The following is a 144,179-nucleotide window of genomic DNA, read 5'->3' on the forward strand; positions in this document are numbered from 1 at the left end:
GCTGGGCAGACAACAGATTGTGAGCCTGTGAGGAGAGCAACTTATCTGGCTCTGCTCAGGCTCTTCCTTCCTCCCAAAACCCTTAGTGTGATTTTCTTCTGTGCACTTTCCTGTTGACCGACCACCCTGAGAAAGCAACTTTGTTGCATCTTCATCTTGGACTTTCAGGACTGTGAGAAATTCACATCTATTATTGATTACACACAGTCAATAACATACTGCTATGAAAATCAGACAAATTTATCTGTCAGGGAGAGAAATGGAAAGCACAATGAGAAACTCTGTGACTCGTTCAACAATGCTGTGATCAACCAAAGAGAAAAGATCACATGTGTGTTGACAACATGATGTGGAAAAACTGGAACGCTCACTTGTCTCTGATGGATAGTTATAATGATATGGTTAACATGGAAAACAGTTCGCTATTTGTCAGTATGTTGAGAATAAACAATACGCTTAACCATGATATATACACAATAATGTTTAATATGGATGGCCAGAATGTCTTAAACAGAATTGAGAACTGTACTGTAGATAATGGCAAAAATTCAGAGACACAATATCAGGTAAACAATTGAATGTATTAGCTAAGGCGGTATATGTATAAAATGAAACAAGATACAGTCATAAAGGTGACTGAAGTCCTGATACTGGCCACAGCAAGACAGTATCGTGAGAAATTGGCAAGAGAAAAAAGCTACCTTCCCAAGGTCACAACTGCCTGTCTCTCCATTAAGATAACAGACCGACAATGTCAAAATCACAGAGATAGAAGGGGGGTCAATGTTTGTCAGGGTGCAAGATGTGGGGCAGCATGGATGACAAGTGGAAGTTGCATGGTTTGGGTTTCTAATGATTGCTTGTAATCAGAAAAAATGTTATTAAACAGCAAGGATTGAAGAAAGCACAATACTGTTGGCAAATTACAAAACTGAATTGTATTTTTTAAATGTTCCAATGGCAAACCGGAAATGTGAACTTTACCAAAACAATGTAAGGGATAGTCCCAGTAGGGCACCTCTCCTAAACCACAAGTCTTGTAATGGTGTGATGGCCCTACCTCCTAGACCCTTGGGCTACATGAAAAGCTCCTCAGCTATAAAAACAAACACTGCCAGTGAAATTTAGGTCCCAAAGGGTGAAGTGCTCTAGCTAGAAATAAGAGTGGTGATGGTTATTTGCCTGTAGGAGTAGATTAATGTCTTAAGACACAGCACTAATTTTGGAATGGAGTTTCCACAGTTTCGTTCCCTTTGAATTGAAAGAGAGAGAATCCTTACAAATTGAAAGAAGTCTATGAAACAAAATGTGAAGGGCCTCCTCAACTGTGAGTGTAGATATTTCCTTCCAGTGGAAAGGAAGTATGATCAGAGAACCAGGGAAATGGCTATGGTCTCTTGAGGTGTTCAAGCCTCGTCTATCCTGAAGCACGGGCAGTCTAAATCAGGCTAAATCATGGATTGCTGCGGATGTGCCGTATCTATCCATTATCTTCAATGTTACCGAGGGCCTCCTATGGCATGCCTTTCAGTTTCATCTTTTACATTTTGCTCATGTTATGTGCTTTTTTAAATACTCTGATATTCATAATTGAGGAAAAATTACCTATTTTCACACTTTTATAGAGTTTGCATATTTTGCATGTGGGTTACATGTGTCCTCAGAGAATCTATCATGACTTCCAATTATTGGTCATGTCACCTGTTAAGGATTGGCAGAGAGTGACTTCCCGGGAGAAATTCAGTGTCTTTGACAAATAGAATATGGGGAACTACAGTATATACAGACCCAACTACTGAGCCCACACACTAAGAAACTGGATCTTCCTATCTTTATTAGGAAATTCCTGGCGAACCTGACCTCTGCTGAATTACATCCACCCATCTGAAGTCAGCTGTTTGATAGGCACTCATCTGGGAATTCAGATGGCAGAACCATGGAGCCCATCCTGCCAGTCAGAACTGACAGAGCACCAAACAAATGTGTATCCTTCCTCTCCATGTACTAATAATCTATTGACGCTACTCACACATGATGAGGACTATCAAGAACCTGACACCCAAACTTCGTAGGTGTGATAAGTGTTTCTGGTGAAAATCAACATCAGAGAGTAGAAAAACCAATCTGCTTCTATCTGGAGCTCACATTTATCAGGGAACACTCTTTCATGGCCACATATTGGAACCAGCGCTCACATCAACTGCATGTCAGTTTTCGCTCCTCTTTTAAGTGGCAAGGTGTTTCCTGGCAAGTCATTATGGCTGGGCCCAAGGGCCTCTGTAGTATGAGAAAGAAGGTTGTACGGAGCACAGAGAAAGCTGAAATCACACTCAAGGGTCAAAATGGAATAGCTGTCCTAGATAAGTCTCTGGGCAGCATATAGGCAAAGTAACCACTGTGGATGTGGATTCCTGGAAAGGGGATGTGATGTCACAGTTGTCTTTTTGTGACATATGAGTATACTGATATGTGATTGGCCTGGCTGTTGCTGGGCACCTTTAACAGCTCCAGTGCAGGGGAGACAACAGATTGTGCATCGATGAGGAGAGGGTCTTCTGTGTCTAGGCTCAGGTTATTTCCTCCTCCTGACACCCTCAGAATAAGAATATGCTGAGAAGGATCCTGTTTACAAAACCGTCTGAGAAAGCATCGTTCTGGCACCTTCATCTTGGATGTTCAGGATGGTGAGAAATACACTTCTGTTATTGAGACCACACAGTCTATAACATTTTGCTATGAAATCAGACACTTTATTGGTCAGGGAGGGAAAATCCAGCGCAGAATGAGACAATATGATACCCCTTCAAGGATTTTATGATCAACCAAAGAAAAAAGACCACATGTGCATTGACAATGTGATCTAGAAATTATATTCAGCCGGTAACACTCTTTGATGGGCCACCTCTTCCAGCCAGCACTCACACCAACTGCATGTCACTTCTTACTCTACTTTTAAGTGCATGGTGATTCCTGGCAAGTCATTAATACTGGCGTCAAGGGCTTCTGTAGTATGACAAAGAAGGTTGTATGGAGCACAAAGAATGGTGAAGTCACAATCTGGGCTCAAATAAGAAGGGCTAATCTGGATAAGTCTCTGGGCAATAAAAGGTCCAAAGCACCGCTGTGGCTATGGCCCCTTGGAGAGGGGATGATGATGTCACAGTTGTCTTTTTGTTACACCTGCGGATACCAATACTTGTTTGGCCAGATAGCTCCTGGGCACAATTTCAGCTCGAGTGCTGGGCAGAGAGCAGATTGTGAGTTTGTGAGGAGAGAGAGTCCTGTGACTCTGCTTGGGCTCTTCATTATATTGATGCCTGCAGTGTCAGACCCTGCTGAACAGTTTTCTGTTAACAGACATTTCTGAGAAACCAACATTCTGGCACCTTCTTCTTGGACTTTAGGACTGTGAGAGATACACATCTCTTATTAAAGCCACAAAGCCTATAGTATTTTGCTATGAAAATCGGGCATTTTATCAGTCAGGGAGGGAAAATCGAAAGCACAATGAGACAACATGATACTGCTTCAAGAATGCTGTGATCCACCAAAGAGAAAAGATCATATGTGCATTGACAATGCAATGTGGAAGAAATCAAAGGCTCACATCTGTGGTGGATACATAGAATGATATAGCTCATGTAGAAAACAGTTCACAATTTGTCCAGGATGTTGAGAATGAAAATATCACATGTCCATGGATATATACACAATAGTGTTTAAAACCGATGCTCAGAAACTCCTAAACACAATTTAGAACTGCACTGTAGATAATGGCAAAAATGTAGATACATAATATCAGGTCAGCTGATGAATGCATTAGCTAACGTGATATGTGTATAAAATGAAACAAGACACAGTGATAGATGTGACAGAAGTCCTGATGCTGGCTGCCCCATGAAAGTGTCTTGAGAAATAGGCAAGAGAAAGAATCTAGCATCCCAAAGCCACAATCACTGTCTCTCCATTAAGATAACAGAACGACAATGTCAAATTCATAGGGAAAAAAGGCATGTCATGTTTGCCAGGGCGCAAGGTGTGGGCAACATGGATGGGAAATGAAAGTTGCATGGCTTGGGTTTCTATTGATTTCTTGTAATGGAAAAAAAATGGTGTTAGACATCAAGGATTGAAGAAAGCAAAATGGTGTTGTCATATTACAAAACTGAATTGTATTTTTAAATGATCCAATGGTAAAAGGGTAGTTTGAATTTTACTAAAAGAATATAAGGTATATTCCCAGTAGGTCACCTCTCCTAAACATAAGTACTGTAAAGTTATGGTGGCCCTACATCCTAAACCTCGGAATATGTGAAAAAGCTCCTCAGTTCTAAAAACAAACATTGCCAGTAAAATTTAGCCCCAATGGTAGAATTGCCCTTGCTAGAAATAAGTGGTAGTGGATATTTGTATGATGGAGTAGATTACCATTTTACAGAGAGAGCTCTGATTTTGTAAAGGAGTTTTCACTCACTGTGAATTGAAAGGGAGAGAATCATTACACATTGAAAGGAGTCTCTGAAACAATACGTCATGGGTTTCCTCACCTTTGGTCATAGATATTTTCTTCAGGTGGAAAGGATAGATTGGTCAGAGATCTGGAGCAAGGGCTATGGTCTCTTATGGCGTTCAAGCCTTGAATTTCCTAAGAGACATGGAGTCTAAATCAGGCTAAAACTCAGATTGCTGTGGATGTGTTGTGATTCTCCCATTCTCTTCCATTTTATTGAGGGCCGCTACGGCAGACCTATCTGTTTCTTCTTTTACATTTTGTGCATGTTTTGTGTGTTACTATAATAGTCTGATCTTCATAATTGAGGAAATATTACCAATTATCACCCTTTTTTTCAGAGAGTCTGTACATTTTGCATGTGGGACTCAATATGTGGTTAGAGAATCTATTGTGACTTCAAATTCTGTGTTACATAACCTGCAAAGTGGTGGCAGGGAATGACTTCTACAGAGAAATTCAGTGTCTTTGACAAGTAGAATATGGAGAACTAAAGTATACACTGAGTGAGCTCCTGAATAAACACACACAAAGAAAGTGGACCTTTCTTGCTTCTCAAGAAATTCTCGGCGAACCCACTGAATTACATCCAACCCATTGAAATCACCAGGTGGATAGGCATGTATTGGGGAATGTAGAGGTAGACCCATGGAACCCATCCTGAATGTCAGAACTGACAGAGCACCATACAAATTTGTAAGCAAACTCTCTGTGTACCAACACTCCCTTGACACTACTCAGCAAATGATGAAGACAATCAAGATCCTGAGACCACAATAAGATAAATATGATAAGTGGTTCTTTTTGAAAATCACATTCAGACAGTAGAAGACCCGACCTGCTTCTCTCTGGAACTCACATACATCCAGGAACACTCTTTGGTGGGTCCCTTTTTATGAGCCAGCACTCACACCAACTGCATATAAGTTCTTCCTCCTCTTTGAAGTGGCAAGGTGATTCCTGGGAAGTCATTTTTGCTGGTCCAAAGGGCCTCTCTACTATGAGAAAGATGGCTCTATGGAGCACAGAGAATGCTGAAGTTACACTCGGGGCTCAAATTAGATGGACTGTCCTGGATAAGTCTCTGTGTAGCAAAAAGTCCAAGGCAACTCTGAGACTGTGGCCTCCTGGAGAGGGGATGATATTGTCACAGTTGTCTTTTTGTGAAACATGAGGATACTGATATGTAATTGCCACCTGATATGCCAGGTGCTTGCGGGGTTCAAGACTGGGCTATCTTGAAGGTCCTGAAGTCTAAATTAGGCTAAAACTCAGATTGCTGTGAATCTGCTATGACTCTCCCATTGTCTTCCTTTCAACTGAGGGCCTCCTATGGCTTGCCTATCTGATTCATGTTTTAAATTTGTGCATGTTGTGTGCATTACTTTAATACTGTGAAATCATAATTGAGGAAATATTCCAAATTTGTCATCCTTTTACTCAAAGAGTCTGTACATTTTCCATGTCATCAGAAAATCTATCATGCCTTCCAGTTCTTTGTTATGTTACCTGCTAAGGGGTGGGAGAGATTGTGTTCCCCGGATAAATTCACAATCTCTGACAAGTACAATATCGAAAACTACAGTATATACTGAGTCAGCTACACGCATACACACAAAGAAAGTGGACCTTCCATTACTTCTTAGGCAATTCCTTGAGAACATGGCCTCTACTGAAATACATATAACACTCTTAAATCAGCCAGTTTATAGAAACTTATTGTGGAATTCAGGTGGCAGACCCATGGAGCCCATCTTGCCTTTCATAACTGACATGGCCCCATACAATTGTGTATCCTTCCTCTCCCGGTATCAACACACCCTTGACACTACTTAACAAATGAGTGCAATCAAGAACCTGATGCCCAAATTTGCTAAGTATGATAATTGGTTCTTGTTTAAAATCACCACCTGAGACCTGCACATCCAATCTGCTTCTATCTGGAGCTCATTCTCATCTGGTAACACTCTTTGATGGGGATATTTTTGGAGTGCGCGGTCTCACCAACTGCATGTCAATTCTTGCTCCTCTTTGGAGTGGAAATGTGATTCCTGGAAAGTGATTATGGCCGTGCCCAAAGGCCCTGGTACTATCAGAAAGAAGTCTCTTTGGAGTACAGAGAATGGTGAAGTCACACTCAGGCTTCAAAGTGGAAGGACTGTCCTGGATAAATCTCTGGGCAGCAAATGGTCCAAGGAATATCTGTGGCTGCTGCATCCTGGAGAGGGGATGATGATGTCACAGTTGTCTTTTAGTGATACATGAGGATACTGATATGTGATTGGCCAGGCTGCTGATGGGCACAGATTGCATCTCCAGTGCTGGGCAGACAAGAGAGTATAAATCTGTGAGTGAGCAACTTCTGTGGCTCTATTCTGACTGTTTCTTCTCCTGATGCCCGCCTGGTGAGACACTGCTAGGCCGTTTCCTGTTGACAGACCCTCCTAATAAGCAACTTTCTGGCACGGTCATCTTGGACTTTCAGGACAGTGAGAAATACACTTCTGTTATTGAAGCCAAAAAGCCTGTAACATTTTGCTAGGAAAATCAGACACTTTATCAGTCAGAGAGGGAAAATTGAAAGCACAGTGAGACAATATGCTACTCTTTCAAGAATGATTTGATGGGAGACTTCCGGAAAAATGGCAGCGTGAGGTGAGCCTCTGTAAAGCTCCCCTGGAAATTACAACAAATCGAACAACAAAAACTCCACAAAGGACTCCCTGCACAGCAGACAGGCAAGAAGAAGAGGCCCACTACCGACTAAAATCACCTAGAGGTGGGATATTCGCGTGAGTGGAGGTAGGAGGAAAGGGAGAAGTGCGTGGAGACGTAGCCGCGCAGGCGCAGGACGCAGACCAAGCTCAGTGCTCTGAGCTCGCTGCTTCCCGAAACTACCGCAGCTGTGAGTGAGGGAAGAACTCGGACTTCTAGGGCTCCGCTTGTGGCCCACAGAGCTGAGGGGACAGCATATACCACGGCTGAACCCAACGCTCATGGCAGAGACCTCGGAGAAAAGACTGAGGGAAAAAGGCTGAAAACGGTGGTTTAAGTCCGCACTGCCAAGCAGAGAACGGAGCCTTAGGCACTGAGACTAGCCGCCCCCTGCCAACCCTCCCAGAGCTCGCCCGGCCCCCATCTGCCCGGTGCTAGAAGCGAAACAGTAGCAGTGTCAGATCAAAACAACAGAAAATTTGCTGTTTTGAGAACTGTGGGCCGCAGACACAAATTCACAGTGCAACTAGTTCCGGCAAAGGGGAGGGAGCCGTGGAAGCAGGACCGACTGTGGTGGTGGTTGCCACCATTGCTCTGGGTCACCTCTCACAACTTACCCCGCCCCTGACCCCACCTATCTGGGCGTATCCCTGCAGGAGTAAACAGAACTGCTGAAACATACGGGCTCTGAATCAGGAGCTGGAAGAGCTTTGGAACAACAAAAGCTCTCCGTATACCCACCAGGACACTGCGCCCTGTGACCTAGACGAACTATTAACAGAGGAGAAGCCCATCTCCCAGGGAATCCCCCCATTGTGTGAGAAGCAGGAATAGTGCAGAGAAAAAAGCACTACCGTGTGGGAGAAGAAACATAAATTGCAGTTGGAGAAATAATAAGACATTCTACCAACAAGTACTGGTAAACAAAAGAAAGACCTCTTCCTATCAACCTGTTGCAGAAGTCACTCCTGTAGATGTCTAGGAAGAGAAATAGTAAACCAGGAATCGCCATGAATAACCAAGGCAAAAGATAGCTCAGAAAGAAAGTGAAAAATCTCCAGAGAAGGCACTTAAAGATACAGAAATAGGTGACTTAAGTGACAGAGAATTCAAGATTGCAGTTCTGAAAAAACTCAACAAGATACAAGAAAACACAGATAGGCAGTTAAAGGAACTCAGAAACTCAATCAAAGAATAGCATGAGCATTTTACGAAAGAGATTGAAATTTTAAAAAAGAACCAAAGAGAATTTCTGGAGATTAAGAACTCAATAGAATAAACTAAGAATGAAATAACCAGCTTAGGTAGTAGAGTTGACCAGATGGAGGAAAGAATCAGTGACATCGAAGATAGAAACCTGGAAATGACACAGATAGAAGAAGAAAGAGACTTGAGACTTAAAAGAAATGAAAGAACTCTACAAGAACTTTCTGACTCCATCAGAAAGAGCAATATAAGAATAATGGGCATACCAGAAGAAGAAGAAAGAGAGAAGGGAACAGAGAATATATTCAAACAAATTGTCAATGAGAACTTCCCAAATTTGTGGACAGAAATGGACCCTCGAATCCAAGAAGCAAATAGAACACCTAGTTACCTCAATCCCAACAGGCCTTTTCCAAGGCACATTGTATTGAAACTGTTTAAAATCAACGACAAAAAAAGAATCCTCAAGGCAGCCAGGGAAAAGAAGACGGTAACTTACAAAGGAAAGCCCATTAGATTATCATCAGATTTTTCAGCAGAAACTCTACAAGCCAGGAGGGAGTGGAACCAAAATTCAAAATATTGAAAGAAAGAAATCATGAGCCAAGAATAATATATGCAGCAAAGATATCCTTTAAATATGAAGGAGGAATAAAGACCTTTCCAGACATACAGAAGCTGAGGGAATTTTCTAATACACGACCTGCATTACAAGAAATACTAAAGGAGGCTATTTGACCACCATCAACAGGGACAATATGTGGCAACCAAAACTCAAAAAGGGGGAGAGTAAAGGCCTGAACTGGAATATGGGAATGGAGAAAGTAAGTGTGCTGAAGAAAATGGAATACTCTAAATATCAAAATTTCTTTTACATAAACTTAAGGGTAACCACTCAAAATAAATCCAGAATTGAAATATATACTGAAATAAAAGAAGAAACAGAGGGAAACATCATAGAAAACCACCACACAGAAAAAATAGACAACAACAAAAAGGAAAGAAACAATGGAGACACAGCCTTACCAGAAAACTAAAGATAGAATGACAGGAAATCCTCACATATCAATAATCACCCTAAATGTAAATGGACTGAACTCACCAATAAAAAGGCACAGAGTAGCAGAGTGGATCAAAAAACAAAAACCAATCATATGCTGTCTCCAACAGACACAAATCAGCTACAAGTACAAGCAGAGACACAAAGTGAAAGGGTGGAAATTGACACTCCAAGCAAATGGTAGCCAGAGAAAATCAGGTGTAGCCATAATGATATCAGATGAAACAGACTTCAAGGTGAAAAAGATAACAAGAGGCAAAGATGGACATTTCATAATGGTGAAGGGGACTGTACAACAAGAAGACACAACAGTCATCAATATTTATGCCCCCAATCAGGGAGCACCGAAATACACCAAGCAACTACTAACAGAACAAAAGGGAGAAATTGACCAAAACACAATTATACTAGGGGACTTAAATACATCATTGACAGCTATGGATAGATCATCCAAACAGAAAATAAATAACGAAATAGTAGCCCTAAATGACACATTAGATGAAATGGACATAATTGACATTTATAGAGCACTTCATCCTAAAACATCAGACTATACATTTTTTTCATGGTACATGGAACATTCTCAAGGATAGACCATATATTGGGACATAAAATCAGTCTCAACAAATTTAAGAAGATTGAAATCATACCATGCATATTCTCTGATCACAAGGCTTTGAAATTGGATATCAACTGTAAAAAGAAAGCGGGAAAAAACACAAATACATGGAGATTAAACAACATACTTTTAAAAAAGGAATGGGTCAAAGAAGAAACTAGAGGAGAGATCAAAAAATACATAGAAACAAATGACAATGAAAATACATCCTACCAAAATTTTTGGGATGCAGCGAAAGCAGTTTTAAGAGGGAAATTTATCTCATTACAGGCCTATCTCAAGAAACAAGAAAACTCCCAAATAAATAACCTCATGTTACACCTTAAAGAACTAGAAAAAGAAGAACAAATAAAACCCAAGGTCAGCAGAAGAAAGGAAATAATAAAAATTAGAGCAGAACTAAATGAAATAGAGAACAAAAAGACAATAGAAAAAATTAATATGACAAAGAGCTGGTTCTTTGAAAAGATTAACAAAATTGACAAACCCTTGGCTAGACTCACTAAGATAGAAAGTGAGAAGACACTGATTAACAAAATCAGAAACGTAAAAGGGGAAGTTATCACGGACACCACAGAAATACAAAGGATCATCCAAGAATAGTATGAAGGACTATATGCCACCAAATTCAGCAACCTAAAAGAAATGGATAAGTTCTTAGAAACATATAGCCTTCCAAGGCTGAACCATGAAGAACTGGAAAATCTAAACAGACCGATCACCAATAACAAAATTGAATCAGTCATCAAAAAACTTCCCAAAAGCAAAAGTCCGGGACCAGATGGCTTCACTAGTGAATTCTACCAAACCTTCAAAGAGGATCTAATACCAATTCGGCACAAACTCCTCCAAAAAATTGAAGAAGAGACATTTATGAGCCTAACTCATTTTATGAGCCCAACATTACCCTGATACCAAAACCTGGTAAGGACAGCAAAAAAAAGAAAATTACAGACCAATATCTCTAATGAATACCGATGTAAAAATCCTAAACAAAATTCTAGCAAATCGAATACAACAATGCATTAAAAAGATTATTCATCACGACCAAGTGGGGTTCATCCCCGGGGCACAAGGATGGTTCAACATATGCAAATCCATGAATGTGATACATCACATAAACAAAATAAAGGACAAAAATCATATGAATATATCAATTGATGCAGAAAAAGCATTTGACAAGATACAACATCCATTTATGATGGAAACACTTAATAAAATGGGTATAGAAGGAAAATACCTTAACATAATAAAGGCCATATATGACAAGCCCTCTGCTAATCTCATAATTAATGGAGAAAAACTGAAGCCCTTTGCTCTACGTTCAGGAACACGTCAGGGCTGTCCCCTATCACCTCTGCTTTTCAACATAGTGTTTTAAGTCCTTGCCAGAGCAATCAGGCAAGAGAAAGAAATAAAAGGCATCCAAATTGGGAATGAAGAAGTTAAATTATCACTCTTTGCAGATGACATGATGCTATATATAGAAAACCCTAAAGACTCCACCAAAAAGCTATTAGATACAATCAACGAATACAGTAAAGTTGCCGGCTACAAAATCAACGCACAAAAGTCCATTGCCTTCATATATACTAACAATGAAATCTCAGAAAAAGAAATACAAAAAACAATTCCTTTTGCAATTGCAGCAAAAAGAATAAAATACCTAGGAATAAACTTGACCAAGGATGTGAAAGACCTATATGCTGAAAACTATAAGACTTTTTTGAAAAAAATTGAAGAAGACACAAAGAAATGGAAAGACATTCTGTGCTCATGGATTGGAAAAATCAACATAGTTAAAATGGCCATATTACCCAAAGCAATATACAGATTCAATGCAATCCCCATCAAAACCCTCATGGCATATTTTAAAGAAATAGAACAAAAAATCATCAGATTTGTTTGGAACCACAAAAGACCCCGAATAGCCAAAGCAATCTTAAGAAAAAAGAGCAATAATGGAGGTATCACTCTTCCTGACTTTGGCTTGTACTACAGGGCTACAATAATCAAAACAGTATGGTATTGGCAGAAAAACCCCAATAAATTTAATAAAATTAAATTAAAAAAAATGATTTGATGAACCAAGGAGCGAAGATCACAAGTGCGTTGACAATGTGATGTGGAAGAAATGGAACACTGACATATGTCGGCTGGATACATAGAGTGATATAGCTACAGTGGAAAACAGTTCGCTATTTGTCCAGTATGTTGAAAATGAAAATATCAAGTGATCATTGACATATACACAATAGTGTTTAAAATGGATGCCCAGAAACTCCTAAACAGAATTCAGAACTGCACTGTAGATAATGGCAAACATGTAGAGACATAATATCAGGTCAACTGACGAATGCGGTAGCGAAGGTGGTATATGTATAAAATGAAACAAGATACAGACATAAAGGGGACAGAAGTCCTGATACTGTACACAGCAAGACAGTGTCTTGAGAAATCAGGAAGAGAAAGAAGCTAGCATCCCAAGGCCACATCCGCTGTCTCTCCATTAAGAAAACAGAACGACAATTTCAAATTCATAGGGAAAGAAGTCAGATCAGTGTTTCCCAGGACACAAGACGTGAGGAATCGAGATGGGATGTTAAAGTTTCATGTCTTGGTTTTCTATTGTTTGCTTGTAATCAGAAAAATGGTATTAGACAGCAAGGATTGAGGAAAGCACTATGCTGTTGGCACATTACAAAACTGAATTGTATTTTTTAAAGGTTCCATTTGCAAACTGGTGGTATGAATTTTACCCAAACATTGTAATGAAACATTCCCAAGTTTCACAATTTTACTCAGAGAGTGTGTACATTTTGCTTGTCAGACTCCATGTGTGGTCACAAAATCTACAATGACTTCAAATTCCGTAAGTCACCTGCTAATGGATGGCAAAGAATATCCTCCCTGGGGAATATCAGTTTTGTTGACAAGTAGAACTGCAGAAGTACATTATATATTCTACCAGATTCGAAGCCCAAATGCCAAGAAATTAGATCTTTCTTCTTAGGTAACTCCTGGCAAAACTGACCTCTACTGAATTACATCCAACCCTCTGAAATCAGCTGGTTGATATGCACGTATCAGGGAATACAGTTGACAGAAACATGGAACCCTTCCTAACTGTCTGAACTCACAGGCAAAATACCAATGTGCATCCATCGTCTCCATTTACCAACACTCCCTTGACACTACTCAGCACATGATAAGGACAATTAAGAACCTGATGCCCAAACTATCTAGGTATGATAAGTTGTTCTGCTTGAAAATCACCATCAGAGACTAGGACCCTGATCTGTTTCTATATGGAGCACAAATTCATCTGGAAACACTCTTTGATGAGGAACTTTTTGGAGCCAGTGCTCACAACAACTGCATGTGAGTTTTTACTCCTCTTTGACATAGCAAAGTGATTCCTGGCAAGTCATTTTTACAGGGCCCAAGGGCCTCTCTAGTATGAGTAAGATGGTTCTACAGAACACAGAGATTGTTGAAGTCACACTCAGGGCTCAAAATGGAAGGACTGTGTTGGATAAGTCTCTGGGGAGCAAATGGTCAAAGGAACATCTATGGCGGCACCCTCCTGGGGAGGGGATATTGATGTCACAGTTGTCTTTGTGTGACACATGAGGACACTGATATGTGATTGGCGAGGTGAATGCAGGGTACAGGTTAAAGCTCCTGTGCTGAGCAGACAACAGGGTGTGAGTTTGCGAAGAGAGTGACTTCTGTGGCTCGGCTCAAGCTGCTCCTTACTGTTGACAACCTCAGCGTCAGACCCTGCTGAGCAGTTTCCTGTTGACAGACCCTCCTGTGAAAGCAATGTTCTGGCACCTTCATCTTGGACTTTTGGACAGTGAGAAATACATTTCTCTTATTGAAGTCAATGTCTATAACATTTTGATATGAAAATCAGACACTATCGGTCAGGGAGGGAAAATCAAAAACACAATTAGACAATATGCTACTGCTTCAAGAATGCTGTGATCAACCAAATAGAAAATATCACATGTGCTTTGACAATGCGATGTGGAAGAACTTGAATGTTAACAGGTCTATGGTGGATGCATAGAATGGTAAAGCTAATGTGAACAACAGTTCATTATTTTTCCAGAATGTTGAGAATGAAAAAATCATGTAATCTTTGATATATAGATAATAGTGTTTAAAATGGATGCCCAGCAACTAAAAAAAAAAAGGAGGTTCTGAACTGCACTGTAGAGAAAGATAAAAATGTAGAGACAAGACATCATGTCAACAGATGAATGCATTAGCGAAGGTGGTATGTGTATAAAATTATACAAAATAGAGTCATATAGGTGACAGAAATCCTGATACTGGCCACAGCTGGAAAGTATCTTGATAAATTGGCAAGAAAAAGAAGCTGGTATTCCAAGGCCACATACGCCATCTCACCATTAAGATAACAGACTGACAATGTCTAATTCACAGGTAAAAAAGGCAGGTCCTGTTTGCCATGGCACAAGGTGTCTGGTAGCGTGGATGGGTAGTGAAAGTTACATGTCTTGGGTTCTATTGATTGCTTGTAATCAGAAAATGGTATTAGACAGCAAGGATTGAGGAAAGCACAATGCTGTTCACATATTACAAAACTGAATTATATTTTTTAAAGGTTCCAATGGCAAACTGGCGTTGTGAATTTCACCAGAACAATGTAAGGGATATTCTCAGTAGGGCACCTCTCCTAAGCCACAAGTCTTCTAATGTTGTGATGCCCTTGCCTCCTATACCCTTTGGGCTACATGAGAAAGCTCCTCACTTCTAAAACGAAAGACTGCCTGTGAACATTAGGTCCCAATGTGAGAGGTGCCCTATCTAGAAATAAGTGTAGTGAACATATGCCTGATGGAGTAGTTTACCATATTGCAGAGAGAACACTGTTGTTGGAAAGGAGTTTTCAAAGATTTCATTCACTGTGAATTGAAAAGGAGAGAATCATTGCCCTTTTAAAGAAGTCCCTGAAATTAAATGTGTGGGGCCCTCTCACCAGTCAGCATATATATTTCCTTCCAGTGAAAAGGAAGGATTGGTCAGAGAGCCAGGCCAACAGCTGTGGTGTCCTGTGGGGTTCAAGCCTGGAATATCATGAAGGAGCTGACGTTTAATCAGTCTAACACTCGGATTGCTGAGGATTGGCTGTGACTCTCCCATTCTCTTCTATGTTACTGACAGTCTCTTATGGCAAGCCTGTCTGTTTCATCTTTTGCATTTTCTGCATGTGTGTGCATTACTTTAATACTTTGTATTTCGTGATTGAGGAAATATTCCCGATTTTGACCCTTTTACTCATAGAGTCTGTATATTTTGCTTGTGGGACTCCATGCGTGGTCAGTGAATCTGTCGTGACTTCCAATTCTTTATTACATCACATGCTAACTGTTGGCAGAGAGTGCATTTCCAGAGAAATTCTGTGTCTTTGACAAATAGAGTATGGAGAACTACAGTATATACTGAGCCATCTAGTGAGCCTACCCAGAAAGAAAGTGGACCTTCCTTTCTTTCTTAGGTAATTCCAGGAGAACCTGACCTCTACTGAATAAAATCTAACGTTCTGAAATCATCAGGTTGACGGACCCTCATCTTGGAATTCAGATGGCAGATCCATGGAGCCTATCCTGCCTGTCAGAACTGACAGAGCACCATACAGTTGTGCATCCTTTCTCTCCATGTATCAATATTCCCTTGAAACTCCTCAGCAAATGATGAGGACAAAAGGGGTTGGGGGGTGGGGGGTGGGAGATGAGGGTAAGGGGGATTGAATGTATGGTGATGGAAGGAGAACTGACTCTGGGTGATGAACACACAATGTGATTTATAGATGATGTAATACAGAATTGTACACATGAAATCTATGTAATTTTACTAACAATTGTCACCTCAATAAACTTAATGTTAAAAAAAAAAAAAAAAAAAGATCCTGATGACCTGACTTGAGAGGTGTGATAAATGAGTCACGTTGAAAATCACTATCAGAGACTAGAAAACCCAATCTGCTTCTATTTGGAGCTCAAATTCATCCGGTAGAACTCTATGATGGGTCAGTTTTTGGACTCAGCGCTCACACCAACTGCATGTCAGTTCTTGCTCCTCTTAGAAGTGGCAAGATGATACCTGTAAGTCATCATGGCTACACCAAAGGGCCTCTGTATTATGATAAAGAAGACTCTAGGGAGCACAGAGAATGATGAAGTCACACTCAGGTCTCAAAGTGGAAGGACTGTCCTGGATAAATTCCTGGGCAACAAAAGGTCCAAGACAAATCTGTGGCTGCAGCCTCCTGGAAAGGGGATTATGATGTCACATTTGTCTTTTGTGACACATGAGGATACAGATATGTGATTGGCAAGGTGGCTTCTGGACACAGATTTCAGCTCTATTGCTGTGCAAACCTCAGAATGTGAGTCTGTGTTCACAGCGATTTCTGTGACTCTGCTCAGTCTGTTCCTTCCTCCGTACATCCTCAGCCTCAGACCCTGATCAGCATTTTCCTGTTTACAGACCCTCCTGAGAAAGCAAAGTTCTGGCACCTCCGTCTTGAACATTCAGGACAGTGAGAAATACACTTGTCTTATTGAAGCCACACAGTCTATAAAATTTTGCTATGAAAATCAGAAAGATTATTAGTCAGGGTGGGAAAATCAAAAGCACAATGAGAAAATATGCTGCTCCTTCAAGAATGTTGTCATCAACCAGAGAAAAGATCACATGTGTGTTGACAATGCGATGTGGAAGATCTGGAGTACTCAATTGTCTCTGCTGGATTCATAGAATGATATAGGTACCTTGGAAAACAGTTTGCTATTTGTCCAGGATGTTGAGAATGAAAATATCACCTGTCCATTGATATATACCCAATAGTGTTTAAAACAGACGTCAGAAACTCCTAAACAGAATTCAGAACCACACTGTAGTTAATGGCAAAAATATAGAAACACAGTATCAGGTCAACTCATGAATACATTAGAGAAGGTGGTATATGTATAAAATGAAACAGGATACAGACATAAAGGAGACAGAAGTCCCTATTCCACAAGAGAGTATCTTGAGAAATTGGCAAGAGAAGTAAGCTAGCCTCCCGAATCCAAAAAATCTGTCTATCCATTCAGATAGCTGACCAACAATGTCAACTTTGTAGGGAAAGAAGACAGGTTAGTGTTTTACAGGGCGCAAGGTGTGGGTCAACGTGGGTGGGAAGTGAAAGTTAGATGGCTTGGGTTTTTCTTGATTGCTTGTAATCACAAAAATGATATAAGACAGCACGATTGAGGAAAGCACAACGTGTTGACATACTTAAAAAGTTGAATTTTATTTTTTTAAAGTTTCCAATGGCAAACTGGTGGTGTGAACTTTACCAAAACAGTGTAAGGGATATTCCCAGTAGGGTACATCTCATAAAGCACAAGTCCTCTAATGTTGTGATGGCCCTGTTTCCTAGACACTTTGGGGCATATGAGAAAGCTCCTTAAATCGAATATCAAACACTGCCAGTGAAATTTAGGTCTCAATGGGAGAAGTAACCTTGTTAGAAATAAGCGTGTTCGTGGATATAGGCCAAATGGAGGAGCTTGCCCTTTTACAGAGAGGACACTGATTTTGGAAAAGAGTTTTCACAGATTTCATTCACTGTGAAGTGAAAGGCTGAGAATCATTACATATTGAAAGAAGTCTGTAAAACAAAACGTGATGGGCCTCCTCACCTCTGATTGTAGATATTTCCTTCAAGTGGAAAGGATTGGTCAGAAGGCCAGGGCAATTGCTTTGTTCTCTTGCGGGGTTCAAGCCTTGGCTATTCTGAAGTACCTGGACTCTAAATCAGGCTAAAACTCGGATTGCTGCAGATCTGCTGTGCCTCTCCCATTGTCTTCCATGGTACTGAGGGCCTCCTACACCATGGCTATCTGTTTCACTTTTATATTTTGCGCATGTTATGTATGTTTCTTTAATACTCTGATTTTCATAATTGAGTAAATATTCCAAATTTTCACTCTTTTACTCAGAGAGTGCATACATTTTGCATGTGGTCCTCCATGTGTGGTCATATAATCTATTGTTACTTCCAATTCTGTGTTATACCAACTGCTAAGGCATGGCACAGAGTGACTTCCATGGAGAAATTCAATGTCTTGGAAAAGTAGAATATGGAGAACTACAGTGTATACTGAACTTGCTTGTAAGCCAACACACAAAGAAAGTGGACCTTCATTTCTTTCTCAGGTAATTCCTGGTGAACCTGATCTCTACTGAATTACTTTCAACCCTCTGACGTCAGCTGGTTCATAGACATGTATCAGGGAATTCAAATGGCAGACCCATGTGCGCATCCTTCCTGTCACAACTGACAGAGCATCATACAAATATGTATCTTTCTTCTCCATGTAACAACATTCCCTTGACCCTACTCAGCTCATGATGTGGACAATCAAGAACGTGATGCTTAAATTTGCTAGGTATTATCAATTGTTCTGGTTGATAATCACCATCATAGACTAGAAGACCCGATCATCTTCTATCTGGAGATCATATTCATCTGGGAACACTCTTTGATGGAGCTATTTGTCCAGAATGTTGAGAATGAAAATATCACGTGACCGTTGATATGTACACAATTGTGTATAAAACAAATACCCCGAAACTCCTAAACAGAATTCAGAACTGCGCTGTAGATAATGGCAAAAATGTAGAAACATAATATCAGGTCAACTGATGAATTCATTAATGAAGGTGGTATACACTTAAAATTAAAGAAGGCACAGTGATAAAGAGACAGAAGTCCTGATACTGGCCACCGCAAAAAAGTATCTTGGGAAATTGGCAAGAAAGGAGCTACCATCCAAAGGCCATATATGCTGACTGTCAATTAAGATAACAGAATAATAATGTCAAATTCATAGGAAAAGATGGCAGGTCAGTGTTTGCCAGGGAGCAAGTTGTGTGGAAACAAGGATGGGAAGTGGAAGTTGCATGGCTTTGGATTCTATTGATTTTTTATATTTTATTTTATTTTATTAAATTTATTGGGGTGACAATTGTTAGTAAAGTTACATAGATTTCAGGTGTACAATTCTATATTATATCATCTATAAATCCCAGTGTGTGTTCACCACCCAGAGTCAGTTTTCCTTCTATCACCACTATTGATTGTTTTTAATCAGAAAACAGTGTATTAGACAGCAAGGATTGAGGAAAGCATGATGATGTTGGCATATGACAAAATTGAATTGTATTTTTTGATGATTCCAATGGCAAACTGGTGATGTGAATTTTACCAAGAACAATGGGAGGGATACTCCCAGTAGGGCACCTCTCATAAACCAGAAGCCATTGATGTTGTGATGGCCCTTCCTATTAGACCCTTAGGGCTACATGAGAAAGCACCTCAGTTCTAAAAATAAACACTGCCAGTGGAATTTAGGTACCAATGGGAGGAGTGCCCTTGCTAGAAATAAGAGTGTTGGTGGATATTTGCGTGATAGAGTACATTACCATTTTATAGAGAGAGCACTGATTTAGGAAAGGAGTTTTCACAGATTTGTTCATTGTGAAATGTAAAGGAGAGAATCATTATTTATTGTAAGAAGTCTCTGAAACAGAACGTGATGGGAGTGCTCACCTGTGAGCATAGATATTTCCTTTGAGTGGAAAGGAAGTATTGACCAGAGAGCCATGAAGACGGCTGTGGTTGTTGCATTCTTCAAGCCTTGGCTATCGTAATGGACCTGGGGTCTAAATCAGGCTTAAACTCAGATTTCTGTGGATCTGCTGTGCCTCCCCATTCTCTTCCATGTTAATGAGGGCCTCCTATGGCATGCCTATCTGTTACATCTTTTACATTTTGTGTATGTTATGTGTGTTACTTTAATACTCTAATCATCATAATTGCATAAACATTCCCAATTTTCACGCTTTTACTCACAGAGTCTGTACATTTTGCAAGTAGGATTCCATGTGTGGTCAAAGAATCTATCATGACTTTCAGTTCTTTGGTGCATCACTTGCTAATGGATGGCAGAGAGTATCCTCCCAGGAGAAATTCAGTGTCTTTGACATGTAGAATATCCAGAAATACAGTATATACTGAGCCAGCTACTGAGCCCACGCAAAAATATATTGGAATTTGCTTTTTTCTTAGGTAAATCCTGGAGAACCTCACCCGTACTCAATTACATCCAACCCTCTGAAATCAGCCGGTTCATAGGCACGTTTCAGGGAATTCAGATGGCAGACCCATGGAGCACATCCTGCTTGCCAGGACTGACAGACCAACTTACAAATTTGTATCCTTTCTTTCTGTGTACCAACACTCCCTTGACACTACTCACTAAATGATGAGGACAATCAAGAACCTGACGCTCCAACTTGCTAAGTATGATAAGTGTTTCTTATTGAAAACCACCATCAGAAACTAAAAGACCTGATCTGCTTATATCTGGAGCTCACATGCATCCAGTAACACTCTTTGATGGGCCCTTTTTTGGAGTCAGTGCTCACACCAACTGCATGTCAGTTCTTGCTACTCTCTGAAGTGGCAAGTTGATTCCTGCCAATTCATCATGGTTGTGCACCAGGACCTCTGTAGTAGTAGCAAGAAGGTTCTATGGAACACAGAGAATTATGATGTCTCACTCAGGGCTCAAAATGGAAGAACTGTCCTGGATAAATCTGTGGGTAGCTAATGGTCCCAGGCACAACTGATGCTGTGGCCTCCTGGAAAAGGGATAATGATGTTACCGTTGGCTTTTTATGACATCTGAGCTTACTGATAAGTGATTGGCCAGGCTACTTCTGGGCACGATTACAGCTCCAGTGCTGGGTAGACAACAGAGTGTGTGTCTGTGAGGAGAGCAACTTTTATGGCTCTCTTCAGGCTATTCCTTCTTCATAATGCCATCAATGTCAGACCTTGCTAAGCATTTTCCTGTTGACAGACCCTCCTGAGAAAACAATGTTCTGACACCTTCATCTTGGACTTTGAGGACGGTGAGAAATACACTTCTGTAATTGAAGCCCCAAAACCTATAACATTTTGCTATGAAAATCAGACACTTTATCAGTCAGGGAGGGGATATCAAAAGCGTAATGAGACAATATGCTACTCCTTCAAGAATACTATTATCAACCAGAGAAAAGGGATCACATGAGTGTTGACAATGCGATGTGGAAGTAATGGAACACACACATATCTCTTCTGGATACTTAGAATTATATAACTACCATAGAAAACAGTTCGTTATTAGTCCAGAATGTTGAGAATGAAAATATTACATGACCATTGATATATGCACAATAGTGTTTAAAACAGATGCAAAGAAACTCCTAAACAACTTCCAAACTTTACTGTAGTTAATGGCAGATTTGTAGAAATACCATATCACGTCAACTGATGAATGCATTAGCGAACGTGGTATATGTATAAAATGAAACAAGATACAGTCATAAAGGTGACAGAAATCCTGGTGCTGGCTAAAGCAAGAAAGTGTCTTGTGAAATTGGCAAGAAAGAAGCCAGCATCCCAAGGTGATACGCTGTGTACCCATTCAGATAACAGACCGACAATGTCAAATTCATAGGTAAAGAAGGCCAGTCAGTGTTTGCCAGTGCATGAGTTGTGGAAAAGCGTGGATGGGAAGTGAAAGTTGCATGCCTTGGGTTTCTACTGATTGCTTGTAAGCAGAAAAATGGTATTAGACAGCAAGGATTGAGGAAAACACAATGCTATAGGCATGTAACAAAATGCTTGTATTTTTAAAATGTTCCCAAAAAAAAAAAAAAAAAAGTTCCAATGGTAAACCAGAGGTGTGAATTTTACCAAAACAATCTAAGTGATTTTCCCAGTAAGGCATCTCTTATAAACCACAAGTCCTGTAATGTTGTGATTACCTTGCCTCCAAGATCCTTGGGCTACATGAGAAAGCTCCCCATTTCTATAAACAAACACAGCCAGTGAAATTAGGTACCAATGGTAGAAGTGCCCTTGTTGGAAATAAGTGTGGTAATTGATATTGTCTGTGGGAGTAGGTTAGCATTTTACAGAGTCAGGACTGATTTTGAAAGGAGTTTTCACAGATTTCATTAACTGTGAAATGAAATGGAGAGAATCATTACACATTGAAAGAAACCTCTCAAAAAAACATGCTGGGTCTCTTCAGCTCTGAGCCTAGAACTGTCCTTAAAATGGAAGAAAATATTGGTCAGATACCTGGGTCAAAAGCTGTGGTCTCTTGCAGGATTCAAGCCAGAGCTATCCTGAAGAACATGGATCTCAATCAGCCTAAAACTCGGATTGCTGAAGATATGTTGTGCCTCTCCCATTCTCTTCCATTTTACTGTGGGGACACTATGGCATGGCTATCTGTTTCATCTTTTATATTTTGCACATGTTGTGTGTGTTACTTTAATACTCTGATGTTCATGATTGAGGAAACATTCCCAATTTTCACATTTTAACTGATAGAGTAATTTTTACTGATTTTTCATGTGGGACTCCTCGTGCGGTCAGTGAATCTATCATGACTTCCAATTATTTGTTCTCTCACTTACTATGGGTGGCAGAGAGTGTCCTCCCCAGAGAAATTCAGTGTCTTTGACAAGTAGAATATGGAGAGCTACAGTATATACTGAGCCAGCTACTGAGCCCACACACAAAGAAAGTTGTCCTTCTTTCCTTAGATAATTCCTGCCCAACCTGACCTGTACTGAATAACATCCAACTCTCTGAAATCAACAAGGTGATAGACATGCATCGGGGGATTCAGATGGCAAACCCATGGAGCCCATCCTGACTTTCAGATCTGAGAAAACACCATGCAAATGTGTATCCTTCCTCTCCACATATCAACACTCCCTTGGCACTACTGAGCAAATGATGATGACAATCAAGAACATGATGCCCTGACTTGCTAGAAATGATAAGTGTTTTGTTTTGAAAATAACCATCAGTGACTATGAGACCCGATCTGCTTCTATCTGGAGATCACATTCACCTGGGAGCACTCTTTGATGGGGCACTTTTTGGAGCCAGAGTTCACATTTACTCCAATTCTTTTCTTGGTCCTCTTTGAAGTGGCAAGGTTATCTCTGGCAAGTAATTTTTGCTGGTCCCAAGGGACCTGTATTATGGGAAAGATGGCACTATGGAGTACAGAGAATGATAAAGTCACACTGAGAATCAAAAGAAATAACTGTCCTGGATAAGTCTCCTGGCAGCAAACGGTCCAAGGCACATATGTGGCTGCAGCCTCATGGAGAGGGGATAATAATGTCACAGTTGTCTTTCTGTGACAAATGTGGATACTGATATGTGATTGGCAAGGTGTCTGCTGGGCACCGATTAAAGCTCCATTGCTGGACAGACAACAGAATGTGAATCTGTGAGGAGAGTAGCTTCTGTGCTTCTGCTTGGGCTGTTCTTTCTACCTGATACCCTCAGCATCAGACCCTGTTGACCAGTTTCCTGTTGATAGACACTTCTGAGAAAGCAATGTTCTGGCACCTTCATTTTGGACTTTCAGGACGGTGAGAAATAGACTTCTGTTATTGAAGCCACAGAGTTTATAAAATTTTGCTACAAAAATCAGACACTATTGGTCAGGGAGGGAAAATCAAAAGCACAATGAAACAATATACTACTCCTTCGAAAATGTTGTGATCAACCAAAGAGAAAAGACCACATGTGCATTAACAATGTGATGTGGAAGAACTGAAATACTCATGTGTCTCTGGTGGATACATAGAATTATACAGTTACCATGGAAAACAGTTCGCTATTTGTCCAATATGTTGAGAATGAAAATATCATGTGACCATTAATACATACACAATAGTGTTTAAAATGCATGCCTAGAAACTCCTAAACAGAATTCAGAACTGCAGTGCAGATAATGGCAGAAACGTAGAGACACAATATCAGGTCTACAGATGAATGCATTGGCGAAGGTGGTATATGTATAAAATGAAACAAGATACAGTCATAAACATAATAGAAATCTTCATACTGGCCACAGCAAGAAAGTGTCTTGAGAAATTGGCAAGAGACTGAATATAGAATCCAAGGACACACAGGCTGTCTCTCCATTAAGATAACTGACTGAAAACGTCAAATTCATAGGGAAAGAAGAGAGGTCAGTTTTTGCTGGGGTGCAAGGAGTGGGGCAGCGTGGATGGGAAATGAAAGTTCCATGGCTTGGGTTTCTATTGATTGCGTATAATAAAAAAATGATGTTAGACTGCAAAGATTGAGAAAACAACAATGCTGCTGGCATTTTAGAAAATGAATTGTATCTTTTAAAAGTTCCAGTGGCAAACTGGTGGTATGATTTTTACCGAAACATTGTAAGTGATATCCCAGTAGGGCACCTCTCCTAAACCACAAGTCCTCTAGTGTGATTTACCTGCCTCCTAGACCCTGTAGCATACATGAGAAAGCTCCTCATTTCCTAAAACAAGCACTGCCAGTGAAACTTAGGTGCCAATGGAAGAAGTGCCCTTGCTAGAAAAAAGTGTGTTGGTGGATATTTGCCTGATGAAGTAGATTAACATTTTACAGAAAGAGCACTGATTTTGTAAAGGAGATTTCACAGATTTCACTGACTTTGAAAAGAAAGGGAGAGAATCATTACACATTGAAAAAAGTCTCTGAAACAAAATGTGATGGGACTCCTCACCTGTGAGCATGAACATTGCCTTCGAGTGGAAAGGTAGGATAATTCAGAGAGCTGGGAAAATGGCTGTGGTCTCTTGTGGAGTTCAAGTGTCGTCTTTCCTGCAGTACCTGGATTCAAAATCAGGCTTAACTTTGGATTGCTGTGATACTGCTGTGACTCTCCCATTCCTTTCCCTGTTACTGGGAGCCTAATATGGCATGACTATCTGTTTCATCTTTTAAGTGTTGTGTATATTATGTGCATTACTTTAATACTATGATCATCTTAATGGAGGCAACTTTCCCATTCCTCTCACTGTTACTCATTGATTCTGTACATTTTGCATGAGGGACTGCACTTGTGCTCAGTGAATCTATCCTGACTTCCAAATCTTTGTTACATCATCTGATAAAGGGTGGCATATAGTGTCTTCTCTGGAGAAATTCAGTGTCTTTGACAAGTAGAATATGGAGAACTACAGTATATAATGAGCCAGACACAATATCAGGCCACCTGATGAATGCAGTAGCGAGGTGGCATATGTATAAAATGAAACAAAGAACAGTTATAAAGGTGACAGAAGTCCTGATACTGGCCACAGCATGAAAAAGTATCTTGAGAAATTGGCAAAAGAGGGAAGTTAGCATCCCAAGGCCACAAAGCCTGTCTCTCCATTAAGACAACAGTGTGAGGATGTGAAATTCATAGGGAAAGAAGGAAAGTCAGTGTTTGCCAGGGCCCAAGGTGTGGGCAGCATGGATGGGAAGTGAATGTTGCATGGCTTGGGTTTCAATTGATTGCTTGTAATTAGAAAAATGTTATTAGACAGCCAGGATTCATGAAAGCACAATGCTGGTGGCATATTACAAAACTGAACTGTATCATTTAAAGGTCCTAATGGCAAAACGTTAGTGTGAATGTTACCAAAACAATGTAAGGGATATTCCCAGTAGGGCACCTCTCATAAACCACAAGTCCTCTAATGTTGTGATGGCCCTGTCTCCTAGATCCTCTGGGCTACATGTCAAAGCTCCTCAGGTCTAAAACCAAACACTGTTAGTGAAATTTAGATATCAATGGGAGATGTACCCTTGCTGATAATAAGAATGTTGTGGATATATGCCTGATGGAGTAGCTTTCCATTTGACATTGAGAGCACAAATTTTGTAAAGAAGTTTTCAAAGATTTCATTCATTGTGAATTGAAAGGGAGTGAATTGTTACAATTTGAAAGAAGTCTCAGAAACAAAACATCATGGGCCTCCTCACCTGTGAGTGTAGGTATTAACCTCAAGTGGAAAGCAAGGATTAGTCAGAGAGCCTGGGGAATGTCAGTGGTCTCTTTTGGCATTCAAGCCAAGGCTATCCTGAAGGACCTGGCAAGAAAAATAAGGTGAAAACTGAGATTGTTGTGGATCTGCTGTGCCTCTCCCATTCTCTTCCATGTTACTGAGAGCCACCTATGACATGATTTTCTGTTTCATCTTTTACATTTTGAGCATGTTTTTTGTGTTTCTTTAATACTCTGTTCTTCATAATTGAGGAAGCATTCTAATATTCACACTTTTACTCAAACAATCTGTACATTTTGCATGTGGGATTCCCTGTGTAGGCAGAAAATCTATGGTGACTTCCAATTCTTTGTCACATCACTTGCTAAGCTGTGGCAGAGAGCTACTTCCCTGGATAAATTCAGTCTCTTTGACAACTACAATATGGAAAACTACTGTATAGCAACCGAGCCCACACACAAATAAAGTGACCCTACCTTTATTTCTTAGGTAATCCCTGGTGAACCTGAACTCTACTGAGTTACTACCAACCCTCTAAAATTAGCTGGTTGATAGTCATTTAACGGGGAATTCAGATGGCATCCATGGAACCCACCATGACTGTGAGAACTGACAGAGCAACATATAAATGTTTATTCTTCCTCTCTGTGTACCAACACTCCCTAGACACTAATCAGGAATTGATGAGGACAATCAAGAACCTGATGCCCAAAGTGGAAGGTATGATAATAAGTTCTTGTTGAAAATCACCATCAGAGACTAGAAGACCTGATCTGCTACAATCTGGAGCTCATATTCATCCTGTAAAACTCTTTGATGGGGCACATTTTGGAGCCAGCACTCACACGAACTGCATGTCAGTTCCTCCTCCTCTTTGAAGTGGCAAGATGATCTCTTGCAAGTCATTATACCTGGGTCCAACGGCATCTTAGTATGAGAAATAATGCTCTGTGGAGAACAGAAAATGGTGAAGTGACACTCAGGTCTCAAAGTGACCTGGATAAATCTCTGGGCAGCAAATGGTCCAAGGCACCTCTGTGTCTTCCGCCTCCCGGAGAGGGCATGATGATGTCACTGTTGTCTTTTGGTGACACATGAGGATACTGATATGTGTCACCAGTTTTGTGTGGACAGTTTTTTTGTGTGGGCAGTTTTGTGTGGACAGACCCTAATGAGAAAGCAACGTTCTGGCACCTTCAGCTTGGTATTGTAGGATGGTGAGACATATACTTCTGTTATTGAAGTCATACTGTCTATAACATTTTGCTATGACATTTGGACACTATATCAGTCAGGGAGGAAAAATAGAAAGCACCATGAAACAATATGCTCTTCCTTCAAGAATGCTGTGATCAACAAAAGAGTAAGATCACATGTGTGTTGACAATGCGATGTGGAAAAACTGGAATGTTCACATGGCTCTGGTGGATACATAGAATTATATATCCACAGTGGAAAACACTTGTCTATTTGTCCAGTATTTTGAGAATGAAATATCACATGCCCATTGATAGATACACAATAGTGTTTAAAACGAATGCACAGAAACTCCTAAAAATAATTCAGAACTTCACTGTAGATAACGGCAAAAATGTAGAGGCACAATATAAGGTCAACTGGTGAATGCATTAGCGAAGGTGGTATATGTATAAAATGAAACAAGATACAGTCAAAAAGGTGATGGAAGTCCTGATGATGCACACAACAAGAAAGTGTCTTGAGAAATTGGAAAGAGAAAGAAGCTAGCATCGCAAGGCCATATACGCTGTGTCTCCTTTAAGACAAGAGTACATCAGTGTCAAATTCATAGGGAAAGAAGGCAGGTCAGTGTTTTCTGGTTGCAAGGTTTGGAGCAGTGTAGATGGGAAGTGGAAGTTGCATGGCTTGGATTTATTGTAATCAGAAAAAAGGTAATAGACAGCAAGGATTGAGTAAAACTCAAAGTGGTTGGCATATTACAAAACTGAATTGCATTTTTTTAAAAGTTCCAATTGCAAATTGTGGTGTGCATTTTACCAAAAAAATGTAAGGATCATCCCAGTAGGGCACCTCTCATAAACCACAAGTCCTCTAATGGTATGACGGCCCTGCCTCCTAGACCATTTGGGCTACATGAGAAAGCTCCTCAGTTATAAAAGCAAACACTGCAAATGAAATTTATGTCCCAATTGGAGAAGTGCCCATGCTGGAAATAAGTGTGTTGGTGGATATTTGCCTAATGGAGTAGCTTGCCGTTCTACAAAGACAGCACTGATTTTGGAAAGGAGTTTTCACAGATTTCTCTGCTTTTTCTGTCTGACTTATTTTGCTTAGCATTAGGAGATAATGATTACGTATTGAAAGAAGTCTCTGAAACAAATGGTGATGGGACTCCTCACCTGTGAGCATAGATATTGCCCTCCATTGGAAAGGATGGGTTGGTCACAGTGTCAGGACAATGGCTGTAATCTCTTGCAGGGTTCAAGCTTGGGCTATCCTGAAGGACCTGGAGTCTAAATCAGCCTAAAACTCGGATTTCCACAGATCTGCTGCGCATCTCCCTTTCTCTTTGATGTTACAGAGGCTCTCCTATGTCATGCCTATCTTTTCATCTTTTACATTTTGTGCATGCTATGTGTGTTAATTTAATACTTTAATCTTCATAATTAAGGAAACATTCGCAATATTCACTCTTTTTCTGATAGACTCTGTATATTTTGCACAAGGGACTCCAAGTAGGATCAGAGAATCCATCAGGACTTCCAATTCTTTGTTATGTCAACTGCTAATCTGTAGCAGAAAGTGTCTTTCCCGGAGAAATTCAGGGTCTTTGACAAATAGAATATGGAGAACTACAGTATATACTGAGCCAGCTACTGAGTCCACAAACAATGAAAGTGTACCTTCTTTCTTTGTTAGGTAACTCCTTTCAAAGTTGGCCACTACTGAAATACATCCAACCCTCTGAAATCAGCTGGTTGATAGGCATGTATCTGGGAATTCAGTAGGAAGAACAATGGAGCCCATCCTGCCTGTGAGAACTGACAGAATTCCATACAAATGTATGTTCTTCCTCTACGTGTACCAACACTCCCATGATACTACTCATCACATGATGAGGACAATCAAGAAACTGATGCACATGCATACTACCTATGATAGTGGTTCTTGTTGAAAATCACCATCAGAGATGAAAAGACCCAATCTGCATCTATCTGGAGCTCACATTCATCCAGGAGCACTCTTTGATGGGACAGTTTTGGGGCCAGCACTCAAATCAACTATGTCAGCTATTGTTCCTCTTTGTGGTGGCAAGGTGATTGCAGGCGAGTCATAATGGATGTGCCCTAGGACCACTGTAGTATGAGAAATAAGGCTCTATGGAACACAGAGAATGGTGAAGTCACACTCTGGGCTCAAATAGGAAGGACTGATCTGGATAAGTCTCTGGGCGTCAAATGGTCCAAGGCACCTCTGTGCCTGTTGCCTCCCAGAGAGGGGATGATCATGTCACAATTGTCTTTCTGTGACACATGAGAATACTGATATGTGATTGGCCAGGTGGCTGTTGGGTACGGATTACATCTCCAGTGCTCGGCAAACAATGGGGTGTGAGTCTGTGAGGAGAGCAAATTCTGTGGCTCTTCTTAGGCTGTTCTTTCCTCCTGAAGTTCTCAGCATCACACCCTGCTCAGCAGTGTTCTTTTGACAGACCATCCTGAAAAAAGCAAAGTTATGGCACCTTCATCTTGGAATTTCAAGACAATGAGAAATATACTTCTCTTATTGAAGCCACACAGTCTATAACATTTTGCTCTATAAACTGGACAATTTTTCAATCACGGAGGGAAAATCCAAAGCGCAACAAGACAATATGCTACTCCTTCAAGAATATTGTGATCAACCAGAGAAAACGTCACAGGTGAGTTAACAATGAAATATGAAAACTGGAAAGCTCACATGTCTTTGGTGGATACTTAGAATGATATAGCTACCGTGGAAAATAGTTCACTAATTGTCCTGAATGTTGAGAATGACAATATCATGAGATCATTGATATATGCACAATAGTGTTTAAACGGATGCCCAGGAAATCCTAAAGAGAATTCAGAACCACACTTTAGAAAATGGCAAAAATGTAGAGACACAATATCACATCAATGGATGAATGCATTAACGATGGTGGTATGTGTGTGGAATGAAAAAAGATACAAATATAAAGGTGTCAGAAGTCCTGATATGGACACAGCAAGAACATATCTTGAGAAATTGGAGAGATAGAAGCTAGCATACCAAGGCCACATACACTGCCTCTCCATTAAGATAAAACAGACAATGTCAAATTCATAGGTAAGATGGCAGGTCAGTGTTTGCCAGAGTGAAAGGTGTGGGACAGCATGGATGGGAAGTGAAAGTTGCATGGCTTGGGTTTCTATCGATTGCTTATAATCAGAAAAATGGTATTAGATAGCAAGAATTGAGGAAAGCACAATGATGTTTGCAGATTACAAAACTGAATTGTATCTTTCAAAGGATCCAATGGCAAACTGGAGTTGAGAATTTTACCAAAACATTGTAAGGGATATTCCCAGTAGGGCACCTCTCGTAAACCACAAGTCCTCTAATGTTATGATGCTGCATCCTAAACCCTTTGGGCTTCATGAGAAAGCTCCTCAGTTCTAATAACAAACACTACCAGTGAAATTTTGGTCCCAATAAATAAGTATGTTGGTGGATATTTGGCTGATGGAGTGTTTTATCAGTTTACAGAGAGAGCACTGATTTTGGAACGAAGTTTTCACTGATATAATTCATGTGAATTGAAAGGGAGAAAATCATTACTCATTGAAAGAAGTCTCTGAAAACAAACAAACAAACAAAAAAACAAAAACAAAAAAAAACCGTGATGGACCTCCTCACCTGTGAGTATAGCTATTGCCTTCCAGTGTAAAGGATGGATTGGTCAGAGAGCGGGGCAATGGCTGTGGTCTCTTGCGGGGTTGAAGCCATGGCTATCCTGTAGGACCTGTAGTCTAAATCAGACTAAAACTCAGAATGCTGTGGATCTACTGTACTTCTCCCATTCTCTTCCATGTTACTGAGGGCCTCCGAAGTCATGCCTATGTTTTATTTTTGCATTTTCCATATTTTGCGTGTTTTCTTTAATACTCTGATCTTGATAATTGAGTAAACATTCCGAATTTCAATACTTTTACTCAGAGAATATGTACATTTGCATGTGGGACTACATGTGTGTTCAGAGAATCTATTGGGTCTTCCATAGATCTATTCTGTGTTACATCACCTGCTAAGGAGTGGCAGAGAGTGCCTTCCATTGAGAAATTGAGTGTCCTTGACAAGTAGAATATGGAGAACTACAGTATATAATGAGCCAGTTCCTGAATCTAAACACAAAGGAAGTGGATCTTCCTTTCTTTCTTAGGTAATTCTTAGCAAACCTGCCCTGTTGTCCTTACCAGGTTTTGTTATCAGGGTAATGTTGGCCTCATAAAATGAGTTAGGGGTACTGTCTCTTCTTCAGGTTTTTGGAAGAGTTTGAGCAAGATTGGTATTAGATCCTCTTTGAAAGTTTATTAGAATTCACTAGTGAAGGCATCTGGACCAGGACTTTAGCTTTAGGGATGGTTTTGGATGACTGATTCAGACTGGTGGTCGGTCTGTGTAGATTTTCCAGTTCTTCATGTTTCAGCCTAGGGAGGCTATATGTTTCTAAGAACTTGTCCATTTCTTCTAGGTTATTGAATTTGGTGGCATATTGTCCTTCATAGTATTCTTGGATGATTCTTTGTATTTCTGTGCTGTTTTTGATAACAACAACTTTTTCATATCTGATTTTGTTAATTAGTGTCTTCTCTCTTTTTATCTTAGTGAGTCTAGCCAAGGGTTTGTCAATTTTGTTAATCTTTTCAAAGAACCAGCTCTTTGTCTCATTTATTTTTTCTATTCTCTTTTTGATCTCTATTTCATTTAGTTCTGCTCTGATTTTTGTTATTTCCTGTCGTCTGCTGACCTTGGGTTTCCTTGTTCTTTTTCTAGTTGTTTAAGTTGTAACATGAGGTTATTTAGGTGGGATTTTTCTTGTTTTGTGAGCTAAGCCTTTAATGATATACATTTCCCTCTTAAAACTTCTTTCGCTATATCCCAAAAATTTTGGTAGGATGTATTTTCATTATCATTTGTTTCTATGTATCTTTTGGTCTCTCCTGTATTTTCTTATTTGACCGGTAATTCTTTAAAAGTGTGTTGTTTAAATCCATGTATTTGTGTTTTACCCTACTTTCTTTTTCCAGTTGATATCAAATTTCAAAGCCTTGTGATGAGAGAATATGCTTGGTTTGATTTTAATCTTCTTAGATTTGTTGAGGCTGATTTTATGTCCCAATATATGGTATATCCTTGAGAAGGTTCCATGTACACTAGAAAAAAGTGTATAGTTGGATGTTTTAGAACGAAGTGCTCTATATATGTCTTTTATGTCCATTTCATGTAATGTGTCATTTAGGGCTGCTATTTCATTATTTATTTTCTGTTTGGATGATCTATCAATAGCAGTCTGTGATGTATTTAAGTCCCCTAGTATAATTGTTTTGGTCACTTTATCCCTTTAGTTCTGTTAGTAGTTGCTTGACATATTTTGGTGCTCCCTGATTGGGGGCATAAACATTGATGCCCGTTATATCTTCTTGTTGTATTGTCGTGTTATGAAATATCCATCTTTGTCTCTTGTTACCATTTTCACCCTGAAGTCTGTTTCATCTAATATCAGTATGACTACACCTGATTTTCTCTGGATACCATTTGCTTGGAATGTCAATTTCCACCCTTTCACTTTCAGTCTATTCTTGTCCTTGTAGCTGAGATGTGTTTCTTGGAGACAGCAGATGGTTACGATTAGTTTTTTGATCCAATCTGCTACTCTGGGCCTTTTTATTGGTGAGATCATCCATTTACATTTAGGGTGATTATTGATATATGAGTATTTCCTGTCATTTTATATTTAGTTTTCTGGTAAGGCTATGTCTCCATTGTTTCTTTGCCTTTTTGTTTTTGTCTATTATTTCTGTGTAGTCGTATCCTATGATAATTCCATCTGTTTCTTCTTTTATTACAGTATATATTTCAGTTCTAGATTTTTTTTTGACTAGTTACCCTTAAGTTTATCTAAAAGAAAGTTTGATATTTACAGTATTCCATTTTCTTCAGCACGCGTACTTTTTCCATTCCCATATTCCGTTTCAGGTCTAAACTCTTCCCCTTTTTATGTTTTGGTTGCCACAAATTGCCCCTGTTGATGGTGTTCAAATAGGCTCCGTTATTGTTTCTTGTAGTGGAGGTTTTGTATTAGAAAATTTGCACAGTTTCTATATGTCTGGAAATGTCTTTATTCCTCCTTCATAACTAAAGGATATCTTTGCTCGATACATGATTCTTGGCTCATAATTTCTCTCTTTCGATAGTTTGAATATTTGTTCCATTCCCTCCTGGTTTCTAGAGGTTTTGCTGAAAAATCTGATGACAATCTAATGGACATTCCTTTGTAGGTTACCATGTCCTTTTCCCTGGCTGGCTTGAGGATTCTTTCTTTGTCATCTATTTTAGACAGCTTCAATACAATGTGTTTTGGAGAAGGTCTGTTTGTATGTGGTAATTAAGTGTTCTATTTGCTTCTTGGATTTGTGGATGCGCTTCTGTCTGCAAGTTTGGGAAGTTCTCATGGACAATTTGTTTGAAAGATTCTCTGTTCCTTTCTCTCTTTCTTCTCCTTCTGGTATGCCCATTACTCTTATATTTTTTTCTTTCTGATGGAGTCAGAAAGTTCTTGTAGAGTTCTTTCATTTATTTTAAGTCTCAAGTCTCTTTCTTCTTCCATCTGTGTAATTTCCAGGTTTCTATCTTCGATGTCAGTGATTCTTTCATCCATCTGGTCAACTCTACTACGTAAGCTGGCTATTTCATTTTTAATTTCTTCTATTGAATTCTTAGTCTCCATAAATTCAATTTGGTTCTTTTTAAAATTTCAATATGTTTCGTAAAATGCTCATGTTGTTCTTTGTTTGTGTTTCTGAGTTCATTAAACTGCCTTTCTGTATTTCTTGCATCTCGTTGAGTGTTTTTCAGAACTGCAATCTTGAATTATCTGTCATTTAAGTCGCATATTTCCATATCTTTAAGTTCCTTTCCTGGAGATTTTTCACCTTCTTCCTGAGTGGTCTTGTTTTCTTGGTTATTCATGGCAATTACTGATTTACTATTTCTATTCCTAGACATCTACAAGAGTGGCTTCTGCAACAGGTTGATAGGAAGATGTCTTTTCTTTTCCAGGACTTGTTGGTAGAATGTTTTGTTGTCTCTCCAACTGCATCTTGTTTTTCTCTCTTACATGGTAGTGCTATGTTTTCTCTGCACTATTGTAGCTACTCACACAATGGGTGGTGGTCTGTGGGAGATGGGCTTCTCCTTTGTTAATAGTTCACCTGGGTCACAGGGCACAGTGTCGGTGTGGGTATCCATAGAGCTTTTGAAGCTCCAAAGCTCTTCCTGCACCAGATTCAGAGCCCGTATGTTTCAGCAGTTCTGTTTACTCCTGCAGGGATCCACCCAGATAGCTGGGGTGAGTTGTGCGAGGTGGCCTATAGTAATGGCAACGACCTCCACCACAGCCAGTCCTCCTTCCACAGCTCCCTCCACTTTTCCAAAACTAGTTGGGCTCGAATCTATGTTTGCATCCCGCAGGATTCAGAACAGCAAGTATTCTGCTCTTTTGATCTGACACTGTTACTGTTCTGCTTCTAGCACCAGGCAGGTGGTGTCGGGCTGAGCTTTGGGAGGATAGGAAGGGGGCGACTAGTCCCAATGCTTAAGGCTTTGGTTCTTTGCTCAGTAGTGAGGGCTTAAATTACCATTTTCAGCCTTCTTCCCTAAGTCTTTTCTCCAAGATCTCTGTCATGAGCGTTGAGTTCAGCCATGTTATATGCTTTCCCCTCAGCCATGTGGGACATACACAGAGCACTAGCAGTCTGAGATCTTCCCTGTACTGCAACTGAAGTAGTTCCTGGATGCATCGAGCTTGGAGCACTGAGCTAGTTCTGCCTCCTGTGCCCCCGCGGCTCCATCTCCGCACTTTTCCTTTCCTCCTCCACTGCTCGTGTGATTCGCCCACCTTTAGGTGAATTCAGTAGTGGGCCTCTTCATCTTGCCTGTCTGCTGTGCAGGGAGTCCTTTGTTGTGCTATAGTTGTTCGATTAATTGTAAATTCTAGGAGAGATTTACAGAGGCTCACTGCACACCGCCATGTTAATGATGTGAATCTGAGTTGTATTTCTTAAAGTTTCCAATGTCAAACTGGTGTTGCGATATTTATGAAAAGCATATAAGGGATATTCCCAGTAGGGAACCTCTCCTAAACCACAAGTCCTCTAATGTTGTGATGGCCTTGCCTCCTAGACCCTTTAGGATACATAATAACGTTCCTCAGTTCTAAAACAAACACTGCCAGTGAAATTAGTTCCCTATGGGAGAAGTGTTCTTGGTAGAAGTAAGTTTGGTGGTGGATATTGTTTGACGGAGTAGTTGCTGTTTTACAGAGAAAGCACTGATTTTGGAAAGGAGATTTCACATTTTTCATTCACCATGAATTGAAAGGGAGAGATTCATTACACATTGAAAGAAGTCTCTGAAAGAAAACTTGATGGGACTCCTCTACTGTGAGCATAGACATTGCCTTCAAGTGGAAAGGAAGGATTGGTCAGAGTGTTGGGGCAACAGCTATAGTCCCTTGCGGGGTTCAAGCCTGGGCTATCTGAAGGACCAAGAGTGTAAATCAGGGTGAAATTCAGATTGCTGTGGATCTGCTGTGACTCTACTATTCTATTCTATGTTACTGAGCACCTCCTATGGCATTCCTATCTGTTTCAACTTTGTTATTTTGCATATGTTGTGTGAGTTACTTTCATACTCTGATATCATAATTGAGGAAAGATTCCCAATTTTCACCCTTTTACTCATAGTGTCTGTACATTTTTCATGTGAAACTTTATGTGCCATCAATAAATCTATTGTTGAATCCAAGTATTTGTTATGTCACCTGCTAACAGGTGGCAGAGAGTGTCTTCTCTAGAGAAATTCAGTGTATTTGACAAGTAGAATATGGAAATCTATAGTATATATCGAGCCAGATACTGAGGCCACACACAAAGAAATTGGACCTTCCTTTCATTCTCAGGTAATTGTTGGCAAACCTGACCTCTTCTGAATGATGTCCAATCCTCTGAAATCTGTGATTGATAGTCACACATCAGGCGATTCAGAAGGCTGAACCATGGAGCCCATCCTGCCTGTCAGAACTGAGAGAGCACTATACAAATGTGTATCCTTTCTCTCCATGTACCAACACTTCCATGACACTATTCATCATATGATGAGGACAATGTTGAACCTGATGCCCAACTTGCTAGGTATGATAAGTGGTTCTTGTTGAAAATCACCATTAGAGACTGGAAGACCCGATCTGCTTCTATTTGGAGCTCAAATGCATCCAGAAATAATCTTTATGGGGTAATTTTTGAGCAAGTGTTCACACCAACTGTATGTCACTTCTTGCTCTATTTGAATTATCAAGGTGATTTCTGCAAGTCATTATGGCTGGGCCCAGGGGCCTCTGTATTATGAAAAGGAAGGCTCTACGGAGCACAAAGAATGTTGATGTCACACTCAAGACTCAAAGTGGAACGACTCTCCTGGATACATCACTGTATAGAAAAAGGCCCAAAGCACCTTTGAGACTGTGGTCTCCTGAAGAGGGGATGATGATGTCACAGTTGTCTTTCTGTGACACATGTGTACTCTGATATGTGATTGGCGAGGCTGCTGCTAGGCACAGATTACAGCTCCATTGCTGGCCAGACAACAGAGTGTGAGTCTGTGAGCAAAGTGACTTATATGGCACTCTTAGGTCTGTTCCTTCCTCATGAAACCCTCAGCAGCAGATCTTGCTGAGCTCTTGACTGTTGACAGACCCTCCTGAGAAAGCAACGTTGTGTCACGTTCATTTTGGACTTTCAGAATGCTGAGAAATACACTTATTTATTGAGACCACACAGTCTATACTAATTTGCTATGAAAATTGGACATTTTATGGGTCAGAGAGGGAAAATTGAAAGCACAATGAGACAATATGCAATTCATTCAAGAATGCTGTGATCAGTCAAACAGAGAAAAATCACATATGGATTGTCAATGCAATGTGGAAGAACTGGAACATTCATATGTCACTGTTGGATACATAGAATGATAAGGCTACAGTAGAAAACAGTTCACAGTTTTTACGTGATGCTGAGAAGGGAAATATCACATAACCTTTGTGAAATACACAATAGTGTTTAAAACGAATGACCAGAAACTCCTCAACAGAATTCAGAACTACACTGTAGGTAATGGCAAAATTGTAGAGACACAATATCAGGTCAACTGATGAATGCATTATCGCAGGTGATATATCTATTAAATGAAATATGATACAGTGATAAATGTGACAGAATTCTTGATGCTGACCACCGCAAGAAAGTATCTTGAGAAATTGGAAAGAAAGAAGCTAGCATCCCAAGGTCTCATATGTTGTCTCTTCATTAAGATAACAGAACAACAATGTCAAATTCATAGTGAGAGAAGGCAGGTCAATCTTTGCCAGCATACACGGTGTGGGGCAGCGTGGATAGGAAGTAGAAGTTGCGTGGGTTGGGTTTCTGTTGATTGTAATCAGAAAAATGGTATTTGACAGAAAAGATTGAGGAAAGTACAATGCTATTGTCATATTACAAAACTGAACTGTATTATTTAAACTTTCCAAAGACAAACGTATAGTGTGAATTTCAGCAAAACAATGTAAGGGACAGTCCCAGTAGCGCACCTCCCCTAGACCACAATTCCTCTAAGGTTGTGATGTCCCTGCCTCCTAGATCCTTTAGACTACATGAGAAACCTCCTCAGCTCTAAAAACGAACACTGCCAGTGAAATTTAGGTCCCAATTGGTGTAGTGCCCTTGCCAGAATAAGTGTGGTGGTGGATATTTGCCTGATGCAGTAGATTACCATTTTACAGAGAGAGCACTGATTTTGGAGTGGTGTTTTCACAGATTTCATTCACTGTGAATTGAAAGGGAGAGAATCATTACATTGAAAGGAGTCTCTGAAAGGTATGATGGGCATCCTCACCTGTGAGCACAGATATTTCCTTCAACTGGAAAAGAAAATTATACAGAGAGCCACTGCAACTGTTGTGGTCTCTTGCAGGATTCAATCATGGGCTATCCTCATGGACAAGGAATCTAAATCAAGATACAATTCAGATTGCTGCGGATCTGCTGGACCACACCCATCCATTCCATTATTACTGAGTGTCTACCAGGGCATGACTTTCTGATTTATGTTTTACATTTTTTGCATGTTATGTGCATTTACTTAATACTCTGATATTCATAATTGAGGAATCATTCCCAATTTTCAAACTTTTACTCAGCAAGTCTGTACATCTTGCATGTAGTACTTCATGTGTGGTCAGAGAATCTCTCATGACTTCCAATTCTTTGTTACATCACTTCTAATTGGTGGGAGAGAGTCTCTACCCCAGAGGAATTGAGTCTTTGACAAGCAAATATGAAGAACTACAGTATGTACTCACCCAGCTACAGAGCCCACACACAAAGAAAGTGGACCTTCCTTTCTTTCCTAGGCAATTCCTGCCCAACATGACCTGTACTGAATTACATTCAAACCTCTGAAATCAGCCAGTTGATAGGCATGGTCGGGGAACTAAACTAGCAGGCCCATGGAGCCCATCCTGACTGTCAGACCTGACAGGGTACCATACAAATCTGTATCCTTCCTCTCCATGCACCAACACTCCCTTGACACGACTTACCATGTGATAAGGACAATCAAGAACATGATGCCCTGGCTAGTTAAGTATGATAAGTGATTCTTTTTGAAAATCACCATCAGAGAATAGAAGACCCCAATAAATTAAAAAAAAAAAAAAAGTTCAAAAAAAAAAAAAAAAGAATAGAAGACCAGATCTTCTTTAATCTGGAAATCTGATTCATCCAGTAACTGTTAAGTCTGGGAATCTTTCACCACTCAGAAAGACAGAGACACACACGACAATGCAAGTCACACAGCGAGGTTTTTTTCCAGCTAGCTGGGGTCCCCGTCTCTGCCCGACGCAGCGGGTTATAACAAAGGACCCCTAGCCTATAAAGCTAAGGGTTTTTATAGCAGTTCTAAGGTGCTTAGTAATCACTAAAGTCTTAGGGAGTACAGTATGGACTTTAATTCTTACATAACTAAGACATTCTGTAATTCCTAAAGTCTTAGGGAGTGCAGATTGTGCTATGCTTCAAGGAGTTTACAATAGATACGTTTCAAAAGCTTCTATATCAGGAGATAAAATATCTGGTCTCTATGCCCACATCCTGGAACTAACAATTAGGCCATTAGGTTGTTTTAAGCTCAAGGCTGTTAGGCTGTTAATCTTACTCTGACTTTAAAGTAACAGTTCTTGAGCCCAGGGCTGCCAGGGCTGTTAACCCTATCTTAACCATAAAGCGGCAGTCCTTATGCTAACAGTCCCTTACATTAGTAACATTCTTTGATGGGATATTTTATGGAGCCTGTGCTCACACCTTCAGGTCAGTACTAGCTCCTCTTTGAAGTGGCAATGTGATTCCTGACAAGTCATTATGACTGGCTCCAAGGACCTCTGTAGTATGAGAAAGAAGGATCTATGGAGAACAGAGAATGGTGTAGTATCATTCAGGGCTCAAAGTGGAAGGAATTTCCTGGATAAGTCTGTGGGCACCAAATGGTCCAAAGCACCTCTTAGGCTGAGGCCTCCTGGAGAGGGGATGATGTCACAGTTGTCTTTTTGTGATACATAAGCATAATGATTTGTGATTGGCCAGGCGGCTGATGGGTGCAGATTACAGCTCAAGTGCTGGGCATACAACTGAGTGTGAGTCTGTAAGGAGTGTGACTTCTGTTCCTCTGCTCGGATGTTCCTTCCTCCTGACAGCATCAGTGTGAGACCCTGCTGAGCAGTTTCCTGTTGTCAGAACTTCCTGAGAAAGCCAATTTCAGGCAACTTCATATTGGACTTCAGGACAGTGAGAAATACACTTCTGTCATGGAAGTCACGCATTCTGTAACATTTTGCTATGAAAATTAGACACTTTATCAGCCAGAGAGGGAAAATTGAAATCACCATGAGACAAAATGCTACTCCTTCAAGAATGCTGTGATCAACCAAAGAAAAAACATCACATGTGCGTTGTGAATGCGATGTGGAAGAAGTGGAACACTCACATATCTCTGCTGGAAACATAGAATGATACAGTTACCATGGAAAACAGGTCAATCGTTGACCAGAATGTTGTGTATGAAATATCACGTTACCATTGATATATACACAATAGTGTTTAAAACGGATGCCCAGAAACTCCCAAACAAAATTCAGAACCGCATTGTAAATAATGGCGAAAATATATAAACACAATATCAGGTCAACTGATGATTGCATTAATGAAGGTGGTATCTATATAAAATAAAAAAGACACAGTCATAAAGGAGACAGAAGTCCTGATACTGACCACTGCAAAAAAAAAAAAAAAAAAAAAAAGTGTCTTGAGAAACTGGCAAGAAAGAAGCAAGCATCCCAAGGCCACATATGCTGTCTCTCCATTCAGATAACAGAACAACAATGTCAAATTTATAGGGAAAGAATTCAGGTCAGTGTTTTCCAGGGCACAGTTGTGGGGCAACTTGGATGGGAAGTTGAAGTTGCATGGCTTGTGTTATATTGATTGCTTGGAATCAGAAAAAAAGGTATTAGAGAGAAAGGGTTTATGACAGCACAATTCTATAGTCATAATACAAAACTGAATTGCATTTTTTACAGGTTCCAATGGCAACCTTGTGGCGTGAATTTTATGAAAACCATGTAAGGGATAATCTCAGTTGGGCACAACTCGTGCACCAAAAATCTTCAATGTTTTGATGGCCCATTATCCTAGACCCTTTGGATACATGAGAAAGCATCTCAGTTCTAAAACCAAATATTGCCAGTGAAATTTAGTCCCAATGGGAGAAGTTCCCCTGCTATAATTCAGAGTGGTGGTGGATATTTGCTGGATTTAGTAGATTACCGTTTTACAGAGAGCACTGATTTTGTAAAGGAGTTTTCACAGATTCCATTCACTGTGAATTGAAAGGGAGAGAAACATTACTCATTGAAAGAAGTCTCTGAAGCAAAACATGATGGGCCTCCTCAAATGTAAGGATAGATATTTCCATCGAGTGGAAAGGAAGGATTGGTCAGGGAGCCTGGGCGATGGCTCTAGTCTCTTCCATTTCAAGCCTGAGCAATCCTTATGGACCTGGAGTGTAACTCAGTCTAAAACTCGGACTCCTGTGGATCTGCTGTGCATCTCGCTTTCTCTTCCTTGTAATAGAGGGCCTCCTATGGCTTACCTATCTGTTTCATCTTTTCTATTTGCGCATTTTGAGCGTTACTTTAATAGTCTGATCTTCATAACTGAGGAAACATTCGCAATTTTCACCCTTTTACTCATAGAGTCTGTATATTTGTCATGTGGGACTCAATTTGTGGTCAGAGAATCTATAGTGACTTCCAATTCTTTGTTACATCACCTGCTAAAGGATGTCAGACTGTATCTTTTCCCTTAAAAATTCAATGTCTTTGACACAAAAAATATGGAGAACTACTGTATATACTGAACCAGCTACTGAGCCCAAACACAAAGAAAGTGGACCTCCCTTTCTATCTTAGGTAATTCCTAGTGAACCTGACCTCTAATGAATTCCATCCACCCTCTGAAATCAGCTGGTAGATAAGCAGACATCTGGGAATTCAGATGGCAGTCCCATGGAACACATCCTGCCTGTCAGAACAGATAGAGCACCATACAAATGTGTACCCTTCCTCGCCATGTATGAACACTCCCTTGACTCTATTCAGCAAATGAAGAGGACAGTCAAGTACTTGATTCCTTAACTTGCTATGTATGATAAGTGGTTCTTGTTGAAAATCACCATCAGAGACTAGAAGACCGATCTTCTTCAATCTGCAGCTCACAATCATCCGGATATCCTCTTTGAAAGGGCACTTTTTGAAGCCAGCACTCACACGAACTGCACATCGGTTCTTGCTCCTCTTTGAAGTGGCAAGGTAATTCCTGGCAAGTCATTGTGGTTGGGGCCAAGGGCCTTTGTATTATGAGAAAGAAGGCTCTACAGAGCACAGAGAATGGTGAAGTCACACTATGGACTCAAAGAGGAAGGACTGTCCTGGATATGTCTCTGGACAGCAAATGGTCTAACAAACATCTTGGGCTGCAGCCTCAGCTGAGGGGATGATGATGTCACAGTTGTCTTTTTGTGACACATCAGTAAACTGATATGTGATTGGCCAGGCAGCTGCTGGACATGGATTACATCTATAGTGCTTGGCAGACAACCGTGAGTCTGTGAGGAGAGCAATGTCTGTGGCTATGCTAAGTCTGCTCCTTCCTCCTGAAGCCCTCAGAGTCCGACCCTGCTGAGTAGTTGTCCTGTTGACAGACCATGCTGTGAAAGCAACATTCTGGAACCTTCATCATGGAATTTCTGGACGGTGATCAATACATTTCTGTTATAGAAGCCACATAATCTATACAATTTTCCTATGAAATTCAGACACTTTATCAGTCAGGGAGGGATAATCGATAGCATGATGAGACAATATGCTATTCCTTGAAGAATGCTGTGATCAACAAAAGAGGAAAGATCACACGTGCATTGAAAATGCGACCTAGAAGTACTGGAATGCTTCCCTGTCTCTGGCAGATAAATAGAATAATATAACAAATGTGGAAAACACTTCACAATTTATCCAGAATGTTGAGAATGAAGATATCATGTGACCATTGATATATACACTACAGTGTTTATAACGGATGCCAAGAAACTCCTAAACAGAATTCAGAACTGCACTGTAAACAATGGCAAAAGTGTAGAAATACAATGTCATTTCAAGTAAGGAATGCATCAGCAAAGCGTGTATAGGTACAAAATGAAACAAGATACAGTCATAAAAGTCACAGAAGTCCTGATACTGGCCACTACAAGAAAGTATCTTGTGAAATTGGCAATAGGTAGAAGTTAGCATCCCAAGGCCACGTACACTATCTCTCCATTAAGATAACAGACTGACAATGCCTAATTCATAGGGAAAGAGGGCAGGTAAGGGTTTGCAAGGCCGCATGGGGTGGGGAAGTGTGAATAGGAAGTGAAAGTTGTGTGGCTTGGGTTTCTATTGATTGCTTGTAATCAGAAAAATGGTACTACACAGCAAGGATTGAGGAAACCACAATGCTGATGGCATATTACAAAACTGAATTGTATTTTTAAAGGTTCCAATGGCTAAATGGTGGTGTGAATTTTACCAAAACAATGTAGGGGATATCCCAGTAGGGCACATCTCATAAACCTCAAGAACTCTAAGATTCTGAAGGCCCTGTTTCCTAGAACCTTTGATTTACATGAGAAAGCTCCTCATTAATATAAACAAACACTGAGAGTGAAATTTAGGTCCCAATGGGAGAAGTGTTCTTGCTAGTAATAAGAGTGTTTGTGGATATTTGCCTGATGGAGTAGCTTGCCATTTATAGAGATAGCATAGATTTTGTAAATGAGTTTTCTCAGATTTCATTGACTGTGAATTGAAATTGAGAGAATCATTATACATTGAAAGAAATCTCAGAAACAAAATGTGATGGACCTCCTTACCTGTGAGTGGAGGTATTTCCTTTGAGTGAAAAGCAAGGATTTTTCAGAGAGCTGGGGCACTGGCTGTGGCCTCTAGTGGCATTCAAGCCAAGGCTATCCTGAAGGACCTAGAGTCTAAATCAGTTGAAAACTCGGATTACTGCTGATCTGCTGTGGCTCTCCCATTCCCTTCCATGTCATTGAGAGCTTCCTATGACATGATTTTCTGTTTCATCTTTTACATTTTGAGCATGTTATGAGTGTTTCTTTAATACTGTGTTCTTCATAATTGAGGAAATATTCCCAATTTTCACACTTTTACTCAGAGAGTCTGCAGATTTTGCATGTGGGACTCCATGTGTGGTTAGAAAATTTACCGTAACTTCAAATTTTTTGTTATGTCACCTGCTAACGGGTGGCTAAGAGTGTCTTTCATGGAGAATTTTAGTGTCTTTGACAAGCGGAATATAGAAAACTATAGTATAAACTGAACCAGCTATTGAGCCCGCACAAAAAAGAAAGGGGACTTACTGTTCTGTCTCAGGTAATTTATGGCTAACCTGATCACTACTGAATTACATACAACCTTCTGAAATCAGTAGGTTGATAGGTACATGTTGGGAAATTCAGAGGTAGACCCATAGAGCCATCCTCATGTCAGGACTGACAGAGCATTATACAATTGTGTACCCTTCCTCTCTGTGTACCTACACACCTTAACACTGCTCAGAAGATGATGAGGATAATCAAGAACATAATGCCCAAACTTGCTAGGTATGATAAGTGGTTCTGGTTGAAAATCACCATCTGAGGCTAGAACACCTGATGTGCTTCTATCTGGAGCTCACATTCATCTGGGAACACTTTTTGTTATTTGTTTTTTTCCCCCTTATCTCAATACTTTATTTCCTTTTACTGTCTCAATATTGATCTTGGCTTGCTAAATTTGTATTCATTTTATTTTATTTTATTTATTTATTTATTTTTAATTTATTGGGGTGACAATTGTTAGTAAAATTACATAGATTTCAGGTGAACAATTCTGTATTACATCATCTATAAATCCGATTATGTGTTCACCACTCAGAGTCAGTTCTCCTTCCATCACCATGTACTTGATCCCCTTACCCTCATCTCCCACCCCAACCCCCTTACCCTCTGGTAACCACTAAATTATTGTCGGTGTCTATGAGTTTCTGATTTTATTTGTTTGTCTTGTTCTTTTGTTATTTTTGGTTTATATACCACTTGAAGCTTTGTTTACGGTGGCCAAGACATGGAAAGAAACAAAATGTCCTTCGATAGATGAATGGATAAAGAACTTGTGGTATATATACACAATGGAATACTATTTCGCGGTAAGAAACGATGATATAGGAACATTTGTGACAACATAGATGGATCTTGAGAGTGTAATGCTGAGTGATATAAGTCAGACGGGAACACTTTTTGATGGAGCACTTTTTGGAGGCAGCACTTACATGAGCTGCTTATAAGTTCTTGCTCCTCTTTAAAGTGGCATGGCAATTCCTGGCAGTCATTTTGCTGGACCGAAGGGCCTCTCTAGGATGAGAAAGATGGCTGTATGGAGCACAGAGAGTGGTGAACTCACACTCAGGGCTCAGAGTGGAGGACAGTGCTGGATAAGTCTCTGTGTAGCAAAATGTCCAAGGCACGTCTCATGCTGCAGCCTCCTGGGGATAGGATGATGGTTTCACAGTTGTCCTTTTGTGACAATGGAGGATACAGATATGTGATTGACCAAGTGGCTGCTGGGCATGGATTAATGTTCCATTGCTGGGCAGACAACAGACTCTTAATCTGTGACGAGAGCGATTTTTGTGGCTCTGCTTGGTTTTTTCCTTCCTACTGGAGTCCTCAGGATTCACACCCTGCTGAACAGTTTCCTATTGACAGACCTTCATGAGAAAGCAATGTTCTGGCACGTGCATCTTGGACTTTCAGGATGACGAGAAATACACTTCTATAATTGAAACCACATAGTCAAAATATGCTATAAAAATAGGACACATTTACAGTCAGGGAGGGAAAATCGAAAGAACAATGAGATAATATGCTACTCCTTCAAGAATGCTGTGATCAACCAAACAGTGAAGATCACATGTGCATTGATAATGTGATGTGGAAGAACTGGAACTCTCACAAGTCTTTGGTGGATAAATAGAATGATATAGCTAACATAGAAAGAGTTCGCTATTTGTCCAATATGTTGAGAATGAAAATATAATGTGACCATTCTGCTTAAATTGATGCCCAGAAATTCCTAAACAGAATTCAGAAATGTACTGTAGATAATGGTAAAAATGTAGAGACACAATGTCAGGTCCATTGATGAATGCATTAGCAAACTTGGTATATTTATAAAATGAAGCAAGATCCAGTCATAAAGGTAACAGAAGTCCTGATATTGTACACAGCAAGAAAGCATCTTGAGAAACTGGCAAGAGAGGGAAGATAGCATTCCAAGGCCATATACCTTGCTCTTCATTAAGATAACACACCAACAATGTCAAAATTCATAGGGAAAGGAGGCAGGCCAGTGTTTGCCTGTGCACAAGGTGTGGGGCAGCCTGCATGGGATGTAGAACTTGTATGCCTTGAGTATCTATTGATTACTTGTAATCAGAAAATGGTATTAGAAAGCAAGGATTGAGGAAAGCACAATGCTGGTGGCATGTTAAAAAACTGAATTGTATATTTTAAAGCATCCAATATCAATCCGGTGGTGTGAATTTTACAAAAACATTGTAAGGATATTGCCAGTAAGGCTCCATTCATAAACCACAAATACTTTACTGTTGTGAAGGTCTGGGCTCATGAGAAAGCCTCTTAGTTCTAAAAACAAACACTGACAGGGAAATTTAGGTCCCAATCGGAGAAATGACGTTGCTGGAAATAAGTGTGATGGTGGATATTTGCCGGATGGAGTAGATTGCTCTTTTAAAGAGAGAGCAATGATTTTGGAAAGGAGTTTTCACAGATTTCATTAACTGTGAACTCAAAGGGGGAGAATAATTACACATTCTAAGTAGTCTCCGAAACAAAACATGATGGGCCTCCAAACCTGTCAGCATAGATATTTCCTTCAAGAGGAAATGAAGGATTGATCAGAGAGCCAGGGCAATGCTGTGCTCTCTTGACGCTTTCAAGCCAAAGTAATCCTGAAAGACCTAGTTTCTAAATCAGGCTAAACCTCGGAAAGCTTTGGATCTTCTGTGCATTTCCCATTCTCTTCCATGTTATTGAGTGCCTCCTTTCCCATGCCTATTTGTTTTATCTTTTACATTTTGCGAATGTTATGTGCATTACTTTAATACTCTGGTCTTCATAATTAAGGAAACATTCCCATTTTCACATTTTTACTCATAGAGTCTCTATTTTTTGCATGTGGGACTCCATGTGTGGTCAGATAATTTGTCGTGACATACTATTCTTTATTACGTCATGTGCTATGAGGTGGCAGAGATTGTCTTTCCTGGAGAAATTCACTGTCTTTGACAAGTAGAATATGGAGAACTACAGTATACACTGAGCCAGGAACTGTGCACACACACAAATAAATTGGACCTTCCTTTCTTTCTTAGGTAATTCTGGGTGAACATGACCTCTACTGAAATACATCCAACACTCTGAAATCAGCCAGTCAATATGCACATTTACTAGAATTCAGATTGCAGTACCATGGAGGCTGTCCTGCCTGTCAGAACTGACAGAGCTTGATACAAATGTGTATCCATACATTTTGTGTACAAAAAATTCCTTGACACTACTCAACAAATGAAGAGGACAATCAAGAACCTGATCCCCAAACTTGCTAGGTATGATATGTGGTCATTGTTGAACATCACCATCAGGGACTTGAAGACCTGATCTGCTTGTATCTAGAGCTCACATTCATCTGGTAACACTATTTGAAGGGAAAATTTTTGGAGCCAGTGCTAACAGCAACTGCATGTCAGTTCTTGCTCCTCATTGAAGTTGCAAAGTGATTCCTCACAAGTCATTATGGCTGGGCCCAAGGGCTTCAGCAGTATGAGAAAGTAGTCTCTACAGAGCACAGAGAATGGTGAAGTCACATTCAGGGATCATAGTGGAAGACTGTCCTGGATAAGTCTCTGGTCTGCAAATGGTTGAAGGTACCTCTGTGGCTGTGGCCTCCTGGAGAGGAGATGATGGTGTCACAGTTGTCTTTCTGTGACACATTAGTACACTGAGATTTGATTAACCAGGCATCTACTGTGCACAGATAAAAGCTCCAATCCCAGGCAATCAAGAGAGTCTGAGTCTGTGAGTACATCGGATTCTATGATTCTCCTCAGGCTGTTCCTTTCTCCTTAAGCCCTCAGCCTCAGATCTTGCTTTGCAGTTGATTGCTGACAGACCCTCCTAAGAAAGCAAACTTCTGGCACCTTCATCTTGTACTTTTTTAGGACGGTGAGAAGTACACTTCTGTTATTGAAGGCACACAGTCTATAATATTTTGCTATGAATATCCGACACTTTTTTCATCAGGGAAGGAAAATCAAAAGCAAAATGAGACAACATGCTGTTCCTACAAGAATGCTGTGATCAAACAAAGAGAAAGGATAACATATGTGGACATTTTGATGTGGAATAACTGGAATGCTCAATTGTCTCTGCAGATATATACAATGATACAGCTACTGTGGAAAACAGTTCACTAATTTTACAGGATGTTGAGAATAAAAATATGAGCTGAACAGTGATATAAACCCAACAGTGTTTAAAACGGATGCCCAGAAACACCTAAACAGAATTCAGAACTGCACTATAGTTAATGGCAAAAAATGTAGAAACACAATATCAGGTCAACTGATGAATGCATTAGTGAAACTGGTGTATGTACAAAATGAAACAAGATACAGTCTTTAAGATGACAGAAGTCATGATTAGAAAAAAAAAGTATCTTGAGGAATTGGCAAGGGAAAATAGCTAGCATCCCAAATCAAAATATGCTGTCTAAATATTCAGATAAAGACCAACAATTTCAAAATCGTAGGGAAAGAAAGCATATCAGTGTCTTCCAGGGTACAAGGTGTGGGGCAACATGGATGGGAAGTGAAAGTTGCATGCCTTGGGTTTCTATTGAGTGCTTGTCATCAGAAAAATGTTATGAGACAGCAAGGATTATGGAAAGCACAATGTGTTGCCACATTACAAAACTGAATTGTATTTTTTGAAGATTCCAATGGAAAACTGTTTGTGTGAATTTTATCAAAACAATGTAAGGGATATTCCCAGTAGGGCACCTCTCATAAAGCATAAGTCCTCTAATATTATAATGGCCCTGCCTCCTAGAACCTTTGGGCTACCTGAGAAAGCTCCTCAGTTCTAAAACAGACACTCCCAGTGAAATTTATGTCCCAATGGGAGAAATGCCCTTGCGAGAAATAAGTGTGTTGGTGGATATTTGCCTGATGGAGAAGCTTGCCATTCTTCAGAGAGTGAACTGATTTTGGAAAGGAGTTTTCACAGATTTCATTCTCTCTGAACTGAAAGGCAGAGAATCATTACACATTGAAAGAAGTCTCTGAAACAAAACGTGATCGGCCTCCTCACCTGTGATGGTAGATATTTCCTTGGAGTGGAAAGGAATGATTGCTCAGAGAGTCGCAGCAATGGCTGTGGTCTCTTTCAGGGTTCAAGCCTTAGCTATCCTGATGGACCTGGAGTCTAAATCAAGCTAAAACTCCGATTGCTGCAGATATGACCTGCTTCTCCCATTATCTTTTGTGTTACTGAAGGCCTACTTCGGCACACCTGTATGTTTTATCTTTTACATTTTGCATATGTAATGTGCTTTTCTTTAATACTCTGATCTTTATAATTGAGAAAATATTCCCAATTTTCACCCTTTTACTAATAGAGTCTGCATATGTTGCATGTGGGACTCCATGTGTTCTAAGAGTATCTATCGTCACATCCAATTCCTTTATTATGTCTCCTGCTAAGGGGTGGCAGGAGTTGTCTTCCACCAGAGAAATTCACTGTTTTTGACAAATAGAATATGGAGATTTACTGTATCTACTGAGCCACATACTGAGCCCACACACAAAGAAATTTGACCGTCCTTTCTTTCTTAGGTAATTCCTGGTGAAACTGACCTCTACTGAATTATATCCAAACTCTGAAATCAGCCACTTCAGGCATGCATGGGGGAATTCAGATGGCTGACCCATGGCACTCATCCTGCCAGTCAGTACTGACAGAGCACCAGACAAATATGTATGCTTCTCCTTGTACCAACACACCGTTGACACTACTCAGCAAATGATTAGGACAATCAAGATCCTGATGCCCCAACTTGCTATGTATGATAAGTGATACTTTTTGAAATTCACCATCAGAAACTAGATGACCCAATCTGATTCTTTATGGCGCTCACATTCCTCTAGTAATACTCTTTGATGGGACTCTTTCTGGAGAAAGCGTTCTCACCAACTGCATGTCAGTTCTTGCCCTCTTTAAAGTTACAAGGTGATTCCTGTCAAGTCATTATGTCTGGGCCTTAAGGCCTCTGTAGTATGGGAATGAAGTCTCTGTGGAGCACACAGAATGGTGAAGTTACACTCAGGGCTCTAATCAAAAGGTCTTTGTTGGATAGTCTCTGGGAAGCAAATGGTCCAGGGCAACTCTGTGGCTGAGGACTCCTGTAGAGTAGATGATTATGTCACAGTTGTCTAGTTGTCACACATGAGGATTTGTGATTGGCCAGATGGCTGGTGGGCAGATATTACAGCTCCAGTGTTAGTCAGAAAACAGAGTGTCAGTCTGTGAGTAGAGCAAATTCTGTGGCTGTCCATGGTCTGTTCCTTCCTCCTGATTCCTTCAACGTCAGAACCTGCTGAGCACTTTCCTGTTGACAGGCCCTCCTGAGAAATCAACATTCTCAAACCTTCATTTGGACTTTCAAAACGGTCAGAAAAACACTTATATTATTGAAACCAGACAGTCCATAACATTTTGCTATGAAAATAGGACACTTTATAATTCAGGGAAAGAAAATTGAAACCACAATGAGACATTATGCTACTCCTCCAATAATGCTGTGATCAACTAAAGAGAAAAGATCACATGAGTGTTGACAATGGGATGTGGAAGAACTGGAATGTGCACATATCTCTGCTGCATACATAGAATGATATACTTACCATAGAAAACAGTTCCTTATTTGCCCAGTATGTTGAGAATTAAAACACTGAGTGACCATTTATATATGCAAACTAGTGTTTAAAACACCTGTCCAGAAACTACTAAACAGAATTCAGAACTGCACTGTAGATGGTGGCAAAAATGTAGAAAATCAATATCATTGCAACTGATGGATGCAGTGACGAAGGTGTTATGTGCATAAAATGAAGCAACACACAGTCATAAAGCTGACAGAAATCTTGATACTGGCCCCTGCAAGAAAATATCTTGTGAAATTTGCAAGAGAAAAAGCTAGCATCTCAAGGCCACGTAGGCTGCCTCACCATTAAGATAATAGAACATCAAATTCATAGGGAAAGAACACAGGTCAGTGTATGCCAGGGTGCAAAGTGTAGGGCAGTGTGGGTGGGAAGTGGAAGTTTCATGGTTTGGGTTACTATTGATTGTTTTTAATCAAAAAAAAATTGTATTACACAGCAAGGATTGAGGAAAGCAGAATTCTGTTATCATACTACAAAATGAATTGTATTTTTAAAGGTTCAAAAGTCAAACTGACGTGCAAATTTTACCAAAACATAGTAAGGGATATTACCAGTAAGTGACCTCTCCTAAAATACAAGTCCTCTAATGTTGTGATTGTTTGCTTACTATATCCTTTGGGCTACTTGACAAAGCTCCTCAGTTCTAAAAACAAATACTGCCAGTGAAATTTAGGTCCCTATGGGAGAAGTTGCCTTGCTAGAAATAAGTGTGATGGTAGATATTGTCTGATGGAATAGGTGCTGTTTACAGAGAGAGCACTGATTTTGGAAAGGAGAGTTCACATTTCTCATTCACTGTGAATTGAAAGGGAGAGATTCATTATGCATTCAAAGAAGTCACTGTAGCAAAACGTGATGGGCTTCCTCACCTTTGATCATAGACATTGCCTTCAAGTCGAAAGGAAAGATTGCTCAGAGAACTGGGAAAATGGCAGTGGTCTCTTGCGGGGTTCAAGCATTTACAGAGAGAGCAATTATTTTGGAAAACAGTTTTCACAGATTTCATTCACTGTGAAATGAAAAGGAGAGAATCATTACCCATTGAAATAAGTGTCTGAAAAACTAGGAGATTGGGCTCCTCACCCGAGAGCATAGATATTTCCATCGAGTGGAAATGAAGGATTGGTCAGAGAGCCTGGGTAACAGCTATGGTCTCTTGTGGGGTTCAAGCCTGGGCAATCTTGGAGGACCTTGAATATAAATCAGGCTAAACCTCAGATTTCTGCCAATCTGCTGTGCTTCTCATATTTTCTTCCACGTTACTGAGGGCTTCCTATGGCATGCCTATCTGTTTCATCTTTTCCATTTTTCGCATGTAACGTGGGTTTATATAATACTCTGATCTTCACAATTGAGGGAACATTCCCAATTTTCACCCTTTTACTCATAGTGTCTATGCATTTTGCATATGGTACTTCATTAGTGGTCAGAAAATATATCGTGACTCCAATTCTTTGTTATGTCACCTGCTAATGGGTGGCAGAGATTGACTTCCCTGAAGAAATTCAGTGTCTTTGACAGTAAGACTATGAAGAACTATAGCATGTATTGAGCCAGCAACTGAGTCCACACAAAAAGTGTACATTCCTTTCTTTCTTAGGTAATTCCTGGTGAACCTGACCTCTACTAAATTACATCCAACCCTATGAAATCAGCTGGTTGATAGGCACATATTGGGGAATTCAGATGGTAGAGCCATGGAGCCTGTTCTGCCTGTCAGAACTGACAGAGCACCATACATATATCTATTCTTCCTCTATGTGTACCAACACTCCCTTGACACTACTCAGAACATGATTAGGTCTATCAAGAACCTAATATCCAAACTTGCTATTTATGATAACTGGTTCTGGTTTAAAATCACCATCAGACACTAGGAGACACAATCTGCTTGTATCTGCAGCTCACATTCATCCAAGAACACTCTTTGATGGGCAATTTTTGGAACCATTGCCCAAAGCATTTGCATGTCAGTTGTTGTTCCTCTTTGAAGTGTAAAGGTTATGCCTGGAAATCCATTTTGGCTGCTCCCAAGGGCCTCATAGTATGAGAAAATGGCTCTACAAATCACAGTGAATGTTGAAGTTACACCCAGGGCTCAAAGTGAAAGGACTGTCCTGGATAAGTCTCAGGGCAGCAGATGGTCCAAGGCACCTCTGTGGCTGTGACCTCTGGAGAGGGGATGATGATGTCAGAGTTGTCTTTTTGTGACATATGAGGATACTGATATGTAATGGGCCAGTTGGCTGCTGGGCACGGAATAAAGCTCCAGTGTTGAGCAGACAACAGTGTGAGTCTGTGAGGAGACTGGCCTCTGTGGCTCTGCTTGGCTGTTTCTTCCCCCTGACGGCCTCAGTGACACAACCTGCTGAGCAGATTCCTGTTAAGAGACTCTCCTGGGAAAGCAGTGATCTTGCACCTTCACCCTGGACTTTCAGGACTTTGAGAAATACACTTCTCTTATGGAACCACACAGTCTATAACATTTTGCTATGCAATTCAGACACTTCATTGGTCAGGGAGGGAAAATTGAAAGCACAATGAGACAATACGATATCCCTGAAAGAACGTTGTGATCAATCAAAGAGATAAAATCACGTGTGTTGACATTGAGATGTGGAAGAACTTGAATGCTCATTTGTCTCTAGTTGATACGTAAAATGATATAGCTGCTGTGGAAAACACTTCGTTATTTGTCCAGTATGTTGAGAATGAAAATATCACATGGCCATGTATATATACATGTAATAGTGTTTAAAACAGGTGCCCAGAAACTGTTAAACGGAATTCAGCATGGCATGGCAGATAATGGCAAAAATATAGAGACACAATATCAGGTCAACTGATGAATGCATTAGCTAAGGTGATATATATATATATATATATATATATATATATATATATATATATATATATATATAAATATGATACAGTCATAAAGGTGACAGAAGTCGTGATACTGGCTACAGCAACAAAGGATCTTGAGAAATTGGTAACAGAAATGAGCTAGCATCCCGAAGCCACATACGTTGTCTCTCCATTAAGATAATAGAACAACAATCTCAAACTCATAGGGAAAGAAGGCAAGTCAGTGGTTTCCAGAGAGCAAGGCGTGGGGCAGAGTGGATGAGAAATGAAAGTTGCATCTCTTGGGTTTCTATTGGTGGCTTGTAATCAGAGAAATAGTATTATACAGCAAGGATTGAGGAAACCACAATGTTGTTGGCATATTAGTAAACTGAATTGTATTTTTTTAAGTTTCCAATGGAAAACTGGTGGTGTGAATTTTACCAAAAGAATATAAGGGCTATTCCCAGTAGGGCACCTCTCCAAAATCACAAGTCCTCCAAGGTTGTGATGGCCATGCCTCATAGACCCTTTGGGCTACATGAGAAAGCTCCTCAGTTCTATAAACAAACACTGCCAGTGAAATGTATGTCCCAATGGGAGAGGTGCCGTTGCTAAAAGTATGAGAGGTGATGGATATTTACCTGATGGAATAGCTTGTAGTTTTACACAGAGAGCACTGTTTTAGGAACGTTTTCAAAGATTTCATTCACTATGAATTGAAAGGGAGAAAATCATTACCTATTGAAAGAATGCTTTGAAACAAAACATCATGGGACTCCTCACCTGTTAGGATAGATATTGCCTTCTAGTGGAAAGGAAAGATTGGTCAGAGAGCCGGGCCAACAGCTGTGGTCTGTTGTGGGGTTCAAGCCTGGGCTATTCTGAAGGACCTCGAGTCCAAACAAGGCTAAAACTCAGATTGCTGCTGATATTCTCTGCCACTCTCATTCTCTTCCATGATGCTGAGCCTCCTACGTCATGCCTATCTGTTTCATCTTTTACATTTTGCATGCAATAGGTGCTTTACTTTAATACTCTGATCTTCATAATTGAGGACACATTCTCAATTTTCACCCTTTACTCATAGAGTCTGTACATTTTGTAAGTGAGAATCCATGTGTGGTCAGATAATCTATCATGACTTCCAGTTCTTTGTTAAGTCACCTGCTAAAGGGTGGCAGAAAGTGTTTACCCAGAGAAATTCAGCGCTTTGACAAGTTGAATATGGAGAACTACAGTATATAGTGAGCAAGCTACTGAGCCAACCCACAAAGAAAGTGGACCTTCCTTTCTTTGATAGGTAATTCCTGGCGAACCTGACCTCTACTGGATTACATGCAACACTCCGATATCAGCAGGTTAACAGGCGTGCATCAGGGAATTCAGATGGCAAACCCATGGAGTTCATCCTGCCTGTCAGAACAGACAGAGTGCCATACAAATGTGTATCCTTCCTCTCCATGTACCAACACTCTTGACCTTACTCAGCAAATGGTGAGGACAATCAAGAATGTGATGCCCAGACTTGCTTATTATGATAAGTGGTTCTTTTTGAAAATCACTATCAGAGACTAGAAGTCCCAATCTGTTTCTATGTGGAGCTCTCATTCATCTGGTAACACTGCTTGCAAATGTTATGTGCATTTCTTAATACTCTGATCTTTGTCATTGAGGAAACATTCCCATTTTTCAACTCTTTACTCAGAGACTCGGTACATTTTGCATGTGGTACTCCATGTTTGGTCATATAAATTATTGTGACTTCCAATTCTTTGTTACGTATCCTTCTATGGGGTGGAAGTAAGTGACTTCCATGGGGAAATGCAGTGGTATTGACAAGTAAAATATGGAGATCTTCAGTGTGTACTTAGCTTGATTTAAAGCACACACACAAAGAAAGTGGACCTTCCTTTCATTCTCACATAATTCCTGGTGAACCTGATCTCTACGGAATTACATTCCACCCTCTGAAATCATCTGGTTGTTAGACAAGTACTGGGGAATTCAGATGGCAAACCCATGGAGCCCATCATGCCTGTCAGAATGGACACAGCACCATACAAATTTGTATCCTTGTTCTCTAAGTTCCAACACTCCCTTGACACTACTCAGCACATGTTGAGGACAATCAGGAAACTGATGCACAAACTTGCTAGGTATCATAAGTGTTTTGGTTGAAAATCACGATCAGAGACTAGCAGACCGGATCTTCTTCAATATGGAGATCACATTCATTTGGGAACAATTTTAGATGGGGCAATTTTTGGAGCCGTTGCTCAAACCAACTGCATATAAGTTCTTGCTCCTCCTTAAAGGGGCAAGGTGATACCTGGCAAGTCATTTTTGCTGGACCCAAAGGCCTCTCTACTATGAGAAAAATGGCTGTATGTGGCATGGAGAATGATGAAGTCACACTCAGGTCTCAAAGAATTAGGAGAGTCCTAGATAAATCCCCGGGCAGGAAATGTTCCAAGGCACCTCTATGGCTGTGGCCTCCGGGAGAAGGGATGATGATGTCACAATTGTCTTTTTTTGATACAGGAGTACACTGATGTGTGATTGGCCAGGTGGCTGCTGAGCACGGATTACTGCTTCAGTGTGGAGCAGACAAAACAGTGTGAGTCTGTGAGGAGAGTGATCTGTGGCAATGCTCGCACTGTTCCTTCAACGTGATGTCACTGTCAGACCCTGCTGAGCAGTTTCCTATTGATAGAAACTCCTGTGAAAGCAATGTACTGGCACTTTCATCTTGGACTTCTGGATGGCGATAAACACACTTCTGTTTTTGAAGCCACACAGTGTATAATATTTTGCCATGAAAATCAGACATTATCGGTCTGGGAGGAAAAATTGAAAGTACAATGAGAAAATATGCTATTCCTTCAAGAATGCTGTGATCAACCAAATAGAAAAGATCACATGAGCTTTGACAATGCAATATGGAAGAATTGGAATGCTAACATGTCTCTGTTGGATACATAGAATGATATAGCCACCGTGGAAAACCATTCATTATTTCTCCACTATGTTGAGAATGAAAATATCATGTAAACATTGATATATACATAATAGTGTTTAAAGCGGATGCTCAGAAATTTCTAAACCGAATTCAGAAGTTCACTGCAGATAATGGGTAAAAGGCAGAGACACAATATCAGGTCAACTGGTGAATGCGTTAGCGAAGGTGTTATATGAATAAAATGAAACACGATACAGTCATAAAGGTGACAGAAGTCCTGATACTGGCCACAGCAAGAAAGTATCTTGAGAAATTGGCAAGAGAAAGATGCTGGCATCTTAAGGCCACATATGCTGACTCTCCATTAAGATAACAGCCCAACAATGTCAAATTCATAGGGAAAGAAGGCAAGTCAGTGTTTGCCAGCGTGCAAGGTGTGGGGGCAGCATGAACGAGAAGTGGAAGTTGCATAGTTTAGTCTTCTGTTGATAACTTGTAATGAGACAAATGGTATTAGACAGCAAAGATTGAGGAAATAAAAATTCTGTCAGCACATTACAAAACTGTATTGTATTTCTTAAAGTTTCCAATGGCAAAATCGTCGTGCAAATTTTACCAAAACAACGTAATGGATATTTTCTGTAGGTCACCTCTCCTAAACCACAAGTCCTCTAATGTTGTGATGGCACTGCCTTTAGCCCCTTTTGGCTTCATGAGAAAGCTCCAAAACAAACACTGCCATTGAAAGTCAGGTACCATTGGAGAACTGCCCTGACTAGAAATAAGAGTGATGGTGGATATTTGCCTAATGGACGCCATAACCGTTTTACAGAGAGAGCACTGATTTGGAAAAGAGTTTTCACAGATTTCATTCACTGTGAATTGAAATGGGAAAAATCATAACCCATTGAAAGAAGTCTCTGAAACAAAACATGACGGGCGTCTTCACCTGTGAGCATAGAAAATTAATTTGAGTGGAAAGGAAGGATTGGTCAGAAAGCCTGTGCAATGGCTGTGGTATCCCACTGGGTTCAAAACTGGGCTATCATGAAGTACCTGGAGTCTAAATCAGGCTGAAGCTGGGATTGCTGCAGATCTGAGTGCCCCTCCCATTCTCTTCGTGTTACTGAGTGCCTCCTGTGGCATGTCTATCTGTTTCATCTTTATATTTTGTGCATGTTGTGTGTGTTACTTTAATGCTCTGTTCTTCATAATTGAGGAAACATTCTCAATTTTCACCCTTTTACTCCTAGAGTCTGTTCACTTTGTATGTGTGACTCCATGTGCGGTCAAAGAAGCTATCGTGAATTCCAATTCTTTGTTACATCACCTACTAAGCGTTCGCAGAGAGTTTCTTCCCCAGATAAATTTACTGTCTTTGACCAGCAGAATATGGAGAACTACAGTATATACTTAGCCAGCCACTAAGCCCCCACACAAAGAAAATGGACCTTCCTTTCTATCTTAGGTAATTCATGGTGAACCTGACCTCTAGTGAATTATATTCCACCCTCTGAAATAACTGGTTGATAGGCAAGTATCAGGGAATTCAGATGGCAAACCCATGGAGCCTATCATGCCTGTCAGAACGGGCACAGCATCATTCAAATGTGTATCCTTCTTCTCCGTGTTCCAACACTCCCTTGACACTACTTAGCACACGATGAGGAAAATCAATAAACTGATGCACAAACTTGTTGGTATCATAGTTGGTCCTGGTTGAAAATCACGATTGGAGACTAGAAGACTGGGTCTTGTTCAATATGGAGCTCACATTCATCAGGGAACAATTTTAGATGGGGCAATTTTTGGAGCGATCGCTCAAACGATCTGCACAGAAGTTCTTGCTCCTCCTTAAAGAGGCAAGGTGATTACTGGCAAGTAATTTTTGCTGGGCCCAAGGACCTCTGTAGTGTGAGAAAGAAGGCTATACGGAGCACAGAGAATGGTGAAGTCACACTCAGGGCTCAAAGTGGAAGGATTGTCCTGGATAACTCACTGGGGACTATTGTCCATGGCACCTCTTTTGTTGCAACCTCCTAGAGAGGGGAGGATGATGTCACTGTTGTCGTATTGTGACACATGAGGACACTGACAAGTGATTGGCCAGGCGCCTCTGGATATGGGGTACAGCTCCAGTCTGGGCAGAAAACAGAGTGTGTGTCTGAGAGGAAATTGACTTCTGTGGCTCTACTGGTTGTTCTTTCCTCCTGACACCCTGAGCATCAGACCCTGCTGTGCAGTTTCCTGCTGTCGGAGATTCCTGAGAAAGGAAAGTTCTGACACCTTCACCTAAGACATTCAGCACGGTGAAAAACAGTCATCTTATTGAAGCCACACAGTCTATAATGTTTTACTATGAAAATCAGACAGTGTATCAGTCAGGGCGGAAAAATCGAAAGCACAATGAGACAATATGCTACTCCTTCAGGAATGCTGTGATCAACCAGAGAGAAAAGATCACATGTGTGTTGGCAGTGTGATTTTTAAGAACTGGAATGCTCACAAGTCTCTTCTGGATACATGCAATGACATACCTACATTGAACAACAGTTTGCTATTTGTCCAGGAAGATGACAGTAAGGGGATCGAATATATGGTGATGGACGGAGAACTGACTCTGGGTGATGAACAAACAATGGGATTTATAGATGATGTACTATAGAATTGTGCACCTGAAATCTATGTAACTTTACTAACAATTGTCACCCAAAAAATTAAAAAATAAATAAAACATAAATAAAAAATAAAAAATAAAAAAATAAAATAAAATAAAATAAATATGAAAATATCACATAGCCATTGATATATACATAATAATGTTTAAAACCGAATGCCCAGAATCTCATAAACAGAATTCAGAACTGCAGTGTAGATCATGGCACAAATGTAGAAACACAATATCAGGTCAACTGATGAATCCTGTAGTGAAGGTGGTATATGTATAAAAGGAAACAAGATACCATCATAAACGTGACAGTAGTACTGATGCTAGACCCTGCAAGAAAGTTATTTGAGGTATTGGCAATGGAAAGACTCTAGAATCCCAAGGTATAATATGCTGTCTCTAGATTAAGATTATAGACCAATAGTGTGAAATTTATTGGGAAATTAGCTAGGTCAGTGTTTTCTAGGGCACAAGGTGGGGGACAGCATGGATGGGAAGTGAAAGTTGCATACATTGGGTTTTGTAATGAGAAAAACGGTATTCCACAGCAAGGATTGAGGAAAGTACAATGCTGTTGGCATATTACAAAACTGTGTTGTATTTTTTTTTTTTTTAATGATTGTGTTTTTAATGAAGCTTTTATTTTTTTCCTTTATTGGGGTGACTATTGTTAGTAAAATTACATAGATTTCAGGTATACAATTCTGTATTACATCATCTATAAATCCTGTTGTGTGTTCACCACCCAAAGTCAGTTCTCCTTCCATCACCATATATTTGATCCCCCTTACCCTCATCTCCCACCCCCTACCTCCCTTACCCTCTGGTAACCACGACACTATTGTCTGTGTCTATGAGTTTCTGTTTCTCATTTGTTTGTCTTGTTCTTTTGTTGTATTTGGTCTATATACCACGTATGGTGAAATCATGTGGGTCATCTGCAAAGAGTGATAACTTAAGGTCTTCATTCCCAGTTTGGATGTCTTTTAATTCTTTCTCTTGCCTGATTGCTCCGGCAAGGAATTCCAACATTATGTTGAAAAGCAGAGGTAATAGGGGACAGTCCTGTCATGTTCCTGAATGTAGAGCAAAGGGCTTTAGTTTTTGAACATTAATTATGAGATAAGCAGAGGGCTTGTCATGTAAAGTTTTTATGTTAAGGTATTTTCCTTCTATACCTATTTTATTAAGTGTTTTAATCATAAATGGATGTTGTATCTTGTCAAATGCGTTTTCTGCATCAATTGATATAATCATATGATTTTTGTCCTTTATTTTGTTTATGTGATGTATCACATTGATGGATTTGCGGATGTTGAACCATCCTTGTGCTCCGGGGATGAACACCACTTTGTTGTGATGAATAATCTTTTTAATGCATTATTGAATTTGATTTGCTAGAATTTTATTTAGGATTTTTGCATTGGTATTCATCAGAGATAGTGGTCTGTAGTTTTCCTTTTTTGTGCTGTCCTTACCTGGTTTTGATATCAGGGTAATGTTGGCCTCATAAAGTGACTTAGGGAGTACTGTCTCTTCTTCAATTTTTTGGAAGAGTTTGTGCAGGATTGGTATTAGATCCTCTTTGAAGGATTGGTAGAATTCACTAGTGAAGCCATCTGTTCCCGGAATTTTGCTTTTGGGATGGTTTTGGATGATTGATTCAATTTTGTTACTGGTGATCAGTTTGTTTAGATTTTCCAGTTCTTCATGGCTCAGCCTTGGAAGGCTATACATTTCTAAGAACTTTTCCATTTCTTCTAGGTTATTGAATTTGGTGGCATATAGTCCTTCATACTATTCTTGGATGATCCTTTGTATTTCTGTTGTGTCCGTGATAACTTCCCCTTTTTCATTTCTGATTTTGTTAATTAGTGTTGTCTCTCTTTCTATCTTAGTGAATCTAGCCAAGCGTTTGTCAATTTTGTTAATCTTTTCAAAGAACCAGGTGTTTGTCACATTAATTTTTTCTATTGTCTTTTTGTTCTCTGTTTCATTTAGTTCTGCTCTAATTATTGTTATTTCCTTTCTTCTGCTGAATTTGGGTTTCACTTGTTCTTCTTTTTCTAGTTCTTTAAGGTGTAACATAAAGCTATTTATTTGGGAGTTTTCTTGTTTCTTGAGATAGGCCTGTAATGAGATAAATTTACCTCTGAAAACTGCTTTTGCTGCATCCCAAACATTTTGGTAGGATATATTTTCATTGTCATTGTTTTCTATGTATCTTTTGATCTGTCCTCTAACTTCTTTTTTGACCTAGTCATTCTTTAAAAGTATGTTGTTTAATCTCCATGCATTTGTGTTTTTTTCCTGCTTTCTTTTTGCAGTTGACCTCCAACTTCAAATCCTTGTGATAAGAGAATATGCTTGGTATGGTTTCAATTTTCCTAAATTTGGTGAGGCTGATTTTGTGTCCCAATATATGGTCTATCCTTGAGAATGATCCATGTACAAAAGAAAAGAATGTATAGTCTGATGTTTTAGGATGAAGTGCTCTATAAATATAAATTATGTCCATTTCATCTAATGTGTCATTCAGGGCTGCTATTTTGTAATTTATTTTCTATTTGGATGATCTATCCATAGTTGTCGATGATGTATTTAAGTCCCCTAGTATAATTGTGTTTTGGTCAATTTGCCCTTTAGTTCTGTGAGTAGTTGCTTGGTGTATTTCAGTGCTTCCTGATTGGGGGCATAAACATTGATGACTGTTAAGTCTTCTTGTTGTACAGTCCCCTTCACCATTATGAAATGTCCATCTTTGTCGCTTGTTATCTTTTTCACCTTGAAGTCTGTTTCATCTGACATCATTATGGCTCACCTAATTTTCTCTTGGTACCTTTTTTTGGAATGTCAATTTCCACGTTTTCACTTTGAGTCTATTCTTGTACTTGTAGCTGAGATGTGTCTCTTGGAGACACATTATGGATGGGTTCAATTTTTTGATCCAATCTGCTACTCTGTGCCTTTTTATTGGTGAGTTCAGTCCATTTACATTTTGCAAATGGAGTTCAGTCCATTTACCATTTACCATTATGATTGTTGATATGTGAGGATATCCTGTCATTCTGTTTTTAGTTTTCTGGTAATGCTGTTTCTCCATTGTTTCCTTGCCTTTTGTTGTTGTCTATTATTTCTGTGTGGTGGTATTCTATGATGTTTCCCTCTGTTTCTTCTTTTATTACAGTATATATTTCAGTTCTGGATTTTTTTTGTGTGGTTACCCTTAAGTTTATGTAAAAGAAAGTTTGATATTTAGAGTATTCCATTTTCTTCAACACGCTTACTTTCTCCATTCCCGTATTCCAGTTCAGGCCTTTACCCTCTCTTTTTTTTTTTTTTTTTTTTTTTTTGTATTGGTTGCCACAAATTGTCCCTGTAGATGGTGGTCAAATAGCCTCCTTTAGTATTTTCTTGTAGTGCAGGTTGTGTATTAGAAAATTCCCTCAGCTTCTTTATATCTGGAAAGGTCTTTATTTCTCCTTCATATCTAAAGGATATCTTTGCTGGATATATTATTCTTGGCTCATAATTTCTCTCTTTCTATAGTTTGAATATTTGGTTCCACTCACTCCTGGCTTGTAGAGTTTCTGCTGAAAAATCTGATGATAATCTAATGTGCTTTCCTTTCAAGTCACCATCTTCTTTTCCTTGGCTGCTTTGAGGATTCTTTCTTTGTCATTGATTTTAGATAGCTTCAATACAATGTGCCTTGGAGAAGGCCTGTTTGGATTGAATTAATTATGTGCTCTATTTGCTTCTTGGATTCGAGGGTCCAGTTCTGTCGACAAGTTTGAGAAGTTCACATTGACGGTTTGTTTGAATATATTCTTAGTTCCTTCTCTCTTTCTTCTCCTTCTGGTATGTCCATTATTCTTATATTGCTCTTTCTGAGAAGTCAGAAAGTTCTTGTAGAGTTCTTTCATTTCTTTGAAGTCTCAGGTCTCTTTCTTATTCCATCTGTGTAATTTCCAGGTTTCGATCTTTGATGTCACTGATTCTTTCCTCTGTATGGTCAACTCTACTACCTAAGCTGGTTATTTCATTCTTAATTTCTTCTATTGAGTTCTTAATCTCCAGAAATTCTATTTGGTTTGTTTTTTAAATTTCAATCTCTTTCATAAAATGCTCATGCTGTTCTTTGATTGTGTTTCTGAGTTCATTTAACTGCCTATCTGTGTTTTCTTGCATCTCATTGAGTTTTTTCAGAACTGCAATCTTGAATTCTCTGTCATTTAAGTCACATATTTCTGTATCTTTTAGTGTCTTTTCTGGAGGTTTTTCACTTTCTTTCTGAGCTATCTTGTTACCTTGGTTATTCTTGGCAATTACTGGTGTACTATTTATATTCCTTTACATCTACAAGATTGGCTTCTGCAACAGGTTTACAGGAAGAGCTCTTTCTTTTGTTTTCCAGTACTTGTTGGTAGAATGTTTTATTTTTTTTTTCTCTGACTGCAGCCTACTTTTTTTTCTCCCACATGGCATTGCTATGTTTTCTCTACACTATTCCATCTTCTCACACAATTGACGGATTCCCTGGGAGACGGGCTTCTCCTCTTTTAATAGTTCATCTAGGTCACAGGGTGCAGTGTCCTTTTGGGTATGCGGAGATCTTTTGATATTCCAAATCTCTTCCAGCTCAGATATCGAGCCCCTATGTTTGAGCAGTTGTGTATTCTCCTGCAGGGATCCACCCGGATAGGTGAGATCAGGAGCAGGGTGAGTTGTGAGAGGTGGCCCAGAGCAATGGTGGTGACCACCACCACAGCCGGTCCTGCTTCCACAGCTCCCTCCCCTTTGCCAGAACAAGTTGGGCTGTGAATGTGTCTGTGGTCCACAGTTCTCAAAACAGAAAATATTCTAATCTTTTGATCTGACACGGCTATGGTTCCGCCTCTAGCACCAGGCAGGTGGGGCAGGGCAAGCTCCGGTATAATAGGGAGTGGGCTCCTAGTCTCAGTGCCTAAGGCTTCTGTTCTCTGCTTGGCAGTGAGGGCTTTCACCACTGTTTTCATCCTTCTTCCCTCAGTCTTTTCTCCGAGGTCTCTGCTGTGAGCATTGGGTTCAGCTGTGTTATATGCTTCTTCCTCTACCCTGTGGGCCAAAAGCTGAGCTCTAGCAGTCTGAGTTCTTCCCTGTCCCTCAGCTGAGGTAATTCCTGGATGCTGCAAGCTTGGAGCACTGATCTAGGTTTGAGTCTTGTTCCCACGCAGCTCCATCTCCGCACTTCTCCCTTTCCTCCTCTCCCACTCGCACGATTCTTTCACCTGTGGTTGACTTCGGTAGTGGGCCTCTTCGTCTTACCTGTCTGCTGTGCAAGGAGTCTTTTGTGGAGTTATTGTTGTGTGATTCATTGTAAATTCAAGGGGAGCTTTACAGAGGCTCACCTCATGCCACCATTTTGATGAGGTCTCCGGTCACGTGATATTTTCATTCTCAATATCCTGGACAAACAGCAAACTCTTTTCCACAGTAGTCTTACCATTCTATTTATCCAGCAAATTCATGTGAGTATTCCAGTTCTTCAACATCATGTTGTCAATGCATATGTGATCTTTTCTCTTTGTTTGATCACTGCATTCTTGAAGAAGTAGCATATTTTCTCGTTGTGCTCTTGATATTCCCTCCTGAATGAACAAGTGTCCGATTTTTGTAGCAAAATGTTATAGGTTATATGGCATCAATGACAGAAGTGTATTTCTCACCATCCTGAAAGTCCAAGATGAAGGTTCCAGAATGTTGCTTTCTTAGGAATGTATGTCAACAGGAAACTGTTCAGATGGGTCTGACGCTGAGGGCCTCAGGAGGAAGGATCATCCCAAGAAGAGCCACACAATTCACTCTCCTAACAGATATTATATTGTATTTCTACATTTTTGTCATTGTCTACACTGCAGTTTTGAGTTATGTTTAGGAGTTTCTGGGCATCCGTTTTAAACGCTATTGTGTATATGTCTATGGTCAAGTGAGATTTTCATTCTCTGTACCCTGGAGAAATAGTGAAATGTTTTCCACTGTAGCTATATCATTCTATGTATCCACTAGAGAGATGTGAGCATTCCTTTTCATCCACATCACATTTTCAATGCACATGTGATCTTTTCTCATTGGTTGATCACAGCATTCTTGAAGAAGTAGCATATTGTCTGTTTGTGCTTTCGATTTTCACTCCTTGTCCGGTAGTGTGCTGCTTTCATAGCAAAATGTTACAGACTCTGTGGCTTCAATAACAGAAGTGTATTTCACACCTACCTGAAACTCCAAGATGAAGGGGCCAGAATATTGCTTTTGCTGTAGGATCTGTCATCAGGAAACTACTCAGCCGGGTTGGACAGTGATGGTGTCAGGAGGAAGGAGCACACCGAGCAGAGCCACGGAAGTTGCTCTCCTCACAGGCTCACACTCTGTTGTCGTCCCAGCACTGGAACTGTAATCCATGCCCAGCATCCACCTGGCAAATCACATATCAGTATTGCCATCTATCACAGAAAGAAAACCATGACATCATCCTCGTCTATCCACGAGGCCGCAGGCCCAGATTTGCCTTGGACCATTTGCATCCTGAGACTTATCCAGGACAGTCCTTCCACTTTAATTTCTGAGTGTGACTTCACCATTCTTTGTGCTCTGTAGAGCCAAATTTTTCATACTACTGGAGACCCTTGGGCCAAGCCATAATGACTTGCTAGGAATCACCTTGCCACTTTAAAGATGAACAAGAACTTGTATGCTGTTGTTTGAGCGCTGGCCCAACATGTGCCCAATCAAAGAGAGTGCACGGATGAATATGAGCTCCATATTGAAGCAGATCGGGTCTCCTAATCTTTGTTAGTGATTTTCAACCAGAACCACTAATTGTACCTAGCAAGTTTGTGCATCTGGTTCTTGATTGTCCTCATCATGTGCTCAGTAGTGACAAGGGAGTGTTGGTACATGGAGGTAAATATACACATTTGTATGGTGCCCTGTACATTCTGATATGCAGGATGGGGTACTTGGGACTGCCATCTAAATTCCCCGATGTGTGTCTATCCTCCAGCTGATGTCAGAAGGTTCGAAGTAATTCCATAGAGCTCTGGTTCACCAGGAATTACCTATTAAACAAAGGAAGGTCCACATTTTGTGTGTGGGCTCAAGAGCTGACTCAGCATATACTGTAGTTCTCCATTTTCTACTTGTCAATGACTCTGAATTTATCTGGGGAAGACACTCTATGCCACAACTATGCAGGTGATGTAACAAATAATTGAAACTCACAATAGATTCTCTCACAACACAAGGAGTACCACAGCAAAATGTATAGATTCTATAAGTAAAAGGGTGAAAATTGTTAATCTTTTCTCAATCATGAAGATCAGAGTATTAAAGAAATGCAGAGTATTGGATTTCCGGAAAAAATGGTGGCATGAGGTGACCTCTGTAAAGCTCTCCTGGAATTTACAAAGAATCGAACAACAAAAACTCCACAAAGGACTCCCTGCACAGCAGACAGGCAAGACAAAGAGGCCCACTACCGAGTGAAATCACCTACAGGTGGGAGATTAGCGCGAAGAGGGAGGAGGAAAGGGAGAAGTGCACGGAGACAGAGCTGCGAGGGGGCAGGACACAGACCTAGCTCAGAGCTCGGAGCTCGCTGCATCCAGGAACTAGCGCAGCTGCGGGAGAGGGAAGAACTCGGACTGCTAGGGCTCTGCCAGGGCTCCACAGGGCTGATGGGACAGCATATAACATGGCTGAACACAACGCTCACGGCAGAGACCTCGGAGAAAAGACTGAGGGAAAAAGGCTGAAAACAGTGGTTTAAGCCCGTACTGCCGAGCAGAGAATGGAAGCCTCAGGCACTGAGACTAGCCACCCCTTCCCTCCCCTTCCAGAGCTCGCCCCGCCCTCACCTGCCCGGTGCTAGAAGCGCAACAGTAGCAGTGTCAGATCAAAACAACAGTAAATTTGCTGTTTTGAGAACTGTGGGCCACAGACACAAATTCACAGCCCAACTAGTTCCGGCAAAGGGGAGGGAGCTGTGGAAGCAGGACCGGCTGTGTTGGTGGTCACCGCCATTGCTCTGGGACACCGCTCACAACTCACCCCGCCCCTGACCCCAACTATCTGGGCGGATCCCTGCAGGTGTAAATAGAACTGCTGAAATATACGGGCTCTGAATCAGGAGCTTAAAGAGCTTTGGAATATCAAAAGCTCTCTGCATACCCAAAAGGACACTGCGCCCTGTGACCTAGATGAACTATAAACAGAGGAGAAGCCCGTCTCCAAGGGAATCCCCCCATTGTGTGAGAAGCAGGAAAAGTGCAGAGAAAACATAGCACTACCGTGTGGGAGAAGAAAAATAAATTGCAGTTGGAGAAATATTAAAACATTCTACCAACAAGCACTGGAAAACAAAAGAAAGACCTCTTCCTATCAACCTGTTGCAGAAGTCACTAATGTAGATGTCTAGGACGAGAAATAATAAACCAGTAATCACCATGAATAACCAAGGCAACAAGATAGCTCAGAAAGAAAGTGAAAAATCTCCAGAGAAGGCACTTAAAGTTTCAGAAATAGGTAACTTAAGTGACAGAGAATTCAAGATTGCAGTTCTGAAAAAACTCAACGAGATACAAGAAAACACAGATAGGCAGTTAAATGAACTCAGAAACTCAATCAAAGAACAGCATGAGCATTTCATGAAAGAGATTGAAATTTTAAAAAAGAACCAAATAGAATTTCTGGAGATGAAGAACTCAATGGAAGAAATTAAGAATGAAATAACCAGCTTAGGTAGTAGAGTTGACGAGATGGAGGAAAGAATCAGTGACATCGAAGATAGAAACCTGGAAATGACACAGATAGAAGAAGAAAGAGACTTGAGACTTAAAAGAAATGAAAGAACTCTACAAGAACTTTCTGACTCCATCAGAAAGAGCAATATAAGCATAATGGGCATACCAGGAGAAGTAAGAGAGAAGGGAACAGAGAAAATGTTCAAACAAATTGTCGATGAGAAATTCCCAAATTTGTGGACAGAACTGGACCCTCGAATCCAAGAAGCAAGTAGAACACCTAGTTACCTCAATCCCAACATGCCTTCTCCAAGGCACATTGTATTGAAGCTGTCTAAAATCCACGACAAAGAAAGAATCCTCAAGGCAGCCAGGGAAAAGAAGACGGTACCTTAAAAAGGAAAGCCCATTAGATTATCATCAGATTTTTCAGCAGAAACTCTACAAGCCAGGAGGGAGTGAAACCAAATATTCAAACTATTGAAAGAGAGAAATCATGAGCCACAATAATATATCCAGCAAAGATATCCTTTAGATATGAAGGAGGAATAAAGACCTTTCCAGACATACAGTGGCTGAGGGAATTTTCTAATACACGACCTGCATTACAAGAAATACTAAAGGAGGCTATTCGACAACCATCAAGAGGGACAATTTGTGGCAACCAAAACTTGAAAAGGGGGAGAGTGAAGGCCTCCACCGGAATATGGGAATGGAGAAAGTAAGCATGCTGAAGAAAATGGAATACTCTAAATATCAAACTTTCTTTTACATAAACTGAAGCATAACAACTCAAAATAAATCCAGAACTGAAATATATACTGAAATAAAAGAAGAAACAGAGGAACCATCATAGAATACCACCACACAGAAATAATAGACAACAACAAAAAGGAAAAGAAGCAATGGAGACACAGACTTCCCAGAAAACTAAAGATAGAATGACAGGAAATCCTCACATATCAATAATCACCCTAAATGTAAATGGACTGAACTCACCAATAAAAAGGCACAGAGTAGCAGATTGGATCAAAAAACTAAACCAAATCATATGCTGTCTCCAAGAGACACATCTCAGCTACAAGGACAAGCATAGACTCAAAGTGAAAGGGTTTAAATTGACACTCCAAGCAAATGGTACCCAGATATAATCAGATATAGCCATAATGATATCAGATGAAACAGACTTCAAGGTGAAAAAGATATCAAGAGGCAAAGATGGACATGTCATAATGGTGAAGGGAACTGTACAACAAGAAGACATAACAGTCATCAATATTTATGCCCCCAATCAGGGAGCACCAAAATACACCAAGCAACTACTAACAGAACTAAAGGGAGAAATTGACCAAAACACAATTATACTAGGGGACTTTAATACATCATTGACAGCTATGGATAGATCATCAAAACAGAAAATAAATAACGAAATAGTAGCCCTAAATGACACATTAGATGAAATGGACATAATTGACATTTATAGAGACCCTCATCCTAAAACATGAGTCTATATATTCTTTCTAGTGTACATGGAACATTCTCAAGGATAGACCATATATTGGGACATAAAATCAGTCTCAAAAAATTTAAGAAGATTGAAATCATACCTTGCATATTCTCTGATCACAAGGCTTTGAAATTGGACATCAACTGTAAAAAGAAAGCGGGGAAAAACACAAATATATGGATATTAAACAACATACTTTTAAAGAACGACTCGGTCAAAGAAGAAATTAGAAGAGAGATCAAAAAATACATAGAAACAAATGACAATGAAAATACATCCTTCCAAAATTTTTTGGGATGCAGCGAAAGCAGTTTTAAGAGGGAAATTTATATCATTACAGGCCTATCTCAAGGAAAAAGAAAACTCCCAAATAAATAACCTCATGTTACACCTTAAAGAAACTATAAAAAGAAGAACAAATAAAACCCAAGGTCAGCAGAAGAAAGGAAATAACAATAATTAGAGCAGAACTAAATGAAATAGAGAACAAAAAGACAATAGAAAAAATTAATGTGACAAAGAGCTGGTTCTTTGAAAAGATTAACAAAATTGACAAACCTTTGGCTAGACTTACTAAGATCAAAAGAGAGAAGACACTGATTAACAAAATCAGAAACGTAAAAGGGGAAGTTATCATGGACACCACAGAAACACAAAGGATTATCCAACAATAATATGAAGGACTATATGCCACCAAATTCAATAACCTAGAAGAAATGGACAAGTTCTTAGAAACATATAGCCTTCCAAGCTGAACCATGAAGAAGTGGAAAATCTAAACAGACCGATCACCAGTAACGAAATTGAATCAGTCATCCAAAACCTTTCCAAAAGCAAAACATCGGGACCAGATGGGTTCACAAGTGAATTCTACCAAACCTTCAAAGAGGATCTAATACCAATCCTGCACAAACTCTTCCAAAAAATTGAAGAAGAGACAGTACTCCCTAACTCATTTTATGAGGCCAACATTACCCTGATACCAAAACCTGGTAAGGACAGCACAAAAAAGAAAACTACAGACCAATATCTCTAATGAATACCGAAGCAAAAATCCTAAATGAAATTTTAGCAAATTGAATACAACAATGCATTAAAAAGATTATTCATCACGACCAAGTGGGGTTCATCCCCGGGGCACACGGATGGTTCAACATCCGCAAATACATCAATGCGATGCATCACATAAACAAAATAAAGGACAAAAATCATATGATTATATCAATTGATGCAGAAAAAGCATTTGACAAGATACAACATCCATTTATGATGGAAACACTTAATAAAATGGGTATAGAAGGAAAATATCTTAACATAATAAAGGCCATATATGACAAGCTCTCTGCTAATCTCATAATTAATGGAGAAAAAATGAAGCCCTTTGCTCTATGTTCAGGAACACGACAGGGGTGTCTCCTATCACCTCTGCTTTTCAACATAGTGTTGGAAGTCCTTGCCAGAGCAATCAGGCAAGAGAAAGAAATAAAAGGCATCCAGATTGGGAATGAAGAAGTTAAATTATCACTCTTTGCAGATGACATGATGCTATATATAGAAAACCCTAAAGACTCCACCAAAAAGCTATTAGAAACAATCAACGAATACAGTAAAGTTGCCGGCTACAAAATCAACGCACAAAAGTCCATTGCCTTCCTATATACTAACAATGATATCTCAGAAAAAGAAATACAAAAAACAATTCCTTTTGCAATTGCAGCACAAAGAATAAAATACCTAGGAATAAACTTAACCAAGGATGTGAAAGACCTACATGCTGAAGACTATAAGATATTTTTGAAAGAAATTGAAGAAGACACAAAGAAATGGAAAAACATTCCGTGCTCATGGATTGGAAGAATCAACATAGTTAAAATGGCCATATTACCCAAAGCAATATACAGATTCAATGCAATCCCCATCAAAATCCCAATGGCGTATTTTAAACAAATAGAACAAAAAATCATCAGATTTGTTTGGAACCACAAAAGACCCGAATAGGCAAAGCAATCTTAAGAAAAAATAACATTAATGGAGGTATCACACTTCCTGACTTTGGCTTGTACTACAGGGTTACAATAATCAAAACAGCATGGTCTTGGCAGAAAAACAGACACATAGCCCAATGGAATAGAACTGAGAAACCAGAAATAAAACCACATATATATGGACAGATAATTTTTGACAAAGAAGCAAAAAACATACAATGGAGCAAAGACAGCCTCTTCAATAAATGGTGCTGGGAGAATTGGATAGCCACGTGCAAAGAGTGAAACTGGACTGCTATTTGTCACTATGTACCAAAGTTTATTCAAAATGGATCAAAGACTTAAGCATAAGACCTGACACAATAATCTGCATAGAAGAAAACATAGGTACTAAACTTATGGACCTTGGGTTCAAAGAACATTTTATGAACTTGACTCCAAAGGCAATGGAAGTAAAACTAAAATAAACGAATGGGACTATATGAAACTTAAAATCTTCTGCACAGCAAAAGAAACCGTTGATAAAATAAAGAGGCCACCAACTGAATGGGAGAAGATTTTTGCAAACAGTGCCTTCGATAAGGGGCTAGTACCCAGAATATACAAGGAACTCATGCAACTCAACAACAAAAGAACAAACAACCTATTTGAAAAATTGGCAGAGGACTTGAAGAGACATTTCTCCAAAGAGGACATACAAACGGCAAATAGACATATGAAAAAATACTCAACATCACTAATCATCAGAGAAATGCAAATCAAAACCACAATGAGATGTCACCTCACCCCAGTCAGAATGGCTATCATCAACAAGACAAATAGTAACAAATGTTGGAGAGGCTTGGAGAAAAACGAACACTCATACGCTGTTGTTGGGAATGCAGACTGGTACAGCCGTTATGGAAGGCAGTGTGGAGGTTCCTGAAAAAATTATGAATAGAATTGCCATATGACCCAGCAGTCCCTCTCCTGGGTATCTATCCAAAAAATCTGAAAACATTTCGAGATAAAGACACGTGTGCTCCAATGTTCATTGCAGCTTTGTTTACGGTGGCCAAGGCATGGAAACAACCAGAATGTCCTTCGATAGATGAATGGATAAAGAAGTTGTGGTATATATACACAATGGAATACTATTCGGCAGTAAGAAAAGATGATATAGGAACATTTGTGACAACATGGATGGATCTTGAGAGAGTAATGCTGAGCTAAATAAGTCAGACAGAAAAATAGAGAACCATGTGATTTCACTGATATGTGGTAAATAAACCAAAAACAACAAAAGAACATGACAAACAAATGAGAAACAGAAACTCATAGACACAGACAATAGTTTAGTGGTTGCCAGAGATTAAAGGGGGTGGGGAGTGGGTGGTGGGAGATGAGAGTAAGGGGGATCGAATATATGGTGATGGAAGGAGAACTGACTCTGGGTGATGAACACACAATGGGATTTATAGATGACGTAATACAGAATAATACACCTGAAATCTATGTAATTTTACTAACAATTGTCACCCCAATAAATTTAATAAAGTAAAATTTTAAAAAAATGCACAGTATTAAAGAATTAAATAGCATGCACAATATGTAAAGGATGAAACAGATAGGTATGCCATACGAGGCCCTCAGTAAAATGGAAGAGAATCTGAGGGTCAGAGAAGATCCACAGGAATCTGAATTTTACCCTGATTTCTACTTCACGTCCTCAGAATAGCCCAGGCTTCAACCTTGCCAGAGACCACAGCCGTAGCTCGGGATCTCTGGCCAATCTGTCCTTTATACTCGAAGGATATATCTATGTTCTCAGTTGAGGAGGTCCATCACATTTTGTTTCAGAGACTTCGTTCAATGTCTAATGATTCTCTCCCTTTTAATTCACAGTGAATGAAATATGTGAAAACTCCATTCCAAAATCACTGCTTTCTCTGTAAAACAGCAATCTATTCCATCAGGCACGTACTTTCCAAAGCACTTATTTCTGGCTAATGCACTTCTCCCATTGAGACCTAAATTTCACTGTCAGTGTTTCTTTTATGAACTCAGGAGCTTTTTCATGTAACCCAAAGGGTCAACGAGGCAGGTAAATCACAACATTAGAGTACTTGTGGTTTATGAGAGGTGCCCTACTGGAAATATCCCCTATGTTGTTTTGGTAAAATTCACACCATCATTTTGTCATTGGAACCTTTAAAAGATTCAATTCAGTTTTGTATTGTGCCCTAAGCATTGTGTTTTTCTCAATCCTTGATGTCGACTACCATGTTTCTGATTACAAGCAACAACAGTAACTGAAGCTATGCAACCCGCACTTCCCATCCATTGTGCCCCACACATTGTGTGCTGGAAAACACTGACCTCCCTTGTTGACCTATGAATTTGACATTGTCGCTTTGTTAACATAATCGAAAGACAGTGAAGGTGGCCTTGGTTGCAAGCTTCTTTCCTTGCCAGTTTCTCAAGATACTTTCTTGCTGTGTCCCGTATCAAGACTTCTGTCACCTCTATGACTGTATCTTATTTCATTTTATGCATATACCACCTTCGCTAGTGAATTCATTAGTTGACCTGATATTGTGTCTCTATATTTTTTGCCATTATCTTTAGTGCCATGTTGAATCCTGTTTAGGAGTTTCTGGGCATCCATTTTAAACACAACTTTGTGTATATCCATGGTCACATGATATTTTCATTCTCAACATACTGGACAAATAGCAATCAGTTTTCCATTGAAGCTATACCATTCTATGTATCCACCAGAGATATGTGAGCATTCGAGTTCTTCTCCATCTCATTGTCAAGGTACATGTGATCTTATGTCTTTGGATGATCACAGCGTTCTTGATAGAGTAGCATATTGTCTCATTGTGCTTTCGATTTGACCTCCCTGACAGATAAATTGTCCAATTTGCACAGCAAAATGTTAGTCTGTGTGGTTACAATAACAGATGTGTATTTATCACCATCATGAAAGTCCAAGATGAAGATGCCAGAACATTACTTTCTTAGGAGGCTCTGGCTGCAGGAAACTGCTCAGCAACGTCTGACGCTGAGGGAGTGAGGATGAAAAAAGAGCCCTAGCAGAGCCACAGAAGTCGTTCTCCTCACAGAATCACAATCTGTTGTCTGCCCAGCACTGCAGCTATAAACTATGCCTAGCAGCTGCCTGTCCAATCACATATCAGTATCCTCATGCGTCACAAAAGACAACTGTGAGATACTCAACCCTGCTCCAGAACGCCACAGCCACAGATTTGCCTTGGACCATTTGCTGCACAGAGACTTATCCAAGACAGTCCTTCGAATTTGAGCCTTTCATGTGACTTCACCATTCTCTGTGCTCCATAAGGACTTATTTCCCATACTACAGAGGCCTTTAGACCCAGCCATAATGACTTGACAGGAATCACCTTGCCACTTCAAAGAGAAGCAAGAATTGACATGCAGTTGGTGTGAGCACTTTCTCCAAGTCAGCTCCATTGAACAGTATTGCCAGATGAATGTGAGCTCCATAAAGAAGCAGAACGTGTCTTCTAGTCTCTGAACATGTCTGAAAATGATGCAGAACATGTCTTCTGGTCTCTTCTAGTGATTTTCAACAAGAACCACTCATCATACATAGCAAGTTGGGGCATCAGGTTATTTATTGTCCTCATCATTTGCTGAGTAGTGTCAAGAGAGTGTTGGTACATGGAGAGGAAGAATACACATTTGTATGGTTCTCCATCAGTACTGACAGTCAGGATGGGCTCCATGTGTGTGTCATCTGAAATCCCCAATACGTGCCTATCAACTGGCTGATTTCAGAGTGTTGGATGCAATTCAGTAAAGGTCAAGTTCTCCAGGAATTTCCTAAAAAAGAATAGAAGATCCACTTTCTTTAAATGTGGGCTCAGTAGCTGACTCAGTATATGCTGTAGTTCTCCATATTCTACTTGTCAAAGACTCTGAATTTCTCCAGGGAAGTCACTCTCTCCACTCCTCAGCAGGTGACGTAACAAAGAATTGGAAATTATGATATATTATCTGACCACACATGGAGTGCCTCATGCAAAATGTACAGCATTTATTAATAAAAGTTTGAAAATTGTGAATGTTTCCTCAATTATTAAGGTCAGAATATTAAAGAAACACACATCACATGCCAAAAAGTTAAAAGATGAAACACATAGTCATGCCATAGTAGGTGCTCAATAACATGTAAGAGAATGGGAGAGGCACAGCAGATCTGTAGGAATCCATGGTGTAGCCATGGTCCTTCAGGATAGCCCAGGCTTGAACCCTACAAGAGACCACAGCCATTGCCCAGGCGCTCTGAGCAATTCTTCCTTTCCACTTGAAGAAAAAGTCTACACACAAATATGAGGAGGCCCATCATGTTTTGTTTCAGGAAATTCTTTGAATGTGTAATGATTCTCTCCCTTTCAATTCACAGTGAATTAAAAATGTGACATCTCCTTTCCAAAATCAGTGCTTTCTCTATAAAACCACAAGCTATTCCATCAGGCAAATATCCACCACCACACTTATTTCTAGCAAGAGCATTTCTCCATTTGGGACTTAAATTTCACAGGCAGTGTTTGTTTTTAGAACTGAGGGGCTTTCTCATGTAGCCCTATGTCTGAAAGAGGCAGGGCAAACAAAACATTAGAGGACTTGTGGTTTATGATATGTCCTTACTGGGAATATCCCTTACATTGTTTTGATAAAATTTACTCTCCACATGTTTGCATTTGGAACTGTTAAAAATACAATTCAGTTTAGTAATATGCCACCAACATTGTGCTTTCCTCAATCCTTGCTGTCTAATACCATTTTTCTGCTTACAAGCAATCAATTGCGTCAAACATCATCATTCCCTCTCCAGGAGGCCGCAGCCGCAGAGGTAGGTGCCTTGGACCATTAGCTGCCCAGAGACTTATCCTGGACAGCCCTTCCACTTTGAACCCTGAGTGTGATTTCACAATTATCTGTGCTCTGTAGAGCCTTCTTTCTCATACTAAAGAGGTCCTTGGGCCCAGGCATAATGGCTTGCCACGAATCACCTTCCCACTTCTAAGAGGAGCAAGAACTGGCATGCAGTTGGTGTAAGCATTGGTCCCAAATGGTGACTCATCAAAGAGTGTTCCTGGACTTGTTGTTTATGAGAAGTGTCCTTCTGGGAATATCCCATAAATTGTTTTTGTAAAATTCACATCAACAGTTGCCATTAGAAAATTTAACCAATATAATTCAGTTTTGTTATAGGACAACAGCATTGTGCTTTCCCAAATCCTTGTTATCTAATACCATTTTTCTGATTACAAGCAATCAATGGAAACCGATTACATTTTACTTTCACTTCCCATCCACGCTGGCCCATGCCATGCACCCTGGCATACACTGACTTGCCTTCATTCCTTATGAATGTCACCTTGTCATTCTGTGATCTTAGTCAAGAGACAACGTATGTGGCATTGGGATGCTACCTTCTTTCTCTTGCGAATTACTCAAGATTATTTCTTGTGGTGGCAAGCATCAGGACTTCTGCCTCTTTTATGACTGTATCTGGTTTCATTTTATGCATATACGACCTTCACTGAGGCATTCAACAGTTGACGTGGTACTGTGTTTCTACATTTTTTGCCATTATCTCCAGTACAGAATTCCATTTAGGAGTTTCTGGGCACCCTTTTTATACACTACTGTGTATATATCAATGCTCATGTCATATTTTCATTCCCAACATCCTGGACAAATTGTGAACAGTTTTCCATGATAACTATATCATGCTATGTATCCAGGAGATTCATGTGAGCGTTCTAGTTCTTCCACATCACATTGTCAAAGCACATGTGATATTTACTCTTTGGTTGATCACGGCATTCTTGAAGGAGTAGCATATTGTCTCATTGTGCTTTCTATTTTCCCTAGATGACTGATAGATTGTCTGATTTTCATAGCAAAATGTTGTAGAATGTCTGACTTCAATAAAAGAAGTGTACTTCTCACATTCCTCAAAATCCAAGAGGAAGGTACCAGCATGTTGCTTTCTCATGAGTGTCTGTCAACAGAAAAACTGCTCAGCAGGGTCAAATGCTGAGGGTGTCAGGGGGAAGGTACAGCCTTAGCAGAGCCACAGAAGTTACTCTCCTCACAGACACACACTCTGCTGCCAGACCTGCACTGGAGCTGGAAACCGTGCCCAGAAACAGCCTGAAAGTCACATATCAGTATCTTCATGTTTCACAAAAAGACAACTGTGACATCATCATCCCCTCTCCAGGAGGCCTCAGTCACAGAGGTGCCAAAGACCATTTGCTGCCCAGATACTTATCCAGGACAGTCCTTCCACTTTGAGCCCTGAGTTTGACTTCACCATTCTCTTTGATCCATAGAACCATCTTCTCATATTACAGAGGCCTTTGTGCCCAGCCATAATGACTTGCCAGGAATCATCTTGCCACTTCCAAGAGGAGCAAGAACTGATATGCAGTTGGTGTGAGCGCTGGCTCCAAAAATTCCCCATGAAATAGTATTACCGGATGAATATGAGCTCCAGATAGAAGCAGTTTGGTCTTCTAGGCTCTGACCATGATTCTCCACAAGAACCACTTATTATACTGAGCAAATTGAGGCATAAGGTTCTTGATTGTCCTCATCATTTGCTGAGTAGTGTCAAGGGAGTGTTAGTACATTGAGAGAAAGTATACACATGTGTATGGCGCTTTGTCAGTTTTGACAGGCAGGATGGGCTCCATGGATCTGCCTTTGAATTCCCCGATACGTGCCAATCAACCTCCTGATTTCAGTGGGTTGGGTGTAATTTAGTAGAGGTCTAATTCTCCAGGAATTACCTGAGAAAGAAAGGAAGGTGCACTTTCTTTGTGTGTGTGCTCAGTAGCTGGCTCAGTATATACTGTAGTTCTCCATATTCTAGTTGTCAAACTGAATTTCTCTGTGGAGGACACTCTCTGCCACCCCTTAGCAGGTGACATAATAAAGAATGGGAGCCACGATAGAGACACTGACCACACATGGCATCTGACAATCAAAATGTAGAGACTCTATGAGTAAAAGTGTGAAAATTGGGAATATTTCCTCAATTATAAAGATCAGAGTATGAAAGAAATACACATAACATGCGCAAAATGTAAAGATGAAACAGGTTGCCATGCCATAGGAAGCCCTCAGTAACATGGAAGAGAATGGGAGAGGCACAGAAGATCTACAGCAATGTGAGTTTCAGCATGATTTAGACTCCAGGTCATTCACAATAGCACAAGGTGAATCCCACAAGAGACTACCACCTTCATTTGGTCTCTGACCAATCCTCCCTACCCACTCGAAGGAAATATCTGTGCTCACAGGTGAGGAGGCCTGTCACGTTTTGTTTCAGAGACTTCTTTCACTGTGTAATGATTCTCTCCCTTTCAATTCACAGTGAATGAAATCTGTGAAAACTTCTTTCTAAAATCAGTGCTCTCTCTGTAAAATGGCCAGCTATACCATCAGGAAAATATCCACCGACACACTTATATCTAGCGAGGGCAATTCTCACATTGGGACCTAAATTTCACTGGCAGTGTTTGTTTTTACAAGTGAGGAGTTTACTCATGAAGCCCAAAGTGTGTAGGAGGGAGGGCCATCACAACATTAGAGGACTTTCCGTTTATGACAGGTGCCCTTCTGGGATTATCCCTTAAATTGTTTTGGTAAAATTTAAACCACCACTTTGTCATTGGAAACGTTAAGCAATACAATTCAGTTTTGTAATATGCCATCAGCATTGTAGTTTCCTCAATCCTTGCTGTGTAATACCATATTTCTGATTATAAGTGATCAATAGAAACCCAAGCCATACAACTTTCACTTCCATCCATGCTGCCCCACACCTTGTGTTCAGCAAACACTGACATGCCTTCTTTCCATATGAATTTGACATTTTTGTTCTGTTACCTTAATGGAGAGACAGTGTATGTGGCTTTGGGATGCTAGGTTCCCTCTTTTGAACAATTTTTCAAGATACTTCCTTTCTGTGGCCAGTGTCAGGACTTCTGTCACCATTATTACAGTATCTCGTTTCATTTTATACATATACCATCTTCGTTTATACATTCATCAGTTGACCTGATATTGTGTCTCTACATTTTTGCCATTATTTACAGTTCAGTTCTGAATTCTGTTTAGGAGTTTCTGGTATTCCGTTTTACACTCTGTTGTGTATATATCAATGGTCATGTGATATTTTTATTCTGAACACACTGTACAAATAGTGAAGTGTTTTCCACATTGGCTATATCATTCTATGTATCCACCAGAGATATGTGAGCATTCCATTTCTTCCACATCCCATTGTCAAAGCACATGTGATCTTTCTCTTTTGTTGATCACAACATTCTTGATGGTAGAATATTGCCACATGGTCATTTCGATTTTCCATCCCTGGCCGATAGAGTGTCCGATTTTCATAGCAATATGTTATAGACAGTGGGACTTCAATAACAGAAGTGTATTTCTCACCATCCTGAAAGTCCAGATGAAGGGACCAGAATGTTGCTTTCTCAGGAGAGCCTGTCAACAGGACCAGGCTCAGCAGGGTCAGATGCTGAGGGGATCAGGAGGAAGGAACAGCCTGAGCCGAGCCACAGAATTTGCCCTTCTCACAAATTCCCACCCTGTTGTGTGCCCAGGACAGGAAATCTAATCCATGCCCAGCAGCTAGCTGGCCAATCATATATCAGCATCCTTATGTGTGACAAAAAGACAACTGTGACATCATCATCCCCTTGCCAGGAGGCCACAGCCACAGTGCTGACTTGGACCATATGCTGCCTAGAGACTTATCCAGGACAGCCCTTCCACTTTGAGCACTGAGTGTGACTCCACCATTCTCTGTGCTCCATACAGCCTTCTTTCTCATACTCCAGAGACCCTTGTGCCCAGCCATAATGACTTGCCAAACATCACCTTGCTACTTCAAAGAGAAGCAAGAACTGACATGGAGTTAGTGTAAAGTGTTGGCTCCAAAAAGTGCCCCATCAAAGAGTGCTCCTGGATGAATGTGAGCTCCGCATAGAAGCAGATCATATCTTCTTGTGTCTGATGGTGATTTTCAACAAAAAGCAGTTAACATAAATAGCAAGTCAGGGCATCAGGTTCTTGATTGCCCTAATCATTTGTTGGATTTTGTCAAGGGAGTTTTTGTACATAGAGAGGAAGGGTAAACATTTGTATGGTGCTCTCTCAGTTCTGACAGGCTACATGGCTACGTGGGTCTGCCATCTGAATCTCCCAATTCATGCCTCTCATCTGGTTTATTTTAGAGGGTTGGATATAATTCAGCAGAGGTCAGGTTCATCAGGAATCACCTAAGAAAGAAAGGAAGGTCAAGTTTCTTTGTGTCTGGTCTCAGTAGCTGGATCTGTATATACTTTAGTTCTCCAACTTCTACTTGTGAATGACACTGAAATGCTCCAGGGAAGACACTCTCTGCCAACACTTAGCATGTGACGTAACAATGAATTGGAAGTAACGATAGATACACTGACTGCACATGGATTCCCACATGCAAAATGTACAGACTATATGAGTAAAAGTGTGAAAATGGGGAATTTTTCCTTAATTATGAGGAACAGACTATTAAATTAATTCACACAACATGCGCAAAATGTAAAAGATGAAACAGCAAGTCATGCCATAGGAGACCCTCACTAACATGGAAGAGAATGAGAGAGTCACAAGAGATCAGTGGTAGTCCAAGATTTAACCTGATTTAGACTCATGTCCTTCAGGATAGCCCAAGCTTAAACCTGCAAGAGAACACAGTCGGTGCCCCGGTTCTCTGATGAATCCTTCCTTTCCATTTGATGGAAATATCTATGCTCACAGGTGAGGAGTCCCATCACTTTGTGTTTCAGAGATTTATTTCAATGGAAACTGATTCTCTCCCTTTCAATTCACAGTGAATGAAAAATGTGAAATCTTTCCAAAATCAGTGCGCTCTCTGTTAAATGGTAATGTACTCCATCAGGCAAATTACAACACAAACTCATTTCTAGCAAGGGCACTTCTCCCTTTGGGACCTAAATTTCACTTGCCGTGTTTGTTTTTACAACTGAGGAGCTTTCTAAGGAAGCCCAAAGAGTCTAGGAGGCAGCACCATAACAACATTAGAGGACTTGTGGTTTATGATTGGTGACGTACAGTGCATATCCCGAAGATTTTATTGGTAAAATTCACACCACCAGTTTGCCATTGGAACCTTTAAACATACAATTCAGTTTTGTAATATGCAAAAAGGATTTCCTCAATCCTTGTGTCTAATACCATTTTTCTGATCACAAGCAATCAATAGAAACCTGAGCCATGCAACTACCAATTTCATCCATGCTGCCTCACACCTTGCACCTTAGCAAACATTGACCTGCCTTTTTTCCCTATGAATTTGACATTTTGCTCTGTTATCTTAATGGAGAGACAGTGTATGTGGCCTTGGGAGGCTAGCTTATCTCCCTTGCCAATTTCTCAAGATACTTTCTTGCAGTGTCCAGCATCAGGACAGCTCTCACCTTTATGACTATATCTTCCTTCAGTTTATACATATACCTACTTGGATAATTCATTCATCAGTTGACCTGATATTATGGTTCTACATTTTTGCCATTATGTACTGTGCTGTTCTTAATTCTGTTTAAGGGTTTCTGGGACTCTTTTTAAACACTATGGTGTATATTTCCATGGTCAACTGATTTTTTTCTTTCTCAATATACTTGACAATAGCAAAGTATTTTCCACATTAGCTATATATTTCTATGTATCCACCAGAGACATGTAAGTTTTCCAGTTTTTCCACATCTCATCGTCTACACATATGTGATCTTTTCTCTTTGCTTGATCACAGCATTCTTGCAGGCATAGCATATTGTCTAATTGTACTTTCAATATTTTCTCCCTGACTGATAAACTGTCTGATATGAATGGCAAAATGTTATAGACTGTGTGGCTTCACTAACAGAAGTGTATTTCTTACCATCTGAAAGAACAAGATGGGGGTCCATGACATTGCTTTCTCAGTAGGGTCTGTCAACAGGAAACTGCTCAGCAGGGTTTGAAGCTGAGGGTGTCAGTTGGAAGAAACAGCCCATGCAGAGCCACAGAAGTTGCTCTCCTCATAGACTCACACTGTTGTCTGTCTAGCACTGGAGTTTCAATCTGTACCCACAGTCACATGGCCAATCACATATCAGTATACACATGTGTCACAAAATGTCTACTGTGACATCATCATTCCCTCTCCAGGAGGCTCCAGCCACAGATGTGTCTTGTACCACTTGATACCCAGAGACTTATCCAGGAATGTCCTTCCACTTTGAGCTTTGAGTGTGACTTCACCATTCCCTGTGCTCCATAGAGCCATCTTCTCGTACTACAGAGGCCCTTTGACAAGCTGAAATGACTTTCCAGCCGTCATCTTGCCACTTCAAAGAGCCGCAATAACTGACATGCAATTGGTGTGATCATGGTTCCAAAGGTGCCCTATCACAGAGTATTCCCAGATGAATATGACCTCCAGATAGTAGCAGAGTGTGTCACTAGTCTCTGATGGTGATTTTCAACCAGAACCAGTTATCATACTTAGCAAGATTTGGTACGAGGTTCTTGATAGACCTCATCATATACTGAGTAGTGTCAAGGAGTGTTGGTACATGGAGAGGAAGGCTAGACATTTGTGTGGTGCTCTGTCAGTTCAGATAGATAGGAAGGGCTAAATGGGTCTGCCATCTGAATTTCTCAAAGCTTTCCTATCAAGTGGCTAATTTCAGAGGGTTGGATGTAATTCAATAGAGGTCAGATTCACCAGGAATTACCTAACAAAGAAAGGAAGGTCCACTTTCTTTGGATGGGGGCTCAGTACCTTGTTCAGTATATACAGTAGATCTCTGAATTTTACTTCTCAAAGACACTGAAATACTCCAGGGTAGACACTCTCTGCCACTCCTTAGCAGGTGACGTAACATGAATTGGAAATCACGATATATTCACTGACCACACATGGAGTCTCACATGCAAAATGTACAGACTCTTTGAGTAAAAGAGTGAAAAATGGGAATGTTTCCTCAATTATAAAGATGAGAGTATTAATGTAAATCACACAACATGCACAAAATGTAAATGTTGAAACAGATAGACGTGCCATAGGAGGCCCTCAGTAACATGGACGAGAATGAGAGAGGCAGAGCAGATCTGCAGCAATCCAAGTTTTAGCCTGATTTACACTCCAGGTACTTCAGGATACCTTAAGCTTGAATCCCAAAAGAGACCACAGCCATTAACCCAGGTCTCTGACCAATCTTTCCTTTCCACTCTAAGGAAATATCACATTCATCCGGGAATACTCTGCTCACAGGTGCGGAGGCCCATCATGTTTTGTTTCAGAGGCTTCTTTCAATGAGTAATGATTCTCTCCCTTTGAGTTCACAGTGAATGAAATCTGTGAAAACTGCTTTCCAAAATCTGTGCTCTCTCTGTTACACGCCGACTAGTCCATCAGGAAAATATCGATCCCCACACTTATTTCTATAAAGTGCACTTCTCTCTTTGGGACCTAAATTTCACAGGCACTGTTTGTTTATAGAACTTAGGAGCTTTCTCATGTAGCCCAAAGTGTCTAGGAGTCAGGGCCATCACCACATTATAGGACTTGTGGTTTAGATGAGGTGCCCTACTGGGAATATACCTTACAATGTTTTGGTAAAATTCACAATACCAGTTTGCCATGGGAAAATTTTAAAAATACAATTCAGTTTTGTTATATGCCAACATGATTGTGTTTTCCTCATCCTTGCTTTCTAATACCATTTTTCTGATACAAGGAATCAATAGAAAGTCAAGCCATGCACTTTAACTTCCCATCCACGATGCCCCACACCTTGCGCCCTGGCAAACATGGACCTGCCTTCTTTCCCTATGAATTTGACATTGTTGTTCTGTTATCTTAATGAAGAGACAGGCTATGTGGCCTTGGGATGCTAGCTTCTTTCTTTGTCAATTTATCAAGATACTTTCTTGCTGTGGCCAATATCAGGACTTTTCACCTTTTTGACTATATCTTGTTTTATTTTATACATATACTGCATTTGCTAATGCATTCACCAGTGACCTTATATTGCGTCTCTACATTTTTGCCATTACCTACAGTGCAATTCTGAATTCCATTTAGTATTTTCTGTGCATCAGTTTTTTAAACACCAGTATGTATAGATCCATGGTTACATGATATTTTCATTATCATAACAAAATGTTATACACTGTGTGGCTTAAATAACAGAAGCATATTTTTCATGGTCCTGAAGTCCAAGATGAAGGTGCCAGAACCTTGGTTTCACTGGAGGCTCTGTCAACTGGAAACTGCTCAGTAGGGTCTTTCGCTGAGGGTGTCATGAGGCACAGCCTGTGCAGAATCACAGAAGGCACTCTCCTCACAGGCTCATTTTCTGTTGTCTGCCCAGCACAGGAGATTTAATGCATGCCCAGCAGCTACCTGGCCAATCACATGTCAATATCCTCATGTGTCACAGAAAGACAACTGTGACATCATCATCCCCTCTCCACTAGGAGCAGCAACAGTTGTGCTTTGGACAATTTTCTGCCCAAAGTCTTATCCAGGACAGTCCTTCCACTTTGAGACCTTGTTTTGAATTCACCATTCTCTGTACTCTGTAGAGATATGTTTCTCATACTACAGAATCCCTTGGGCCCACCCATAATTTCTTGCCAGGAATCACCTTGCCACTTCAAAGAGGAGCAAGAAGTGGCATGCAGTTGGTGTGAAACCTGTTCCAAAAAGTGCCCCATCAAAGAGTGTTACCAGATGAATATGAGCTCCAGATAGAAGCAGATCAGGTCTTCTAGTCTCTCATGGTGATTTTCAACAAGAACCACTTATCATACCTGCAAAGCTTGGGCATCAGGTTCTTGATTGTCCTCATCATTTGCTGTGTAGTGTGAAGGGAGTGTTGGTACACAGAGGAAGGATACACATTTGAATGGATCCCTGTCAGTTCTGCCAGGCAGGATGAGATCCATGGGTCTGTTATCTATATTCCACAAAGCATACCTATCAAATGGCTGATTTCAGAGCTTTGGAGTAAATTAAGTAGAGATCAGGTTTGCCTGAAGTTATCTAAGAAAGAAAAGAAGGTATACAATCTGTTTGTGTGGGCTCAGAAGCTAGCTCAATTTATACTGTAGTTCTCCATATACTACCTTTCAAAGACACTGAATTTATCTGGGGAAGACACTCTTAGCCACCCCTAAGCAGGAGACATAGCAAAGAACAGGAAGTCATGATGGATTCTCTGACCACACATGGAGTCCCACCTGCAAAATGTACAGAATCTCTGAGTAAAAGTGTGAAAAATGGGAATGTTTCCTCAAATATGAAGATCAGAGTATTAATGTAACTCACAAAATATTCGCAAAATATAAATGAGGAAACAGAGAGGTATGCCATAGGAGACCCTCAGTAACATGGAAGAGAATGGGAGATACAGAGCACATCAGCAGCAATCTGAGTTTTAGCTTGATTTAGACTACACGTCTTCAGGGTAACCAAGGCTTGAACCCCACAAGAGACCACAGCTGTTGCCCTGGCTTTCTCACCAATAATTCCTTTCCACTCGAAGGAAATATCTATGCTCACAAGTGAGGAGGCCCATCATGTTTGTTTCACAGATTTCTTTCAATGTGTAATGATTCTCTTCCGTTCAAGTCACAGTGAATGAAATCTGTGAAAACTCCTTTCAAAAATCAGTGCTCTCTCTGTAAAATTGTATTGCACTTCATAGGGAAATATCTACTTCCACACTTAATTTTAGCAAGGGCACTTGTGACTTTGTGACCTAAATTTCACTTTAAGTGTTTCTATTTAGAACTGAGGAGCATTCTCATGTAGCCCAAACTGTCTAGGAGGCAAGTCTACCACTCACTAGAGGACTTGTGGTGTATGAGTGGTGCCCTACTGGTAAATCCCTTACAGTGTTTGCCATTGGAACTTTAAAAAAAAAAATCAGTTTTGTAATATACCAACACCATTGTGATTACCTCAATCTTTGATGGTAATAAAATTTTTTGACTTAGGCAATGAATAGAAACCCAAGCCATACAACTTTCACTTCCCATCCACGCTGCCCACACCTTGCACCATGGCAAACACTGACCTGCCTTATTTCTCTATGAATTTGACACTGTCGTTCTGCTATCTTAATGGAGAGATAGCTTATGTGCCCTTGCGATGCTGGCTTCTTTCTCTTGCAATTTCTCAAGTTACTTTCTTGCTGTAGCCAGTATCAAGTCTTCTGTCTCCTTTATGATTGTATCTGTTTCATATTATACATATACCACCTTCGCTAATGCATTCATCAGTTGACAAACAGTGTGTCTCTATATTTTTACTATTATCTACAGTACAGTTCTGAATTCTGTTTAGGAGTTTCTGGGAATCCGTTTAAACACTACTATGTATATAACTATGATTTAGTGACATTTTCATTCTCAACATTCTTGACAAATAACAAACTGTTTTCCACAATACTTTACCATTCTATGCCTCCACCGAAGTCATGTTAGCATTCCAGTTCTTCCAAATCACATTGTCAATGCACATATGATCTTTTCTCTTTGGTTGATAACAGCATTATTTAAGCAGTATCATATTGTCTCGTTGTGCTTTTGATTTTCCCTCCATGACCGATAGTGTCCGATTTTCATATCAAAATGTTATAGACTTTGATTTCAATAAGAGAAGTGTATTTATCACTGTCCAAAAGTCCAAGATTAAGGTACCACACGTTGCTTTCACAGGAGGGTCTGTCAACAGGAAACTGCACAGCAGGGTCTGACAATGAAGGCGTCAAGCGAGAGGAATAGACCAAGCTGAGCCACAGAAATCACTCTCCTCACAGACGCACACTCTGTTGTGTGCCCAGCACAGAAATTTAATCCGTGCCCAGCAGCTCCCTGCCAATCACATACAGAAAGACAACTGTGACATCATCATCCCCGCTCCAGGAGGCCTCAGCTACATAGGTGACTTGGACCATTTGCTGCCCACAGTCTTATCCAGGACACCATTGCACTTTGTGCCCTGATGTGACTACACCATTCTCTGTGCTCTGTACTGACTTCTTTCTCACACTTCAGAGGCCATTTGGCCCAGCCTTAATGACTTGCCAAGAATCACCTTTCCACTTCAAAGGGGAGGAAGAACTGACAGAGTTCCTGTGAGCGCTGACTCCAAAAAGTTCCTCATCAAAGAGTGTAACCGAATGAATGTGAGCTCCAGATAGAAGCAGATTGGGTCTTCAAGTCTCTCATGGTGATTTTCAACAAGAACCACATATCAAAAATATACAAGTTGGGCACCATGTTCTCGATTGTCCTCATCATTTGCTGAGTAGTGCTGAAGGAGTGTAGGAACATGGAGAAGGACGGATACATATTTGTATGGTGCTATATCAGTTCAGACAGGCAGGATGGACTCCATGGGTCTGCCAACTGAATCCCCAATACATGCGTATCAAATGGCTGCTTTCAGAGGGTTGGATGTAACACAGTAGAGGTGAGGTTTTCCAGGAAATACCTCAGAAAGAAAGGAAGGTCCACTTTCTTTTTTCTGTGGGCTCAGTATCTTGTTCAGTATATAAGGTAGTTCTCCTTCATCTACTTGTCAAAGACATTGAATTTCTCCAGGGAAGACACTCTCTACCACCCCTTAGCAGGTGACGTAACAAAGAATTGGAAGTCACAATAGACTCTCTTAACACACATGGAGTCTCACATGGAGAATATATAGACTCCCTAAGTAAAAGGGTGAAAATTGGGAATGTTTTCTCAATTATGAAAATCAGAGTATTAAAGTAATGCACACAACATGCAAAAAATGTAAAAGATGAAACAAATACGCATGCCAGAGGAGGCCCTCATTAACATGGAAGAGAATGGGAGAGACAGAGCAGATCCACAGCAATCGAGATTTAGCCTGATTTAGACTCCTTCAGGACTGACCAGGCTGAACCCCGCAAGAGACCACAGCTATTGCCCCGGATCTCTGACCAATCCTTCCTTTCCACTCGCAGGAAATACCTATGCTCACAGGTGAGGAGGCCCATCATAGTTTCTTCCAGAGGCTTCTTTCAATGGGTGATTATTCTCTGCCTTTCAATTCACAGTGAATGAAATCTGTGAAAACTCCTTTCTAAAATCATTGTCCTCTCTTTAAAACTGTCATCCATCCCATCAGGCAAATATCCATCAACACACTTAATTCTAGCAATGGCAGTTCTCCCATTGTGACGTATATTACACTGGGAGTGTTTGTTTTTAACATAAGGAACTTTGTAATGTAGCCCAAAGTGTCTAGGAGGCAAGGCCACCACATTAGAGACTTGTGGGTGATGAAAGTTCACACCACCAAGTTTCCATTGGAACCTTAAAAATGCAATTCAGTTTTGTAAAATGCTAACAGTATTGTGCTTTCCTCAAGCCATGTTATATAATACAATTTTTCTGACTAAAAGCAAACAAGAGAAACCCAAGCCATGCAACTTTCATTTCCCAAGCACAGTGCCCCACACCTTGCTCCCTGAGAAACACTGACCTGCATTTTTTCCTATTTATTGGACACTCTCAATCTGTTATCTTAATAGAGAGATGGCATATTTGACCTTGGGATGCTAGCTTCCCGCTATTGTCAATTTCTCAAGAAAATTTCTTGCTGTGGCCTGTAGCAGGAATTCTGTCACCTTTATGTATGTGTCCTGTTTCATTTTATACCTAAGGAATAAAGGAAGGTCCACTTTCTTTGTTTGTGGGCTCAGTAGTTGTCTCAATATATGCTGTATTTCTGCATATTCTACTTGTCAAAGACATTGAATTTCCCTTTCAATTCACAGTGAATGAAATCTGTGATAACTCCTTTCCAAAATCATTACTCTCTCTGTAAAACAGAAATGTACTCCATCAGGAAAATATCCACCACCACACTTATTTCTAAGAAGGGCACTTCTCCCATTGGAAACTAAATTTCACTATCAGTGTTAATTTTTAGAACTGAGGAGCATTGTAATGAAGTCTAAAGTGTCTAGGAGGCATGGCCATCACAACATTAGAAGACTTGTCATTTAGGAGACGTCCATGCTGGGAATATTCCTGACACAGTTTTGGTGAAATTCACTCCACCAGTTTGCATTAGAAACTTTAAAAAATAGAATTCAGTTTTGTAATATGTCAACAGCATTTTGCTTACCTCAGTCCTTACTCTCTAATACAATTTTTCTGACTACAAGCAATCAATAGATACCCAAGCCATGCAACTTTCACTTCCCATCCATGCTGCCCCAAACCTTGCACCCTGGGAAACACTGAACTGCCTTCTTTCGCTATGAATTTGACACTGCCATTCTGTTATCTTAATTGAGAGGCAGCATATATGGCCTTTGGATGCTAGCTTTTTCTCTTACTAATTTCTCAAGGTATTTTCTTGCAGTGGCTTGCATCACCTTCATGCCTTTATCTTGTTTCATTTTGTACATATACCACTGTCGATAATACATTCATCAGTTGACCTTATATTGTGTTTCTACATTTTTGCCACTAACTACAGTGTAGTTCTGAATTCTGTTTAGGAGTTTCTGGGCCTCCGTTTTAAACACTATTGTATATATAGCAATGGTCACATGATGTTTTCATTCTCAACATCCTGGACAAATAGCGAACTGTTTTCCACAGTAGCTATATCATTTTTTGGATCCATCAGTGACATGTGAGCATTCCAGTTCTTCCACATCGCATTGTAAATGCACATGTGATCTTTTCTCTTTGATTGATCAAAGCATATTTGAAGGAGTAAGATATTGACTCATGAGCTTTCGATTTTCCCTCCCTGACTGATAAAGTGTCCAAAAATCATAGCAAAATGCTATAGACTGTGTGGTTTTAATAACAGAAGTGTGTTTCTCACTGCACTGAAAGTTCTAGATGAAGATTCAAGAACGTTGCTTTCTCAGGAGGGTCTCTCAACAGGAAACTGCTTAGCAGGGTCTGAGGTTGAGGACTTTAGGAGACAGGAACAGCCCAAGCAGAGCCACAGAAGTCTCTCTCCTCACAGACCCACACTCTGTTGCCGCCCCAGAAATGGAGGTGGAATCTGTGTCCAGCAGCTGCCATGCCAATCACATATCAGTATCCTCATGTGTCACAAAAAGACAACTGTGACATCATCATCCCCTCTCCAGGAGTCTGCAACGACAGAGGTGCCTTGGACCTTTTCCTGCCCAGAGACGTATCCAGGACAGTCCTTCCACTTTGAGACTTTGTTTTGAATTCACCGTTCTCTGTACTCTGTAGAGACATGTTTCTCATACTACAGAATCCCTTGGACCCACCCATATTTTCTTGCCAGGAGTCACCTTGCCACTTCAAAGAGGAGCAAGAACTGGCATGCAGTTGGTGTGAGTGCTGGCTCCAAAAAGTGCCCCATCAAAAAGTGTTTCTGGATGAACATGAGTGCCAAATACAAGCAGTTCAGGTCATCTGGTCTCATCGTTTTTCTCAACAAGACTCACGACAGCAACAATCATGCAAGTTGGGGCATCAAGTTCTTAATTGTCCTCATCATTTGCTGAGTAGTGTCAAAAAGTGTTGGTACATGGAGAGGGAGGATACACATTTGTGTGGTGCTCTGTTAGTTTTACAGTCAGTTTTGGCTCCATGGGTCTGTCATCTGAATTACAAGTTGCGTACCTATCAAAAAGCTGATTTCAGAATGTTGGGTGTAATTAAGTAGAGGTCAGTTTCACAAGGAATTACCTAAGAAAGAAAGGAAGGTCTACTTTCTTTTGTTTGGGCACAGGAACTGTCTCAGTGTATACTGTAGTTCTCCATATTCTCCTTGTGAAAGACACGGAATACCTCCAGGGAAGACATTCTCAGTGAACCTGTAGTAGGTGACTTAACAAAGAATTGGATGTCATGATAGATTCTGTGACCAAACATGGAGCCCCACAGGTAAAAGGTACAGAATCTATTAGTATAAGTGTAAAAAGTGGGTTCTTTCCTCAATCATGAAGATCAGAGTATTAAAGAAACGCACACAACAGGCACAACATTAAAAAGATGACATAGATAGACATGCAGTAGGAGGTCCTCAGTAACATGGGAGAGAATGGGAGAGACACAGCAGATTCACACAGCAGTCTGAGTTTTAGCCTGATTTAGACTCCTGGTCGTTCAGGATAGCCCAGGTGTGAACCCGTAAGAGACCAATGCCATTACGCCGGTTCTCTGACCAAATCTTCCTTTCCACACGAAGGAAATATCTATGCTCACAAATGAGGAGGAGCATCAATTTTGGTTTCAGATACTTCTTTTAATTAGTAATGGTTCTCTTCATTTCAATTCACAGTGAATGAAATCAGTGAAAACTCCTTTCCAAAATCAGTGCTCTCTCTGTAAAACGGTTATCTACTCCATCAGACAAATATCCACAACACACTTATTTCTACCAAGGGCAGTTCTCCCATTGGGACCTAAATTTCACTGGCAGTGTTCTTTTTTTTTTTTTTTTTTTTTTTTCCGAACTGAGGAGCTTTCTCATGTAGTCCAAAGGTTCTAGGAGGCAGACCAATCACAACATTAGAGGACTTGTGGTTTTGGAGGGTGGACTACTGGCAATATCCTTTACATTATTTTGTTAAAATTAACACCTGCAGTTTGTCATTGGAACCATTAAAAATAAAATTCAGTTTAGTCATCTAACAACAGCATTGTTCTTTCCTCAGTCCTTGCTGTTTAATATAATTTTCTAATTACAAGAAATAAATAGGAACACAAGTCATGCAACTTTCACTTCCCTTCCATGATGGGCCACACCTTGAGCCCTGGCAAACACTGACCTGCCTTCTTTCCCTACGAATTTGACACTGCCTTTCTGTAATCTTAATGGAGAAAAAGAATATGTGCCCCTGGGAGGCTAGCTTATTGCTCCTGACAATTTCGCAAGATACTGTCTTGCGGTGGCCCATATTAGGACTTCTGTCACCTTGATGACTGTACCTTGTTTCATTTTGTACATATACTGCCTTTGCTAATTCTTTAATCCGTTGACCTGATATTGTATTTTCATAGTTTTGCTATTAACTACAGTGCAGTTCTGAATTCTGTTCAGGAGTTTCTGGACATCTGTTTTAAACACTATCAGATATATATATATATATATATATATATATATATATATATATATATATATATATATATATATATATATACACTATCATTCTCAACATACTGGACAAATAGAGAACTGTATTCCACAGTAGCTGTATCATTCTATGTATCCAGCAGAGACAATTGAGTGTCCCCGTTCTTCCACATTGCATTGTCAACACATGTGATCTTTTCTCTTTGGTTGATCACACCATTCTTGAAGAAGTAGCATATTGTCTCATTGTCTCATTGTGCTTTCAATTTTCCCTACCTGACTGTTAAAGTGTCAGATTTTCATAGCAAAATGTTATAGACTGTGTGGCTACAATAGCATAAGTGTTTTTCTCACCGTCCTGGAAGTACAACATGAAGGTGCCAGAACATTGCTTTCTTAGGAGGGTGTGTCCACAGGAAATTGAAAAGCAAGTTCTGATGCTGAGGGCTTCAGGAGAAAGGAATAGCCTGAGCAGAGCCACAGAATTTGGTCTCCTCACAGAATCACACTCTCTTGTCTGCCCTGAACTGGAGCCTTAATCCATGTCCAGCAGCCGCATGGTCAACACATATCAGTATACTCATTTGTCACAGAAAGACAACTGTGACATCATCATCCCCTTTCCAGGAGGCCACAGCCACTGAGGTGCCTTCAAAGTGGAAATACTGTCCCTGTATAAGTCTATGGAGAGCAAATGGTCAAAGGCACCTCTGTGCCTGCAGCCCTTTGGAGAGGGGATGATGATGTCACAATTGTCTTTTTGTGACACATGAGGATACTGATACATGATTGGTCAGGTGTCTGTTGAGCATGGAGTAAATTTCCAGTCCAGGGCACACAACAGAGTGTGAGTCTATGAAGAGAGAAAATTCTGGGGCTCTTCTCAGGATGTTCCTTCCTACTGACTCCTTAGCATCAGACCCTGCTGAGCAGAGTCCCTTTGACAGAACCTCCTGAGAAACAGCATTCTGTCACCGTCATCTCAGAATTTCAGGACAGTGAGAAATACACTTCTGTTATTGTAGCCCACAGTCTATAACATTTTGCTATGAAAATTGGACAATTTATCGGTCAGGCATGGAAAATTGAAAGACCAATGAGACAATATGATACTCCTTCAAGAATGCTGTGATCTACCAAAGGGAAAAGATCACATGTGCATTCAAAATGTGATCCAGAAGAACTGGAATGTTCACATCACTGGTAGATACATAGAATAGAATAGTTACCATGGAAAACACGTGGAAAATAGCTACTGTGTAAAACAGTTTGCTATTTGTCCAGGAAGTTGAGAATGAAAATATCATGTGACCATTGATATATACACAAAAGTGTTAAAAGCGGGTGCCCAGAAACCTAAATAGAATTCACAATTGCACTGTAGATTATTTCAAAAATGGAGAAATGAAATATCAGGTAAACTGGTGAATGCCTTAGCGAAGTGGTATATGTATAAAATGAAACAAAACAGAGTCGTAAAAGTGAGAGAAGTCCTGACTCTGGCCGCAGCAAGAAAGCATCTTGAGAAATCAGCAAAAGAGGGAAGCTAGCATCTCAAGGCCACATACACTCTCTCTCCATTAATATAAGTGAATGACAATGACATATTCATAGTGAAAGAAGGCCAGTCAGCGTTTGCCAGAGAGCAAGGTGTAAGACATCATGGATGGGAAGTGAAAGTTGCATGGCTTGGAATGCTATTGATTGCTTGTAATCAGAAAAAATGGTATTACACAGCAAGGATTAAGGACAATACAATGTTGTTGGCATATTACAAAACTGAATTATATTTTTTAAGAGTTCAAATGGAAAAGGGGTGGTGTGAAATTTACCAAAACAAGTTAAGGGATAATATCAGGAGGGCACCACTCGTAAACCACAAGTCCTCTAATATTGTGATGGTCCTACCTTCTAGACCATTTGGGCTACATGAGAAAGCACCTCAAGTCTGAAAACAAACACTGCCAGTGAAGTTTATGTCCCAGTGGGAGATGTGCCTTTCATAGAAATATGTGTGGTGGTGGATATTTGCCTAATGGAATAGCTTGCTGTTTTAAAGAGAGAGCACTGATTTTGGAAAGGAGTTTTCACAGATATCATTCACTGTGAATTGAAAGGGAGAGAATCATTACACATTGAAATAAGTCTCTGAAACAAAATGTGAAGGGCCTCCTCACTTGTGAGCATAGATATTTCCCTCATTGGAAAGAAATGCTTTGTCAGAGAGCTGGGGTAACAGCTGTGTTCTCTGGAGGGGTTCAAGCCCAGGCTATCCTAAAGAACCTGGAGTCTAAATCAGGCTAAAACTCAAATTGCTGTGGATCTGCTTGCCTCTCCCATTCTGTTCCATGTTACTGAGGGCCTTCTATGGCATGGCTATCTGTTTCATGTTTAACATTTTGCTCATGTTACTTGCATTTATTTAATACCCTAATCTTCATAGTTGAGGAAACAATCCCTTCTTTCACCCTTTTACTCAGAGAGTCTGTCCATTTTGCATGTGGGACTCCAGTGTGCTTAGAGAATATTTTGTGACTTACAATTATTTGTTATGTAATCTGCTAAGGGGTAGTAGACAGGGTCTTCCCTGGAGAAACTCAGTGTCTTTGACAAGTAGAATATGGAGAACTACAGTATATACTGAGCCAGCTACTGAGCCCTCCCAAAAAGAAAGTGGACTTCCCATTCTTTCTTAGGTAAATCATGATGAACTTTCCCTCTAGTGAATTACATCCAACCTCTGAAATCAACTGCCTTATAGGCACATATCGGATATTCAGATGGCAGACCCATGGAGCCCACCCTGCCTGTCAGAACTGATAGAACACCATACAAATGTGCGTCCTTCATCTCCATGTACCAACAACCCCTTGACACTACTCAGCAAATGATGAGGATAATCAAGAACCTGATGCACAAACTTTCTCTCTATGACATGTACTTCTTTTTGAAAATCACCATCAGAGACTAGAAGACCTAATCTGCTTCTAGCTGAATCTCACCTTCATCTGGGAACATTCTTTGATGGGGAACAACTTGGAGGCAGCACTGTGACCAACTGTGTGTCACTTCTTGCTACTGTTTAAAGTGGCAAGATAATTTCTTAGAAGTCATCATGTGGGCCCAAGAGCTTCTGTAGTATGTAGTATGTAGTCTCTGGGCAGCAAAAGGTCTAAGGTACCTCTATGGCTGCAGACTACTGGAGAGGGATGATGATGTCACATTTGTCTTTTTGTGGCCCATGATGATACTGACATTTGAATGGCCAGGCGGCTGCTGGACACGGATTACACCTCCAGTGCTGGGCATCAACAGAGTGTGAATCTGTGAGGAGAGAGACATCTGTGGCTCTGCTCAGGCTGTTTCTTCTTACTGATGCCCTTAGTGTCAGACCCTGCTGAGAAGTTTCCTGTTGACAGACCCTCCTTGAAAAGCAATGTTTTGGCACTGTCTTCTTTGACATTCAGGACGGTGAAAACTACACTTCTTTTATTGATGCCACATAGTCTATAACATTTTGCTATGAAAATCAGACCCTATATCCCTCAGGGATGGGGAAGCAAGGGCACAATGACACAATATGCTACTCCTTCAAGAATGCTGTGATCAACCAAAGAGGGAAGATCTCATGAGCATTGACAATGTGATGTGGAAAAACTGGAATGCTCATATATGTATGGTGGATACATAGAATGATGGAGTTACTGTGGCTATTTGTCAAGTATGTTAAGAATGAAAATATCACATGACCATGAGTAAACACAAAATAGTATTTTAAAGAGATGTGCAGACTCCTAAAGAGATTTCGAACTGCACTGTAGATAATGTCAAAAATGTAGAGACACAATATAAGCCAACAGATGAATGCATTAGCGAAAGTGGTATATGTATAAAATAAAACAAGATACAGTCACAAAGGTGACAGAAGTCCTGATACTGGCCACAGCGAGAAAGAATCTTGAGAAATTGTCAAGAGAGAGAAGCTACTACCGCGAGGCCACATATGTTGACTCTCAATTCAGATACCAGAATTGCAATGTCAAATTTACATTTACAGAAGGCACATTAGTATTTGCCAGAGTGTAAGAGGTGGGGCAGCTTGGATGGGAAGTGAAAGGTGGTTTCTATTGATTAATTGTAATCAGAAAAATGGTATTACAAAGCATGGATTTTGGAAATCACAATGCTGTTGGCATATTATAAAATTGAATTGTGTTTTGTAAAGTTTCCAATGGCAAACGGGTGGTGTCAAATTTACCAAAAAATACAAGGGATATTCCCTGTAGAACACCTCTCATAAACCAAAGTTCTCTAATGTTGTGATATCCCTGCCTCCAAGACAATTTGGGCTACCTGAGAAAGCTCTTCAGTTCTAAAATCAAACACTGACAGTGAAATATAGATGTCAAATGGAAAAGTGGCCTTGCTAGAAATAAGTTTGGTGGTGGATATCTCTTAGGGGAGTAGCCTGCCATTTTACAGAGAGAACACTGATTTTGGAAAAGAGTGTTCACACATTTCATTCACTGTGAATTAATAGGGAGAGAATCATTACACTTTCAAACAAGTGTCTGGAACAAAACGTGATGGGCCTCCTCACCTGTGAGCATAGATATTTCCTTCGGGGGAAAGGAAGGATTGGTCAGAGAGATGGGGCAATGGCTGTGTTCTCTTGCATGGTTCAAGCCTGGACTTCCTGAAGGACCTGGAGTCTAAATCATCTAAACTTTGGATTGATGCAGATGGACTCTGCCTCTCCTATGCTCTTCCATTTTAATTAGTGTTTCCTATGACAAACCTACATGTTTCATCTTTTAAGTTTTGTACATGTTATGTGCATTTCTTTAATACTCTGACTGTCATAATTGAGGAAACATTCCCAGTTTTCACCCTTTTTACTCATGGAGTCTGTACATTTTGCATATGACGCTACATATGTAGTCAGGGAATCTATAATAACTTAAAGATCTTTGTTACATCACTTGCTAAGGGGTCGCAGAGAGTGTCACCCTTGAGAAATGCAGTGTCTTTGACAAGTGGAATGTGGAGAACTACAGTATATGCTAAGCCAGCTACTGAGCCCACACAAAAAGAAAGTGAAGCTTTGTTTCTTTCTCAGATAATTCCTGGCCAACCTGACTTCTACTGAATTACATCCAACCCTCTGAAATCAGCCAGTTGATAGACACATATCAGGGAACTCAGATGGCAGAATCATGGATCCAATCCTGCCTGTCAGACCTGACAGAGCACCATAAAAATGTGCATCCTTCCTCTCCATGTACCAACACTCACTTGACACTACTCAGCAAATGATGAGGACAATCTAGAACATGATGCCCAGACTTGATAGTTATGATAAGTGGTTCTTATTGAAAATTACCATCAGAGACTAGAAGACCTGTTCTTCTTCTATCTGGAGCTCGCATTCATTTGGTAACACTCTTTGAGGGGGCACTTTTTGGAATCAGCACTCACACCAACTGTATGTCAGTTCTTGCTCCTCTTTGAAAAGGCAAGGTTATTTCTGGCAAGTCATTTTTGCTGGGCCCAAGGTGGTATATGTGTATAATGCAACAAGATGCATTCATAAAAGTGCCAGTAGTCCTGCTGCTGTACATCACAATAAAGTTAGGTGAGAAATTGGCTAGTGAAAGAAGCTAGCATCCCAAGGTCTCATACACTGTCTCTATTAAGATTACAGAACAACAATGTCAAATTCATAGGGATAGAAGGCAGGTCAGTGTTGCCAGAGCGCAAGGTGTAGGGCAGCATGGATGGGAAGTGGAATTTGCTTGGCTTGGGTTTCTATTGGATGCTTGTAATCAGAAAAATGGTATTAGACAGAAAGGATTGAGGAAAGCACAATGCTATTGTCATATTATTAAATGAATTGTATTGTTTAAAGGATACAAAAACAAACTGGTGGTGTGAATATTACCAAAACAATGTAAAGGATCGTCCCAAAGGGCACCTCTCCTAAACCACCAGTTCTCTAATGCTGTGATGGCCATACCTCCTAGATATTTTAGGCTACATGAGAAAGTTCCTCAGTTCTAAAAAAACTAACACTGACAGTGAAATTTCGGTCGCAATGGAAGAAGTACCCTTGCTAGAATTAAGAGTGTTGGTGGAAATTTACCTGATGGAGTAGATTACCATTTTATAGACAGAGCACTGATTTTGGAAAGGAGTTTGCACAGATTTCATTCACTGTGAATTGAAAGGGAGAGAATCATTACCCATTGAAAGAAGTCTCTGAAACAAAATGTGATTGGACTCCTCATCTGAGGTAAGGAGCATAGATATTACATCAGAGATTTGCATGTAACTCAGGTGAGCATAGATATTTCCTTCGAGTGGAAAATAGGGATTGGTCAGAGAGCAGGGGAAACAGCTGTGGTCACTTTCGGGGTTATAGCCTGGACTACCCTGAAGGACATGGAGTCTAAATCAGGCTAAAACTCAGATTGCTGTGGATCTGATGCGCCTCTCACATTGTCTTCCATGTACTGAGGGCCTCCTATGGCATGCCTATCAATTCATATTTTACATTTTCCGCACGTTATGTGCATTTATTTAATACTCTTATCCTCATAAATCATTGAGGAAACATTCACAGTATTAATGCTTTAACTCAGAGTCTGTCATTTTGCATGTGGGACTCTATGTGTGGTGAGAGAATCTATAGTGACTTCCAGTTCTTTGTTACATCACCTTCTAAGGGGTGGGAGATGGTGCCTCCCTCAGTGTCTTTGGCAAGTAGTATATGGAGAACTACAGTATATACTGAGCCTACTTCAAAGCTCATACGCAAATAAAATGGACTTTCCTTTCTTTCTTAGGTAATTCCTGTTGAACCTGACCTCTACTGAATTGCATCCAACCCTCTGAAATTTCCGGTTGATAGGCACGTCTCAGGGAATTCAGATGGCAGTCCCATGGAGCTCATTCTGCCTGTCAGAACAGACAGAGCACCATACGGATGTCTATCCTTCCTTTCCATGTACCAAAACTCTGTTGACACTACTCAGCAAATGATGAAGTCAATCAAGAACCTGATGCCCTAACTTGCTAGGTATGATAAGTGGTTCATGGTGAAAATCACCATCAGAGAATAGAAGTCCCAATCTTCTTCTATCTGGAGCTCAAATTCATCCAGTAACACTCTTTGATGGGACACTTTTCGAGGCAGTGCTCACAGCAACTAAGTGTTAGTCTTCCTCCTCTTTGAAGGTGAACAGTGATTCCTGGCCAGTCATTATTGCTGGGCCTTAGGGCCTCAGTAGCATGAGAAAGAAGGTTCTATGGAGCACAGAAAATGATGAAGTCACACTGTTGGCTCTAAGTGGAAGGTCTGTCCAGGAAATGTCTCTGGGCAGCAAATGGTGTAAGGCACCTCTGTGGCTGGGGCTCCCAGGAAAGGGAATGATAATGTCACAGATGTCTTTTTGTGACACATGAGGATACTGATTACATGTCATAAGGCAGGTGGCTGCTGGGCACAGATTATACCTACAGTGCTGGGCATACAACAGAGCGTGAGACTGTGAGGAGATCAACATCTGTGGCTATGCTTGGGCTATTCCATCCTCCTAATGCCCTTATTGTCAGACCCTGCTGAGCAGCTTCCTGTTGACAGAAGCTCCTGAGAAATCCACGTTCTGGCGCCTTCATCTTCGACTTTCAGGACGGTGAGAAATACAATTATGTCATTGAAGCCACGTGGTCTATAACATTTTGCTATGAAAATCTGACACTTTATCAGTCAGGAGGGAAAATCGAAAGCACAATGAGATGATATGCTACTACTTCCACAATGGAGTGATCAACCAAAGAGAAAAAATCACATATGGTAGACAGTGCAATTTAGAAGAACTGGAAAGCTCACATGTCTGCCTGATACATAAAATGGTATAGCCACTGTGGTAACAGTTCACTATTTGTCCAGTATGTTCAAAATGAAGATATCACGTTACCATTTATACATACACCATAGTATTTCAAACGGATACTAAAAAACTCCGTAACAGAATTCAGAACTACACTGTGGAAAATGGCAAAAGGTGAAATAAAATGTCAGGTCAATTAATGAATGAATTTGTGAAGGTTGTATAGGTAAAAAAGGAACAAGATGAAATAAGATGCAGCCATAAAGGTGACAGATGTCCTGATACAGGCCACTGCATGAAAGTATGTTGTGAAATTGGCAAGAGAATGAAGCTAGCATCGCAAGGCCACATACGCTGTCTATCAATTAAGATAACAGACTGGCAATGGCAAATTCATAGGGAATGAAGGAAGGTCAGTGTCTGCCAGGCCGCGTGGTTTGGTGCACCATGCATGGGAAGTGAAAGTTGCATATCTTGGGTTTCTATTGATTGCTTGTAATCAAAAAATTTTATTAGAATGCAAGGATAGAGGAAAGCACAATGCTGTTGTTATATTACAAAACTGAATTGTATTATTTAAAGGTTCCCATGGCAAACTGTTGGTGTGTATTTTACTAAAACAATGTAAGGGATATTCCTTGTAGGTCACCTCTCCTAAACCACAAGGACTCTAATTTGTGGTGGCCCTACCTCCTAGACACTTTCGGGCTACTTGAGAAATCTCCTCAGTTGTAAAAAAAAACACTGCTAGTGAAATTTAAGTCCCAATGGGAGAAGTTCCCTGGCTTGAAATAAGAGTGCTGGTGAATATTTCCCTGATGGAGTACATTACCATTTTACAGAGAAAGCAGTGATTTTGGAAAGGAGTTTTCACAGATTTCATTCCCTGTGAATTGAAAATGAGAGAATGGTTACCCATTGAAAGAAGTCTCTGAAACAAAACATGATTGGTTTCCTCACTTGTGAGCATAGATATTTCCTTCGAGTGGAAAGGAAGCATTGGTTAGAGAGCTGGGGTAACAGTTTTGGTATCTTGCGGGATTCAAGCCAGAGCTATCCAGAAGGAACTGGAATCTGTATCAGGCTAAAACTCGGATTGCTATGGATCTGTTCTGCCTCTCCAATTCTCTTCCATGTTAATGAGAGCCTCATGTGGCATGCCTTTCTGTTTCATCTTTTACATTTAGTGCATGTTGTGTGCATTATTTAATACTCTGAACCTCTTAATTGAGGAAACGTTCCCAGTTTTCAGTCCTTTAGTCATACAGTCTGTACATTTTGCATGTGGGATCCATGTGTGGTAATGAATCTATCGTTACTTCCAAATCTGTGTTACATCACCTGCTAAGAGGTCTTAGAGAATGTCTTCCCTACATAAATTCAGTGTCTTTCACAAGTAGTATATGGAGAAGTACAGTATACACTGAGCCAGCTACTTAGCCCAAACCAAAAGAAAGTGGACCTTCCTTTATTTCTTAGGTAATTCCTGCCAAACCTGACCTCTACTGAATTGCATCCAACACTATGAAAGCAACCAGTTGATAGGCACACATCCGGTGATTCAGAAGGCAGACCCTTTGATCCCATCCTGCCTTTCAGAACTGAGAGAGCACCATACAAATGTGTATCCTTCCTCTCCATGTACCAATACTCCCTTGAAACTTCTTAGCAAATCAGGAGGACAATCGAGAACCTGATGCTCCAACTTGCTAGGTATGATAAGTGGTTTTTGTTGAAAATAACCATCAGAGAATAGAAGACCAGATCTGCTTCTATGTGGAGCTCACTTTCATCTGGAAGCACACTTTGATGGGACACATTTTGGAGCCAGTGCTCACAACAACTTCGTACGAGTTCTTGTTCCACTTTGAAGTGGCAAAGTGATTCCTGGCAAGTCATTTTGGCTGGCCCCAAGTGCCTCTGCAGTATGGGAAAGAAGTCTGTATGGAACAGAGAGAATGGTGAAGTCACACTCAGGGCTCAAAGTTGAAGGACTCTGCTGGATAATTCTCTGGGCAGCAAATGTTCCAAATCACCTCTGAGGCCGAGGACTCCTGGAAAGGGGATGATGATGTCATTCTTGTCTTTTTGTGACACATGAGGATACTGATATGTGATTAGCCAGGTGGCTGCTGGGCATGGATTACAGCTCCTGTGCTGGGCAGAAAACAGAGTGTGAGTCTGTGAGGAAAGCGACTTCTGTGGCTTTGTTCAGATTGTTCCTCCTGACATCCTCAGAGTCAGATCCTGTTGAGCAGTTTCCTCTTGACAGACCCTTCTGGGAAAGCAATGTTCTGGCAACTTAATCTTGGGAGAGAATCATTACACATTAAAAGAAATCTCTGAAAAAAAAATGTTATGGGCACGGTCAGTTGGGAATGTAGATATTTCCTTCAAGTCGAAAGGAAGGATTGGTCAGAGAGCTGTGGCAACTGCTGTGGTCTCTTGTAGGATACAATCCTGGGCTATCCTGCAGGACCTGGAGTCTAAATCAGAATAAAACTTGGATTGCTGGGGATCTGCTCTGCCTCTCCAATTCTCTTCCATGTTACTGATGTCCTCCTACAGCATGCCTATGAATTCATCTTTTACATTTTGTGCATGTTGTGTGCGTTAGTTTAATGCTGTGATATTAATTATTGAGGAAACATTCCCAATTTTCACACTTTTACTCATAGAGTCTGTATATTTTGTATGTGGGATTCCATGTGTGGTTAGTGAATCTATCGTGTCTTCCAGTTCTTTGTTACATCACCTGCTAAGGGGTGGCGGAGAGCGACTTCCCAGGAAAAATTCAGTGTCTTTGACAAGCAGAATATGGAGAAAAACAGCATATAGTGAGCGATCTACTGAGCCCACACAGAAAGAGAATGGGCCTTCCTTTTTTCTTAGGTAATTCCTGGCAAACCTGACATCTACTTAATTATATCCAACCCTCTGAAATCAGCCGGTTGATCAGCACACATTGGGAGATTCAGATGGCTGAACCCTGGAGGCTATCCTGCCTGTCGGAACTGACAGAGCACCATACAATTGTGTATCCTTCCTCTCCATGTACCAAAAATCCCTAGACACTACTCAACAGAGATGAGGACACTCAAAAAACTGATGCCCCAACTTGCAATGTATGATACTTGGTTCTTGTTGAAAATCAAATCAGAGACTAGAAGAACCAATCTACTTCTATGTGGAGCTCACATTAATCCATTAAACTCTTTGATAGGGCCTTTTTGAGCCAGCACTCCAAACAACTGTATGTAAGTTCTTGCTCCTCTTTATTTTTTATTTTATTTTTTATTTTTTTTAATTTAAATTTTTTTTAATTAAATTTATTGGGGTGACAATTGTTAGTAAAATTACATAGATTTCAGGTGTGCAATTCTGTATTACATCATTTATAAATCCCATTGTGTGTTCATCACCCAGAGTCAGTTCTCCTTCCATCACCATATATTCGATCCCACTTACCCTCATCTCCCACCCCCCACCCCCCACCCCGCTTACCCTCTGGCAACCACCAAACCATTGCTCCTCTTTAAAGACCAAGGTTATTTTTGGAAAGTCATTATGTCTGTGCCAAAGGAACTCAGTAATATGAGAAAGAAGGCTCTACGGAGCACAGAGAATGGTGAGGTCACATTCAGGGCTCAAATTGCAAGGACTGATCTGGATATGTCTCTGGGCAGCAAATGGTCCAAGGCACCTCTGTGGCTTCAGCCTCCTGGAAAGGAAATTATGATGTCACTGTTGTCTTTTGGTGACATATGTGGATAGTGATATGTGATAGGCCAGGGGGCTGCTGGGCATGGATTATAGCTCCATGCCTGGCAGACAACAGAGTATGAATCTGTGAGGAGATCGAATTCTATGGTTCTGCTTGAGCTGTTCCTTCCTCCTAATGCCCTCAGTGTCAGATCCTGCAGAGCGGTTTCCTGTTGTCAGAACCTCCTGAAAAAGCAATGTTCTGGCACCTTCATCTTGGATTTTCAGGATGGTGACAACCACACTTCTGTTATTGAAGCCACACAGTGTATAACATTTTGCTTGAAAAATGGACACTTTATCAGTCAGGGAGGGAGAATCGAAAGCACAATGATATAATATGCTACTTTTCAAGAATGCCATGATCAACAAAAGAGAACAGATCACATGTGCAGTGACAATGCGATGGGGAAGAACTTGAAGGCTCACATATATCTCCTGGATACATAGAATGATATAGTTACCATGGAAAACAGTTCTCTATTTGTCAAGGATGTTGGGAATAAAAATATAATGTGCCCATTTATATATACACAACAGTTTATAAAACGGATGCCCAGAAACTACTAAACAGAATCCAGAACTGCACTGTAGACAACGGCATACTTGTAGAAACACAATAATAGGTCAGCTGATGAATGTGTTAGCACAGGTGGTATATGTACAAAATGAAACAAGATACCATCATAAAGGTGACAGAAGTCCTGATGCAGGACACCCATAGAAAGTTTCTTGAGAAATTGGAAAGAGAAAGTTCCTAGCATCCCTAGGGCACATACACTGTTTCTCCGTTAAGATAACAGTATGACAACATCAAATTCATAAGGAAAGAAGGCAGGTCAGTGTTTGGCAGGGCACAAGTTGTGGGGCAGCATGGATGGGAAGTGAAAGGTGCATAGCTTGGGTTTCTATTCATTGCTTGTAATAACAAAAATGATATTATACAGCAAAGATTGAGGAGAGCACAATCCTGTTGGCAGATTACAAACTGAATTGTATTTTTTAAAGGTTCCATTGGCAAAACAATGGTGTGAATTTTACCAAACAATGTAAGGGATATTCCCTGTAGGTCACCTCTCCTAAATCACAAACCTCTAATATTGCGATGACACTGCCTCCCAGATCTTTGAGGCTTCATGAAAAAGCTCCTCATTTCTAAAAGCTAACACTGCCAGTGAAATTTAGGTCCCAATGGGAAAAGTGCCCTTGCTAGAAATAAGTGTGTTGGTGGATATTTGCATGATGGAGTAGATTACCATTTTACGGGGAGAGCACTGATTTTTGATAGGAGTTTTCACAGATTTCATTCACTGAGAATTGAAAGGGAGAGAATCATTACACTTTGAATGAAGTCTCTGAAACAAAACATCATGTGCCTCCTCACATGTGAGTGTAGATATTTCCTTCAAGTGGAAAGGAAGGATTGGTCAGAAAGTTGGGGCAATGGCTGTGGTCTCTTGTGGGTTTCAAGCCTGGACTATCCTGAAGGACCTGGAATCTCAATCAGGCTAAATCTCGGATTGTTGCTGGGCCTCTCCCATTCTCCTCTATGTTACTGAGGGAAACGTGTGGCATGCCTATCTGTTTCTTCTTTTACTTTTTGTGCATGTCATGTGCATTGCTTTAATATTCTGATCTTCATAATTGAGGAAACATTCCCAATTTTTACACTTTTACTCATGGAGTCTGTACATTTTGCATGTAGCACTCCATGTGTGGTCATAGAATCTATCGTGACTTCCAATTATTTGTTACATCACCTGCTAAGTGGTGACAGAGTGACTTCCCTGGAGAAATTCAATGTCTTTGACAGTAGAGTATGGACAACTACAGTATCTACTGAACCAGCTACTGAGCCCACATACAAAGAAGTTGGACCTTCCTTTCTTTCTTTGACATTTCCTGGTGAACCTGGCCTCCACTGAATTATATCCAACTCTTCGGAATCAGCCGGTTGATAGGCACATATCAGGGAATTCAGGTGGCAGTCCCATGGAGCTCATCCTACCAGTCAGTCTTGACAGAGCACAATGCAAATGTGTATACTTCTTTTCCATGTAAAAACAATCCCTTGACACTACTCGGCAATTGATGAGGATAAACAAGAAACTGATCGATAAACTTTCTAGGTATGATAAGTGGTTACTGTTGAATATCACCATCAGAGACTAGAAGACACAATCTGCTTCTATTGGAGCTCACATTTATCCGGTAACACTTTTTGAAGGGGCACTTTTTGGTGCCAGCACTCACACCAACTTCGTGTCAGTTCCTGCTCCTTTTTGAAGTGGCAAGGAGATTCCAGGAAGTCGTTAAGTCTGGGATAAAGTTCCTCTGCAGTATGAGACAAAAGGCTCTCTGTAGCACAGGGAATGGTGAAGTCACAGTCAGGTTTCAAAGTGGAAGGCCTGTAATGGATAACTCTATGGGCTGCAAATGGTTGAAGGAACCTCTGTGAATGTGGCCTCCTGGAGAGCAGGTGATGATGTCACAGTTGTCTTTCTGTGACACATGAGGATACTGATATGTGATTGGCTGGTGGCTGCTGGGCACAGATTAAAGCTCCCATGCTGAACAGGCAAGATAGTGTAAGTCTGTGAGGAGAGTGATTTCTGTTACTCTGCTTGGTCTGTTCTTTCCTCCTGAAGCCCTCAGCTTCACATCCTGCAGAGCAGTGTCTTGTTGGCAGACCCTCCTGAGAAAGGAACGTTCTGGGCACCTTCATCTTGGACTTTGAGGACGAAGAGAAATACACTACTGTTATTGAAGCCACACAGTCTATAAAATTTTGATTTAAAAATCAGACAATTTATCAGTTAGGGAGGGAAATCGGAAGCATAATGCTTCGATATGCTACCCCTTCAAAAATGCTGTGATCAACCAAAAATAAAAGATCACATGTGCATTGAAAATGCGATGTTAAAGAACCTGAATGCTCACTTGTCTCTTCTGGATACATAGAATAATATACCTCCCTTGGAAAAACAGTTTGCTCTTTGTCCAGGATATAGAGAATGAAAACATCACATGACCTTTGATATATACACAATAGTGTGTAAAACAGATGCCCAGAAACTCCTACAGAGAATTCAGAACTGCACTGTAAATAATGGCAAAAATGTAGAGACAGATATCAAGTCAAATGATGAATGCATTAGTGAAGGAGGTATACATATAAAATGAAATGAGACACAACCATAGAGGTGTCAGAAGTTTTGATACTGCCCACAGCAAGAAAGTATCTTCAGTAATCAGCAAGAGAGGGAATCTAGCATCCCTAGGCCACAAACACTGTCTCTCCATTGAGACAACAGACCAAAAATGTCAAATTCTTAGAGAAAGAAGGCAGGTTGTGTTTGACAGGCTTCAAGGTTATGGGATAGTTTGGATGGGAATTCAAAGTTGCATGGCATGGATTTCTATTGATTGCTTGTAACTACAAAAAATGGTACTTGAGAGCAAGGATAGAGGAAAGCAAAATGCTGTTGGCATAATACAAGACTGAATTGTATTTTTGAAAGGTTACAACGGCAAACTATTTGTGTGAATTTTACCAAAAGAATGTAAGAGATATTCCCAGTTGGGCACCCCTCAAACACCACAAGTCTTCTAATGTTGTGATTGCCCTGCCTCCTAGACACGTTGGCTACATGAGAAGCACCTCATTTCTAAATACAAACACTGCCAGTGAAATTTAGGACCCAATGGGAAAAGTACCCTTGTTAAACATAAGTGTGAGAGTTGATATTGTCCTGATGGTGTAGATAGCCATTTTACAGAGAGAGCACTGATTTTAGAAAGGCGATTTCACTCGCTGTGAATTGAAAGGGACAGAATTATTCCACATTGAAAGAAGTCTCTGAAACAAACCATGATGGGCCTCTTCACCTGGGAGCATAGATATTTCCTTAGAGTGTAAACTGAGGATTGATCAGAGAGCTGCAGCAACAGCTGTGGTCTCTTGCGAGGTTCAAACCTTTTCTATACTGAAGGAACTGGAGTCTAAATCAGGCTAAAGTTCAGTTTGCTGTACAAATGCTGTGCCTTTCCCATTCTCTTCCATGTTACTGAGGGCCTCCTACGACATTCCAATCTCTTTCATCTTTCACATTTTGCACATGTTGTGAGCATTATTTTTATACTCTGATATTCATGATAGAGGAAACATTCTCAATTTTCACTGCCTTTATCATAGAGTCTCTACATTTTGCATTTGTGACTCTATATGTCGTCAGTGAATTTATCCTGACATCCAATTATTTGTTACATGACCCGCTAAGCGGTGGCAGAGAGTGTCTTACTCGCAGAAATTCGGTGTCTTTCAAAAGTATGATATGGAGAACAACAATAAATGCTGAGCCAGCAACTGAGCCCACACAGAAATAAAGTAGACCTTTCTTTCTTTCTTTCTTAGGTTATTCCTGGCAAACCTGATCTCTAAAGAATCACATCCAACTCTCTCAAACCAGCTGGTTGATAGGCATGCAATGGGGAATTCATATGGCAGACTCATGGAGCCCATCTTTTCTGTCAGAACTGACAGAGCAATACAAAAATGTGTATCCTTACTCTCAGTGTAACAAAACTCCCTTGACAGTACTCAGCAAATGACTAGGTCAATCTAGAACCTGATGCCAAAACTTGCAGCTATATTAAGTGGTTCATGTTGAAAATCACCATCAGAGACTAAAAGAATTGATCTGCTTCTATCTGGAGCTCACATTTATCTTGTAACACTCTTTGATTGGGCACTTGTTGGAGCAAGTGCTCACAACAACTGCATGTCTCTTCTTGCTTCTTTTTGAAGTGGCAAGGTCATTCCTGGTAAGTCATTATGGCTAGGCCCAAGGGCCTCTGTAGTATGAGAAAGAATTCTCTACGGAGCACAGAGAATGGTGAAGTCACACTCTGGGCTCAAAGTGGATGGACAGTCCTGGATAAGTTTGAGGAAATGGTCCAAGGTGCAACTGTGGATGTGGTCTCCTGGATAGGAGATAATGATGTCATTGTTGTCTTTTGTGATACGTGAGGATACTGACATGTGATTGTCCAGTCAGCTGCTGGCCACAGATTACATCTCCAGTGCCAGGCAGACATCAGAGTGTGAGTATTTGAGGAAAACAACATCTGTGGCTCTGCTAAGGCTGTTCTGTCCTCCTGATGCACTCAGTGTCAGACCATGCTGATCAGTTTCCTATTGATAGACCCTACTGAGAAAGAAACGTTCTGGAACCTTCATCTTGGACTTTCAGGACGCTGAGAAATACACTTCGTTTATTGAAGCCCCACAGACTATAGAATTTTGCTCTGAACACTGGACACTTTATCAGTCAGGGAGGTAAAATCAAAAACACAATGAGACAATACGCTACTCCTTCATGAATGCTGTGATCAACCAAATAGAAAAGATCACATGTGTGTTCACAATGCGATGTGGAAGAACTGGAAGGCTCACGTAGATCTTCTGGATACATAGAATGATATGGCTACAGTGGAAAACAGTTTGCTATTGGTCCAGGAGGTTGAGAATGAAAATGTCACATGACCACAGACAAATACACAATAGTGTTTAAAAAGGATGCCCCAAAACTCCTAAACAGAATTCAGAACTGCTCTGTAGATAAAGGCAAAAATGTAGAGACGCAATATCAGGTCAAACGATGAATGCATTAGCAAAGGTGGAATATGTATAAAATGAAACAAGATACAGTCATAAAGATGACAGAGTCCTGATGCTGGCCACCGCAAGAAAGTATCTTGAGAGATTGGCAAAAGAATGAAGCTCTCATCCCAAGCCCAAATAGGCTCTCTCTTCATTAAGATAACAGAAAAACAGTGTCACATTCTTAGGGAAAGAATGCAGCTCAGTGTTTGCCAAGGCACAAGGCATGGGGTAGCCTGGATGGGAATTGAAAGTTGCACAGCTTGTGTATCTATTCATTGCTTGTAGTCAGAAAAAAATGGTACTAGACAGAAACAATCAAGGTAAGCACAATGCTGTTGGTATATTACAAAACTGAATTGTATTTTTTGAAGGTTCCAATGACAAACTGGTGATGAGAATTTTACCAAAACAATGTAAGGTATATTCACAGTAGGACACCTCTTATAAACCACAAGTCCTCTAATGTTGTAATATCCCTGAAATCTAGACCCTTTAGGATACATGAGAAAGCTCCTAAGTTCTAAAAACAGACACTGCTAGTGAAATTTAGGTCCCAATGGGAGAAGTGCTCTTGCTTGACAAAAGCTTGGTGGCAGATATTTACCTGATCGAGTAGATTGCCAGTTTACAAGGTGAGCACTTATTTTGAAAAGGAGTTTTCACAGATTTCATACACTGTGCATTGAAAGGGAAGGAATCATTACTCATTGAAAGAAGTCTCTGAAACAAAACGTGATGGGATGCTTCACCTGTGATCATACATATTCCCTTCAAGTGGAAAGGAACGATTAGTCAGAGAGCCATGGGAATGGCTGAGGTCTCTTGTGGCATTCAAGCCAAGGCTATCCCGAAGGACCTGGAGTCTAAATCATGCTAAAACGCGGAATGCTGCGGATCTGCTGTGCCTCTCCCATTCTCTCCCATGTTACTGAGAGCCTCCTATGGCATGCCTTTCTGTTTCATCTTTTATAGTTTTAGTTTGTATTTGCATTACTTTAATACTCTGATCCTCATACTTGAAACATTCCCAATTTTCACCCTTTTACTCTTCGAGTCTGGATATTTTGCAAGTGAGACTTCATGTGTGGTCAGTGAATCAACTGTGACTTTTAATTCTTTGTTATGTTGCCTGCTAAGTGGTGACAGAGTGTCTTCCTGGAGAAATTCTGTGATTTTGAAGTAGAATAAGGAGAACTACAGTAGATACAGGACCAGCTACTGATCCCACACACAAAGAAAGTGGACATTCCATTCTTTGTTAGGTAATTCCAGCAGAACCTGACCTCTACTGAATTACATCCAACCTCTGAAATCATCAGGTGGATAGGCAAGAAATGGGGAATTCAGATGGCAGACACATGGAGACCATCCTGCCTGTCAGAAATGACAGAGCACCATAGAATTGTGCATCCTTCCTCTTCATGTACCAACACTCCATTGACCGTAATCAGCAAATGATGAGGACAATGAAGAAACTGGTGTTCCATCTTGCTAGGTATAATAAGTGGTTCTTGTTGTAAAATCACCATCAGAGACTAGAAGACCTGACCTGCTTCCTTCTGGAGTTGACATTCATCTGGGAACACTCTTTAATGGGGCACTCTTTTGAACCAGTGCTCATACCAACTGCATGTCAGTTCTTGCTCCTCTTTGAAGTTGCAAGGTGAATCTTGGAAAGTCATTATGGCTGGGACCAAGGGACTTTGTAGTATGAGAAGAGGGCTCTATGGAGGACAGAGAATGGTGAAGTCACATTCAGGGCTCATGTGGGAGGACTGTCTTAGATAACACTTTGGGCGCAAATGGTCCAAGGCAACTCTGTGGCTGGACAATGGATGATGATGTCACAGTTGTCATTTTCTGATGCATGAGGACACTGATATGTGATTGGCCCAAAGGTTGCTGGGCAGTGATTACAGCTCCAATGCTGGGCAGACAAAAGAGTGGGAGTCTGTAAACAGAGTGACTTCTGTTGCTCTGCTCAGGCTCTTGCTTCCTCCTGATGTCCTCAACATCAGACTATGCTGGAAAATTTAATTTTGACAGAACCTCCTGAGAAAGCAACATTCGGTAACCTTCCTCTTGGACTTTCAGGATGGTGAGAAACAGACTTCTTGTATTGAAGCCACACAGTCTATAACATTTTGCAATGAAAATAGGACACATTTACAGTCAGGGAGGGAAAATCGAAAGCACAATGACACAATATGCTACTCCTTCAAGAATGCTGTGAGCAACCAAAGAAAAAAGATCACATGTGCGTTGACAATGCGATGTGGAAAAATTGGAATCGTTACATGTCTCTGGTGGATGCATAGAATTATGTAGCTAACATGGAAATGGCTATTCATCGAACATGTTGAGAATGAAAATATCACGTGACCATTGAAATATACACAATAGTGCTTAAAAGGATTGCCCATTTAAACATCCTTTTTGGGGTTTAAACATAAACCCCTAAACAGAATTCAGAAGTGAACTGTAGTTAATGGCAGAAATGTAGAAACACAATATCTGGTCAACTGATGAATGCATTAGCAAAAATGGTATATGTATACAATGAAAGAAGACACAGTCATAAAATTGACAGAAATCCTGATACTGGCCAACCACAAGAAAGTTTCTTGAGAAATCGGCAAGAGAAAGAAGCCAGAATCCTAACGTCACATATGCTGTCTGATCATTAAGATAACAGAATGACAATGACAAATTAAAGGGGAAAGAAGCCAGGTTAGTGTTTACCAGGATGCAAGGTGTGGGGAAATGAGGATGGGGAGTTGAAGTTGCATGACTTGGGTTTCTATTGATTGTTTGTAATCAGAAAAATTGTATTAGGCAGCGAGGATTGAGGAAAGCACAATACTATTGGCATATTAAAATACTGAATTGTATTTTTCAAAGATTCCACTGGCAAACTGGTGGTATGAATTTTACTAAAACAATGTAAGGGATAATCCCAGTAGGGCACGCCACATAAACCACAAGTCCTCTAATGTTGTGATGGCCCTGCCTCCTAGACCCTTTGGGCTACATGAGAAAGCTCCTCAGTTCTAAAAACAAATACTGCCAGTGAATGTTAGGCCCCAAAGGTAGAAGTGCCCTTGCTAGAAATAAGTGTGGTGGTCGATATTTGCCTGACGAAGTAGTTTGCCATTTTATAGATAAAGCACTGGTTTTTGAAAAGGGTTTTCACAGATTTTATACACTGTGAACTGAAAGGGAGACAACCATAACAATTTGAAAGATGTCTCTGAAACAAAATGTGATGGGCCTCCTCAACTGTGAGCATAAATATTTCCTTCCTGATTAAAGAAAGGATTGTTCACACAGCTGGGGCAATGGTGGTGGTCTCTTGGGGGTTAAAGCCTAGGCTATATTGAAGGACCTAGAATGTCTATCAGGCTAAAACTTGTATTGTTGCAGATCTGCTGTGCCTGTCCCATTCTCTTCCATGTTAGTGAGGGCTTCCTACGGAATGCCTATCTGTTTCATCTTTTATATTTTGCAACTATTTTTCACATTTCTTTAATACTCTGATATTCATAATTGCGGAAACATTCCCTATTTTCACCCATTTATTGATAGAGTCTGCACATTTTGCATGTGGGACTCCAATTGTGGTCAGAGAATCTAGCGTGACTTCCAATTCTTTGCTACGTCAGCTGCTAAGAGATTGCCCAGTGTGTCCTCCCCGGAGAAGTATGGTGTCTTTGAAAAGTAGAATATGGAGAACTACAGTATATATTTAGCCAGCTACTGAGATCACACAAAATGATAGTGGACCTTTTATTTTTTATTTCTGAGGTAATTCCTGAAGAAGATGACCTCTACTGAATTACATCAAACCCTTTGAAATCAGCCAGTTGATAGGCTTGAATCGGAGAATTCAGATGGCAGATACATGGAGCCCATGCTGCCTGTCAGAACTCACTGAGCACCATACAAATGTGTGTCTTTCCTCTCCGTGTATCCTACCAAGACTCCTTTGACAATACTCAGCAAATAATTAAGAAAATCAAGAACCTGATCCCCCAACTTGCTAAGTATGATAAGTGTTTTTTGTCTAAAATCACCATCAGAGACTAGAAGACCCAATCTGCTTCTATAAGGAGCTCACTTTGATCTGACAACACTCTTTGATGGGGTATTTTTCAGAGCCATTGCTCACACCAACTGCAGGTCAGTTCTAGCTCCTCTTTGTAGTTGCAAGGTGATTACTGGCAAGTCATTATGGCTGAGCCCAAGAGCCTCTGTAGTATAAAAATATGTCTCTACAGAGCACAGAGAATTTGAGGTCACACTCAGGTCTCAAATTGAAGGACTATCCTGGATAAGTCTCTGGGGCAGCAAATGGTCCAAGGCACCTCTGGCAGTGGTCTCCTTGGAGGGATGATAATGTCATAGTTGTCTTTTTTGACACTTGAGGATACTGATATGTGATTCCCCAGGCGACTGTGGGGCACATATTACAGCTCCAGTGCTGGCATACAACAGAGAGTGAGTCTGGGAGGAGACCAACTTCTGTGGCTCTGCTCTGGCTGTTCCTTCCTACTGATGCCCTCCACTTTGGACACTGCCGAGCAGTTTCCTCATGACAGACCCTCCTAAGAAAACAATGTTTTGTCACCTTCATCTTGGGATTTCAGGACGGTGAGAAATGAGCTTCTGTTATTGAATCCACATGGTCTATAACATTTTGCTATGAAAATCGGACACTTTATCAATCATAGAGGGAAAATCAGAAGCACAAAGAGACTATACACTACTCCTTCAAGAATGCTGTGATCTACAAAAGAGAAAAGATCACATGTGCATTGACAATGTGATGTGGAAGCACTGGAATGCTCACATGTCTCTGGTTGATATATAGAATGATATAGCTACTGAGGAAAATGGTTTGCTATTTGTACATGTGTTGAGAATGAAAATTCCACGTGACCATTGATACACACACCATAGTGTTTAGAACGAGTGCCCAGAAACTCCTAAACAGAATTCAGAACTGCACTGTTGATAATTTCCAAAATGTAGAATTACAATATCAGTCAACTGATGACAGCATTAGCGAAGGTGGTATATGTATATTATCAAACTAGATACAGTCATAAAGGTGACAGAAATCCTGATATTGGCCACAGCAAAAACTATCTTTAGAAATTGGCAAGAGAAAGAAGCTAGCATCCCAAGGCCTCATCTACTATCTCTCCATTAAGATAACAGAATGACAATTACATATTAAAGGGGAAAGATGGCAGGTCAGTGTTTGACAGGGTGCATGTTTTGGGGAAACTAAGATGGAAAGTCAAAGTTGCATGGCTTGGGTTTCTATTGATTGCTTGTAATAAGATAAATAGTATTAAACAGCAAGGCTTGAGGGATGCACAATGCTGTTGGCATAATACAAAACTGAACTAAATCTTTCAAAGATTCCAATGGCAAATTGGTGGTGTGAATTTTACCAAAACAATGTAAGGAATAATCCCATTAGGGCACCTCTCATGCACACAAGTCTTCTAATGTTGTGATTGCCCTGCCTCCTAGGCCCTTTGGGCTACATGAGAAAGTGCCTCATTTTCTGAAAACAAACACTGCCAGTGAAATTTAGGTCTCAATGGGAGAAGCGCCCTTGCTAGAATGGATCTGGTGGTGGATATTTGCCTGATGAATTCGATTACAATTTTACAGAGAGCACTTATTATGTAAAGGAGTTTTCCCGGATTTCATTCACTATGAATTGAAAGAGATCTCTGAAACAAAACGTGAAGGGCCTCCTCACCTGTGAGCATAGTTACTTCCATTGAGTTGAAAGGAATTTTTGGTCACATAGCCAGTGAAATGGCTGTGGTCTCTTGCAGGGTTCAATCGTGGTCTATCCTGAAGGACCTGGAGTCTAAATAAGGCTAAAACTCAGATTGCTGTGGATATGCTGTGCCTCTCCCATGTTTCTGAGAGGCTCCTATGGCATGCCTATCTGTTGCACCTTTTATACGTTGTGCCTGCTATGTGCATTACTTTAATACTCTGATCTTCATAACTGAGGAAACATTCCCAATTTTCACCCTTTTTCTCATAGAGTCTGTACATTTTGCATGTCTGACTCCATGTGACCTCAGATAATCTATCGTGACTTCCAATTCTTTGTTACATCGTCTGCTAAGGGGTGGCAGAGAGTGTCTTCCCCCGAAAAATTCACTGCCTTTAACAAGTAGAATAAGGAGAACTACAGTATGTAAAGAGCCAGTTACTGAGCCAACACACAATGAAAGTGGGCCTTCTTTTCTTTCTTAGGTAATTTCTGGTGAACGTGACCTCTACTGATATACATCCAACCCTCTGACATCAGTCATTTGATAGGCACACATGGGGGAATCAGAGGGTAGAACCATTGACCTCCTCCTTCCTGTCAAAGTGACAGAGCACCATAAAATGTGTATCTTTCCACTCTGAACTCCAAAACTCTCTTGACCCTACTCAACAAATGATGAGGACAATCAAGAACATGATACCCCAACTTGTTGAGTATGATAAGTGGTTTTGTTGAAAATAACCATCAGGGACTAGAAGACATGATCTGCCTATATCTGGAGTTCACAATCATTCAGGAACTCTCTTTGATGGGCACTTTTTAAAGCCAGCAAACACACCAACTGCATGTCAGTTCTAGCTCCTTTTTGAAGAGGCAAGGTGATTCCTGGCAAGTCATTAGGGCTGGGCCAAAGGGCCTCTCTAGTATGAGAAAGAAGGCTCTACAGAGGACAGAGAATGGTGAAGTCACACTCATGGAACAAAGTGGAAGGACGTTCCTGGATGAGTCTCTGGGTAGCAAATAGTAAAAGGCTGAGGCTGCTGGAGAGTGGATGATGACGTAACAATGGTCTTTTTGTGACATATGAGGATACTGATATGTGAAAGACCAGGTAGCTGCTGTGCATGCATTACAGCTCCAGTGCTAGGCAGACAACAGAGTGTGAGTCTGTGAGGAGAGCGATCAGTGACTCTGCTTGGGTTGTTCCTTCCTTCTGACACCCTCAGCAACAGACCCTGCTGAGCAGTTTCCAGTTGACAGACCCTCCTGAGAAAGCAACGTTCTGTCACCTTCCTCTTGTAATTTCACGACAGTGAGAAATACAACTCTGTTATTGAAGCCACACAGGCTATAATATTTTGCTACAATATCTGACATTTTATCAGTTAGGGAGGGAAAATCTAAAGCGCAATGAGACAGCATGCTACCTTTTCAAGAATGCTCTGATCAACCTAAGAGAAAAGATCATGTATCTTTGACACTGCGATGTTGAAGAACCAGAATGCTCACATTACTCTGCTGGATACATAGAATGATATAGCTCCTGTAGAAAACAGTTCGCTTTTTGTCCAGGATGTTGAGAATGAAAATTCCACGTGACCATAGATATATACAAAATAGAGTTTAAAACGGACACCCAGAAATTCCTAAAGAGAATTCAGAACTGCACTGCAGATAATGGCAAAAATGTAGAAACAGAACATGAGGTCAACAGATGAATGCATTAGCGAAGGTGGCATATGTATAAAATAAAACAAGATACAGTCATAAAGGTGACAGTAGACCTGATGCTGGCCACCACATGAAAGTATCGTGAGAAATTGTCTAGAGAAAGAAGCTAGCATCCCAATGCATCTTATGCTGTCTGTCCATTAAGATAAAAGAGCGTAATGTGACATTCTTAGGGAAAGAAGGCTGGTCAGTGTTTGCCAGGGTGCAAGTTGTGGGGCAGGATGGATGGGAAGTAAAAGTTTCATGGCTTGGGTTTCTGGTAATAGCTTGTAATCAGAAAAATTGCATTAGACAATAGGGATTGAGGAAAACACAATTCAGTTGACATATTACAAAACTGAGTTGTATTTTTTAAAGTTTCCATGGCAAACCGGAGGCTTGCACTTTACCAAAACCATGTAAGGGATATTCCCAGTAGGACACCTCTTCTCACAAGTCCTCAATGTTGTGTTGGCCCTGTCTCCTAGACCCTTTGGGCTACATGAGAAAGCTTCTCAGTTCTAAAATCATACACTGCCAGGGTAATTTAAGTCCCAATGGAGGACTGCCCTTGCTAGAAATAAGTGTTGTGTTGGATATCTGCCTGATGGAGTAGCTTGCTATTTTACAGATAGAGTATTGATTTTGGAAAGGAGTTTTTACAGATTTCTTTCACTGTTAAATAAAAGTGAGATAATCATTACACATGGAAAGAATTCTCTAAAACAAAACATGATCGGCCACCTCACCTGTGAGCATAGATATTTCCTTTGAGTGAAAGGAAGGATTGGTTAGAGAGCCAGGGCAACGGCTGTGGTCCCTTGCTGGGTTCAAGCCTGGGCTATTCTGAAGGAGCTGGAGTCTAAATCAGGCTAAAACTCGGATTGTCATGGATCTGCTCTGCCTCCCTCCTTCTCTTCCATGACACTGAGGGCCACCTATGGCATGCCTACCTGTTTCATATTTTACTTTTTGCACATGTTGTGTGTGTGACTTTAATACTTGGATCTTCATGATTGAGGAAACATTCCCACTTTTCACCGTTTCACTCATAGTGCCTGTACATTTTGCATGTGGCCCCCTTGTGTGGTTAGTGACTCTCTCGTGATTCCCAATTCCTGTTAGTACACCTGATTAGAGATGGCATAGAGTGTATTCCCTGGAGAAATTCCGTTTCTTTGACAAATAGAACATGGAGAGATACAGTATATGCTGAGCCCATATCTATGGAGTACACACATAAAGAAAGTGGTCCTGCTTTTCTTACTGAGGCTATTCCTGGTGAACCTGAACTCTACTGAATTACATCCAAGACTCTGAAATCAGCTGGTTGATAGGCATTCATCGGGGAATTCTGATTGCAGAGCACAGAGCCCAATGAGTCCGTCAGAATTCACAGTGCGTTCTAAAAATGTGCATCCTTAATCTCCATGTACCAACATTCCCTTGACACAACTCAGCAAATGATGAGGACAATCAAGAACCTGATTCCATGAATTGCTAGGTATGATAAGTGGTTCTTTTTCAAAATCAAGTTCAGAAACCAAAGGGCTCGATCTGCCTCTCTGGACCTCACATTCATCCAGGAACACTCTTTGATGGAGCACTTTTTGGAGCCAGTGTTCATAGCAGCTTAATGTCAGTTCTTGCTCCACTTGAAGAGGCAAGGTGATTCTGGAGAAGTCATTATGGCTGGGCCCAAGGACCTGTGTAGTATGATAAAGAAGTCTCTACAAAGCAAAGAGAATTGTGAAGTTACCCTTAAGGCATAAAGTGGCTGGACTGTCCTGGATAAGTCTCTGAGCATAAATGAACCAATGCACCTCTGTTGCCGTGGCATCCTGGAGAGGGGATGATGATGTCAGAATTTTATTTTGTGACACATGTGTCTACTGATATTTGATTGGCCAGGCAGCTGCTGGGCCCGCATAATGGCTCAAGTTCTGGGCAGACAACAGAGTGTGAATCTATGAGGAGAGCATCTTCTGTGTCTCTGCTCAGCTTTTTCATCCTCCTGATGCCCTCAGCCTCTGACCCTGCTGAGCAGTATCCTGTTGACAGAACCTCATGAGAAAGCAATGTTCTGGCACATTCATCTTAAACTTTCAGGAAGGTGAGAAATACACTTCTGTTATTGAAGCCACACAGTGCATAATATTTTGTTAGGAAAATCGGACACTTTATCAGTTAGGGAGTGAAAATCAAAAGCACAATGAAACAATACCATACTACTTCAAGAATTTTGTGATCAACAAAAAAGAAAAGATAACATGTGCATTGAGAATGTGATGTGGAAGAACTGGAATGCTCACATGTCTCTGCTGGATACATAGAATGATATAGCTATGGTGGAAAACGGTTCATTATTTATTCCGGATGTTGAGAATGAAAATGTCACATGAACATTGATAAATACTCAATAGTGTTTAAAACAGATGCCCAGAAACTCCTAAACAGAATTCAGAACTGCACTGTAGATATTGGCAAAAATGTAGACACATAATATCAGGACAACTGATGAATGCATTAGCGATGGTGGTATGTGTATAAAATGAAACAAGATACAGTCATGAAAGTGACAGAAGTACTTATGAGGGCCACAGCAAGAACGTGTCATGAGCAATTGGCCAGAGAAAGAACCTAGCATCCCAAGACCACATACGGAGTCTCTCGATTAAGGTAACAGAACGTACTTTCAAATTCATAGGGAAAGATGGCAGGTCAGTGTTTGTCATGGTGCAAGGTGTTGGGCAGCGTGGATGGTAAGTGAAATTTGCTTGGGTTGAGTTTTGATTGATTTCTTGTATTTAGAAAAATGTTATTAGAAAAAAGGTTTGAGGAAAGCACAACGTTGTTGGTATATTACAAAATTCAATTGTATTTTTTAAAGGATCCAATGGCAAACTGGTGGAGTGAAGTTTACCAAAACATTGTAAGTGACATTTCCAGGAGGGCATCTCACATAAATCACAAGTCCTCTCTCTAAAGTTGTGATGGCCCTGCTTCTAGACCATTTGGGCTAAACCAGAAAGCTGCTCAGTTCTAAAAATCAAACACTGCCAGTGCAATTTAGGACCCAATGGGATAAGTGCCCTTTCTTGAAATAAGTGGGTGGTGGATATTTGACTGATGGACTAGATTACGTTTTTACAGAGAGAGCACTGAATTTGGAAATGAGTTTTCACAGATTTCATTCACTGTGAATTGAAAGGGAGAGAATCATTACACACTGAAAGAAGTCTCTGAAAGAAAATGTGATGGGATTCCTCACCTGTGATCATAGATGTGTGTTTTTTGTTTGCTTGTTTGTTTGTTTGTTTTTGTGAGTGGAAAGGAAAGATTGGTCAGAGAGCCAGGTTAACTGATGTGGTCTCTTGCAGGGTTTAAGGATGGGCTATCCTGAAGGAACTGGTGTCTAAATCAGGCTAAAATTCAGACTGCTGTGGATTTGTTGTGCCTCTCCCTTTATCTTACATGTTACTGAGGGACTCCTACAGCATGCCTATCTGTTTCATCTATTACATTTTTCATGTGTTATGTGCATTTTTTTTAAATACTCTGACCTTTAAGATTGAGGAAACATTCCCAATTTTCACAGTTTTACTCAGAGAGTCAGTATATTCTGCAAGTGGGACTCCATGTGTGGTTAGAGAATCTGTTGCATCTTCTCATTCTTTCTTACATCACCTGCTAAGCAGTGGCAGAGAGTGACTTCCCTGGAGAAATTTAGTGTATTTGACAAGTAGATTCAGGACCCACCTTATATACTGAGCCAGCTAATGAACGCAAACACAAAGAAAGTTGAACTTCCTTACTTTCTTTGGTAATTGCTGGCAAACTTGACCTCTACTGAATTACATCCAACCCTCTGAAATCAGCTGAGATAGGCACATATTGGGGAATTCAGATGGCAGATCATGGAGCCCATCTGGCCTGTCAGAAATGATAGTGCACCATACAAATATATGTCCGTCTTCTCTGTCTACCAACACTCCCTTGACAGTACTCAGGATATGATGAGGACCATCAAGAACCTGATGCCCAAGCTTGCTAGCTCTGTTAAGTTGTTCTTGTTGAAAATCACAATCAGCGACAAGAAGACCTGATCTGCTTCTATCTGGAGTTCACATTCATCCAGTAACACTCTTTGATGGGGCACTTTTTGGAGCCAGTGTTCATACCAACTGCATGTCAGTTCCTGTTCTGATTGAAGTGACAATGTGATTCCTGGCATGTCATTTTGGCTGGGCCAAGTGCATCTCTAATAAGAGAAAGATAGCTCTATAGAGCACAGAGAATGGTGAAGTCACACTCATGGCTTAAAGTGCAAGGAATGTCTTGGTTAAGTCTGCGTGTAACAAATGTTACAAGGCATCTCTATGGCAGCAGCCTCCAGGAGATTGTATCATGATGTAACAGTTGTCCATTTGTGACACATGAGGATACAGATACGTGAATGGCCAGAGGCTGCTGGGCAAGGATTAAAGCTCAAATATTGGGCAAACAGCAGAGTGTCAGTCTGTGAGCAGTTTCCTGTTGACAGACCCTCCTGAGAAAACAACCATCTGGAAACCACATCTTGGAATTGCAGGAAGGGGAGAAATAACACTTCTATTATTAAAGCCACACAGCCTATAACAATTTCCTAAGAAAATTGTACGCTTTATCGGTCAGAAAGGGAAAATCAAAAGCAAAACGAGACAATATTTTACTCCTTCAAGAATGCTGTGAACAACCAAAGAGACAAGATCGCATGTGCGATGACAATGCAAGAGTGTATGAACTGGAATACTCACTTGTCTCTGGTGGATACAGAGAATGATATAGCTACCATGTAAAACAGTTTGCTATTTGTCCAGTATGTTGAGAATGAAAATATCATGTGACCATTGATATAACACAATAGTGTTTAAAACAGATGCCCAGAAACTCCTATACAGTATTCAGAAGTGTACTGTAGAAAATGGTAAAAATGTAGAGATGCAATGCCAGGTCAACTGATGAACTCATTCGCGAAGGTGGTATATGTATAAAATGAAACAAGATACAGTCATAAACATGACAGAAATCTTAATACTGGCCACTGCATGTTAGTATCTTGAAAAATTGTCAAGAGAAAGAAGCTAACATCTTGAGGCCACATACGCTGTCTCTCCATTCTGATAACAGAAGGACAATGACACATTCAAAGGTAAGGAAGGAATGTCAGTGTTTGCCAGTCAGTGTTTGCCAGGGCACAAAGTGTGCTGCAGCATGGATGGAAGTGAAAGGATGATGAGCCTCCATACCTGTGACAGTAGATATTTCCTTCACATTGAAATGAAGGATGGGTTACAGAGCTGGGGCAATGGCTGAGGTCTCTTGCAGGGATCAAGACTGGGCTACCCTGAAGAACCTGGAGTCTAAACCAGGCAAAAACTCGGATTGCTGTTGATCTGCTCTGCCTCTCCCATTTTCTTCCATGTGACTGAGGGCATCCTACGACATGCTTTTTAGTTTAATCTTTTACATTTTGCTCATGTTATGTAGTTTTTATTAATACTCTGATCTACATAATTGAGGATACATTCCCAATTTTCACCCTTTTACTCACAGAGTGTGTACATTTTGCATGTGGGACTCCATGTGTGGTAGAGAATCTATCGTGAATTCCAATTCTTTGTTATGTCACCTGCTAAGTGTTGGCGGAGAGTCATTTCTTTGGAGAAATTCAGTGCCATTGACATGTAGAATTTGGAGAACTACAGTATGTACTGAGCCAGCTACTGACCCCACATATAAAAAAAGTGGTACTCCCTTTCTTTCTTAGGTAATTCCTGGCAAACTTGACCTCTACTGAATTGCATCTGAGCCACTGAAATCAGTCGGTTCATAGGCAGCATCGGTGAATTCAGATATCTGACCCATGGAGTTCATGCTGCCTGTCAGAACTGACAGAGCATCTTAAAAATGTGTATCCTCCTCTCCATTTACTGACACTCCCTTGACACGACCCAGCACATGATGAGGACAATCAAGGACCTGATGCCCAAACTTGCTATGTATGATAAGTGGTTCTTCTTAAAAGTCACCATCAGAGACTAGGGGACCGATCGGCTTATATCCGGAGGTGACATTCATCTGGGAACACTCTTGGATGGATCACCTTTTGGAACAAGTGCTCACACCAACTGCATGTCAGTTCTTGCTTGTCTTTGAAGTGGCAAGGTGATCCATGGCAAGTAATTTTGGCTAGTCCCAAGAGCCTCTGCATTATGACAAAGATAGCTTCATGGAGCACAGAGAACAGTGAAGTCACACACAGAGCTCAAACTGGAAGGATAGTCCTGGATGATATATGAGTATCAAATGGTTCAAGACACCTCTGTGACTGCAGTTTCCTGGAGAGAGTATGATGATGTCACAGTTGTCTTTTTGTGACACATGAGGATCCTGATATGTGATTGGCCAGGCTGCTGCTGGGCATGGATGAAAGCTCCAGTGCTGGGCAGACAACAGAGTATGACTCTGTGAGGAGAACAAATTATGTGGCTCTGCGTCGGTGTTTCCTCCTGCTGATGGCCTCATCATCACACACTGCTGAGCAGTTTCCTATTGACAGACCCTCCTGAAAAAGTAATGTTCAGCACCTTCATCTTGGAATTTCAGGAGGATGAAAAATACATTTCTCTTATTGAAGCCACACAGTCTATAATATTTTGATACGAAAGTCAGAGACTTTATCAATCAGAGAGGGAAAATGGAAACCAGAATGAGACAATATGCTACACCTCCACCAATGATGTGATCAACCAAGGAGAAAAGATCACATATGCGTGACAATGAGATGTGGAAAAACTGGAACGCTCACATGTCCCTACTGGATACATACAATGATATAGCTACGGGGGAAAATATTTCACTATGATTTCAGTATGTTGAGAATGAAAATATCGTGAGACCATTGATATATACACAATAGTGTTTAAAATGGATTCCCAGAAACTCCTAATAGAATTCAGAACTGCACTGTAGATAATGGCAAAATTGTAGAAACACAGTATCTGTTCAACTGATGAATGCATTAGTGAAGGTGGTAAATTTATAAAATGAAACAAGATGCAGTCTTAAAGGTGACAGAAGTCATGATACTGGCCACCCCAAGAAGGTATCTTGAGAAATTGGCAAGAGAGAGAGAGCTAGCATCCCAAGGCCACATACTATGTCTCTTCATTAAGATAACAGAATGACAATGTCAAATCATAAGGATAGATGGTAAGTCAGTGTTTGCCAGGAAACAAGGTGTGGAGAAGTGTGTATGGGAAGTGGATGACTTGCGTTTCTATTGATTACTTTTAATCAGAAAAATTGTACTAGACAACAAGGATTGAGGAAAGCACAATGCTGGTGGCATATTGCTAAACTGAATTGTATTTTTTAAAGGTTCCAATGGCAACCTGGTGGTGTAATTTGTACCAAAACAATGTAAGGGACATTCTGTAGGCCACCGCTCATAAACCACAAGTCCTCTAATGTTGTGATGACCATGCCTCTTAGACCTTTGGGCTACATAGATACCTCTTAGTTCTAAAAACACTGCCAGTGAAATTTAGGTTCTGATGGGAGAATTGCCCTTGCTAAAATTTTGTGTGGAGGTGGATATTTGCCTGATGTAGTAGGTTGCTATTTTACAGAGAGAGCACTGATTTTGGAAAGGAGTTTTGACACTGTGAATAAAAAGGTAGAGAATCAATGCACATTGAAAGATGTATCTGAAACAAAACGTGATGGGCCTCTTCACCTGTGAGCATATTTTGGTCAGAGTCCCGGGGCAATGGTTGTTTTCTCTTGATGGAATCAAACCTGGGCTACCCTGAAGGACCTGGGGTCTAAATCAGGCTAAATCTTGGAATGCTTCAGATCTGCTGTGCGTCTCCCATTCGCTTCCATGTTATTGAGGGCCTCCTATGGCATGCCTATCTGTTTCATCTTTTATATTTTGCACACGTTGTCAGCATTACTTTAATACTCTGATCTTCATAACTGAGGAAACAGTCCCTATTTTTACCAATTTACTCAGAGTAAATTTTGAAAGTGAGACTCCATTTGTGGTCAGAGAATCTATCGTGACTTACAGTTCTTTGTTACATCACTTCCTAAGGGACTAGCAGAGTGTCTTCCCCAGAGAAATTCAGTGTGTTTGACAAGAAGAATATGCAGAACTACAGTATGTACTGGGACAGATTCTGAGCCCACACACAAAGAAGTTGGACCTTCCTTTCTTTCTTAAGTAATTCCTGGCAAACCTGACCTGTACTGAATTAAATCCAACCCTCTGAAATAAGCTGCTTGATATGCAAACATTGGGAAATTCAGATGGCAGAATCATGGAGGCCATCCTTCCTTTCAAAACGGACAGAGCATCTTACAAATTGCTTACAAATTACAGATTGCTGGTCCAGGGAACAGTTCTGGTTTCCCATAAACGAGACTGCAGTTGGCGCGAGTGTCAACTAGAGCCAAAACCCTCTGTACATTCGAAGGGGACCAATGTATGGACAGTTCCACATGGGGCCTCCGGTCCCTGCTCGTCCCCTCTGACCGGATACCTTGGCCCTACCCCTAATCAAACTGAAAGGGGTGGGCCTCAAGCGGCTGCATGAAGTCCTAGAGGGACATGGGTCGCGCTTTCCCGGACTCCTCCTTTATGCTTCTCTAGAATTGTTGTTCCGGACACAGCTGTTTCCAAAGTTCAAGCAGGAGTGCATTAGGTTGCTGGTCTATTTTCTTCCTATCGACTCCTGCTGCCAAGAGTTCACGCCACATCTGTGCGCGTGTTACTCTCTGAGGCCCACGACCTCACACTTTACCTTTGGTTTGGGATTCCAGGTCTCAACTGCGTGGACCACCTGTCTTAACTTCCTTCGCCTCCAGCTTTCTACATCCCCTAGGGTGACCATGGCAGTTGTAACTTCATGGATCCTTCACCCTACATACTCTGTAAGAATAGCAACCTAGGATCCAAAAGCACTTGCAGGTGCAGTATCCAACACTAGATCTCTCATGCTGGCAGTAAAAAGCTCGTCATCTGGGCCCTGCATGTTTAGGTTAAAAATAGCATGTCTCATACCCATTTCACGGATTATTTGTGTAAATTCTGTATATGACTGCCATTGACTCACAGTGTCTGGCAGCTCACCAGCCTGTCCCCATACTGTGTGTACCGCAGTAGTGAGCCACTCCATTAGAGAATGGTTACACTGGTTGTTGGCCAACCTATGGCAGTTTTGTAACCTTTGTCGCAGGGACGTATGCACTGTAAAGGAAGGCTAGCTTTTCCATCTAGCCTGGGGAGCAGAGAATGTTGTCTGCTCCCTCATCCCATAAACATAATAGCCAAGCTGAGACTGGCTCTCCAGGGTGCTGTCAGTACCGCCTCCCTAGCTCCTGCAGCTCAGTGGGAGTGTATGGGGTGTAAGTTGTGAACTCAGTCACAGGTGGGTTGCCGGCAGCAAAGCCCCCGGGGCCCAAAGTTTGCTCACGTTTTACCCTTTGCTTCAAGATTGGCCGGGCTTGGGGTTTGGGAGCTACATTGTCTCCACTTGCTTCCTCTACCTCTGCCTCAGAGTCTCCACCTTCGGGCCCCTGTTCTAACAGGCGGACCCAGGCTTCCAGCGCTTCCAACCAGGACACCTCGTCGGGAACCTGGGCCATTTCATTAAGCACATTTTCTGAGTTGAGAGTCAAGGCCGTGAGGAATATCCAACCCACGCAGCTGGCTGTAGCCTTCTACTTTTCCGGCAACCGCTCAGCCAGAGCCTGCAGGGCCCTCTCTACACTGGCTGGAGAGTGTCCATGTCCTCCCACCCCTCCTTGGTGGTCCAACTCCTGAGAACAGTAGCCACCAGACACCATACACTGTGTGGGGGCCACACGTTCTCCTGCCCAGATTCAGACACCATTCCTACCTGGTCGGAATCTTGCTCACCGTTCCAGGTGTCTGAGTGGGTGGTGGCCTTCGTGTATAACGTCCACAATCCTCGGAGCCTACAGCAGAAGCAGATCAAGAAAAGGAGGACAATGCACTCCATGGCCAAGAGGAGGTGTGCCATCTGGAGGCTCGAGCCTCCCAGGCAGACCATGCCTCCTGCTCCCAGCGTAGCTCCTTGCGGGCCTCCCGCAGCTGAAATTTTGTACGCATAAACTGCTCGACCATCCTTCCTGTGAGTTTCGCCCTGTACCATACCCTGCTCGCTGCGCCATTTGTTGTGCGGGCAGCCTGCAGGGTCTCTGCTCACACTTCCCACACAAGAACACAGGATATGGTGAGGTGAAAAAGGAACACCCACAGAGCCATAGGTAGGGGAGTCATACCACTATGGTCTCACTGGAGGCTGGGTTCACTGGACGTGTGACCTGCTGTCTGCACTGCTGCCAACCAACCAACAAATCTCCTCTGCTCTCCTCGGCTCTCCTCAGCAATCCTCGGCTCTCCTAGGCTCTCCTCTGTAGCCACAGCAGTTATATTAGTGGCTAATGGCTCAACGGCTACAGCTGACGGCCAACCAGCCACAGCTGACTGCCATCTACCACCCGAGCCAGCACCCCTCCACATGAGGCCAAGAGCCTGTAAACTAATCTCTGGGGCTCTGTCCCCACACATGCCCAGCAGCTGCTTGGCCAATCACATATCTGTGTCTCATGTGTCACAAAAATACAGCTGTGACATTCTCATCTCCTATGCAGGAGGCCTCAGCCTCAGAGTTGCCTTGGACCATTGCTGCACAGGAGTAATCCAAGACAGTCCTTCCACTTTGAGACCTGAATGTGATCCCTAGAGCCTTCTTTCTCATTCTACAGATGCCCTTGTGCCCAGCCACAATGACTTGCAAGGAATCACTTTGCGATTTCAAAGAGGAGCAAGAACTGACATGCAGTGGTGTGAGCGCTGGCTCCAAAAAGTGCACCATCAAAGAGTTTTTCTAGATGAATATGAGCTCCTGATAAAAGCAGATTAGGTCTTCTAGTCTCTGATGGTGATTTTCTATGATAAACACTTTTCATACTTAGTGAGGGGCAAAATCAGGTTCTTGATTGTCCTCATCATTTGCTGAGTGGTGTCAAAAGAGTGTTTGTACATGAAGAGGAAGCATACACATATGCTGTTAGTTCTGACAGGCAGAAAGAACTCCATGGGTCTACCATGTGAATTCCCCATTGCATCCGTAATATACAGCTGATTTCAGAGGGTTGGATATAATTCAGCAGAGGGCAGATTCACCAGGAATTACCTAAGAAAGAAAGAAGGTCCACTTTCTTTTTCTGTGGGCTAAGTAGCTGGCTCAGTATATACTGTAGTTCTCCATGTTGTACTTGTCAAATACAGTGAATTTCTGAGTGGGAAGACACTCTCTGCTATGCCTTTTCAGGTGACATAGCAGAGAATTGGAAGTCATGATAGCGTCCCAGAAAACACATGGAGACCCTCGTGCAAAATATACAGACTATTAGTAAAGGTTTGAGAATCGGGAATGCTTCCTCAATTATGAAGATCAGACTTTTTTTTTTTTTAATTTAAAATTTTCCCTAGTGCCAAGATTATTAAAGTAACACAGAAAACATTTTTTTTTCTTTTTTTTTTTAAATTTAATTTTATTAAATTTATTGGGGTGACAATTGTTAGTAAAATTACATAGATTTCAGGTGTACAATTCTGTATTACATTATCTATAAATCCCATTGTGGGTTCATCACCCAGAGTCAGTTCTCCTTCCATCACCATACATTCAATCCCCCTTACCCTCATCTTCCACCCCCCACCCCCCACCCCCCTCAACCTCTGACAACCACTAAATTAATGTCTGAGTCTATGAGTTTCTGTTTCTCATTTGTTTGTCTTGTTCTTTTGTTGTTTTTGGTTTATATACCACATATCAGTGAAATCACATGGTTCTCTGCTTTTTCTGTCTGACTTGTTTCGCTCAGCATTACTCTCTCAAGATCCATCAATGTTGTCACAAATGTTCCTATATCATCTTTTCTTACCACCGAATAGTATTTCATTGTGTTTATATACCACCACTTCTTTATCCATTCATCTATCGAAGGACATTTTGGTTGTTTCCATGTCTTGGCCACTGTAAACAAAGCTGCAATGAACATTGGAGCACACGTGTCTTTATCTCTAAATGTTTTCAGATTTTTTGGGTAGATACCCAGGAGAGGGATTGCTGGGTCATATGGCAATTCTATTCATAATTTTTTGAGGAACCTCCACACTGCCTTCCATAACGGCTGCACCAGTCTGCATTCCCACCAACAGTGTGTGAGGGTTCCTTTTTCTCCACAGCCTCTCCAACATTTGTTACTATTTGTCTTGTTGATGATAGCCATTCTGACTGGGGTGAGGTGATATCTCATTGTGGTTTTGATTTGCATTTCTCTGATGATTAGTGATGATGAGCATTTTTTCATATGTCTATTTGCCATTTGTATGTCCTCTTTGGAGAAATGTCTCTTGAAGTCCTCTGCGCATTTTTCAATTGGGTTGTTTGTTTTTTTGTTGTTGAGTTGCATGAGTTCCTTGTATATTCTGGATACTAGCCCCTTATCAGAGGCACTGTTTGCAAAAATCTTCTCCCATTCAGATGGTGGCATCTTTATTTTGTCAATGGTTTCTTTTGCTGTGCAGAAGCTTTTAAGTTTCATGTAGTCCCATTCATTTATTTTAGTTTTACTTCCATTGCCTTTGGAGTCAAGTTCATAAAATGCTCTTTGAACCCAAGGTCCATAAGTTTAGTACCTATGTTTTCTTCTATGCAGTTTATTGTGTCAGGTCTTATGCTTAAGTCTTTGATCCATTTTGAATTAACTTTGGTACATGGTGACAAATAGCAGTCCAGTTACATTTCTTTGCACATGGCTATCCAATTCTCCCAGCACCATTTATTGAAGAGGCTGTCTTTGCTCCATTGTATGTTTTTTGCTTCTTTGTCAATAATTATCTGTCCATATTTATGTGGTTTTATTTCTGGGTTCTCAATTCTATTCCTTTGGTCTATGTGTCTGTTTTTCTGCCATACCATGCTGTTTTGATTATTGTAGCCCTGTGCTACAAGCCAAAGTCAGGAAGTGTGATACCTCCATTATAGTTCTTTTTTCTTAAGATTGTTTTGGCTATTCGGGTCCTTTGTGATTCCAAACAAATCTGATGATTTTTATTCTATTTCTTTAAAATATGCCATTGGGATTTTGATGGGGATTGCATTGAATCTTTATATTGCTTTGGGTAATATGGCCATTTTAACTATGTTGATTCTTCCAATCCATGAGAACGGAATGTCTTTCCATTTCTTTGTGTCTTCTTCAATTTCTTTCAATAATGTCTTATACTTTTCAGCATGTAGGTCTTTCACATCCTTGGTTAAGTTTATTCCTAGGTATTTTATTCTTTTGCTGCAATTGCAAAAGGAATTGTTTTTTGGATTTATTTTTCTGAGATTTCATTGTTAGTATATAGGAAGGCAATGGACTTTTGTGCGTTGATTTTGTAGCCAGCAACTTTACTGTATTCGTTGATTGTTTCTAATAGCTTTTTGGTGGAGTCTTTAGCATTTTCTATATATAGCATCATGTCATCAGCAAAGAGTGATAATTTACCTTCTTCATTCCCAATTTGGATGCCTTTTATTTCTTTCTCTTGCCTGATTGCTCTGGCAAGGACTTCCAACACTATGTTGAAAAGCAGAGGTGATAGGGGACATCCCTGTCATGTTCCTGAACATAGAGCAAAGGGCTTCATTTTTTCTACATTAACTATGAGATTAGCAGAGGTCTTGTCATATATGGCCTTTATTATGTAAGGTATTTTCCTTCTATACCCAGTTTATTAAGTGTTTTAATCATAAATGGATGTTGTATCTCGTCAAATGCTTTTTCTGCATCAATTGATATAATCATATGATTTTTGACCTTTATTTTGTTTATGTGATGTATCACATTGATGGATTTACGGTTGTTGAAGCATCCTTGTGCCCCGGGGATGAACCCCACTTGGGCATGATGAATAATCTTTTTAAAGCATTGTTGTATTCGATTTGCTATAATTTTATTTAGGATTTTTGCATCGGTATTCATCAGAGATATTGGTTTGTAGTTTTCTATTTCTGTGCTGTCCTTACCAGATTTTGGTATCAGGGTAATGTTGGCCTCATAAAATGAGTTAGGGAGTACTGTCTCTTCTTCAATTTTTTGGAAGAGATTGTGCAGGATTGGTATTAGATCCTCTCTGAAGGTTTGGTAGAATTCACTAGTGAAGCCATATGCTCCCGGAATTTGTTTTGGGGAAGGTTTTGGATGACTGATTCAATTTTGTTACTGGTGATCGGTCTGTTTAGATTTTCCAGTTCTTCATGGTTCAGCCTTGGAAGGCTATATGTTTCTAAGAACTTGTCCATTTCTTCTAGGTTGTTGAATTTGTTGCCATATAGTCCTTCGTAGTATTCTTGGATGATCCTTTGTATTTCTGTGGTGTCCGTGATAACTTCCCCTTTTACGTTTCTGATTTTGTTAATCAGTGTCTTCTCTCTTTTTATCTTAGTAAGTCTAGCCAAGGGTTTGTCAATTTTGTTAATCTTTTCAAAGAACCAGGTCTTTGTCACATTAATGTTTTCTATTGTCTTTTTGTTCTCTATTTCATTTAGTTCTGCTCTAATGTTTGTTATTTCCTTTCTTCTGCTGACCTTGGGTTTTACTTGTTCTTCTTTTCCTAGTTCTTTAAGGTGTAACATGAGGTTATTCATTTGGTAGTTTTCTTGTTTCTTGAGATATGCCTGTAATAGGAAAAATTTCCCTCTTAAAACGGCTTTCGCTGCAACCCAAAAATTTTGGTAGGATGTATTTTCATTGTCATTTGTTTCTATGTATCTTTTGATCTCTCCTTTAATTTCTACTTTGACCCAGTCGTTCTTTAAAAGTATGTTGTTTAATCTCCATGTATTGTGTTTTTCCCACTTTCTTTTTACAGTTGATATCCAATTTCAAAGCCTTGTGATCAGAGAATATGCATGGTATGATTTCAATCTTCTTAAATTTTTTGAGACTGATTTTATGTCCCAATGTATGGTCTATCCTTGAGAATGTTCCATGTACACTACAAAAGAATGTATAGTCTGATATTTAGGATGAAGTGCTCTATAAATGTCATTTATGTCCATTGCATCTAATGTGTCAATTAGGGCTACTATTTTGTTATTTATTTTCTGTTTGGATGATCTATCCATAGCTGTCAATAATGTATTTAAGTCCCCTAGTATAATTGTGTTTTGGTCAATTTCTCCCTTTAGTTCTGTTAGTAGTTGCTTGGTATATTTCAGTGCTCCCTGACTGGGGGCATAAATATTGATGACTGTTATGTCTTCTTGTTGTACAGTCCCCTTCACCATTATGAAATGTCCATCTTTCTCTCCTGTTATCTTTTTCACCTTGAAGTGTCTTTCATCTGATATCATTATGGCTACACCTGATTTTCTCTGGGTACCATTTGCTTGGAGTGTCAATTTCCACCCTTTCACTTTGAGCCTATGCTTGTCCTTGTTCCTGAGATGTGTCTTTGGAGGCAGCATATGGTTGGGTTTAGTTTTTTTTATCCAATCTGCCACTCTGTGCCTTTTTATTGGTGACTTCAGTTCATTTACATTTAGGGTGATTATTGATATGTGACTATTTCCTGTCATTCTATCTTTAGTTTTCTGTAAAGGCTGTGTCTCCATTGTTTCTTTTCCTTTTTGGTGTTGTCTATTATTTCTGTGTGGTGGTATTCTATGATGTTTCCCTCTGTTTCTTCTTTTATTTCAGTATATATTTCAGTTCTGGATTTATTTTGAGTTGTTATGCTTCACTTTATATAAAAGAAATTTTGATATTTAGAGTATTCCATTTTTTTCAGCATGCTTACTTTCTCCATTCCCATATTCCGGTTCAGGCCATACTCTCCCCCTTTTCGAGTTTTGGTTGCCACAAATTGTTCCGGTTGTTGGTGGTCGAATAGCCTCCTTTAGTATTTCTTGTAGTGCAGGTCGTGTATTAGAAAATTCCCTCAGCTTCTGTATGTCTGGAAAGGTCTTTATTCCTCCTTCATATCTAAAGGATATCTTTGCTGGATATATTATTCTTGGCTCATGATTTCTCTCTTTCAATAGTTTTAATATTTGGTTCCACTCTCTCCTGGCTAGTAGAAATTCTGCTGGAAAATCTGATGATAGTCTAACGGGCTTTCCTTTGTAAGTTACCATCTTCTTTTCCCTGGCTGCCTTGAGGATTCTTTATTTGTCGTTGATTTTAGACAGCTCAATACAATGTGCCTTGGAGAAGGTCTGTTGGCATTGAGGTAACTAGGTGTTTTGTTTGCTTCTTAGATTCAAGAGTCCAGTTCTGTCTACAAATTTGGGAATTTCTCATCGACAATTTGTTTGAATATATTCTCTGTTCCCTTGTCTCTTTCTTCTCCTTCTGCTATGCCCATTATTCTTATATTGCTCTTTCTGATGGAGTCAGAAAGGTTTTGTAGAGTTCTTTCATTTCTTTTAAGTCTCAAGTCTCTTTCTTCCTCTCTGTGTCATTTCCATGTTTCTATCTTCGATGTCACTGATTCTTTCCTCCATCTGGTCAACTCTCCTACCTAAGCTGGTTATTTCATTCATAATTTGTTCTATTGAGTTCTTAATCTCCAGAAATTCTCTTTGGTTCTTTTTTAAAATTTCAATCTCTTTCGTAAAATGCTCATGCTGTTCTTTGATTGAGTTTCTGAGTTCCTTTAACTGCCTATCTGTGTTTTCTTGTATCTCGTTGAGTTCTTTCAGAACTGCAATCTTGAATTCTCTGTCATTTAAGTCACATATTTCTGTATCTTTAAGTGCCTTCTCTGGAGATTTTTCACTTTCTTTCTGAGCTATCTTGTTGCCTTGGTTATTCATGGTGATTACTGGTTTACTATTTCTCTTCCTAGACATCTACAGGAATGACTTCTGCAACAGGTTGATAGGAAGAGGTCTTTCTTTGTTTTCCTGTACTTGTTGGTTGAAAGATTTATTATTTCTCCAACTGCAATTTATTTTTCTTCTCCCACACGGTAGTGCTATGTTTTCTCTGCACTACTCCTGCTTCTCACACAATGGGGGGATTCCCTGGGAGACGGGCTTCTCCTCAGTTAATAGTTCGTCTAGGTCACAGGGCTCAGTGTCCCGGTGGGTATGCGGAGAGCTTTTGATGTTCCAAAGCTCTTCCAGCTCCTGATTCAGAGCCCGAATGTTTCAGCAGTTCTGTTTACTCCTGTAGGGATTCGCCCAAATAGGTGGGGTCAGGGGCGGGGTGATTTGTGAGAGGTGGCCCAGAGCAATGGCGGAGATCACCACCAAAGCCGGTCCTTCTTCCACAGCTCCCTCCCCTTTGCCGGAACTAGTTGGGCTTAGAATTTGCGTCTGTGGGCCACAGTTCTCAAATATAGCAAATTTTCTGTTGATTTGATCTGACACTGCTACTGTTTCACTTCTAGCACCGGGCAGGTGCGGGCGGGGCGAGCTCTGTGAGGGGAGGGTGGGGGTGGCTAGTCTCAGTGCCTAAGGCTCCTTCTCTGCTCGGCAGTGCTGGCTTAAACCACTGTTCTCAGCTTTCTTCCCTCAGTCTTTTCTCCGAGGTCGCTGCCGTGAGCGTTGGGTTCAACCGTGTTATATGCTGTCCCCTCAGCCCTGTGGATCACTGGCGGAGCCCTAGCAGTCCGAGTTCTTCCCTCTCCCGTAGCTGCGGTGGTTCCGGGAAGCAGCGAGCTCGGCGAACTGAGCTAGGTCTGCGTCCTGTGCCTGTGCTGCTCCGTCTCCGCTCATTTCTCCCTTTCCTCCTCCCTCCACTCGTGCGAATCTCCCACGTGTAGGTGAATTCAGTCGGTAGTGGGCCTCTTCGTCTTGTCTGTCTGCTGTGCAGGGAGTCCTTTGTGGAGTTTTTGTTGTTCGATACTTTGTAAATTCCAGGGGAGCTTTACAGAGGCTCACCTCACGCCGCCATTTTTCTGGAAAATCTCCAGAAAACGTTTTCAACATGTAACAGAAGAAACAGATAGTCATGACATAGGCTCTCAGTAACATGGAAGAGAATGGGAGAGGCAGAGCAGATTGACAGCAATCCGAGTTTTAGCTGATTTAGACTCCAGGTCCCTCAGAGATGCCAGGCTTGAACCCTGCAAGAGACCACAGCCGTTGCTCCAGCTCTCTGACTAATCTTTCCTTTCCACTCAAAGGAAATATCTATGCTCACAGGGGAAGGGGTCCATCACGTTTTTTTCAGAGACTTATTTTACTGGGTAATGATTATTTCCCTTTCAATTCACAGTGAATTAAATCTGTGAAAACACCTTTCAAAAATCAGTGCTACTTGTAAAATGCTAATGTACTCCATCAGGCAAATATCCACCAACACTCTTATTTCTAGCAAGGGAACTTCTCCCATTGGGACTTAAATTTCAATAGCAGTGTTTGTTTTAAAAATTAGGAGCTTTCTCATGAAGCCCAAAGTTTCTAGGATGCAGCACCATCACAAAATTAATGGACTTGTGGTATAGGTGATGTGACCTACAGGGAATATCCCTTACATTGTTTTAGTAAAATTCACACTACTGGTTTGCAATTGGAACCTTTATAAAAATTATTTCTCATACTACATATGTCCTTGGACCCAGCCCTAATGACTTTCCAGGAATCAACTTCACACTTCAAATAGGAGCAAGATCTGAGATGCAATTGATGTGAGTACTGGCTCCAAAAAGTGCCCCATTAAAGAGTGTTACCAGACGAATGTGACTCAAGATAGAAGCAAATCAGGGCTTCTAGTCTCTGCTGCTGATTTTTAACAAGAACCACTTTTCATACTTAGCAAGTTGGGGCATCAGGTTGTTAATTGTCCTCATCATTTGCTGAGTAGTGTCAAGGGAATGTTGATACATGGAAAGAAAGGGTATGCATTTGTATGGTGCTCTGTTGGTTCTGAAAGGCAGAATGGGCTCCATTGGTCTGATATCTGAATTCCCCAATAGGTGCCTATTAACTGACTGAATTCAGAGGGTTGGATGTAACTCAGTAGAGGTAAGGTTCACCAGGAATTACCTAAGAATTAAAGGAAGGTCTACTCTCTTTGTGTGTGGGTACAGTAGCTGACTCAGTGAATATTGTAGTTCTCCATATTCTACTGGTCAAAAAGAATGAATTTCTCTGGGGGGAGATACTCTCTACCACCCATTAGCAGGTGACATAAGAAATAAACGGAATTCACTAAAGATTATCTGACAACATATGAAGTGCTTCATGCAAAATGTACAGAATCTGTTGAGTAAAAGTGTGAAATTTGAAGATCAGAGTATTAAACAAAAACACATAGCATGTGGAAAGTATACAATATGACACAGATAGGCATGCCATAGGAGGCCCTCAGTAACATGGAAGAGAATAGGAGAGACACAGTGGATCCACAGTAATCCGAGTTTCAGCCTGATTTAGACTCCAGGTCCTTCAGATATCCCAGGTTTCAGTCCCACAAGAGATCACAGCTGTTTTCCTGGCTCTCTGATGAATCAATCTTTTCCTTTTGAAGGCAATATCTATGCTCTCAAGTGAGGAGTCCCATCACTTTCTGCTTCAGAGACTTCTTTTAATGTGTAATGATTCTCTCCCTTACAATTCACAGTGAATGAAATCAGTGAAAACTCCTTTCCAAAATCAATGCTCTCTCTGTAAAATCGTTATCTACTCTTTCAAGCAAATATACACCACAAACTCTTATTTCTAGCAAGTGGACATTTCCCATTGGGACCTAAATTTCACTAGCAGTGTCTGTTTTAGAACTGAGGAGATTTCTCATGAAGCCCACAGGGTCTATGAGACAGGGCTATCACAACATTAGAGGACTTGTGGTTTAAGAGAGGTGCCCTAATTGGAATATCCCTTACATGGTTTTGGTGAAATTCACACCCCCATTTTGCTATTGGAAAAAAAAAAAACAATGCAACTTGGATTGATGGCATCAAAATGGCAGCAAGAGTTGAGCCTCTGTAAATCTTCCCTGGAATTTACAACTAATCCAACAGCTATAACTCCACAAAGGTCTCCCTGCACAGCAGACAGGCAGAACAAAGAGCCCCACTACTGAATTCACCTAAAGACAGGTAAATTGCGCAACCTGGGGGAGTGGAGGGAGGAAGGGAGAACTGAGGAGACGGAGACATGTGGGCACATTATGCAGACCTAGTTCAGTTCTCTGAGCTCACTGCATTCCGGACTTACCGCAGTTGCAGGAGAGGGAAGAACTTGGACTGCTTGGGCTCAATTTACGGCCCACATGGTTGAGGGGACAGCATATAACATACCTGAACCCAACGCTCACAGCACAGACCTTGGAGGAAAGACTGAGGGGAGAAAGCTGAAAACAGTTGTTTAAGCAATCACTGCAGAGCAGAGAACCAAAACTTTAGGCACTCAGAATAGCTGCCTTCTCCCTAACATTCCAAAGATTATCCTGCCACCACCTGCCAGGTGCTAGAAGAGGAACAGAATATTTACTGTTCTGAGAACTATGGACAACGGACAGAGATTTGCAGCACAACGAGCTCGGGCAAAGGAGAGGGAGCTGTGGAAGCAGGATCAGCTATGGTGGTGGTTGCCACCATTGCTCTGGACCACCTCTCACAACTCACCCCGCCCCTGATCCTACCTCTCTGGGCAGATCCATACAGGAGTAAACAGAACTGTTGAAACATATGGGCTTTGTATCTGGAGCTGCAAGAGCTTTGGAACGTCAAAAGCTCTCCGCATAACCACCGGGACACTGAGCCCTGTGACCTAGACGAACTATTAACAGAGGAGAAGCCCATCTCCCAGGGAATCCCCCCATTGTGTGAAAAGCTGGAATAGTGTAGAGAAAACATAGCACTACCATGTGATAAAGGAACAAAAGACTGCAGTCAGAGAGAAAATAAAACATCCTACCAACAAATACTGGAAAACAAAAGAAAGACCTCTTCTTATCAACCTGTTGCAGAAGCCACTCCTGTAGATGTCGAAAAGAGAAATAATAAATCAGTAATTGCCATGAATAACCAAGGCAAAAGGACAGCTCAGAAAGAAAGTGAAATGTCTCCAGAAATGGAACTTAATGATATGGAAATATGTGGCTTAAATTACAGCAAATTCAAGATTGCAGTTCTGAAAAAACTTAAGGAGATGCAAGAAAACACAGAAAGGCAATGCAAAACAGATTGAAAAGTTTAAAAGGAACCAAATATAATTTCTGGGGATTAAGAGCTCAATAGAAGAAATTAAGAATGAAATAGCCAGCATTGGTAGTAGAGTAGACTAGATGGTGGAAAAGTCAATGACATTGAAAATAGAAAACTGGGAATTACACTGAAGGAAGAATAATGAGCCTTGAGACATAAAATAAATGAAAAAAGTCTATAACTTTCTGGCACCATGAGAAAGAACAATGTGAGAATAATGGGCATACCAGAAGGAGAAGAAAGAGAGAAGGGAATAGAGAATACATTCAAACAAATTGTCTATGGGCACTTCCCAAACTTGTGGACAAACTAGATGCTCGAATCCAAAAAGCAAATAGAACACCTAATTACCTCAATTCCAACAGGCCTTCTCCAAGCCACATTGTATTGAAGCTGTCTAAAATCAACGTCAAAGAAAGAATCCTCAAGACTGCAAGGGAAAAAAAAAAAAGACGATAACCTATAAAGGAAAGCACATTAGATTATCATCAGATTTTTCATCAGAAACTCGACAAGCTAAGAGGGAGAAGAAACAAATATTGAAACTTTGAAAGAGATAAATTATGAGCCAAGAATAATATATCTAGCAAAGATATCTTTTTGATATGAAGGAGGAATAAACACATTTGCAGACATACAGAAGCTGAGGGAATTTTATAATACACGACCTGTATTGCAAGAAATACTAAAGGAGGCTATTCGACCACCATCAACAGGGACAATTTGTGGCAACCAAAACATAAATTGGGTGAGGAAGGCTTGAACCTGAATAGGGAATGGAGAATGTAAGTGTGCTAAAGAAAATGGAATACTCTAAATATCAAACTTTCTTTTACATAAACTTAAGCATAACAACTCAAAAAATAATAATAATCCAGAAATGAAATATATACTCTAATAAGTAGAAACGGGAAAATATCATAGAATACCATCACACAGAAATAATAGACAAAAACAAAATGGCAAAGAAACAATGGAGACAGAGACTTACTAGAAAACTAAAGATAGAATGACAGGAAATAGTCACATATAAAGAATCACCATATATATAAATGGACTGAACTCATCAATAAAAAGGCATAGAGTAGCAGATTGGATCAAAACACTAAACCCAAACATATGCTGTCTTCATATGACAAGCATCTGCTAATCTTATAATTAATGTTGAAAAACTGAAGCCCTCTGCTCTATGTTCAGGAACACGACAGGGCTCTTCCCTGTCATCTCTGCTTTTCAACATAGTGTTGGAAGTCCTTGCCTGAGCAATCAAGCAAGAGAAAGAAATAGAAGGCATCCAATTTGGGAATGAATAAGTTAAATTATCACTCTTTGCAGATGATATGATCCTATATATACAAAACCCTAAAGACTCCACCAAAAAGCTATCAGCAACAATCAACTAATACAGTAAAGTTGCTGGCTACAAAATCAACCTACAAAAGTCCATTGCCTTCCTATATATTAACAATGAATTCTCAGAAAAAGAAATCCAAAAAACAATTCCTTTTGCAATTGCAGCACAAAGAATAAAATACCTAGGAATAAACTTAACCAAGGATATGAAAGACCTATATGCTGAAAACTATAAGACATTTTTGAAAGAAATTGAAGAAGACACAAAGAAATGGAAAGACATTCCATTCTCATGGATTGGAAGAATCAACATAGTGGAAATGGCCATATTACCCAAAGCAATATACAGATTCAATGCAATCCCCGTCAAAATCCCAATGGCATTTTTTAAGAAATAGAACAAAAAAATCATCAGATTTGTTTGGAACGACAAAAGACCCGAATAGCCAAAGCAATCTTAAGAAAAAAGATCAATAATGGAGGTATCACACTTCCTGACTTTGGCTTGTACTACAGGGCTACAATAGTCAAAACAGCATGGTATTGGCAGAAAAACAGACACATACACCAATGGAATGGCATTGAGAACCCAGAAATAAAACCACATGATTATGGACAGATAATTTTTGACAAAGAAGCTAAAAACATACAATGGAGGAAAGACAGCCTCTTCTTTTATTTTAATTTAATTTTATGAAATTTATTGGGGTGACAATTGTTCGAACATTTGTGATAACATGGATGGATCTTGAGAGTGTAATGCTGAGCGAAATAAGTCAGACAGAAAAAGCAGAGAACCATGTGATTTCACTAATATGTGGTATATAAACCAAAAGCAACAAAAGAACAAGACAAACAAATGAGAAACAGAAACTCATAGACACAGACAATGGTTTGGTGGTTGCCAGAGGGTATGGGGGGTGGGGGGTGGGGGGTGGGAGATGAGGGTAAAGGGGATCAAATATATGGTGATGGAAGGAGAACTGACTCTGTGTGGTGAACACACAATGGGATTTATAGATGATGTAATACAGAATTGTACACCTGAAATCTATGTAATTTTACTAACAATTGTCACCCCAATAAATTTAAAAAAAAAGATAGAACTTATGAGCCAAGAATAATATATAGAGCAAAGATATCCTTTAGATATGAAAGAAGAATTAAAAACCTTCATAGGCATACAGAAGCTGAGGGAATTTTCTTACCCTTGACCTGCATCATGAGAAATTCTGAAAGAGGTGATTCAAACAGCAACTTCCAAAAGAAAGAAACAAAAGACAGGAATACAAAATCAAGATTAAGATAACAACAGATAGAAGTAGGAAATGGCAAACTCTATACCAAATAGGATGCTATGCAATAAAACCTAACATACATGGTAAAGAAGGGGAAAAAAATACAACACACTAAATAAAAGAGGACAAAGACAACTTTCTACTGCATTGCAGAAATCAACTCAGGGAATAAATAGGGATAATTTGTGAGAACACAAACAAAAAAAACAGAACAATAAATGTCACAAGGAAATGGAAAAAGTAAGCAAATAGAAGAAAATGCAATACTCTAAACATGAAACTTTATTTTACATAAACTTAGTGGTAACCAACCCCTCCCCCCCAAAAAAAAATAAAAACTCAGAACTGCAATATATAACATACAAAATGAAGAAAGTAAGGGGGTAAGTAGGAGAATACCGAAATACTGAAATAATAAACAGCAATAGAAAGGAAAAAGAAAAAACAAAACAAAACAAAAAAAAAACAATGGCGACACCATTCTACCAGAAAACCCGAGATAGACTGATAGGAAGTTCTCGTAAATCAATATCAGCGTAAAAGTACATAGACTGAACTCACCAGTAAAATTTCACAGAGTAGCAGATTTGACCAAAAACTGAACCCGACCTCATGCTGCTGCCAAGAGACAGATCTCAGCTGCAAGGACATATATACACTCTAAGTGATATAATGGAAACTGACACTTGACGGAAATTTTATTCAGAGTAAAGAAGGTGTAGCCATACTGATATCATGTGAAACAGACTTCAGGATAAAAAAAAAAAAAAAAATATTAGAGACAAAGATGGACACATCATCGTGATAAAGGGGGTGACACAAGAAGCATAACAATCATCAACATATATGCCCCCATTCAAGGAGCACTGAAATAGACCAGGCAACTACTAACAGAACTAAAGGGAGAAATTACCAAAATGCTCTTATAGTAGGTGAACTAACTACATCATTGACAGCTGTGGAGAGATCATCCAAATAGAAAATAAATAATAAAGGAGCAGCCCTAAATGACACATTAGATGAAATGGACATGACTGACATTTATAGAGCACTTCATCCTAGAGCATTAAACTATAAATTCTTTTCAAGTGTACATGGAACATTCTCAATGATAGATCATATACTGGGATATAAAACCAGCCTCAGTAAATTTCAGAATGCTGAAATCATCCCAAATATATTTCCTGATCACAAGGTTTTGAAATTGTAGATCTGCTGCAAAAAGAAAGCAGAGAAACCCAAAACATGTGGAGATTAAACAACATATTTTCAAAGAATGACTGGGTGAAAGAAGAAATAAGAAGGCAGATCAAAAAATGCACAGAAAGAAATGAAAATGCAAACACATACTACCACTATTTTTGGGATGCATTAAAAGCAGATTTAAGAGGGAAACTCATATCATTACTGGCCTACCTCAGGAAGGTAGAAAAACCCCAGATAAATAACCTCATGTTACACCTTGGAGAACTAGAAACAGAAGAACTAATGAAACCCAAAATCAGCTCAAGGAAGGAAATAACAAAAATCAGAGCAGAACTAAATGAAACAGAGAACAAAAGACAATAGAAAAAATTAATGTGAAAAAGATCTGGTTCTTTGAATAGATTAATAAAATTGACAAACACTTGGCTAGACTCACTTAGTTAAAAAAGAAAAACGTCACAAATAAACAAAATCAGAAATGAAAGATGGGAAGTTACACCGATGCCACAGAAATACCAAGGATCATCCAACAATACTCTGAAGGATTAAATACCACCAAATTCAATAACCCTTAGATGTAATGGACATGTTCTTAGAAACATATAGTCTTTCTCAGATCACAAATAATTGTTAAAACTAAATGGACCGAATAGCAGTAAGGAAATTGACTCATCATCTGAAACCTTCCCAAAGACAAAAGTCCAGGAGCAGAGGGCCTCACTCGTGAATTCTACCACACATTCAAAGAGGATCTAATAGCTGTCATACTCAAAATCTTCCAAAATGTTAAAGAAGAGACAATACTCTCTAACTTATTTATGAGGCCAAACTTACATCAATACCAAAATCTGGTAAGGATAACACAGAAATAAAATTACACACCAATATCTTTGATGAATACAAACGAAAAAATCTCAGACACAATTCCAGCAAATCAAATGCAGCAATGCATTAAAAAAGATTGTACATCAGGAACAAGAGGGGTACATCTCAGGGGCACAGGGATGGTTCACCATATGCAAATTGATTATCAGGATTCACCACATAAATGAAACAAAGACCAAAAATCATTTGATTATATCAATAGATGCA

The sequence above is a fragment of the Rhinolophus sinicus genome, unplaced genomic scaffold, assembly GCF_057876585.1.
Source record: "Rhinolophus sinicus isolate RSI-liver-muscle unplaced genomic scaffold, RSI-T2T HiC_scaffold_22, whole genome shotgun sequence".
NCBI lineage: Eukaryota > Metazoa > Chordata > Mammalia > Chiroptera > Rhinolophidae > Rhinolophus > Rhinolophus sinicus.